At 34.3% G+C, this 144,179-nt stretch overlaps 5 protein-coding genes and 2 long non-coding RNA genes across 7 annotated transcripts; 5 read left to right on the top strand and 2 right to left on the bottom strand.

The window, feature by feature from the left end:
* The first annotated feature begins 1,497 nt into the window (after window positions 1-1,497).
* Window positions 1,498-2,536, top strand: LOC144420769 (uncharacterized). Its single transcript, XR_013474733.1, has 3 exons — window positions 1,498-1,788; window positions 1,930-1,991; window positions 2,402-2,536. It is a non-coding gene; the product is annotated as an uncharacterized LOC144420769 (long non-coding RNA).
* A 41,889-nt stretch (window positions 2,537-44,425) lies between these two features.
* Window positions 44,426-46,304, top strand: LOC120334905 (uncharacterized). The gene is made up of 3 exons (XR_005568575.2): window positions 44,426-44,568; window positions 45,211-45,435; window positions 46,021-46,304. It is a non-coding gene; the product is annotated as an uncharacterized LOC120334905 (long non-coding RNA).
* Window positions 46,305-68,874: 22,570 nt separating this feature from the next.
* On the top strand, window positions 68,875-81,963 carry LOC120334920 (vacuolar fusion protein MON1 homolog A-like). The gene is made up of 12 exons (XM_039402436.2): window positions 68,875-69,074; window positions 70,276-70,411; window positions 71,179-71,321; window positions 72,440-72,655; window positions 73,240-73,439; window positions 73,728-73,842; window positions 75,119-75,290; window positions 75,733-75,867; window positions 77,047-77,190; window positions 77,985-78,099; window positions 79,003-79,158; window positions 80,623-81,963. The coding sequence occupies exons 1-12, from the start codon at window positions 68,993-68,995 to the stop codon at window positions 80,761-80,763; spliced, it is 1,755 nt and encodes a 584-aa protein (XP_039258370.1). The 5' UTR covers window positions 68,875-68,992; the 3' UTR covers window positions 80,764-81,963.
* Window positions 81,964-87,694: 5,731 nt separating this feature from the next.
* On the top strand, window positions 87,695-93,687 carry LOC120326367 (vitamin D 25-hydroxylase-like). The gene is made up of 4 exons (XM_078113290.1): window positions 87,695-87,848; window positions 88,204-88,348; window positions 89,937-90,100; window positions 90,801-93,687. The coding sequence occupies exons 1-4, from the start codon at window positions 87,813-87,815 to the stop codon at window positions 91,116-91,118; spliced, it is 663 nt and encodes a 220-aa protein (XP_077969416.1). The 5' UTR covers window positions 87,695-87,812; the 3' UTR covers window positions 91,119-93,687.
* Window positions 93,688-102,393: 8,706 nt separating this feature from the next.
* LOC120335019 (meprin A subunit beta-like) lies at window positions 102,394-118,496 on the top strand. Its single transcript, XM_078115775.1, has 16 exons — window positions 102,394-102,515; window positions 103,479-103,545; window positions 104,537-104,602; window positions 105,279-105,424; window positions 106,106-106,215; window positions 107,136-107,311; window positions 107,982-108,084; window positions 109,655-109,770; window positions 110,948-111,124; window positions 112,107-112,254; window positions 113,030-113,199; window positions 113,605-113,783; window positions 115,098-115,343; window positions 116,961-117,066; window positions 117,290-117,611; window positions 118,109-118,496. The coding sequence occupies exons 2-16, from the start codon at window positions 103,503-103,505 to the stop codon at window positions 118,170-118,172; spliced, it is 2,172 nt and encodes a 723-aa protein (XP_077971901.1). The 5' UTR covers window positions 102,394-102,515; window positions 103,479-103,502; the 3' UTR covers window positions 118,173-118,496.
* An 873-nt stretch (window positions 118,497-119,369) lies between these two features.
* LOC120326655 (vitamin D 25-hydroxylase-like) lies at window positions 119,370-126,863 on the bottom strand. Its single transcript, XM_039392978.2, has 10 exons — window positions 126,685-126,863; window positions 126,099-126,422; window positions 125,383-125,528; window positions 124,962-125,058; window positions 124,244-124,353; window positions 123,850-123,971; window positions 122,590-122,711; window positions 122,092-122,236; window positions 121,317-121,480; window positions 119,370-120,793 (listed from the first exon to the last, which is right to left on the bottom strand). The coding sequence occupies exons 2-10, from the start codon at window positions 126,357-126,359 to the stop codon at window positions 120,476-120,478; spliced, it is 1,485 nt and encodes a 494-aa protein (XP_039248912.2). The 5' UTR covers window positions 126,360-126,422; window positions 126,685-126,863; the 3' UTR covers window positions 119,370-120,475.
* Window positions 126,864-133,335: 6,472 nt separating this feature from the next.
* On the bottom strand, window positions 133,336-140,374 carry LOC120326345 (vitamin D 25-hydroxylase-like). Its single transcript, XM_039392620.2, has 9 exons — window positions 140,056-140,374; window positions 139,343-139,488; window positions 138,924-139,020; window positions 138,149-138,258; window positions 137,444-137,565; window positions 136,361-136,482; window positions 136,117-136,261; window positions 135,314-135,477; window positions 133,336-134,331 (listed from the first exon to the last, which is right to left on the bottom strand). The coding sequence occupies exons 1-9, from the start codon at window positions 140,314-140,316 to the stop codon at window positions 134,014-134,016; spliced, it is 1,485 nt and encodes a 494-aa protein (XP_039248554.2). The 5' UTR covers window positions 140,317-140,374; the 3' UTR covers window positions 133,336-134,013.
* Window positions 140,375-144,179: the final 3,805 nt, after the last annotated feature.

The raw sequence follows: 144,179 nt of genomic DNA, 5'->3' as shown, positions 1-144,179 counted from the left end.
TCTCGAAATTTTCCTCTAATCCTCCTAAAGATACAAAATTGACATAAAGTTAATGAAATGTTTTCATACGTTCAAAGAAAGGTATGGAAAATACAAAGCTTCATATTCGCCATGGCCTAATAATGTTGAAACCCGCGAATCAGACGGTGAGCTTGATTTCACTGCCAGACTAAAAGTAGTGAACAATAATTTAATCATCACTCTTATTCATAATTTTTATAATAAATTTCAATTTGACTTGCTATATCCCACTCATGTCTCGTTACAATTTACTTTAAACATTCGTCTGCCACATGCTATGAATAGAACTAACCAATTTGACAAGCCTATTCCTTTACAACATGGTAATTATACTCACGCCCTCCTCCTCCTCCTTGGTATCGGCAAGCCACCATATCTATAACTTGCAACAACATCAGTATCAAAATTAGGTACACGTACAGTAGTCCAGTATTTGCTTTAAACTTCATATTACCGGGTGTTTGAACACTAATTAATATAAAGTATTAAATATATTTTCTAACAACAAGCAACACCAAATTACTTTCTTTTTGAAATTGACGTTTTATTATGTGAATGTTTCCATATGAGAACCATACGCTTCCCAGATCTAAGATTATCCGTATGCACTGATACCAATATGGAATAATAAGCGCGTTTAATACAAATGAAAAAATTCCTGTATGTTACATCTTATTAAAAAAGTTTGATTAATCTAACAAAATCGAAGCACATTTGCACATTAAATATCGTAGGAAAGTATATCAACAAATAATTCATAACAACAACTCACTGCATGTCGTATCATGCTAATATATACGACATAGGATTTTTCATTGCGGGAGAACTCCACATATTGATTATTGAATCAAAATGTTACAACTTCCTGGCTGGAAATGGTGTATGTTTTAATTTGAAATGTCTGATGTGTTTCATTTCCTTTTTTCACACTCAACAAACAATGCAAAAATCACTACTTTATCTGAATTTAGTAACTTCAATACAACTACATAATTAATAGCGACAAACCTGAACGCTGCAAAATATTTCCTCTTTTCTTTGTTAATATTATTCATAATATAAAAAAAAGTACTTTGATGAACATAATTCATTTAATTTTAATTTTTTTTTTATCGTAGAAAAAATATCTCTAACATTACGTTGAAACGGACATATAATGGAAATAAATATCATTGGGCTTGTTAAACCATTTATATATTTAATTGCACCGGTAATTATGTGAATAATTTTAAGATGAAGTAGTGCTTTTTTATCATCGTTTTATGAGCAGTAGGGCAATAAAACACGTCAATCAGAACAGAAGTTATTTCCTCCAGGGAAGTCATGTATTCAGAGGAATCAAAATCAATAAAACCAGTTACCCAGTAAAATCTTTTCTCTGATTTTATTTGCCAGCAACGATGTACAGGGAGTTGTTAATAGAAAATGTAATGTTTCTTGTAAAGCGATAGAGAGAATAATGTTCCAGTTTTTTTTTTACAATAATATTTAATACATAAGTAATCGGAGAGTAAGATTATACCGATTGCTGTTTTGAATGAAAGTTCTTTATTCGTCATTTTATTTAGCCTATGTTTCTGGTATTAAATCACATCCTGATAATTTATTTATTTCCATCATTGCTAAATGTTTATTTTAGTGTTTCGCAGATTTGAAATATGAATTCAGGAGCAAATTTCAGACCGTTTATGTTTTGCGTAATTTTATTACTGATGTTGTTGCAAGCTATGGATATAGCTGCATTCTATGGTCCAAAAGGAAAAGGGTGTAAGTATAATCAATCAGTTATTCGTTGAGTCAAAATCTTAATCGCGAATCCAAGCCCAGGCTGTACAATGCCTGATATTAGGGAAATTGTCTACGGACTCGGCAGTGCAAAATTCTTCCTAATTAGCTTAACGTTTTCAGATGGATTCGAGAAACAGTTTAAAACGAAAAAATATTTTGTCAAATCACCGAAGAATAATGAGGTGAATATACCGTAGTTAATATATAATAATATTGTGTATGCGACAGGAACCAAATTCTTTTTGGCCACAAAGTGTACATATTGATCGTTTTGTTATTATGTTGTTGTGAAAAAAGCGCTCTTTTCTACCAGATCATTTGCTTGAAAATTTCTAGTGGTTTAAGATTGTTGTTGTGGCTAGAAGGCTTTTGCTTTTATTTTATTTTTCAATATTTTAGGGGATCGCTGTTTTAATGTTATTCATGGGAACACATTTTAATTTTATTGCAACGACTTTACTCCGTTTTGATTTTGCGAACTCGTGCCTGGTGGTGGTCGTGAACACTGCGGTACCGGTTGACATAATACTATTCATAATACTTCGTTTTAGCTTTCTCTCGTTCACTAAACACATTTTTATTATTATTTCAGGTATTATTCACGTATTACTGAATACAGAAAAGCCATCAATTATCAAAATATATCTTTTATACCCAACAGTGAATAAAGGCTTAACTTGATATAATAGATTTATGCTCTGTTGTCATTACGGGTAATTTTGAGACAAACACAAACACATTCCTTGAGATATAGATACTCTTTAGTCAGTTAAAAAAAGTTCCGTTGTGAAGTGTTCATTTATGACCAATTTTTCATGTCATAGTTGCCTATAACTGCAACTTTTTATTTAATGCAAGTAGGAACTTGTGACGTCACTTTATTAAATATTAAGGTCCTTCCGGTTCAACATGATCTTTGGTACGCTTCTGGTTGTCGCGTAACTAGAAAAGAGGAATAATCGATGGGGCAATTACCAGTTGCGCGTGATCTTGCAATGAGTAAGCCTGCCAATCAATAAATCACATTAATACTTATCATTGTAACATATTTCCTTCATCGGCATTACAGACTATTTACAGTTTTTCAAACATTTCAATACTGTACTTGTTGACTCGTGGCGACATCAAAAAAAAAATTAAAAAAATTTTGAACCAAAAATACTCGAAACAAAAATACTTATATTAAACACTTTTTGCAATGGGCAATGCCATAAACATTCGTTAATTATAATTTTGTATACAATTCTCATAATATTTACTACCATATAAAACGTGAAATGTCTTTATTTATCCGATGTTGGTAACATAACAATTAATTGGAGAAAACGCGTGTAAAAAATAAAAAATGAGACAGAGTGATAGAGAACATGGATAAGACAGAAAAGGGATAGAGAGAAAGATCAGGTGAACGAGAGAGAATTTGATCGGCCAGTCACGCTTTATTGGTATTTCGTTGCAATTTGCAAAAGGCAATCTTTATTATATGTTGAAGGTACTACAAAGAGTTGGATAAAAAAAAGATGGTTTAATTGTACAATGAAACAGCCGATAAATCGTCATAATTTAATTTCTCATAATTTACAATGGAATATTTACCAAGATGTTTTGGGAAAGATATATTAAATAATACGGTAAAAAATAAAAATAAAGAAATAATTATTAAATCATTGTGTTTGTAATACGTCAAATTGGAAATATAATGAGGCAATAGATTTATTTAACTGTGTACATAGAATTAAACTGAAATTATGATTTTCGCAACGCAGCAAACTTCAAATCTGTGTCAGGAGATATAAAACGACACGCGCCAAGCACCGACCAGACATCCTTACGTCATTTCCTGGCAGAGAAATTCATATTTCATAGGACAGGATTAAAATCAATATTAATGAAATTCTTTTATTATAATGTTCTTGCTTATTGTGGTGTTTGATGAATGTTAGTAACAAAGGTACAATATATGATTCATTGTTTCTTGTGATAACAATAGACAGATCTGTATTTCCATATCTTGTTTAGTTCTGTCATTACTGTATATCAATCTAGTGTTTCGCAGATTGTTGTAAACTTGACTTAATTCAACGTACATGAATTTCGAGTCAAGGATTTTCATCAAGCAATTTCGTCGCTTGTACAAGGTTCGCTTACCATTTTCTTTTGTTATCTGTTATCAGATATTGGATTCTTATAATTTTGGTTTATTTTATTTCCATAATTTGTTTAGTCATTACTAAAAAAATTATTACGAAACATGATTTCTGGAACAAATATCGAATAGTTGGTGCTGTGGTTAATTTTATTGATGATGATATTCCAAAGTATAGACGTGGTTACATACCAATGTACATGACCTGCATGTGGAGGTGAGTAAAGTATGATGTAGATATGCGAATTAAATTACGCTTGATTGATGAATTGTATCAGATTGAAACTTTTGAAACCTTCAAAAAATAAGTCAATAACGCGATATCAATGCGAGAAATTTCATTCCAAACTTTGGTGGGTTGATAGCCTAATTGTTGCTTGGATTTGAAAATTTATTCGTTGGTCATTTATGTTGTTCTTAATTTGATACACATTGGGTAATATTGAAGAAAGTGCCGTTCCTTTGTCACTCTAGACTTCCTGTTGAGAGTGTACAACAATTACACAACTCTTCGTTAATTTTGTATTTTCAATTTTGTATTATCCAGGTTTTCAGGAACCATTGGAGCTGGGAATATTCGAATAACATCATCGAAAACTAAAGAGATGAATATATACGTTATATATTCCTTCATTTTTTGCGGGCTTTTCCCATGGACGTCAGACGATAAAAAAAAACATATTATATCTATTAATATTTAAAATATTTCTAATCAACACTAAATAAAAGATGAAATCGAAAAATTGACTTAAGATTTGTTATCAATAAGAGTAATTTCAATATATACAAAGAAATACATATTACGCGTTTGTGAGGGGTGTTAAAGCCTGACTAATGTGGGATCAAAAACAATAGTAAGATGTTGGAATCCTCAATAAGCAATTTTGTATAAAATTTGGGGGTTTAAAAAAGGACGTAGACTATAAAAATGAAAATGTCAGACAGAAAGTATTATATATAAAACGCAAAACGCACTACAGTGAAATATGGAACCAATTGCTTTCGGCCGAAATGTTCCCATATGAGAATCATGCACTTCCATTCCTACCAACGTTAAGGCTTTCCATGGTTTTGGTATCAATACAGAAAGATAGCATGCCTAAAAATCATTTAAATAGATTTCACAATTTTGTAATATTGGAGGCTTCATAAGAAAAAACCAAAGAATATTTGAAATGTATATATGAGGTAGATTTTAAATATTTCAGTTTAAGTATGGACCACTCACATGGTCTTTATCGCCCAAATTTTACCAAAGCAAAAATACCCATATTAAACTTATGCGCAATTGACTAAGGCAATAAATTTTCGTTGATTATAAATTTGTATTAAACATTTAAAATATCTACTACCATAATTAAATGTGAAAAGTCTTTAACTATACGATGTTAGTAACATAGGAAGTAATTTGAAAGAACGTATAAAATAAGATAAAATGAAGAGAGAGATGAATATCACGTCATCGATAGAGAATTTTATCAGTCACTCATAAATGATCTCTCGTTGCTATTTTCCAAAAAAAAATTCCTATATAAGTGATACAGGTACAAAATATAGATAGATAACGAAACTATGTTTTTTATGAAATTTTTTTTTCACAGTTACGCAAAAAAAACAGAAAATTCAACTACATAATTTTATTCAATTTTAGTCTCACAATAGAACATTTACCGAAACGTTTTAAGGACGGTATCTCAAATAAACAAAATCCAAGGAAATAAATAGTTAATATTTTACCGTGGTTTATATAATTTTCTCATATTGGAATTCAAATAAAGCGGTAACTTTCTTAAATTGTACATGAAATTAAGATATAGCAGTGATTTTTACATGGCATCAAATCGGTGCCGGAAGACACAAAACAACGCCTGCCAAGCACCGTTAAAGACTTCCACACGTCATTTCCGGACGGGAAGTTTTACATCCAGATTCAAATCATTATAAATAAAATCGTTTTAATATAATGTTCTTGCTTGCTGTGGTGTTCGGTAAATGCTCGTAAGAAAAGAGTAATTTAATATTTATTGTTTGTTGTGATAACGATAGACAGAATTATATTTTCGACATTTGTTTAGTTCTGTCATTATTGAATATTCAGCTAGTGCTTCACAAATAGTTATAGATAAAATATATAGAGATGTATTTTTTGGTATTTTCATTGTCCGAAGTTACCAAAAATTAAAATTTGTTCTAAAGCAAAAATTATGTAAAACCTAAAATTTAATATAATATTCCAATCAAATATGAAGGAAGGGAAACATAATTAGTTTAAAATAAAATGGCTTCACTGACCTAACACGCCCAGATCTATGCAGTGCTTTATTCAATGAATGAATTTTAATATTGTTGGTTGAGGTAGAATACACAAAAGAAGTTCCAGAAAGTGGTTTAATATCAGAATTCTATAGCTCAGAAAATTACTCATTAATGTTTTCTATAGAATATCCCTATTATCACAATTTAACTTTCTATATTGCTCTGTCATACAATCACATAGCTATAGACGTTGGAGAGCCCGTTTGTATTAATTATTTAATGTTACAGAAATTTTCTGTAAATATGTTTAAAAAATAACCGATTAAAAATCGTTCATATTTCTTTTTCACAATAGTTAGTATAATATAGAAGGGCGTATTAATAATTTCAAAAAATAGTACAGTATATTCAGTGTTTTTCATATATATATATTGCAATTGAAAGAAAGATAATGATTTTTAGGTTTAAACTCAAGTCTTTAATTCATGCCCACCATATAATTCTGTTTAAAATCATTTGACACCCAGAACTCAATTTCAACGAAACAACTTTTTTGAAGACTCCTCGCGAACATTGCAATTATACCCAATATGCTAAAATTCATTTTTGTATTTTAGATGGATTTAAGGAACAATTGGAGATGAATGAAAATTTCAAGAAAATCGTGAATGAGTAATTAGGTGAAAATTTTTTGATTATCCTTTTAAAATTTACAGATTGAAATGATTTTTTTGGTATATTCTCCGATTAGATCCGTTTCTCATCTCTTCTTTTTTCTATAATACCTCAAGCACCGGATCCCCGCCGCAGTTCTCCGCAGAACCAGAATTTGTGCTATATCTTTCTTCAAATTTGTCCCATGTACCAAGTTAGGTATACTTAATGATAACGGTCTAGCACTACACATACCCCTTATTTAACAACTGTTTGGGTATGCATGCCTGCAAATTCGGCTTTTACCAGAACACTTAAAGCAAACAGAATCATGTTCTTGGTATTTGATTTGGTGCTACGGTGTCTCGGCAATTGTCTAGGGTTTATATGATCCCTTAATTAATTGCTGGTTCTCCGAGTTGTATTTTTACATGTTACGTTTTATAAGATAATATTTTTTGAGATATATTTTGTTTGACTGTTTTCTCTCATGTTTTCCAAGATATAAAGGGTTCGATTTTATTTTTATTTTTTATATTATGTACTTCAAAATCAGTCACGGGTGTCTATACTCGATTATTAGATTTCCGCGCCTCCCTTTACCCTGAAATGTTGTATTTACATTTCCCCCTATTATATTGTTGGTACAACGTATATTTTTAGTATGGTAAAATAAATGGTCACTTCAAACATGACAAAACGGATATTTACATAAAATATTCTTTTATATTCTCAGGCATCCTCTCCATGGATTCTCGAATAAACACGGAAACCTGCTTTATATAATAATAATTTAAACTTGTCAAACAATGAACATTTATTAAAACTAAAATTGCAATAAATGAGTGATTTCAATAAATACTGAGAAAACTAAGAATCTGAAAATTATCTACCCTTGTGTCACTCATAAGGTTTTGGGTTGCTAAAAAGTGTTCGTGTGTGAAGTGAAACAAAAAGTTTATGCGTAGTGAGAGAGGAATGAAGAGATTCAAAATATTGAGGGATGAAATTAGGGGGAAAGCAGTCAAGAACTAATTTATTTGCAAAATCAAATATAAGATAAGAGAGCCTTCAAAATTCCCTAGGAATATCTTAGCAATGTTTTTGTTCATTCATCTATTTAGTATTCAAAAACCAATTAATTTGATATGAATTAAGTTATCGACGAACTAACCCTAACCTGGTACACATACTACGTGAGTAGCAGAATGCGTTTCTGTCTGTCACGCCTCATTGATTCCTTGTAACAACTTTCAAACAACGTGATAATATATATGAATGGCACGAAAGTTAATAAAATAAAAAAAAGATAATTTTCTGGAGATTTTGCTTTGATTGTACCATCAAACAGCATATTAATCGATATGTGTTTTACAATCGAATACTTTAGCGAGATTATCTAAAAATAATATCTCAAACAATGCATTAACAAAGGAGCAAACATGGGGAATATAAAACAGTTTTCAGTAGTTAGTTTCAACCATATTGGAATTCAAGTATGCCGACTACTCTTTCCAACATTAATAAATTCATAACTGAATGGAATATCAATTTTAGCATTGGAGCAAAGTACTGCACTTGTTTTCAAAGTTGAACAAAATCAAGCATTTCAAAATCAATCTTATATCAAAACCTAACAGGAAGTTTACATTCAGATCGAAATCAATATTTCAAGTTAGAGCGAATCATTTCATTGAAACGTTATTGCTTGCTGTTGCTGTCGTTGAATGTCCATAAGAAAGTTTTACCGTACGAGTTATGCATGTATGTTCATGTAATGAATGCTTCTAGTGTTAGCGATAAACAGAACCTTACCTTCATAAATGTAAACTTAACTGTAAAATAGTTGGAGTGTCACATAAATATGCATTGCTAGAATTAACGAGGGAATCAGATTAGTGAAAATAAAATAGAAATATAATGGGCTTGTAGTAATTATATTAATAAAACGTATTGCAAGATGGTTTGTTTTGTTTGATAATTTGTAAACAAAATATCTGAAAGTATTTTACTGATATTTTAACAATTTATTGAGAATTGTTTTGAAGCAGAAATGCTGGTTAATTGTAAAATTTAATAAACGGTATGAAGCAAACATGCCTTGCATTACGATGTATTGGAATTGCTATGAACCTGCTTTAAAATGACGTGGAGCCAAATATACTATTGATTACACTAATCGAGCATATCAAGAGATATACTGTACTATGAATTTGCTGTTAAGTGCAGCGTGCATTAAATCAGTGTTTTTTAACTCTTCTAATCACGACCACTTGACACGATCAAACGTTTTCGCAACTGTCGGGAACTAAAATAAAAATAAAATAAATTTGATAATTATTAAAATATTTCAGGATATTGGGACACAGAACTAGATTCAAATCTTTCAAATTTGATGGATATTTTGTTTAAAAATGATTTAGTATTAGAAAAACTAGTTTAATAATGTTCTTGAAACATACCGCAACCCCCATTGAGCCCGTGATAAAATGTATATTTCATTGTGGATCATACAATAATATTCCAGTCTTTTCCAAGTTATAATCTTCTTAATATTTTTAAATTCAATTTAATTGTGGATCATATATTAATACTCCAGTTCTTTTTCAAGTATGTATAAATAATTGTTGGTAGTAACTATACAATATTCAGTGATTGTTACTATTTTTCACAGGCTACCTTCTGTGAACTGATACTTTTACGTCATGCGCTCTATTGTTGAACCTATGATGTGTCCGACCTCAAACAATACATGACCTCTCAAAATCCAGAATTGCCTTGATGACTTTAATAATAACTTTAAATTGCCGACTCATTCACTCATTTTTTTATCTTATTCATATTTTATATAATACGGTATATATATATATATATAGATTTAATCGCATTGACATTTACCTATGGTACCATACTGTGCCATGATGAGCTTATTTATATACAGCATATACACATGGGTCGAGAGCCTTGGTGACCTTTATCTGTCCTGCACACCGACTCGCACAAAACAATATTCAATCACTATTCACTGGTATTACTGCTGAAATATTTTCTTTATTGTATTATGTTTACAATAGTGTTGACTTTGTTTATGTGGCAATAAAAAAATTTTGCTTTTCTTTGCGAGCCATCGCGGAAGGGGTTTCTGAACCCTTCCTCACTTTTGAAATGTAGAACAAAAAGCATTATTCTGTATCATACGTAACACTTTTTCGTAGCTTGAAACGCTATCAGAAATTTCGGAGCCCTATTTGAACAGTCCTGGCTACGCCTCGGCTTTGTACAGTCTGTTACGAATAATATAATTCCAGAAATTGAAGCTTTAGACTTTAGAGGATTCAGATTGATTGTCGAAGCAGATTAAAAGGGGAAATCAAAATGTGGAGAAAATTAGAATTCTTTTTTTACTGAAAAATCAATGTTAATATATTTTATATAATATACCGACAATTATAAAAAAATTCTGTAATACTTGATTAAACAGAAAATATAACGATAGTTATTACAAGATGTGTTAGTTGCTTGATATGAAATAGATGTGATCAGTATAGAAGTTTTGCATAGCATCGCATGATTTGTATATGAAAATATTCGCTTGGAATTTTAAATTTTGAGGTAAATTACTTTAAATACATTTAAGTTTATAATTAATAAATATTGATTAGTGTTCCACCTACTCAAATCATGTGTTTGCAGCGAATGGTTAAAATTAGAATCTGTAATTTACTGAAAAAGCTTTGTTAGTATAGCTGTATATAATATATCTACTTTATTACAAGAGCAATATGTACGTATTAGTTGCTTGATATGAAAAAGATTTGTTCAAAATAGAATTTTGCGTATGAAATCGCATAACCCTCGTATGGAAATATTTGGTAGAAATTTAAATTTTGCGTTGAATTACAGAACCATAATTTATTTAAATTTTATCATAATGTTACTCCCACCTACTGGGGTCATGGGTTTCGCAGCAAATGCTGAACTATTATTGTTCGTGTACTCAGTTCTGATACTAATGTTGCTACAAGCTATCGATATGGTAGCATGCCAAATACGATGGAGGGGTAAGTGAAATTGATATACCTTATTTTACGGACCATGAAGCACACTTTAAATCCTTTTTTCTCAAAAGTCGATCATGCGCCTAATGTATCGATATGGTAGTGCTTTAGGTTTTATCGCCTATATATACTCAAAACTAGTATCAACACTATTGTTTTACAAACAAGCCGCATTCTTACCTAGTAAACTATTGTAAAGTAATTGTAGTAAGCATTGTTCTGTAGCAACTGCAATCATGGACGCATCCAGGTGTATTTTTTTTTACCTGTGGAGGGGGAATTCGAAGGAATTTGTTCGGTCACACGAAACTTGTGTCTGTGTGTTTCTTAGGTATGAAAAAAAAACATTCTATTCAAATTATTGACAGTGGGACCTATATCCAAGAGAGCCTATGGTCCAAAAATACGATAATATTTTGGTGACTCAATTTGATGATGCCGGATTTGTATAAAGATCCGAATTCTCGTCACGATTAGCAAGAGTTTGAACCCGAGAAACAGATTATACATTGCTACAGTTCACGAATTCAAGTCCAGTACGCCATTTGTGATGTATAAAACTCGGAACTCAAAATGAATATAGTCCTGTCTTGACAAAGACTACTTCTCGCTGGTGGTGTAAAACGCTTTGTAACATGTGTCTCTAATTTGTATTTTAGGACCTGGATTCGAAGAACAGTTTGATACGAATGAAAATTGGGAGGAATTGTTCGAAGACTAATGAATTGTATATATTCCAAATCTTCGATTATTGGAAAAGGGATCAAAGGGATTTTTTTTATTGAAACTATTGTTCTTTTTTATATGCTTTTTCCATGGATTTCTGAACAACTACGGGAGCCTACTAAATCTGATATTATTCGAAGTTAATCTAATGGCATTAAAAATAAATAAAAACCGAATATTTTATTGATGTGAATTTTTTCAATATGCTCTCAGAAAACTGTCTCTGAAATTTTTTATCGTTTTTTTGCTCGAAAAGGTTGGCGTTGGCGAGAAGTGTTCATGCTTGCCAAGGCACATGGAATAATTCATACTCGGTTGCGGAAACTTGCTCCCGGCTTTGTAAATCAAATTGAGTTCCTTAAATATAGTTATGCCACTGTTATATTAAACTGTTATCTCGCCCACGAAAATGAGCCAAAAGTACATTTTCAAATTTCTAAACATACTTGTATACTAATAAACAAAAATATCGATGTCAAATTTAGCAAAGGTATGACTCATTTGTATTTATTGTCGTGCATAAAATTAGACAAGATAAGTTACAGTACTTTAATGGTTTGGCGCAATTTATTATTTGAGTGCCAGCCAGAGTCTGATATGTCGCCGTACAAATGGATTTCACTCCAAGACGGATGAACGGCGTTGTAAGAACTAGCTTTTGCGTACTAAGACTAGGTCCTTTGCATTTGTTTTGTATATGGCCTTGCTACAACTTAAGCCGGCTCTTATTATTGCTTAATATTTCTGTTATTTATAAGCCGTGGCATAAGAAAAATGACAATGAAACACGCCAGAAAATTGGCATGTTTTAAAATCATAACCAATAGAATGTAGTAATGCACGAATAATAAAACAAAAAAGCATACAGAACTAATATGAAGTAGAAAATAAATCTGAATTGATATAAAATTATGGTTGTGTTTGTATTCAGTAAATGGAGTGCTTAGTTTACAGACTGAGAAATTGGTATTGAAAAAGTTGTTGTATCGTACGAGTCGGTAAACCGATCAGCGCATCATGAATTGTTCATTCTTGAGGCATTCCCGTCAACTGCAGTAAAATATCGTACTCAATAGAATCTTTTATAAAATACATTTCATATCCCTTACCATGCGACGGGTACATATATGTATTCACCGACAAACGTTCTAGTTCCCGGCGGAAAATATGTGTATATTTTCATATATTTTATAAAATTTGAAACGTAAAATCATGTAACTTCCACCCATTTAGCAAACAAAAAAAGGACTATTCGAAAATACCTCATAACATTAATAAATATTGAATTTTACAATGAAGGCTTATTTCGGGTGGTTCACCATGAATGCAGAGAGAACGATGAGATGCTGAGCCGCAAGAGTAATTTTCGTCATAAATACACGCTACTCCAATTCATCACAAGACTATTATTATTAATTAATTTTGAATGAAAAATTTAGGTACTACTTGACGATCACGAAAAGAAAATGTGGTTGATGGGTAATGCTTTAACTATATCTGAATTTATAGCAGAAATCATCTAAATGTTCATAATGTTTTGCGCTTTGTTTGTATAATCATATAGCACAGTGGTTCCCAAACTTTTCAACATTGTTACCCCGAAATTCAATTCCCCAATGCTCAAATACCCCTTTTCGTGAAAACACAAAAATTCCAGCATGTATACGTAAAAATTTAATAGCAACAGTAACATAAGGGAATCAAACAAAGGAACATGACATTGATTTAATCTCAGTGAGAACGGTGACACTGTTTCTGCGAAATTAAACGATCCAATCTAGGCAAAATGAACATATAAAATTCCAGCAGGTATACAAAAAATTTAATCGCAACTGTGACATAAGAAATCAAACAAAGGAACAGGGCATTGATTTAATCTCAGTAGGAAGGGTGACACTGTTTCTGCGAAATCAAACGATCAAATCTAGGCAGAGTGGATGACAAACAGCATCTCATATCATCGTCAATCATAAGCTTATTTCGATATTTTGTTTTAATGGATGTCATTGGAGAGATTCCTACTTCACATCGGTAAGTTGAAGGACATTGAATCAAAATTCTCAATGCCTTCTTGGAAAGGATGGTATATTCATGCTGGAGGCTAGTCCAAAATTTTCCAATGTCTGTCCTCGCAAAGTCAATTTTAAGACCTAAATCTTTGCGCAATCTGAGAAATTCTACTTTCGCACCCATATCGTTATCACTAATGATGCTCTCGTTGCACGAAAATGGCTTGCATATCCACAAGTCCTGGTGTCGCTCTTCAATTCCAGGAAAGTACCGATCGATAGCAGTGACTATTGTAATCAAGTGGTTGACAATCTCATGTGTAAATTTACATTCCCTGTATGGATCAGACTTCATAAGCATTGTCATATTCGAAAACATGCTCAAATTGCCCTTTTGTACCATTCTCTCATACAGCTGAATTTTGCTTTTAAAAGCTGCTACGTCATTTCGAGTCGTGTGCAACCACTGAAGTCCTCCTTGGAGCCTGGAGCCTCAAGTTTAGGGAATTCACTTCAGCAAAAAATCAGCCAAGTAAGCCACCTTCAGCAAGAAATCATCGTTTTTCATTTGATTGCACATATCTGTTGCATTTGTTCTCTTTTCCCGTTCAAGTATCATAGTCACTTCTTCTCGCAGCTGGATCAATCGATTCAAAACTTTCCCGCGTGAGAGCCATCTCACTTCCGTATGTAACAAAAGCACTTTGAAATCAGCACCAACTTCTTCACACAGCGCTGCAAATATCCTTGAAGTTGTTGCATTTGCTCAAATGTAATTTACAATCTTTACAGTATCTAATTGCACCTGCATACTATTGCACCTATGGATTTTTTGTTTTGTTTTACGGATATTTGAACCCATACTAACCCTAACCCATTGGTTTCAGCACCCGCATATAGATTGAACCCGCGGATATATACATGGGTTCAAATGTACGGTCAAAATTTCAGGTTGTTCGTTAAATCATAGTGAAACGACAGGAACGCAAAAGTGGTTTGAAATTAAAATGCAATGTAGAAAAAATAACAAATAATATATATTTATAGATTTAAAATATTTATTACTATATTGTAAAGCATAAGCTTTAACAATAGCTTGAAAGATAAATTTTTGCCAACAAATGTCAAGTATAGACATCATGAAGTGGATAAAAGCGCGTTATCTTATATAAAACATGTAAAAATCATCACTCTTTTATATAAAGTTCAATTTTCTTCCATTTCTATTTCTTCCATTTTATTGGGTAGGCTACTCTCAAAGGATGTGAACCAAGATGGCGGACACCGGAACGTAGTATGGGTACCAAGTCGGGGTTCGGCCATAATTTTATTTCAATTTTCCTTATTTTGGTTCTATTACGAGTTCGGGGACTAGCCAAATGACTCCACTACTATTCGTACCTAAAATTATGTCCTAACACTAACCTTGTACTACGTTCCGGTGTCCGCCATCTTGGTTCACATACTTCGGGAGTACCCTTTATTGTTATTTTCTTGTTCAGTTCCGCCATTACTTCTTATTAATAAGTGTTTCACAGACTAAAATTTGTTACCATTTTGTCCTATTAAATTTCCAAATTTTGTTTAGTTTCATTTGATAAAATTTTACTATAAAATTTATGCAAAATATGATTTCTGAAGCAAATTTCCGACTGGTATTGTGGTGGGTTATTTCAGTATTGATTCTGCTACAAACTGTCGATATGGTTGCATGTCATGGTATAGAAGAAGGAGGGTGTAAATAGAATTAATACGAAGACATTATGTAGCATATTCGAAATCGTTTTGATTCAATTTTTACGATAGTTTGTATCAGATAGAAGAGCATTTATTATTTTTCTAGAATATGTTAGAATGCTCGGTGGTTTTCAACTATTTTATTAAATGGAATTGTATGCAGTAAAAAAGGACAATAAGTCAAATTTCAAATCAATCAATGAAAAAAAATAAGAAAATATTTTTCTAGTCCAAACTTAAGTCGTGAATTCACGCCCACCATATCATTGTGTTTAAAATCATTTGACACCCAGAACTCAATTTCAACAAAACAACTTTTTCGAAGATATTTTTGAGGGCATGAAAAATGCCCAAAAATGATAAAATTCATCTTTGCATTTTAGATGGTTTTGAGGAACAATGGGAGATGAACGAAAATTTCAAGAAAACCGTGGATGAGTAATTAGGTGAACAAAAATTCACAGATTGCATTATAATATTATTAATGTATTGTCCGATTTTACCACATTGTAATTACTCTCATCTGTCACCTTTTTATTTTCTAATCTACAGCATTGGAACCCTTGCCACAGTTCTTTGTAGAACCAGAATTTGTGATATACCATGCTCCACATTCGTCCATATATCAAGTTTGGTATAGTGGTTGATGACATTGTGGCCTTACGTATACTTTTTATTTAATACCTTTTTGGTTGGCATGCCTGCAAATTTGGCTGCTACCAGAACATCAAACAGAACAATGTTTTTGGATACTTGATTTAGTGATGCGGTGTCTAAGCAATACTGTTTCTATAGTACCTACCTCACTTGTTGGTGTTTCGAGTTTTTATATGTAACGTTTCATCCAAGTAACCTTTTTTGAGATATAATGTTCGACTATTTAATTCATTTTTTTAAAATATGAGATTCGATTTTTTTCTTTATTTTGTATTAATTACCTGAGAAGCAATCACGGCTGTCTTTGCTCGTTCACCAATATTAGCCTTCTGTGCCACCATCCAACCCGAAATGTTATTTTCACATGTTTTCACTATATTGTTCGTACAAAGCGTATTTCAGTATGTTGACAAATAATATACTGATTACTGCAAACATGCCAAAACAGAAATTTACGAAAAATATTATTTTATTTCCAGATATCCTCTCGATGGGTTATTGAATGAATACGGAAACCTGCTTTATATAATAACTTTTACAATTCGACGAACAAAAAATACTTGTAAACCATAATTGAAATAAATTATTGATTTAATTATACATTTGAAAAACAGTCTCCGATTTTTACTGATTTTAATAAAAGATGAGATTATTTATTCTCATGTCACTCATAACGTTCTGCGTTACTGGGAAGTGTCCTTGTGTGACACATTACTTTGATTCAAGCGTTAAAGCAATGTCTGCTAACCGGGAGTAAATTTCCCCCAGAAAGAAGTTTAAATGTTCCCGGCGAGAAAATAGCACTTTGCGTTTCATGTGCTACCACAATTTGTTTTAGTCATTTAGTATTATTGTAATAGTATTTTCGTATATATTATAAGTTATTCAAACTGTGCAACAGGCCTGTGTTTGTGGCCTTTCTGTCTGTGCGTCCAAGCGCTAGCTTTGTAACGGCTGGGCCAGTCTAGATGAAATTTCACAAACATGTTATCCTGTCACCCTAGTAATGTGCGATTTATAGAAAGTCCGGATTGAAGTTTTGTTTTTATGGCAACAATGAAAAATCGGGCCGGTCGTTTTAAAAGTTCAATATTTTTTACAATTTATCGCTGTTTGTTTGTCAACCAAGTCGGAAATTGAATTTCCAAGAAAGCCACTTTCCGAAGAAATAAATACTCTTTCGAACAAGTCGTCTTTCGTACCGACACTCCATAAAAGGGGCAAGCTGCAGTTTTTACCTACAGTTTATCACTCACGCAAGACTGTTCACGAAACACGCAGCGTTTAAATGAACTGGAAATTTTGGTAACCCGTTCACCTGATCACGCTGCCGTTATAGATCCACAAGTTTCTGAGGTTGGTAACCTATTGTTTGAGTGCGGGCCTCAACTATTAGCGGAGATCATGGCTTGTTATAATATGCATTGTTCTATGTCTGCTGCGATCATTGACGCATCCAAGATTTTTTTACCTGGGTAGGGGTATTACGCTGGAAATTGTTCGGTAACTCAATAACTTAAAAACTGATAAGTCGCATGTATGAAAAAAATTTACCTCAGCAATTTATTGACTGTGGGCTTTATATCCAAGAGCATCTATGGTCCATAAAAAACAGTAATATTGTGGTGGCGCAAGTAAAAGTCATGTCTTTCTGGTATGTAATATAAAAGATACAAAATTTGAAAAATTGGAGGAAATGTCCCTTAAATGATGTTGGGATTATATCCATTTTCAGCTTAAAAATTGTATCAAACTATGATAAAAAATCTTGTTCTAAAGTTTATTTCATTATTCGTGAACGAGATCAATGTCTAATCTGTTTTGAAGTTTAAACTTTTGCTAGTTTGGAAGATAATTCGGATCCGTTGTGCAAAGCCATTATTGCAGAACTGGATTCGAAAAACAGTTTGATACGAATAAAAACTGGGAGGAATTGCTTATAGTGTAATAAGTTGAATTATTTACAGTAAAACCTTCTTTTTAGTGGTTCCTGATGAATGAGAGAATGAGTCCTAAAAACCTGATATATACTCCAACTTGCCACAAGACTTTTATTATTCACTAATTTTGAATGAAAAGTAAGGTATTCCTTGAATATCACAAAATGAAAATTTGGTTGATGATTAATGCTTTTGGTTCTATTCGAATCTTTAGAAAACATAGTCTTAATGTCATCCTTAGTACTGTCTTGGTACGAATGTCACAAACTCAATCATTTTTTTAAACGATTAAAGAGAAGATTAATAATATCTTTCGAATCTTGGATTTTAAGATTCATTATCATGTGGCCCGCGGTCCTGGGTTTGGACCACCCTGATTTAAATATTCAGCTAGCAAAACATAGGCGACGCCATTTTGAGAATTTTTTGAAAAAATGGTGCCTTTGAATATTTTAAAAGTCATGACCATCAAAAACATTATTTAGGAACATTAGATATTACTGATATTAGTAGAGGTTACGCGAGACTAATTCCCAACCATTCCGCATTGCCTTTGCGCTATTAGAGTTGTATGCGTTTAATGCAAGGATGCTGTAACAGGAAACAAAATTATCATACTATGAAATTCAAGAGCTCTGCTGCACACTAACACAAATGTATTCCGGTAACGTTTCGTCTAACCAGAATCCTCAGACAAGCAGTTTACAACAAGGATCCGTATGCATATTAGATATAATTGATATGCGATATATTGTGTGATATTATGAGGATTTGAAATAGTGAAATTCACAACAATTGACGGGAACAATTCTAAAATAAAGATTTCACTGTTCGTCTACCATGTCAAAAAATAATTCATACTTTGATAAATGGGAAAGTTTGGCTTTGATTAAAGTGTGATGGCGACAATGGAATCTCTTTTCACGAAATAGCAAGTATATTTGTAGGCTCTCGTTAGATCATAGTCTAAGTTCTTCATACAAAACAAGATATGGATTATCAAGCAGCGAATAATCATTATCAAGGAGAAAGGACTTGTAATTAAGTACACTATGTATTGTGCACTAAATAATCAATATTTGTTCTGATTGCATAAATTACCCAATTCATTGTGCATTAGAATGGTGAAACAAAAATATTTACGGCTCATAATGTTTGTTTATATCTATTTATATGTATAAATCATTAGATTTACGTTGTCAGTTGTGGCTTGCAACTATTCTGTTAGTAATCAATCTATGATTACATAATGAAAGTAATCTATATTTGTGTCGATTGAATAATAACCCTCCTGCATTATGCATTGACACGGTGAAACCAAAATAAATACGGCTCATTTATTTGTTTGTATCTATTTATATGTATAAAGCTGTATGGTTTATGTATAATAAGGGGTGCATTTCTCTGTTTGTAATCTATTGCTTTTAGTCATAAGATTTCAGGTACATTGTCGTGTACTCCAGTAGTGTGTGTACCAGGTTAGGGTTAGGCGTCGTCGTCTTTTCGCATTTCCAAAACTTTCAATATAGTTTGAAACGCTTCAGAGCGCAAGTCGGAGATGACATTAAATATTTCCGAAATTTAAAGTTTGATTCAACTGTTGTGTATAGTCGGTTACTGGCCCAAACTATTTTTTTTTATCTGATCAGGATCGAATATCTATCAAATGTTCGTTAATTTCATTACACACGCGCCAGGAAGTTTTGTGTGAATATCGAATAGGGCAAATACTACTCTGAAATTTATTTGCCGGGAATCAACGGATATTTTGATAAAATTCGCGAAAATATTATTCTAAGTCAAACTGGTTGGATAACTATATTCTGGAAACTGGCTATAGGTAATTTCTAGCTAGTGAGTCATTGTTGAGTAGCCAGTATATGCCAATAAAAACCTGCATTCAATTAATTAAAATTGGATGAATGGGAACAAAACGCGAAAATAAAATTCTGAAAGACAAACCTGTTTGTGTACAATCCCTTAAATGACAATTTGTAGCCAGATAGTAAATGTAGAGTAGTAAGAATAGGTCAACAAATGATGTAATTCAATAATAATAAAAGTAGTTTACGAGAAAGCAATAGCATTTTTATTAGAAACTCACAGATCGAATTGTTCGAGTTACTACGCCCCCAAATCTGAAAGGATCGAATAACAACAAATTATGCGTTACTTTGAAGTCAATACAATGAAGTCAAAATAGCCCAATAACACTTCAATTCAGAAAAAATAGAAAACGTCTAAAAATAAAAAATGCTATTTTTCGGGTAACTAATAGAGAAAGTAGAAGCATAGAACACCGAATCATTAGGAATAACAACGTCCCAAATCAGAAATGATCGAATGAAATAATCGGTAATGTGTTGCCAATTGATAAGTAGGAGGTAGTCAGAATGGATTAATAAAAATTTTATAAAAACTAATACAGATACAGAAGACTGGGAAACCGAATTAATTGGATAACGCCACCTTCATATGGTTAGTTTGATTCTTTAATTTGTAGTCGGAATACAATGTATAGTGTAAATATCGAGTAGTCAGAATAGGTCAATAGATGATGTAATACAGGAAATGAAAAAGAATTACGAGGAATAAGAAACTACTAAATTGTTCGAGTTATTTCACCATCAAATACGATATAATCAAATAAAAATGATATATTCTTTGATTTGTAGCTAGTTAGTGAATACAGAGTAGTCACAATAGGTCAATAAAAGTTCTGATTTGGAGAATTAAAATGGTTTACTTGGAACTAATTATGATATCTAGTATTTGATATAGCGATGTTTGATTTGACGCGTGGGCCTTATTTGCATTGTACAAGTGTGTGTTTCAGGTATGGTAAGTACATATAGTAAGGAGAGCAAGGCAATCTCAAGCTGGCTGAGCTGGCCAAGAATGGCTGAGCATCTTTATTGGAGATTCTATAAAACACACAAACGCTTTATGTTGGGATTTTCATTTTTTGTTGTAAACTGTAAGTTTAGGAGTCATATTAGATAAGGTAATTATTCCTGGTAGTGCTTTCTTGGTGTGATACCTGACTGAACAATTTTATAAAATTTGCCTCTACAATAAGAAGTAAGAATAGATCATTGAAAACTTCAATTCGTAGAATTGAATCGGTCTACTGGATGCCAACTGTGATATCTTGTATTTGACATCAATGTTTGTTTGACTTGCCGTGTAGAGGTTATTAGCTTTGGGAAAGTTAGTATTACATGTATGAATACCAATAGGACAAGAGTGAATAGTCAATATTTACTATACCACGTCTATTCGCGTCTTTTGATCTGAACAAGGACATAAATGTTTTTGTATACACACAAGTTGCCAACGATATAAAAGAAGCTATTATATGAAGCACACTGGGTACTGTCGACAACGATTGTATCGTTTACAAACTTATAAGCGATATGCATTGGGGGTTTTCATTTTTGTTGTTGAAAGAAAAACGGTCGCAAGCCCCTGGGCATTTCAAAACATTTGTGTCACTAGAGGGCTAACAAGACTAGAATCCACTCGCAATTATCTGATATTTATCTCGAAAGACACGAGATTAATTAACGAAAATGCAGTTTAATAAAATGGCGACGGCAAACAGGTCACCAGTTCACGTCCAAGCGTGATGACGTTCAGCAATGCTTTGTGGTAGCACTCGGGCAACGCGATTCATAGCACCTCATTGTTGCCAAACAAATAAAGCTCGATATCCCTTGCGGTTAATTCGACTTTAAATTGAAAGAAGAAATATCCATGCGTTATCGGTTAGGTAGGTTGCGATGATATTTACCCAGTTAATCATCACAGCTATGCATGGGTACGCGGATACGTGGATCAAATTGCAAAAAGGTTAGGTTATCAGGGAATTCCCCGTCAGTTCTAAGAATTTGTGATTTTTCAGACTCTAAAATTTCATCTCTTTGAAAAATGAATATAAATAACAATTGGCTCAATTTCACTCGCAATTATATTGAGTACATTACAACTTTTATATTCATCTCGACAAAGCTCGCGAATGCCTTAAAGATGAGATTAAGGAACAAGAAATATTCAACATTGCGCAATGATATGGCCAATCACGGTGTAATTGTATAGCGATGAGGAAACAACTCAAATATCCATGAGCGCAAGTACATGTCGATTAAGATTTAGAATAGTTAAATAAACGGTGAATACCTTCAGTTCTAAGAATTTGTGTTCCTGTATCTTTTAACCTTTTTTTAAATTAAATATATGAAGCCCAGACAAACTCGATTTCACTTCCGACTACCCAAAAAAAGCACACATAGACTATGTTTTAATATTATCTCGGGGAGATATGGGTTTAAGCTGCAAGGCATCTCAATTTAATGGCGAAGGTTATTTGACGCGATTACCTTTCTATGGACCAAGCTTGATCCGCATATTGAGTAATTACCGTGACAATGCGATAATGCATAATCGGACATCATTGTTGGCAAACAAACAGAACTCGATGTCGTTTGACCTTACGTTCAATATACAGGGTGTCCATAAAGCCTTTATACACTTTCAATTATGGTATGAAGTCAGTTCTCAATATATCTTGTTTTTATATTCAGTAATTGTTTAAGTATTTTTAACTCATTTAATACAGCTACGAGGGCCATAACAATATATGGTATCGATAAATTCCCTTTGCACTTTTAAAAACATTTTAAGACTTTACGAACACCCTATACCAGGAGCAACTTCAAGACATTGTTGTCATATGGCCCATCACGGTAACACCCAAGGTGTGCATGGGCGCGCGGAAATGTGGGTCGAATTGCAAGAGGGTTAGGTAATCGGGCAATTTCGTCAGTTCTAAGAATTTGGGTCTCTGCGGGCTCTGAGTACTTTGATCTCTCTGAAAATAAATATATGAAAAGACGGCGCTCCAGAAGTGTATGAACAAATATGGAGGTAACGGATGTTGTTCGCCTACTTTACATCAAGTTGTATAGAGGGACTGAAACCTATGGGCAAGGAGATATTCACTTGCCTAACACAGACAGTCCCCGATCTCGTAATAGAAGTAAAATAAGGAAAACCGGAATAAAGAATATTATGGCCCAGCCCTAACCTGGTACATACACTACGAGAGTACCGTATACTCATATATAGCCCATCGCGGCGTTTCATAAGGTTACCCATTCAAGTATGGTAAGTGGATTTGACCAGTTAAACACCCAAGATATGCATGGACGCACGGGTATGTAGGTCGAATTGCAGGATGGTCAGGTAATCGGGTAATTCCGCTAGTTCTAAGAATTCGCGTTTTTGCGGACTCTTCGTTCTTTGATCATTCTGAAAATGAATATGTAAAATTAAAGTGACGTATTTTGTAAATAACAGAAGAATTTGTTTAAATACTAATCTATATAAGACCTGAATTAATGGATGTAAATGGTTATGGAGTTTACGCTTCGCGTGTTACTATAGCGGGTAAGTATGCAATAGGTAAAAGAATGCTACAGCAAAAATTAAAGTAGCCAGAAGCGCCATTACACCATATTTAATGAATTTTTTTATGCTTTTTCAGTGGATCTGTTGTTATGCAGTGTAATTAGACTGAGAATAAAAAAGACTATATAGACAATTTTAAAAGCCTTGCATCACATATTCACAAGTCTCTGACCGAGGGTTACTAAATAAAATTAATCAAACTAGACTGAACCGATAATATTATGCGTTTGGTAGTTTTTTATGGTAAAGCCTACCCCAGCTATGGTCGAGTGTACAGAATCCGTTAAGGTCAGCTGATAATAAAGAGAAAAGGGCGTCAGTGAACAGAAGGTAATTACACTTGAATTTTAGTCAGATTAAATTACGGTAAGGCTGACTGATAATCTCCCCATGGGGAATAATGAACGAAAACATTCTATTAAAAAATTAGTTCGGGCGTCGCGTTGGCCTGGCTGCTTCAGCGTTAGATTTCACTGTGTTGGCATCTCAGAACTGAGAGCCCTCCAATTTTTCCCAAGTAATGGAAGCTCTTTACATATCGTTATATATCCGTGGTATTTTTTGTAAATGGTTTCCGAGTAATGCCACACGCATTTATTTGGAATTGAAGAAATTATATGATAATACCAAAATTTCGCAATTAATTTTAATATATAATGAGTTTATTATCTTTTTATGCAAATGGTTTCTAAACAAGGTCTTAGGCATTCGAATATAAATGAAAAACACTAACTATATATAATATCACTTAAAAGAGAGACTTTAAATTTGATTCAATTATGCCCAATATAATGATATAGGCCATACCACACGCATTTATTTTTTAGTATCGAAAATTGTTTTTCACACTTAATGAGTTCATTTTTTTCTTATGCAAATGATCTGTTAGCAAGGCCACACGCATTTCCTTAAAAGTGAAGTATATTAGACAATATTCGATACTGCCAATGTTCGAAATGAGCTCATTATCTTTTAATGCAAACTGTTTCTCGGCAAGGTCGCACGCAATTCTTTATAAATGATGGGAATTCGGAATATGCAAATTCTTAATTTATAATGAGTTATGCAAATATGCTCTAAGCAAAGTCTTACGCATTCGTGTAGAAATTTAGGTATATATGTATAATGTCAAATAATATAAAATTATTTTTATTTATGGTGAATTTTCTTTCTGTTTATAAAAATTTAATCAAAAAGAGGTATTCAAAAAGGGTTATTCACCCATTCAAAAATGGAAGAATCTCATTTAATATCAAGATTTATACTACAAGTGACAAATGAATTGCAAGAAACTACTGAAACGATACGGTGATATCGCGGTTCCAGTAAAATGGATTTGAAATTTCTACTTTGATTTTTTTGATAATAACACCAAAGCTGAGGAAGAGTTATAAGTTATGCTTAATTCCGTTTGAAATGCACTTGCGATTACTCATGAGTCGAAATTGTTAACGTACATTACTTACAGATTTAAATTCTCGAAAAATATTCCTGAAGAAGGGATTTGCTAACGCTGGAAAAGTAACATTTCTTGGGGTCGCACAGATCATGAATTTACCAGGAATTCGAATAAATACCGAAATGTATAGCATTCATGCAGTGATTTTAGTGGCGGGCAAAATTTAAGAATTATTTTTAATTGAAAACTTTTATACAATTATTTGATCTCCTGGGGATTTTTGGTGATATACGATGGTTAGTCTTAGATCATCTGATCACACTATGTCTCGCTATTGAGTCTGTCTAGTCCGATGTAATTTGTCGCAGACGTAATTCGGACCGGGCGTGACTTTTAAAACAGGTAGACAGTGAATTATTCTAACCATGAATGACGCTATATTCCCTGAAAATAGGTTTTTTCTGTGATAAGGTCGGGATCAACTTCTTAGCATAAGAGGTAAAAAAATGCAACCACACATTAAGTATAGAAAAGAATAATGAACCGCTATAATTGGATGGAAAGGCGGAAACTCCCTGTCAATTATACCATTTAACGAGGAGATTCTGAATAATTTGTCTGCACCGCAGAATATTTAAATTGATACTTATCGAGAGTTTTATATGTTTATGCTAAACATGGCCAAAGACAAAAAAGCTCTGATGTTTCACATATCGCTCTGAACAGGGCATTAAACAAGCAGCTGCTGACCGGTAGGGAGTAACTCTGCTTTTGGAAGGTCTCAATAATTTGATAGTGCCATTGACGAAAAATAGTATCACCTTTTATGTGGAGTATCACACCTGCTTACGTGCCTGAACATGGCTTTATACAAGCAGATACTGATACTAAGAGTGATATGTTCGTGTAAAAAGCCATAGTTTGAATCCACTACTCTTGTATGCGGTATGTGACACAGCGACCCAAACAATACTATCTATTCTAGAGTCTAGACCAGTGGTTTCCAAACTGAGGTGACAATCCTACCACCAAGTATGTGTCATGCTTATGAATACTTAATGTTATTGTTGCTATTGGATTTGATAAATTGTGCACTGAAAATTTTATTTTATGGAAGAGGTACTGGGGCTTTTGGTGATCCGATTTAAAAGTAACAATACTAAAATGTTTTGGAAACCCTGGTCTAGACAAACGAGCAACAACTGCAAGTACTTATAAATTTGAATATGACAAGGTTGAAAAACAGTACGAGCATTCCACGTTGTTTATCACACATTCACTCCAAGAAAAGCTCCAGCATTTTTAGTAGATATAGAGCTATTGAGTTTTTGGCAAAAATTGAATCTTCTCAGTTTTCCTAATAAATACCATTTTTTATTGATGAATATTGCAACATTTTTAGATTTCAAAGGCGTTCGCTCTTATTTTACATTTTCACTAATTTTTATGGAGTTACTATTTTATAGATCTGGATCTTATCAGTGCAGCCTAAATTTATTTAGAGTCAGATAAGATTGTTACCGCTAAGCTGTCACAAAAGTTAATTTAAAAGTCAAGTAAAGTTTATTGCAAATTCCTCGATCTTATTGGAAAATCGGAATAGCTTAGTGGTCAATACAAGATTAATAAACGTAGTTTGTTACCGGTAACATTACAGTTTTTCCATAAATATTGGGTTCTATGTCAGAGGTGAGCAAGAACTTTGGACCCGAGACCAAATATTATGCCGACCTGGACTAGCGGGCCCTGTAAGTGTGGCGTAAAAAATTACATTTTATGAATTTCAAGAACAATATGTACAGTGTTACAAAAACAAAAGTGAAAAACAATAAGCCTCGTGCCAAAATTAAATTACGCAATCTCAACTAATTCCTTGAGCTAATTTTTATAGGCTGGAATATCAAAATTTGATTTTAGTTCGATTGTGGCGCACCAGGCGGGTCAGATTGAATTACTCAATAGGTCGGAGTTGGCCAAAGTAGAAAATTTCTGTTTTTTCTACTTTAACTTTGTTTTATATGAAATAGGCAGTCAATGGTTTCAACAAAGTCTTGAATTTAAATTAAAATTCGAATTAAACTTTATTCTGTTATCGAAAATAGGAGTGTGGGAGATTCGGCCCGCAATATGTCTTATTTGACATGTGTCGATTTAACTTTTAAAATCCTTCGTTTATTGAACATAAAAGTGAAAGATTCTGCCTGTAAAAGTAAACTATTAATAAAATCTTGCACATAAAATTTTTCACGAGTTTATTTGTTTATTGAAAGTTGTCAACGATAATATGGGAAATTACAAAATTAAAATGTTTAAATATTCTTGAAAACTTTTTCTAATTTTTTTTCCTAAAACACGGTAACGCTGACTTACTCAGAAATCAAGAAGACCGCAAATTAACATGCAACCACTAGAATATCAAGAGTTATTGATACTATATACATAGTGAAGAATGTTTTAAGTTTTCCTTATTAATAGATATTCTCACTTTCTTGGCATATCCATTGGATATATGTGTATACGTGGGTTATTATAGTAGGCGTAGATTAAATTAGATTTATTCGTGTAACATTTATTTTGGTATCTCTTTGAGATCACATTTGTTTTTACCTTGGAGAAGATTATTTGGTACTCCCGTAGTGTGTGTACCATGTTAGAGTTAGGCCATAATTTCCCTATTTTAGTTCTATTAAGAGTTCGGGGACTGTTTGCGTTAGCCAAGTGAATATAACTCTTGACCATAGGTTTCAGTCCGTTTACACAACTTGATGTAAAGTAAGCGAACAAAATTAGTTACCTCCGTACTGGTACACACACTTCTGTAGCGCCCTTTATTGTTGTGCAATATACGACAGGATGCAGATGCGGATTAATCTTAGGCTACAACCAGCCTTGGGCGGGGGATGGGGGGGGGGGGGGGGGTTGATTCGTAGTTCGCAATAGCTTGTGTGAAACAGTGGTTGTTGATTTGTTTTAGAGAGGCATGGATATGTGAATCGAGTGAACCTTTCGTTAGTGAGTTGGAAGCAAAAGAGAATCCGTTCATAGAATTTTGAATTTTATTACTGATTGTATATTATCATTGTAAGAATATCTATGGTGGCCCATCGTTGTCACGCGTAAAATTGAAAATAAAAATAAAATAATAAACCGAAAATAAAAAAATAGTTGTGAGGAAACATAAAAATAATTGAAAAAAAAAAAATAAATAAAAAAAAAATAAAAATAAAAAAAATAAAAATTGAATAAAAAGAAAATAAAAAGGTTGACAACGATGGTCCGCCTCGTGGCCCATCGTTGTCACGCGTTTTTACTTTTAGAAAATTTGCTTCTGCTTGGGACCAAGGTTGTCAGGCATAATCCTACGCGCACAAATGTGTTCCCTGGGTTTTCAACTCACTACTGATTTTCTTGAGCAATATTCAATATGAAAATGTTCTATAAATTCTCCATGCTACAAGTTCAACAAAATGTAATATATTTATAATAATGATAAGAGAATATAGAATTGAATACGAAAATTCGGAAAATTTGTTTTTACGTGTATAAGGTAATTTAATTGGAGAATGCTGCTTAACTACTCAGTTGTCTGGACACTCGCGATGCCGGTACCGTACCGTCTTACCAAATACCGATAGTCGGTTATAGTCGCTTTGCGTCTGACCGTACCGGTAGCCGTAGCCATGCAATCACTCATGAAAGAATGGGAGATTTTCCAATTAAATTACCTTCTACACGTAAAAACAAATTTTTGGATTCATTTCTATATTCTCTTATCATTATTATAAATATATTGCTTGTGGTTGAACTTGTAGCATGGAGAATTTATAGAACATTTTCGTTTTGAATTTATTGGATATTGCTCATGAAAATCAGTAGTGAGTTAGAAACCCAGGAAACACTTCTGTGCGTGTAGGATTAAGCCTGACAACGTTGGTCCCAAGCAGCATCAAATTTTCTAAAAATAAAAACGTCTGACAACGATGGGCCACGAGGCAGACCATCGTTGTCAACCTTTTTATTTTCTTTTTATCTTTTAATTTTTTTTTTTAATTTTTTTTTTTTGTTTTTATTTTTAATTTTTTTTTTTAATTTTAATTTTTTCTTTTTCTTTTTTTTTTAATTATTTTTATGTTTTTTCACAACTATTTTTTTTATTTTCGCTTTTTCATTTTATTTTTTCATTTTATTTTTTAATTTTACGCGTGACAACAATGGGCCACCATAAATATCTATATAGGATTGTTTTCTATCCTTGAGCGATGTGTTTTAATACAGGTTATTGTTTACAATACAAAACGAGAGATTAGACTTCTTGGATGAAATGAATATGGCTGTAGAATTCATGCGTGATCTCAACATAACAGCTCAGATTTAATACAGAGATTAGTACGCGGATTGATGTCGATTACCGCAAAAGTAGGTTTGTTTATTATGGCTATGATATTATATAAAGAGGATTTTCCATCCTTGAGGAATGTATTTGATACAGGTTATTGTTTACAAAAGACAACGAAGGTTATACATTGTGAGTATAATAAATATGACAGAAAAATTATATAAATAGAATTGCGTGGGTAACATGACAAGCAAAAGTTCTCGTTACTTGCCGTTTTTCTTGGATGTGAACGTGTTTGATTCTAATCAGGTTGGTGTGAAACAGTGTTGGAATGAATAACTTTAATTATTTAATTGAGTTATTTTAGTGGGCTTGAGTTTTGTTTAGTAATATTTAGATGATTGCATTTGCATCATTTTTGGTACTCCCGAAGTATGTAAACCAAGATGGTGGACACAGGAACGTAGTATGTGTACCAGGTTAGTGTTAGGCCATAATTCCATTCCAATTTTCCTTATTTTAGTTCTAATACGACTTACGAGTTCGGGGACTAGCCAAGTGGCTCCTGAAGTATTACAATATTACTAAACTTCAGACTCTCAGAAGATAGAGATTAGGATGCGGATTGATGTTGGTTACAGCATTAATAGGCTTGTATATTATAGCTGTGAGATTATATGAATAGGATTTTTCATGCCTAAGCGATGTATTTAAAAAAGGTGATTGTTTACAAAGGACAACGAAGGTTTAGACATCGTAAGAAAAATGAATTACACCCTGTAGATTTATATAAATAGAAATGCGTGGGTAACATGAACTAGCAAAAATTCTCGTTATTCGCCATTTTTGGGATGCGAATCGGAACCGGGTTCAATTTAAATCAGGATTATGGGGTTAAAACTTAAACGATGAATTCTTTGTAGAATGAATATTCATAAATATTCAATATTTTTTTAGTGGGCTTGGGATAAACTTTGTTTAGCATATTTGGATAATTTCCTTTGCGCATTTTTTTTATAGAAGTATTTTTTTGAAATATAACATATTCCCTTTACATTGCCTATTTTATTAGACCAACTATTGTTACGTGTTGAAATTACATGATTTCATATTTTCAAATCTGATTGAGTTATTTCGCTATGGGAGTAATTCAGAATATGATTAAGTTAAATTTGAGGGATAAATGACGGTTTCCTGATACAATAATAATGCTCAATATTTGATTGATTTATTGCAGTGCGTGTGGTATATACTATTTTGAACATTCCATTTTAATTTCATTAAATTTTTATTATTTTGCATAAATTACATTAGATAAGTTCCAACATATTTAGAAATTAGGAAGACCAAATTTTTTTGATTTTGAAAATCGATAGCACAGTACAATCTTGTTCCATAAAAGTGACTTTGTTATATTTTTTTGAGAATTTCTGTTTAGATAAGATACGCACAATACAATACGCACGTTTGTTTCTATCCTTAGGCCATTTATTATCGTTCAATACACAATAGAGGATTATTGAGTCAGTTAATTCTATTTACAACACAAATTTAAAAAAAAACTATTATAATATGACTTTGAGGTTATGTAAGTGTATTTTCGTATGTATTTGAATAATTATTATTGTTTACGATACAAAACGAAATATTATACATTGTAGTAAACTGATTTATGCCCTGTAGAATTATATAAATAGAATTGCACGAACAAGCAAAATTTCTCGTCAATGAATTTTTCGAATCTTTAGCCTATTTTCTGGGATTCAAGTCAGGCCGGGTTTGATTTTGGGTTGTGAGTAAATTTAACAGGAACAAAAGGAATTCTTGTCAAAATGAAGAATGTTAATTGTTTGCTTGGGTTTTTGCAGTTGGTGTCTATAGCAGAGTACAGTCTTGTTCCAAAAATAGTGACTTTGTTGCTCCAAATTTTTCTAAGTATCTGTTCAAATCAGATTAGCTGACAATACGCACGTTTGTTTTTATCCTCAGGCAGTTTATTATCGTAGTTAATTAATTCTAGTTACAAGTGTAATTGAAAAATCTTGTATAATATTCATGCGATATAATATAAAAAGAATAGTTTTCTATCCTTGAGTGATGTATTCAAAAACCTACTATTGTTTACAAAACAAAACGAAAGATTAGACGTCGTAAGTAAGAGAAATTATGCCCTGTAAAAGTATATAAATGAAATTGTGTGGAAAACACGAACAAGCTAAATTTAACGTTAATTGTTTGATTGAGTTTTTGCAGTGGGTGTTGGTCAAACTTTGTTTAGTACATTTGGTTGATTGATTGGATTTTAGTGATTTTCTATGAAAATGAGCTATTTTTTATTATATATATATAAATATATTATGCTCCTTTTATTTTTGCTAACTTATTACACCAGTGACCGTTACATGTTTTAAAATTAGGATGATTCAATACTTTCACATTAAAATAAAATTTCGTGAATAGCATTTTTTGAATAAGCATGAATAAGCAAATTCCTTATTATTAGGTTTTTATACTGTTGTTAAATTTGAAGAAATCGGATTTTTTGTTAAAATGAATAACGATATTTATTTGATTGAGTTTTTGCAGTGGGTGTTGGCTAAACTTTGTTCACTATATTAGATCATAGATTTTCAAAGTCTTCATATGGAGCCCCAGTTTTCCGTGAAAGAAACTTGAGGGCTCCGCAAACTATTTGTTTACTTATTAAAATACTAACTTGTCTTGTCTACATTTGTAACGGTACGAAAAAACAATAATGGCATTGACAAAATTTGCAAAGGTAACGTCGAAATGTAGCAAAGTAGTCGTACTCTAAATATGACATGATCATCGTGATAAAGTTTTGATAGACAATTTTTATAAATTTATTTTGGAGACCTTGAAAAATATTCATCCGCTACACAGGCTCCATAACATAAATAGTTTGAAAACTCTTGTATTAGATTGACTAATTGTCTTTGAATAGTTTTCTATGAAAATGATTTTTTATATAACGTATTCCCTTTATATGATTATATTATTAGACGGCTATTTTTACGTGTAAAAATTACAAGATTCCATATTTTTAAACTTGATTGAGTTATTTCACTATGGGAGTAATCCATGCCGTTTTCTAAAATATCCTATTTGATTGATTTGCATCCCGTTGGTGTGAATTGATCTCCTCTTCGAATATTTGATTGAGTCGTTCGCCCCGAATGGTTGTTGATTAATGAAAACCTTATAATAGGGTGTTCCTAAAGTCTTTAAATTTTCTAAAATTACTTGATTTAAAAAAAAACAATTGCTGATTAAAAAACAACAAACCTGGTTAAGATATATTGAGAACTGACTTCAGATAAAAATTAAAGTTGTGAAGGGACTTCACGGACACCCTGTATTACCATACTCATTCTTACATGAGGCATGTTACAACAAATCAGTATTTAAATATTTAGAAATTATAGATAATGTATATTATTGGTTTCAAAAGCAGAGCATTTTCTTGTTTCACAAAATTTACTTTGTCACCCGATTTAGCTTATGTAATGCCAGATCTAATTAGCTGATATTATGCACGTTTATTTTTATTCTGCGGGAGTTTATTATCGCGAAATTCACAACAGATGATTGATATGCGAATGAATGTTGATTACAACGATAATTGGACAGCTTCGGGATTACAGGATTATGTAAATAGGATTATACAGGCAAAAATTTTCTTGTCATCGTGTAAGGGCATAGCTTTAAATCTTTCGCTTATTGATTGAAAGCTTCTATATTGTGGCTTATAGGTTTATTTAAAAATAAATTTCCCTAAAAACCAAAGATACCTCATCAATGTGTATTTTTCTATCATATACACAGTGATACCTCGGTAGTCGAACACAAATTTCTAGGTAAAAATGCTGCGATACTCGAACGGAGATTTGGTGCTCGAACCCCCGATCGTGCCGATAATAAGAATAAGGCTGTCAAACGTTTCCTTGTCATCGTGTAGTAGCATTACTTTAAAAAAAAATCCGCCCATTGATCTTGAGGGCGTAAAACAGGCTTAACTTGAGTTTGAGTTGCGTTTAGGTCGTAATTCTGAAACTTAGTATTTGATCAAAGCGCTAATTAGAATAGAATTGTGTATTATATCCCTGTGATATTATAATTAGGACTGTTAGTCATAGTCAAGTTTGTTTTTTCAAGCAATAAAAAGTGCTACTAGTGAAGGAGTGAAAGCAGTGCTAATCCCCTTTTAAAAGTTCTAATTGAAAATAGTTTTTTCAAGCAGTTACGAAAAAATGTTCTAATGGAAAGTAACATTAGTCGGACGTGATCCACATCCGGCCATTCAATGGGTTTCCTATTTATCCCGATAAAAGCTGTGTTTACGAACGCAAATATTTAATTGGAATTCTTTAATTGTTTGCATCAAAAATATTTGTATTTACCAGTTGACCTGTCACGGTTCAATATGTGTGTTCGCGGTAAGCTAAAGAATTGCATGAATGTAACTTAATTCGATTTATTTAATCTGACAAAGTGAAAATGTTTGTTCTAACTAGACTCTTTTCTGAGTGAGATCACAGGCGAGTGAAATGAACGAATTTTTAAGGCTGAGTAATGAAGGCTGATAAAAGTATCTTATCGTCGAGTGGTAATTACAAGAGATTTGAACAAGTCTAAACTCAGATTGCCAAGACAGTTAAACTTGAACTTCTGTTTGTGTACGATTGTGGGCGCTCCCGTAGTATTGGCGCACAACATCAACCCCAACCTGGTACACATGCTATGTTCATGTTGCTGGCAATCTGGTGCACATACCATGGGAACACCCGATTGTCACCTAAAGTTTTACCAATGTACGACTCTTCGCATTAAGGTTTTGTTCTCTCTAAAACAGTGGTTTCCAGACTGGGGGTAATTACCCCCAAATGGGTAATTTGGCAATTTTAGGTGGTAATCCAAAAGTTGATCGCTTCAACTATTTTTTTTTATAATGACTGTACTTTTGACTAGTCTGTGCGGAAAAGTTGGAAATGCTATGCTCACATCTTGCCAATGAGTCTAGTCATCTAGAAATGCACTCAGTATGAACATAATAACAATACTTTGTCTTACAGACTCCGCAAGCTAAAATGCTGATCTAGCGCAAGTTAGCATCTTAGAATTTAAAAGGGGCGATTGAGCTTTTGGCATTTTGATTTAGGGTTAACGATATTAAAAAGTTTTGGAACCACTGCTCTAGAATATGTTACAAATAACCTGGATTCTGATTTTTGTTTTTGTTTTATTGAGTCATCCTACATTATTTAATAAATGAAAATATCCCGAGTATGCGTAAATTAATGAGCTTTCTTAGAACTCAACCTTCAACCCATCGATATATGCAAAAGGTTGATTTTAATGATTAATGACCTAATAAACTTAAGTTCAGTTTGCAGGGCTGTTTTAATCGATATTTAACAAAAATGATCCACCGTATTTTAATTAATGAATAATTAAACGGTTAGTAACTCATTAGGTCACATCAGATTGATGAGTGATTTGGAATAATTAATTTGATATGATCGAAAAAAGTTAGGTATATTTTCCGTAAATGTGTTACGTGTTGCGGTGTCATACGAGGATCCGCGTATCATTCGTTCCAAATTCGTGTACTATTGATATGCATGTGGCCTCAGTACGATTCCCAAGTTTATACAGTATGGCTCATGAGTTTGGCTCAAGATACTTTTGATAAATCTCGCTTCACAGAAAGAAACTGGAGTCTGTTCAGTAACTTATTAGAAGCAAAGTCAAGAACAATACTATTATGTAATTAGATTAATTGTTAGTTTTTCTAAGACTATTGATCGTCACATTATCTGCTTATGTCGTGTATTTATAAGTTATGGTTGCGTTTACATTCAGTTGCACTGCTAGATCCATGGTTACCGAGTTAGTGGTGTTTGGAGTCGTCTTTTGTTGAAGCGAGCGACTACTGGTTATAGTAGATCGCCTCGAGATATATATTTTTTTTAATTAACAAAAATTCCCTTTAGTTAGATTTTATGAGTGCCGCTGCTCGTCAACCAGTATGTTTGTGCCTAATTAAGGTATGGTAAAAAATATACTACTGATTAATGATTACTGATGATTTATCGTACTTAATTTAATATAGACATTGAAAAATTAAGATTATTGGAGTATTAATAACAGGATTGTACCGATACCTTCACTGATAAAACATAAGAGCTCCATACTCCAACCCCGGTATGGTCCAAATTACTAATTACTTGTCGATCTTGATTGGTAAGTATGTTGATAGGTATTTGTCTGTTTGTTTGTCTGTTAGATACACGCAATATCTCACGAAAGCGAGGTTGAATCTGCTCCAAATTTTGCATGTGCCTTCATCATATCTCGGCCTATTGATTTTGGATGGATTATGTCGTATAATTAGCGAGTTAGCAATTAATTAGTGATGGGACACGCGGTATCGCTATTGAGTCAAAGCGAAGAACACATGCCGCTAGATCGATAAGTCGACGGTCTCTGATCACTATCTCGTTTGTCCTCAATTCTGCTTATGTTCTTGCACCATTTTCTGTTTATTGCAAGTCGGAACCTAAATTAACCTAATTTAAATATTATGAAATTAAAATTATCGGGGTAATAATAACACGATTGTACCGATACCTTCACTGACTCTTTTGTCAAAATGTGCAATTATGTTGTGAGTTAAAGCTTACATAATTGAGAGTAACGGTTGTGTTTTCTTCCATCTGCAGACGAAATACGTAATGTTGGCAATGTTGTGCCTCTCGTAGGTTAACATAATATCCAGTGGCGTGTCTACGTAAAGTTGCGCCGTTGGCAAAGTTTAAAAATGCGACCCCTTGATCGCTGACTAATAATTTTTGGCGACTGTTGTTTAAGTGAAATACGTTAACGTTAATATTTAAATAAAAATACGAGTTCCAGCTATTCCTAATGTGAAATTATTTTATTGAAACACTTTACGGCGACCATGGCACGAGCTGCCACACCCTAGATACGCCGCCCTAGATAATTGGTGGATAGTGTTAAAGATGTATTGAAGCCCATCATTCGGCGCTCCAGAAGTGTGTGTACCAATATAGAGGTAACTAATTTTGTTCGCCTACTTCACATCAAGTTGTGTGAAGGAACTGAAACCTATGGGCAGGGGGTATATTCATTTGGCCAACACAGACAGACCCCGAACTCGTAATAGAACTAACCAAAGGAATATCGGAATTAAATTATGGCCTAACCCTAACCTGGTACACATATTACGGGAGTACCCATCATTCAATTCTTCTAAAATGAATTGAATGAACATAGCAGCATAACATGTCAGTATCAGTTCCCTTTACGCTTTCTTTCAAGCGGTTGTGAGAAACGCCTTCTGGTACTAAATAGTATTATTTTGTTGACGTAATCTTGTTTGGTTTTCTAAGACTCATTCGAGCCAGCCAATTGCGTTGAATTTTTTATTCGACGTAATTCGAGATAATTTTTGTGTTTACATCCGTTTGCGGAACACATACGTCAAGGTAGCAAAACGATTTAAAATGAGGTTTCAAATCTAAGGTGATACGTCGATAGTAATTGAATATTGTAAACGCAAACAAAATTTCCCGTCATCTTTGACGTATGAGTTGGCGATTTATTGATACTCAAGCGTATTGACGGCTTGCGTGCATACGTGCATGTTTTAACGAGCTCGAGCGAGAAAATCTAAAAAAAAAAACAGGAAAATTTATAATTATTTCAAGGTTAAGCGGGATGCAGGCACAAGCGCAAAATCCAAATACGCGCCCTTTTTCACCGTTTTTCTACCTTTTTGAAAGATTCCTGATGGTTTTTAACGTTTTTTACTGTTTTTTTTTCACGTTTTTTGGGGAATTTTGACGGTTTTTCGCCATGCACCATATTTTGTAAATATTCAACAAAACAAATAGTTACATATAGCGCGGTCGCATGTACGGACAGCAGAGATAGAGCATTGGCCAAGTATTTAAAAACTGAAGATCTTTTGTACAAAATCCCCGGCACTAATGCAAAAATGAGAAATTTGAGAAAAACACCCGCCCCGTTTTAAATAACAAATTAGTGATTAACCAGTTGAGGTTAGATTTGGGGGCTGGGAACGATTAAAAAATGAATTTCCAGCTCAATATGCCTTCATAACCCAAACTCTAACCGGATAGCTTTTCATATTTTGAGCATTGGTTGTGGTGTTTTTCCGCGGGGCTTTCTTACAAAAAATCAATCCATCTTTGATTGTACAATTTAGTCCATTCGACAAAACAACACGTGGATTTAGAAAAGTAGATTTTGTATTGAGTTCCAAGTCTAACAACATTTTCCGGGCGGACTATAAGGGACTCGCAAGTTTGCTAGCTTGTTGATACATATATTTTGAAGTATTTATTTTGTATTAATTCGCAAGTCCGTCTGAAAGCGTTTTTTCTGTTGGGTTTGAGTAAACAGACTTTTCTTCAAATTCTAAATTTTGGATTTAGCTGTCAAATCTTTACGCTATATGTAATTAATTTGTTGTATACCGGTGCAAAGTACGGTTTACTATAATATTATAGTATAATAATTTTTGGCCAACTTTTTAAGGCACTCTGTATATTTAATTGGTTAACCTAATAATATGGAACGTATGAAATGAATTAAACCCAAGAATGAGCCAGTCTTGAAACATGAACATACAAATTTGCGGATTGTTGATACAAATATTTCAAAGTTGTTTCCTATTGAGTTCTATGTCTAACAGCGCTTTCAGGTCGGTTTAATTAAGGCTCAAGTTTGACGGCTTATTGATGCGCGTATTATAAGGTGTTTATTTTGAATAGAACCGCAAGTCATCTGACAGCGTTTTCCGGTTGGACTTTTGTAAACGAAATTTGTGACTCATAAAAATTGATTTCAAGTCATCAACTTGTAAGTCAAATAGTCACTCTCTGTTGTATTGTATTTGAAAGTGTTTATTTTGAATTGATTCGCAAGTCAATGTGACAACGTCAATCGATTTGACTTTGCTGAACGAAGTTTGTGACTCATAAAAATTGATTTTTGCCGTCAAATTGTACGTCAAATAGTCAGTTGTAGGTTTGCAATAACGCAACCGGTTTTCCCATGTTTCAAATATATAAGGGAATTTAAATATACATAAATGTCCATAAAGTTTCTTTACAACTTAAATTTTGGTATGAAGTCAGTTCTAAATACATATTTTAATCAGGAACTGTTCAAGTATATTTACTCCATTCAATACATCTGTGAGACCCATAACAATAAATGGCATCGATAAGTTCCTTTTGCAATTTCAAAATTTTCAAATATTTATGGACACCCATATTTAATTACCCCCCAAGTAGATTTCGAGCTGGCGTACATATAATTCCCAACAGCTTAACTAAGTTTCATTTAGCACAATAATCTTTTTTTTAATACAAAATGGTATTTAATTACCGGTATTTAAAATGCAGTATTTAAATAATTTTACTGACTTCAATGACTATATTGCGTTTTCAACACGCAATATTGACGTACAGGTTGATCTAAAAAACAGAACTTCTAAATTTCTGATTAGTTCTAAATGAATGGAAAAAATATATTTAACACTCGAACATTTGTTTGTGTATGATTGTAACAAAAATATCGAAATTCTAGGACGCTTTACCCAAAAAGTTGTTTTCACTAGAATATGTTCCAAATGACGTGGGCACCATGGTATGTATTCATCTGATGCAAAAAATATGATGGCATTTGCTTAAGTTCGACAAAATGTAGTTTCATTTAGTTATTTGTTTATTCATACTTTCTTATCAGGATGAGGCGGAAACGACCGACAGTCTAATCATCCGTAAGATGACTCAAATAAAATTTCAAACCACACAGGCTCTAAAATTGAAAAAACTCGATTCCCATTAGGGGTGATCAGTTTGTAACCTGGTATTTAAACCATTTAATGGACTAAAAAGGTCGGGGGCGCAACGATCAGGGTCTTTCAACGAACCCAGAACAAACACCTACTTTTTACCTTACTAAACACATTTCTTTACATTTCCCCTCGCGGGTAGCGTAGCGACCGACCCCTGGATTATGTTCCAAATGACATGGGCACCATGGTATGTATTCATCTGATGCAAAAAATATGATGGCATTTGCTTAAGTTCGATAAATGTAGTTTCATTTAGTTATTTGTTTATTCATACTTTCTTATCAGGATGAGGCGGAAACGACCGGCAGTCTAATCATCCGTAAGATGACTCAAATAAAATTTCAAACCACAGCGAATCCCTCGGGGAATTTAAACGGTATAAACATCGTCTATGCCACGACAATAGTGTAGGAAAACACATGAATCAACGTTCAAATGAAATTATCACTGTTTGCAGGCATACCTAACACAGATTGAAGGTAGAAATATCAAAAATAAATTCAATTAAAGCCGAAAAACTAACCAAACTTTAGCGACGTGTTACTTGTTTTTGAATATTTCTAAATGAATGAAATTATTTTTTTGTACGATTGTAAGCAAAAGTATCAGCAATCTAGGACACTTTGCACAAAAATTAGGTTCTTTGTAGAATACGTTTCAGATGACTTGGGCACTATGTATGTATTTAACTAATCCAAAAAAAAAATGTGGAATTTGCTAAAGTTCAATAAAATGTAGTTTCATTTAGTTGTTTATCCATACTTTCTTATCAGAATGCGCGAAACGACCGGCAGTCTAATCATCCGTAAGATGACTCAAATAAAATTTCAAACCACAGCGAATCCCTCGGGAAATTTAAACGGTATATACATTGTCTTCACTACACTGCGACAATAGTTTAGGTAAACGCATATATCGACGTACGAATAGAATTATCACTGTTTGTAAGCATACCTAACACAGTTTGAAGTTAAAAATATCAAAAATAATTTATTTGAAGCGTGAAACTGACGAAATTTTGGCGACGTGTTACGTTGCACTTTCGCGTATACATGAATTGAAATTGTTGCCGAGTTAGGCCGCCTACTAGATTTCAAATTTTTGTTTTATTTTATTCTATAGGCCGCTATTTATACGCATCAGATTTTCGTACAAACATGCATTGTTATGTGAAGAGACAAAGAACCGGGCCAAAACGACTAGAGTGCCTCAACAACAATGGCATTCTATCATGTCTCTCACGTCCCATTGGCTACTGGCCTTGTAAGATAAAATTACAATTTGGATCATATTAAGATCCTCCCAAATAACAAAACAAAAAACTACGCGACTGGGGAGTCTTAATATGATCCTTCAATTCATATATTACGGAATCGTGCGGTGAGATACGCGTGAAGCACACGACGAACAATTTAGAATAGTAAACCTTAGCTGATTTCATCTAATCTACAGGGGTTCAGCCATTCATGGCACAACCAAGTGTGCAAATAAGATAATTAATATTATGTTTATTCATTGAATCGCGCAAGAAAAAACGCCAAAAGCACTTAGCAACCAATGTAGCATGGCCCGCATAACCCATTTAATTAAACAAAATATCAAAGTCGCGAACTATTTTTTTACTGGCTCGATAATCTTTCATAATGACTCGAAAAATATTCAAAACTATCTTGTATAAATTTATATGAAAAATTCATGGAAGCGTGGGGTGAGGCTTGCTAGTATAGCACCGGGAAGGCAAGGCGGTACGTTGTTTATTCAAGCCAATAAAGCACTAAACTGATATTACCTGTTTGGCGTGGGAAACTATAAATTAATTACCTATTTTTTAAATTTATATAATACTTTACATTTATTAACTATTTTATCAATTTATATAATACTTTAAATTTATTAAAACGTGCGAAAAGAGGAATATTCGGTTTCTCAAGCCTAACTACATATCTACTATTCATGGCAAAATCAAGCATGGTACGAAGTAATATTATTCCGTCCGCTTTGTCGAGTTAACTCGCGTCCCGACACGATGACGCATCGCTCACCGCGCATAAAAACAAATCGAGAGCCAGCTATTCCATTAGTTTATGAGTTGACGTGAAAGAGTGTGGGTAATACCATGGCATAATTGAGTTTCTATTCGCGCTGCGTATGGTATATCTGTGTCTCGTAGGAATTAGTATAAAAATTCTGTGAGCTAATAGGATTATGCTGAAGCCGTAACTGTGTAATGGATTGCAAGTACGTATACAGTGTCGTCAGCGCGGACTTATATTCGACTTTTTCCAAATATTATGTATAATAAAGTGCATATAGATATAGGTTGAATTGGAACGATTTCCCACAAGTTAACCTTCCAAGCGCTACACGAGCTAGGACTCCTAGGTTGAGACACTTCTCTGTAGTGCACGGACGACATTTTGAGCATCTAGAAGTGTAATATAACATATGCCTTTTACTTTGTAAAAGTTTTTTTTTTAATAGCCGTTTTACTAGTTTTCTGTTTTTCTAGTGACCACCCTGTATTACTTATTCGCACCTAATCTGAGTTAAACAGAATGAAATAAAACAAGTCAAAAAATTGTCGGCAATACCTGGATAGTATCGGATTCTGTTTTTAGTAACAAATGAAAATATAAATTGCATTAAATTAATTACGTGTCAGCGTGTTCGCACAAAATATGGTCACTTTCAAAAATTTTAAATTTTCTTCGTCAACTTTTGTACCGCCCCTGTTGATTTTGTTCATCTATAAGGTTAGGTTACTATCCATCAGGTTAGGTTTGATATGTTATAGAATGAACAGAGCCAGTACAGTCGACTTCAGAGACCGCGGGTCGTACCTTGGCATTAATCAGTTTCCGTTCGCGATGTATCTGTGACTAACTGTGTCTCATAGGAATTAGTATTCTGTATTTCTGTGGGCTAATAGGGTTATACCAGGGCTGGCCAAGGTTTTTGAACCAGTAGCTGAAAATTTAGCCCACCTAGACTGGCGGGCCATATAAGTGTGATGTAAAAAGTTACATTTTACGAACAATATTTTGAGTAGTACAAACGAGAATAACAATAAGCCTCGTGCCAAAAGTAAAATTAATCTACAATCTCAACAAATTCATTGAATTTTATTTTCTATGTAAAACATCAAAATTTGGTTTTATTTGGTTGTGGCAACATCATGCGGGCCAGGTTGAATCATCCAACGGGCCGAATTATGCCCGCGGGCCAATTGTTTGCCATGTCAGTGTTATACCGAAACCAGCAACTGCGTAATAAAACGTATCAACAGTGAACAATGCTGGTAACGGATGCGGGTGGATTTGTAAGTTAGGCAGACGTTTCAGTACGTATTCAATTTTAAGTTGAAATTTAAAAAAATGTTTATTTTGAAGCGGTCAGTGGTCAATTTATTTGTAGGAAATTTGCCTTATTCCAAAGAATATTTAATATTCCAATACTAAGAGGTTATTGCCCTTGATTTTTTGTACAGACCCACCGACAAAAAAAAAACCGCCAATGCTCAAAATAAAAAAAATCAGCAATTATCCAGTTAAGGTTAAGAATGCATATCGCGCTGGAAATTCCAATTTGTAAATCCCTAATTCTAACCCCAACTGGATAATAAGTAGTTATTTTGAAACGTGGCAGGGGTTTTTTCCTCAAAACTTCACACTTTTGCATATTTACCTTATATGTTAGGTCCGAATAACTTTAGTTATTTACTTTGTATTAGTTTTTAGTCTTTTGTATTAGTTTATTAGTCTATCAGTTAGATAAACATGGTGAGGCAATACCCTGACCTTAGATGAACATACTTAAGATAACAGTTCAAAAAATCGTGGTGCAGCAATAATAGAATATTAGCTTATTATTTGACACGAAGTTGACCTATGGGTCGTTTTGTTATTTTGTTGTTGTTAATCATCATGTTAGTGTTTCCTTTTCTCTTTTTCTCGATGTGAAAAAATCGCTTTCCTCATCCACTACTGGTTCGATTGCTTTAAAATTTTCAGTGGATGGAGATTGTATTTTTCGCTATAAGGCTATCAATTTCAAAACTTTCTATCGAGTATTCGTTTTTTATGTGCAATCGACCAAAAATCGCGCACCTGGTGGCGTGCTGGCGTTATTCGTGAAGTTTTGCGATACGTTTTGTACTGCGTGTCTATATATTCGACCATCTCTCTTGTTGTTTTTTATCGAGTTATTTTACCAAAATGATTTTGCCTCAAATAACAATTTGGTTTTGAGCATGCGTTGGGCGCCTGATTTTCACGTTTAAAAACTGAACCCGCAAAACTTTTATGCGTGATGCACTTACCAAACTATCACAGCGACTATTAGTGGGTTTGTATTCATCATTGGAAAGTATAATTTGCCTTTATCGTTTTTTTTTTGAATACTTGAAACTATTCTTGGAATCATTTTACCTATACATTGTTAGGAAAGAATTTTCCTTGAGATGGGGAATTGTATAATGCGATGTATAAGCCCGATCTGACTAAAGAAAACATTAAACCATTGAAAATTGCCATCTCTAGATAATAAAAAGCTGCAACACTTTAAAAATATCAACATTAATCAACCTATTAGTTTAGTTCAACATTTATTATTTGAGTAGAATTAAACTATTGAAGATAACTTTAAATAACAATTTGGTTCAGTACATGCGTCGGGTGCTTAGCGTTCACGCTTAAAAATTAAGCTTGTCCAGTTCCAGGGCGTCGCTAAGACCCACGGTCAATAGCTACCGAAGCCTCAAAATAGAGGGTCGTACTATTGCTTCGTATTATAAGCATTCAGAAGTATAATTTAATGGAGAATCTTGAATTGCGCCATTTAGGCCTGAACTGGACGATGTATAACATGAACAAGTGAATAATTGTCCTCAAATATATAAACTTCGTTTAATTTGTTAGGTTAGTTCAACTTTTAGGATAAAAGTGGAGTATTGGCATTAGACTTTAATTTCCGAGATAGCCTCACACTTGAGATGCTACTCTACAAATAATGACGCGGCGTATTCTGTAATTGCAGCATGACAAGACCTTTTTACATCTATTTGCACCAATCGGTTTTCAAATTAGTTGCAATTTCATCTGTCACCTGATTCCCATAACATAATTGATTAAAATTGATTGATTAGTAATTGAAACCTGATTGTGTAAAGAGAATGAATAAAATTAAGTAGTACTGTATTGATTGTCACAGTAAGCAAGGGCCATATATTTGTGTGCTGTAATTCGGTTTATCTGGTCTTCGAGTATAGTGCACATTCACTGCATTTTAATATGATTGTAATTTCTGGCCCAATTTGTATAGCGGTAGGTTTAGCCCAATCGCTTACAACAGTGATTACGAGTCAACTATTTGATTTCTGAGCTCACTATGGGCAGGGGAAAGAAGGGGCATGGAGGCAACCCTTCGAGGCAGCACTTATAGGAGTGAGTTTGTAGCTTAGTTTGATGATTTGAATAATAATAAAACAAATATTCCACTCTCACTTGATATTTATTTATTTATTTTCGTATATAACAAAATCTATACTTTGTTCATCCCCCAAATTATTTTTGAAGTTGGGTATAAGAGTCATCATTATCAGAAATTCGCCCCGGGCAGCAGAAAAGTTTGACATGTCCCTCACTATGGGTCAGTGATCACGGGTCAAATATTTGACTTGTTTTGAGGTGATGTAGTAGTCAATATGGTGTTTCTCAATGTTGCCAATGTATTCTGATGATGGTGTTAGTTTGGTAACCCTTTTTGTATGGGAGTCTCATTGTTTACGTTTTATTTGCTGTAGTTTGACGGAATTGTCTTGTGTTGTTTATTGTATTAGCATATCTGCTTAAAATATCGGGAGAATTTTAGTTGCAAGAATTCTAAATGTGAGACATAGTTCTCAAAAGCCTTTTAATAAAAAGTGTTGAAAACATAGGACGGTCCAAAATAAGTGTGTTAGACAAATGTTTCATTGAATTATTTTTATTTTTCATGCCTAGATACAATTAATTAGCCTTATATTAGAATATTCTCACACAAAGTGAACTTCATACATTGATTGGCATTTGATACGTTGATTCCAGAAGTTCCGGTATCTTAACCAATCAAAAAAGATCGAAACGTGGTCGAAACTAGATTCTTCTTTCATATAATGAGCAAAGCAAACACCGGGCCAAATATGCAGAAGAGAGAAACAACCGTCACTATTATAACTGTTTTGAAAATATTACTGCTTGGATTTATATTGACAATGACGAAAAAAACTGCGTCATCAATTGCGTCATCGGGAAAGAAAAGTAATAGAGTCGGTGAGTCACGAAATTTAATTTGGAAACTTTTAAAATTAAACTTGCAGGCGACTACTAATACGCCGAGAAGATGAACTCGATTCTTGAAGGTTTCGGCTTTTTTAAGAAATTTAATACAACTTGATTGATGGGTGATTTGTTGCACTTGCTTTATGCCTATGTTTGTGCCTATGTCTCCAAATTTTTCCACTGACCCCTTTCAAAGACTTGTATTTCTGGTCTTCTATGAAAATAACTAATTTTGCTTTCAACGCGGCTCTACAAATAATGATAATGAAGCCAACACATGAAAGTAAGAATGAATTTATTGCAGTCGAAGAATGAAACAAGCCCCAGTCAATTTACTTAAAATAATGCAGTCATTGTCAATGACATCTAGCGAAAGACTTTTTCCCTGCTCCTCTAGGAGCCACTTCATGGCCCCCTATTATAGGGACCTGGGCCCAATTATGTGAAACCTTGGTCTGGTACGCAAATCATTTAATATGTGATGCAGTACGTGTTGTTCACATTGACGACAGGTTTGAATTGTTAAAAATTAATTGCAGTGGAATAATAGTTAAATTTACACATTTTATTTTTCAGGTCTTGGTTTCGGGATCCTGTGAGCTACGAATGTAGATTCAGCTTTGCTGTAAAACATGAAACTACGTTTACTTGCAATTCACGCGAAGAGCAGAATGTATCCAACTGCAAATTAATACTTTTTCTTCTGCCAAAATAAAAGCTTACTGAACTTTTTCTTTGTTTCTTTATTTTATTGAATTTATTGCCAAGTTGCTTACTTTTTGTTGAATATTTGTAGATTTATCACAAAATGAATTTTCATTTATATTTACCGTGCTACTTTCAGAATGTTAATATCAAAACATGCTTTGTGCAGGTAAATAAAGAAATGTTTCCGAGTTTTTTCCGGGGATAGGGAGTTGAGTTGGGAAAAAGGTCATTTTATTGTCTTACTTCGGCAATCAAAATAACACATTTGAGCAAAATTTGATTTACCGTAACACAAACAGAATAAACTTAGTGTGAATAACCTGTTTTCGTGTTGAATAACTAACTTGAATTGTTTGAAAAGGGAAAATTGTGACAGTTCTATAGAAAAATCATCGGTAGAAAATAGGAGTGTTCGAAATGTAATCTGCATTGTAGATTATACAAAACATTCGATTGTAAATTGATCCGAATTATAAAAGCTGAGTTTGTGTTTGGGCAGAAAACGGATAAAATTAAATTGCAATGGAATCGAACCTATTCCAGAGTACGGTTCTAAGGTCTAAGCCATTTATTTATTTTATAAATTATATCAGATCACACTCTCTGATTGAAAAATGATAAAATATATGCAGTTGATTTTATTAAAATAGTATTTAGTTTGATGCAGTTCTTTATTCCATATTTTCCAAACCCAATCCGTTTCATATTTTGAAGACTAGCGTCATTTACAATATATATATATATCCCATTCAATCCGAAATTACTGAAAATCTGCAAATTTTGTGAAAACAAAATATAATTAAGTCAAGATTAGCGGGGTAATTACATAGCGCAAATACTCCACTACTTGAGTCAAATATAGTAAAATACCCTTTTAACGACGCAAAAGCAAAGTGGATTTTTTTTACTTACTCAACTCTAATCTGGAAGTGCCGGAAATGTTGCCAACTTACGGCGTTAATAAAACGTAATCAAATAACAACTTCCCTCATGTGAAGTAGAACAATAAATGTAAAACCTAAACCAACACATCTAAAATGTGCAAACTTGAAAAATCAATCTAGATGTCATTATATAATTTTTTCTTCCCAAATTTTCCTAGGGGTCGGTCGACCTTTCTGACTTTGAAACATTGCCCTCCCCCTTCCGATCGGAAATAAATCATTCTCTTCCAACTATCCATTTTTAACAGTGTGTGTTGAATCACATCAAGTCGCCGTCAACGGCTATCTACTGACACCTTCAGTCGCAAATATAAAATTATATACATTTATTTGAGAGCAACTCTGCTATCAATACTAATCAGCAATAAGTCAACAATGACGTAACAATTGCAATTCATGCAGACGCTCAGATACTTTTCTTTCGCTCGGACCGATTTACAAGCATTGTTTTAAACATTGCCTTGTTTTCGTGACCTTGTGGGTCGCGAAAACGTTCAATCTCCAAGAAAACGTCTATAAATATAAACTTATAAATTTAGAATCTATATCTTATTATCATGCTGACCAAAAACTGTGGTTTGTTCACTGTTCTGCGATGATTTCTGTCCTTGAGTCTCATTCTATTAGATACTGAGTGGAAGTCTCTAGACCCCGAGTCTAGAGTGATGGACGAGTCACAGGTAAACTGAAACTCGAGTCGAGTAAGAAATCGAGTCAATCACTGAGTGGAGTCACTCAGGAGTTTAAGTGATGACGTGTGCAAGTTATTCTATTTACTTTAAGTCGGTCAGTCAGTCAGTAGTGCATTTTTTCACATGCCGAAAGTACGCATTGTATAAACATGATTGAAAAAATGCATTTTTATGAGAAGGGATACGCGAAGAACCATTAATTGTTATCGAGTAGCGTCACATTAGATGAAGTCTAACAATGAATTATACCGAGGAAAAAAGTAGAACATAGAATCCTAACAACAGCCGGAATTTGAGATACATTAAAGCGATCCGATATCCCGGTGTCACTCTTGTTAAAGGAAGAAAACGACTCGATATACGACAGGCGGGGTAATCATAACAAACTGAGTTCATTGAATACAAAATTGAAGGGTAGTTATTCCATGACTGTGGTATGGACTATTGGACTTATATCTTGAGTCTAACTCCAGTCGATTCTACTCTACACCCCCCCCCCCAAAAAACACTTCATGTTTGAATGAATCACCACCTATAGGCAGTGGAATCGATGTCCTTATGGGTAACTTAATACAGCAACAAATCTGACCTCCATTTTACTGGTGTGATATCGGAACAAAATCACAACAGTTCACGTCGAGAATTTTATTGAAATGCAAGTTTCCTTAAAAAATCAAGAAATCTTTATGAAAAATTCTATTTTTTACTTCTGTGATCACCTACAAAAGAAATATTCAATCTTCAAATTTTTTTGAGTATCCAATAAGATGATATTGAATGTTTTCCATATAAATAATTTGCAATTTTATTGAATGAAAGTTTTTTGTGATTTCTCAAAGCAAGGTCAAGTAAAAACATTCACGATATTATACAATTACTCCATGGCAACTGTTTTAAAAAATAACAAAAGAGATATGTTCGAATATATGAACCACGAAAGATAAATATCCTTCCAGGAGAAAAATACAATCTCTAACCACTAATTGGTCCAGTAGTTGAAGAGAAAAGCGATTTTTTTTCCAGGAAAAACAACAACAACCTGACAACAGAACATTTCCTAGGTTCACTACGTGTCCAACAAGCTAAGTCAGAGTGGCCCAAACCCAGGCCCGCGGGCCACATGCGGCCCGCCGCTTTATTATCTGTGGCTCGCGTCACATTCGGAGAGTAATGGAAAAATCGCATTTCGTGTTGTTTCGTAATAAAATTAATCAGCAAAATCTTTTGACATATTGTTACATCAATAATGGCACTGAATTGAATAGTGTTATGGCTAGCTGAGGCAACTAGCGATGTTGAATGAGATGCTTGGCAGTCTAAATTATTATCTGGCTTTCTATTTTTTTGATCGGAAAAATATGCTAACAATATAGGAATCATAGAAAACTAAAAATCGAATGCGGATTCTATTAGCCTGAGATGGCTATGTCTGATAACTATGTGTTTGCACAATAAAAGTGGTTGTTTTGTGTTGCACTGTTTACCTATTCTTGGCACTATTGTGGCCCGCGAACAATGCAAAAATAATTTTGTGGCCCGCGAAGCCGACAATCTTGGACCACTCTGAGCTAAGTGGTTTGAAGATCAGCCATCCTTCGCAAATAGAACGCCTAGAAACTCCAGAAAGCACATGTAAAAAGAAACTGCACTTTATAACAAAAATATATAACCTTATGTTAAAAATACAGAGAAGGGCCAAAAAAATGTTACCGTTTTTCTATTGTAAAGAATAGTAACATTGTTTTGGCCCACTCTGTATAACTAATATAACAGAACTTTTTGCCTGGCAGACTTCACTTGAAATGCTCCTCGTTTCAAGCATACTTTACTTCTTAGAAACGAGCTTTATCTCTTAGCGTTACAGCACGCGTGTTCAAGACTGTTTGTTTTAGGTTATGGCTCGTGAAATTAAATTTCCGCAAACCCATAAAATATTTAAATTAGATAAAATCATTTATAGCTCTCACATACATAAAATATACAATTGGATTGAATTTGTTTACTTGACATATTAAAAGCATATTTCTCTCATCGCTTTGGGTTTTATTATGCAGTGAATAGCACAGCGATGTTTGTGTATGTTTATGATATCGTGCATACCTTTAGAGTTTAGACCGTATTTCAATTAAATTTTCGTGATTTCACAACACACAAAGCGTTTATCTCCTGACACTTTGGTGTTTTCATCAGTTTGCAAAATTGAAGATCAACTTATGTTAGTATTATGTTATGAAGATCTCAATTTTTAACTGCATGTCGATTCCCCTTAGAGGCTCAGATATTGAGTAAGATATTATAAATAGAAAGACTTACATAAATAGTTTTTTGTTATCAGTGGCTTATTGCAAAAACACTTGATCTAGTTCCAGTTATGGTTATAAAACGGAAATATGCGTTTTCTGAAACTTACTCTAACCCAGTGGTTCTCAAACGGTGGGGCGAGCCGCACAAGAGGGCGTAGACAATTTTTAAAAAAGGCGTGAAGCTAACTAAACAAAAATTTTATGTTAGTTTGATCTTGCCCGCCTGATTTTGAATATTTACATTTATTGTTTAAAATTCTATATTATGTACTCGTATTTTCAGCGTGTCGTATTATTAAAAAAGATTTGCTTCACTCTCTATTATTTGAAACCTTTCATTAGCTAGTTATCTTTGAGGAAAGGGGCGAAACTTGGTAAACTAATTAAAAGGCGTGGCCCAAAAAATTTGAGAAGCACTGCCTAATCAGTATTTTTAATTCAAACAGAATTAGGATTCGTTTTCGAATTTACTTTTACGATATCACTACATTGAAAATGACTCAAGTCCTGACTCTTCGCCTGTGGTTCTTGTTTGTCACGACATTGATCATTCTTGGATATGTGGAATTAGTAACTTGCCTGAAGCCTCATCATACTGGACGTAAGTGTGAAAGAAATTGTTCGATGTATGTCTAATGCGGATACTAGTTTGGTGATTGGTTTCCTTAGATTAAGTTTATGTTATGTTCGGATTAGGATAAGGAGCGTTGTCCTACAACCTAAATTAATGTAATATAAACGGCGCTCCAGAAGTGTGTGTACCAATATGAATTACTAATTTTGTTCGCCTATTTTACATCTACAGCTGTGTAAGGAGAATGAAATCTATGGGCAAGGGGTATATTAATTTGGCTCACACAGGCAGTCTCCGAACTCAAAATAAGGAAAATCTGAATGATATTATGCCCTGACTTTAACCTGCTACACACACTACGGGATTACCATTTAAACAGTATCAGAGAAAGCATATGTGAAAATTATTGGCGGGTCAAGTATAAGATAATACCTGAGTGATGATGCAATATCTCACGATCAATAAATTCTTTGACTCCTTTTATGTAAACTAATTGTTTATGGTTTACCAAACTGCACGAGTTAGAAATAGGCAAGGATATAAAGTCAAATGAATGGCTTACTCCGTAGAGACGTATTAGTTTTCTATACATCAGGTAGACAATAAAACCCCAAATCTTATTTAAAAGGCCTTTTTTATAAAGATGTAAGTTTTCTTTTTAGCGCACAAGACTTGTACTGTTAACCTGATCCAGTGTTCTATGCAAAGACATGTCCATGAATATTCTAAAATATAAAACACAGTAATTCGGCTTGCTTAAGATCTGGGTCAAATCAAAATTTGTCAAAACTTAGTTTATCGAATGGCCGATGTTCTAAGGCTGACATGGTCAAACTACGGCCCGCAGGCCAAATCCGGCTCGTTGGGTAATTCAATCTGTCCCGCCTGATGCTGCCACAACTAAACTAAAACCAAATTTTGACCTTTTAACTTAAAAATGTCTCAAGGAATTTGTTGAGATTTTGATTAAATTTAGTTTTGGCGCGAGGCTCATTGTTTTCCTCTTTTGCTTTCGTAACACTGTAAATGAAATTATTTTCATAATATTTTTACGTCACGCTTACATGGCCCGTCAGTCTGGGTGGGCAACATTTTTAGCCCCCTGGATGAAAAAACTTGCCCACTCTCGCGTCTATGGGGTAGAGCCTCGGTAAATAAAAAAAAATAATTTAAATTATCTCAAAGTAACTAGTTTAATCAGAACGTTTTCAACAATATTTGCAGTGAGAGAAGAAAGCGAGCGAAATCTAATGGAGAAACTGATTGAATACGCTTTGGTAAAAGCTGAATAAGCAAAGAAATACTGTGAGTGGTAATTGGTATATATATATATGGTTATCGAACGATGGGGCGCTCCCCCATAAGAGATGCGTAGACAATTTTTCATTGGGGCCTGAAGGTACTTAAAAACATATATATATTTGTTTAAATTTGATCTTGACCGGCTTGATTTTTTTAAAATCTTTTTGTTTATTTATTACGTATTTTCAACGGGGTTTTGAATAAAACATACTTTCGTCTTACTGTCTGTTATTTGTAGCTTAGTGTTAGCTAGTTATTTTTTAGTTGGGGCGCGAGGCTAGAGACAAATTCTAAAAAGTTTGAGAACCAATGATACAGAGACTAAAAGTCGGGAATGCTCGAGTCATTGCTTGACTTGAGTTACATTTGTACAACCACGTAGCTTCTTATTCGAATATTTTTGTTAGTGGGCCTTTGTCCCTGACATTTTAAAATTTATTCAACTTGGTATTGAATCGAACCATCTATGCCGGATCATTAGACCCGAATATGACACTCCAAACCTCTTTAAATCGATAGGGGCCTGATTTGTTGTTGATTAAATTTCTGGATCGACTCTGTGGCTTAAATCGTATATTTTTAATGTATATTTTTATAAAATGTTATGCTTCGAAATATAAGTTCTAGAAAACTAATGAATAAGGGAAAATACTCGTATACTATACCTTTGGGGCAGTATCATAAGCTCTTGAGTGAAGGTTTTAAAAGAATTTTAGACCTCGAAAAGGATAAATATGTGCTAATCGATTGTAATAACGGTTTAAAATAAAACTCGTAACTTGAAAAAAAAAAAAACTTTGTAAATATAGTATTTCTCTCTACAATTGCACTGAAATATGAAAACATTTGAGAATTTTTTCAATCTTGATGTTTTTGTTTTACAGGTATCTATAGAAGAAAAAGTTTGAAAAAGTTTACTTTTAACATATTCGCATTTGAATAAAATACATCAGTGCGAATCGTTGTGCTTTTTTTCATTAGAAATCTTATTTTTAGAATATTGCATCGATAAGAAGAGTTTCAGTTTTGTTGCTTTAATTAGTTATGAGTTAAACTATACAAATCTGCAAAACATACTGGAAAGAATTAAAATGTAGAGATTCAGTCATTGTTGAAATTGGCGTTCCATATATGCTAATAGATCTAGATCAGTTGTTTTTAAACTTTTCAACCCGCGCTTCCTTTTTATAAACTGCCAAGGATCGCACCTCACCCCAAAAATAACTAGCTAACAATAAGCTACAAATAACGGATAGTAAGGCTCCACGCTAAAGATAATAAAGATGCATACACAACACAAGCGCTCTGCAATCTCTAAACAATAAATATATGTAAATATCCGAAATAAGGCGGCAAGATCTAATCTAACAAATATTTCTATTTTCAATCTGCTCCACGCTCCCTCAAATAATTGTCTACGCCTCCCTAGCCTCCGTCCCAATCTCCCGTTTTGGAGTCAAGGGTTAAGAAGTTTGATGTCTAGACGTTGTGTATCTACTATATCATTGTGTCCTAAATTGTGCGGTACTCCCGAAGTACATGATCCAAGATGGCGGACATCAAACACTCTTGGCACCTTATAATGATCAGTTCTTTGATAAAAGAATAAGCCGTTTTGAAAAAAAGTTGAATAATAAATGAATCACTCTCCAGGAATTTAACACAGTCAATCAAAGTTATCTAACTTGATGTCATCGGATCGGATGAAACTTTGTGAAGAAATCCATTTTCTGGTAAAAGGGCACGATTCTTTCATACATGGATTTATTAAATTCAACATGGACGTTTTATATATTCATTTAGATTTAGTTGTGTCTTGTCTAAATGTTGAATACCCACTATAGCAGCGATTCCTTAACTTTAATGATCTCCCCCTACCTTTCAAACACTTTCAGCACCTTGTAAGATTCAGTTTTATAATAGAAGAGAAGTCCTTTTAAACAAAGTAAGAAAAATAAATGAATTACTCTAAAAAAATTTAACACATTTTATTCAAGTTACTTATACTGACGTTGTCATCGGAAGTGGAACCAAGTGAATCTGCTTTGCTCGTGAAAAAGTGTATTTATTAAAATGGGATGATTCGTTGAAATTAGAGTAAAATAAAATTAACGGAGCATCGAAGGTTGTATTCAGCAAGTGTCTGCAAAACAAATATATCTAAATGAAATTCAGCTTTACGAAACGAGGAGAGAGAACCGTCAGTTCGAAATATTTTAAAATATCTTATTTTGTTCCCAAAACAGTTCAGAGAAAACTCTATATTTACAGACATTCCACAAGATTAAAAAAAAAAACTCATAGTCACCTAACCCCAGTGAGACTTGACTTCAAAATTGACTCGATTTGGGACTCGGGCTCAACTTGAGACTCAGATGATGCGTGACTCAAACTTGCTCGCTTCTGGGGGTTCAGAGACTTCTATACAGCACTGCATTATAATAGCGATAATATATTTGCGATAATACTTTTGTACTAATCTTGAACTGACAGTAAAAGAGACGAAGATTGTTTATCGTCTCACTCAAATCGTACATTTCAATGAGAAAAAAGCAAAAAAAAGACAACTAAGATGTTACCTTTAAAGCTTCATTTTAATAGTAATGCTTATAGCACAGGCAGGGGCGTAGTCAGAAATTTTCGAATGGGGGGGGGGGGGGGGTTTGAAATTTTTATTTGGCAAGTTAGATCGAAACAGCTAGCGGGTTCGATCGAACACTGGAATACGCGTGTTTTTGGTAGTCTTGTTGGTCTAAAAAGCATTTCAAGCTACGAAAAATTGCTATATATGATGCAGAAAAATGATTTCTTTTTTTACATTTCAAAAAGGGGAGTTTCGACTCACAAAACCATTCCCTGGCTACGCCAGTGAGTACAAGTTTCCCAAGAAGACTGAATATCCTCTCAATAGAGGAATTTATTAGTGTCAGTTATTCTTTACTCACTAAGTATTATTGTGACGTACATTTAAAAATCATTGGTGCGATGTGTATTCCTAACGCTTTGCAAGATGAGACATGATCTATGATATCATTCATTCACTAAACCTGCGGGCCGAGCAGTCTCCGATACTATGAATCATTCTTCAAGTAATAAAATAACAATAAATATAGACGCGCAGTTAACAGTTGAAGCCTTTGTGATTATAATTTGTGATTATAATTTGTGATTATAATTCAGATGTGAATGACTGATACTATTTGATTACATTTATGGTGGCGTATTATAGAAAATACCATATTTAATTTTGAGACTTTGACGTAATGATTACGTCAAAATTATACCAATGGGGAACACTTTATGATTATCTGGAAATATGCTAATGAAATTTTTGAGATGCAATGTAATGAGGAAATAAATCTATATTTATTTTGATAGCTGTATCACTGCTTGATTTTTATTATAAAAGTATCATACGTTCGGTTTTCAACTTTCAACTAAAAATATATGCGGCCCGCCAATGACTTGCAACCCTTAATTTTGGCCCGCGAGCAACAAAGGTTTGCCGACCCTTGCCTTACAGCCTTAGGTCTCAACATTGTTGTTTATCAGTCACAACAGTATCATAAATACTGAAATACCATAGCTGCTCACTGGCGGCAAAAAGCATCCGACACCCCCATGTTGAACAGTCAATATGTATTGAATGGTCGAAACTAGAATTTTTATGAACATTTCCATGAAAAGTATTAGTAAAGATCTTAATTGAACAAATTTTCGCAGCTGTAAGTTGAATATTGGCGTCTTAGGAATTTCAGATAAAATTTTGCGGTATTTGCTTCTCAAAGCCAAAAAATCGTTTCCTGCCCATGTTCAAGCAGTAATATCTAGAAAATGGTTTAATATGAATTGTTTTTGCAAGTTTTACTTATCAGAATTAATCATTAACTACAAACTAACCAAATATAAACAGTATGCGCCCATCCAATATTGCACAAGTAAATTTAAAGTAACGACACTTTTTGAAGCCGTGAAAACGCTTTATTTTACAAAATCACGTCACGTCAGCTCGGTCGCCATCTCAAGGATGGATTATTGTAGCTAATGATTTTCTGCGCAAGGGGATATTTTCACTAAGTTTGTGGGGTAGATGTAACGGATTTTGTGGATGTTCAAACATTTTGAAATTTTGGAATTTATCCGGTCGATAGCAGTTATTTAGGCCCATGATCTCCGTTTTGTTTTGTTTTTTCTGTAGTATTACTAATACATTATTATTTTGATTAAGTCCCTCATATTTACCCCCAAAACTGCATCTATGATATTTAAACTTTTGCACCCACTTAAATTTGCATCCTTACACATTAATACACAGATACATTTCGACTTACAGATATTTACTGTCAGGGACATTTGCACGCACGGACACTCTCACCTACGAACATTTTTTTTTGAATATTCATACCCGTTCAGAGTGCACCCATGCTCAGCAGCGAGAAATTTTCATCCGTAAAACTATTAAATTTTTTTCTGACAGGAAATTACATTTTTGTTGGAAATCCTGTACTAAAAGAATTAATATTATAATAAATCTTCAAATATTACATCTTAATTTATTGCTTTTTTCTACTGAAATGTACGGTTTGAAAAGTGTGAGTGGTTGTTCTTGCGGAAACAAACAAGGAAGTTGATGCTGAAAAATAGCACCCTTTAATACTAAAATTTTCATCTTGCGATACCAGCATAGCTGAATCCACCGCATATCAAAGTTCATCGGATAAAACCGCAAAAGGTATTCGAAACGAATACTCTCTGTTATGCAAACTTGACTTCAATTATAGTCAGATAATATGTGTGATAATATGAGTACACATACCCACAGTACAACGCAAAGCAATTAGATGAAATATGCTTTCAATATGACGAGTGAACAAATCGACCGCAAATTTTATACAAACGCTTAAAAATTTAACTAAGAAAAGGTGATCATTTACTTTTCTAATTTATACCTAAATTTCGAAAACACTGAAAGCTCAAGTTTAGGTATAACAAAGTCACGGAAATAAGTGCAAATTCCTTAAAATCCTGTTACTTGAAATATGTGTCTCAGCAAGGACACATCATTCCGTTAATTTATTCTTTATTAGTCATTTCGACGAAATTAAACAAAAAAAACATTTCTCAAAACGCATCTTTAGGGCTTAGAATCTAAATCATCTTTCCGGACACTACAACGTAGTTCAGTCCTCCGACTTTTAAAGTTCATCTGTATAAATTGATAAAATTCATAAGAGAACACGATATGAATAATGTCTCTGGTTTTTGGACCAGGAGCCAAAAATTTTGCCCAACTCTACTGACGGGCCATGTAAGTGTGACGAATTAAATTTAGATTTTATGTACTATATTTGTTACAAATGCGAAAGCGGAAAACAATACGCCACGTACCAAAACTAAATTTAATCGCAATTTCAACAAATTTCTTAGGCTATTTTTAGCTAAAACATTAAACTTTGGTTTTAGTCTGGTTGTGACAGCAGCAGGCGGGCCAGATTGAATTACCCAACGGGCCGGATTTGGCCTGCGGGCGTAGTTCGCCCATGTCAGTTGCCCTACAGTGAGAACCATTGATATCCAATGATATGAAGGAAGCTACATTCCAGGGTCGAGGTTGCTTTCCAAATTATAATACTCTATGTGAAGCGAATTAACTCTAACTATTTAACCGCTTTATGTAAAATCTATGAATGATTTTATATAATCAGGAAATTTACTGCAAATTTAGCGAAAAAGGACTTGGGAACGTGCATTCAAAATAAATGGTGTGCAGGTGTGTAGTTGCAAAACTGGCACACAAAGTTATAATAATCATTAAAGGGGAATTCAGTCCATTGAATAACACACTACGCCATTTAGATTGCCTCTATTCAAACGTTAGTCAAACATCCATTGATATAATAGTATTAATATTTATAGCGCAGTGTAATAGGGTGCAGCAATTTTCGCGATGAATTGAATTTCCCGCCGTTGCACTTTTATTACGAGAGAGCGATGCTCAAATATATTGTTAGTTTCTGGTCGAGTTAGATATATTTAACATTTTTTTTTGTTTTTTTTCGTTTTAGACGTGTATTAAAAAACTGATTGTTACGAGGCGCTGAGGGTGTTTGAAAATCGGGAAAGGAATGTTAAAGATTAGGAATCACTGGATCGGATCTCTACAATCCACTTCTTTTCAGTATGATCAACAGAATTGTATAGTTTACTTTATAATTCATGAGAGCGACAAAACCGAAACCCTTCTTATTGATGCAATAGCTTATCTTAAAAATAATATTTCTATGGAAAAAAACACAACCATTCGCACTGATGTATTTTATTTTGAATACGAGTTTTCTGAAAAAAAAACACCAAACTTTTTTCTTCTGTAAATACCTATTTACCATTCAACAAAGCTTGTTCAATGAGTTTCTTCAGAAGATTTGGTCCGTTGTATTTTTTCACTGAAAAAAGTTAGTAGAAGCTGTAGAAATGTCTCAAGGCAATTACAGTATAAACAAAGGTATTGTTTTAATGCGGCCGTGGGCAAATAACGACCCGCCGGCCTTACACGGACGACAAAATTGTTTTATTCTGCCTACTTTTTTCTGCATAAATTACGACTTTGGTTTTTATAGATATAAATTTCCCTTGGATATATCGATGGATTAACGTCATAATGAACCTGATTGTTACATTGTGCTTCTTCTTATTATATAAACGTTAGCCTAGCTGCTGTAAAGAAACTGTTTTTTGTTTTGTTTATAGTTTTTCATATTTGGTTTGGAGCTTCCGGCTCAGTAACCGAGTCTGCTATCTGTAACGGGCCCACTCAGAAAAGTATTACGAAATCCCTGTTTTAATAAGAACATAACTCTATAAAAGTAGGTGATATACCCATAGTGAAATAGCTTCCATCTCGCAAATATATCATTCACATTGAAGGCCAACAAGAAGGCCTCAATGCAGAAAAAGTTGCGACCCCTGCGACATTAGTTACCTCAGGGCCATTTTTTTGAGTCGCGGTTTTTAAAACTGGCCCTTGCGCTTGAAAAAATTGATTCAATAATTAATCGTTATAGCCCTTTATATAAATGCGTAAAATATGAGAAATAGCTTACCTAATTTTGTATGGTGACAACCCCTCATGCTGCCGCAGAAGGTAAGTATGATCAAGGCAAAAAGCAACAGATGGCACAGAGAGATAAATTTTCTGAGGTAGTCCATATCAGTGATGCACAGCTATGATTTTTGTGTTATATAGAATTAATTATGATCTGTATGAAATAAAAGTAAAATAGCAGAATATTTTTTCTGATTTTTTCTCATGGGGAAATCTGACTGTTTATTGACAGTTTCGTTCAAACTTTAACATGTTAAATGAAAGTGGTTGGATTTTTAGTCACCATTTATCCTACACTCCAAGTTAGGGCTGGGCATTTCAAATCAAATAATCAAATCAAATAGTAAAGTATTTGAATCGGTTGAGACGATAATTTTGCATCGCCGCCATCTTGTATCGAGGTAAATCCCTCAATCTCTTTGTTAAGCCATAAATTTATAATGTAATTCTAACATATGACCCTTATCTTCCTAGGGAATTGCCGGGGTGGTAGATTCCATGTTTCAGTAATGATGTGCCTGGAGGACCAATCAAAATAAAAAAGTCACATACAATTAGACATCTCGCAAATATATATCCGAAATTCAATTCGATTCGAAAAACATGTTTGATTCGATTCTGAAATCCGGGATTCGAAAATGCCCAGCCCTAGAGCCAAACCGAATTGAGTTATTTAAATGAAATGACTCTGATCGATTGAAATGTACGGTTTCACCGGTTTGAATGTTTGAGTGGTTGTTCTTACGGAAATAAACAAGGAAGTTGATGCTGAAAAATAACACTCTTTTTAATACTTTTTAATAACATTTTTTTGTTTTCTTTTGTTCCAAACTTTTTTTTTTATTAAAGAACTGATTGTTACAAAGCGCTGAGAGTGTTTGAAAGTCGAAAAAGGAATGCTAAAGATTAGGAATCACTGCTATAGTGGGTACTCAACATCTAGACATCAAACATCGAGATCTATTGGCATATATATATCGAACGTCCATGTTGGATTTTATAAATCCCTGTATGGGAGAGTTGTATCCCTTCAACAAAGACTGGATCTCTACAATCCACTTCTTTCCAGTATGATCAACAGAATTGTATAGTTTACCTTATAATTGATAAGAGCGACCGAAACCCTTTTTATTGATTCAACAGCTTATTTAAAAAATAATATTTCCAGGAAAAAAAAACACAACCATTCGCACTGATGTATTTTATTTTGAATACGAGTTTTCTGAAAGAAAAACACCAAACTTTTTTCTTCTGAAAATACCTATTTACCATTCAACAAAGCTTGTTCAATGAGTTTCTTCAGAAGATTTGGTCCGTTGTATTTTTTCACTGAAAAAAGTTAGTAGAAGCTGTAGAAATGTCTCAAGGCAATTTCAGTATAAACAAAGGTATTGTTTGAATGCGGCCGTGGGCAAATAACGACCCGCCGGCCTTACACGGACGACAAAATTGTTTTATTCTGCCTACTTTTTTCTGCATAAATTACGACTTTGGTTTTTATAGATATAAATTTCCCTTGGATATATCGATGGATATAACGTCATAATGAACCTGATTGTTACATTGTGCTTCTTCTTATTATATAAACGTTAGCCTAGCTGCTGTAAAGAAACTGATTTTTTTTTTGTTTATAGTTTTTCATATTTGGTTTGGAGCTTCCGGCTCAGTAACCGAGTCTGCTATCTGTAACGGGCCCACTCAGAAAAGTATTACGAAATCCCTGTTTTAATAAGAACATAACTCTATAAAAGTAGGTGATATACCCATAGTGAAATAGCTTCCATCTCGCAAATATATCATTCACATTGAAGGCCAACAAGAAGGCCTCAATGCAGAAAAAGTTGCGACCCCTGCGACATTAGTTACCTCAGGGCCATTTTTTTGAGTCGCGGTTTTTAAAACTGGCCCTTGCGCTTGAAAAAATTGATTCAATAATTAATCGTTATAGCCCTTTATATAAATGCGTAAAATATGAGAAATAGCTTACCTAATTTTGTATGGTGACAACCCCTCATGCTGCCGCAGAAGGTAAGTATGATCAAGGCAAAAAGCAACAGATGGCGCAGAGAGATAAATTTTCTGAGGTAGTCCATATCAGTGATGCACAGCTATGATTTTTGTGTTATATAGAATTAATTATGATCTGTATGAATAAAAAGTAAAATAGCGGAAGATTTTTTCTGATTTTTTTTTCATGGGGAAATCTGACTGTTTATTGACAAATTCGTTCAAACTTTAACATGTTAAAGGAAAGTGGTTGGATTTTTAGTCACCATTCATCCTACACTCCAAGTTAGGGCTGGGCATTTCAAATCAAATAATCAAATCAAATAGTGAAGTATTTCAATCGGTTAAGACAATAATTTCGAATCGCCGCCATCTTGTATCGAGGTAAATCCCTCAATCTCTTTGTGAAGCCATAAATTTATAATGTAATTCTAACATATGACCCTCATCTTCCTAGTAGGTTATTGATGAAACGTGGTTTTTATTTTGTGTGACAACTCAGGGAATTGCCGGGGTGGCATGAGGACTCATCATAATAAAAAAAAAAGTCACATAGACATCATTAGACATCTTGCAAATATATATCTGAAATTCAATTCGATTCGAAAAAAATGTTTGATTCGATTCTGAAATCCGGGATTCGAAAATGCCCAGCCCCAGAGCCAAACCGAACTGAGTTATTTAAATGAAATGACTCTGATCGATTGAAATGTACGGTTTGAATGTTTGAGTGGTTGTTCTTACGGAAATAAACAAGAAAGTTGATGCTGAAAAATAACACTCTTTAATACTAGAATCTTCATTCTGCAATACCAGCATAGCTGAGTTCACCGAATAACAAAGTTCATCTGATAAAAGGAATTTGAGATGAATACTCTATGTCATGCAATCACGATATTTCTAATATGAACTGAGAATATTATATATATGTGTAATAAAATGGATACATATAAACACAGTTGTATTATATAGTATAACTCGAAGCAATTAGATGAAATATGCTTTCAATATAACGAGTAAACAAATCTGTAAATTTTATACAAACGCTTCAGAATTTAACCTTTTAGACAAGATGATCATTTACTTTTCTAATTTCTACCTAAATTTCGAAAACACTCAGTTCACGTTTATCTATATTAACAAAGCCACGGAAATAAGTGCAAATGCCTGAAAATCTTGTTAATTGAAATATGTGTCTCAGCAAGGGCCGTCAATTCACTGGTTATTAGTCATTCTGACGGAAATAAACAAGGAAATTAATTCCCAAAGAGCTTAAAATCGAAATCATCATTCCCCGACACTACAACGTCCTCCGTCTATTAAAGTTCATCTGTATGAACTGATAAAATTGCTAAGAGAACACGATATGAATAATGTCTCTGTTATGCGACCACGATAAGATATTTCAATTATGGTGTAATAATATGTGTGATAATAATAACACACATTACCACAGCACAACCCGAAGTAATTCAATAACATATGCTTTGATATTTAAGCTTGTGCTACAGCAGAGGTGGAAAAGGTTTTTGGACCAGGAGCACAAAAATTTTGCCCAACTTTACTGGCAGGCTATGTAAGTGTGACGTATAAAGTTACATTTTATGTTCTATATTTGTTACAAATGCAAAAGCGGAAAACAATATGCTTCGTACCAAAACTCAATCGCAATTTCAACAAATTTCTTAGACTATTTTTAGCTAAAACATCAAACTTTGGTTTTAGTCTGATTGCGACAGCAGCAGGCGGGCCAGATTGAATTACCCAACGGGCCGGATTTGGCCTACGGGTCGTAGTTTGACCATGTCAGTTGCCCTACAGTGAGAACCATTGATATCCAATAATACGTAGGGAGCTACATTCCAGGGTCGAAGTTGCTTCCCAAATTATAATACTCTATGTGAAGCGAATGAACTCTAACTATTTAACCGCTTTATGTAAAATCTATGAATGATTTTATGTAATCAGGAAATTTACTGCAACTTTAGCGAAAAAGGGATTTGGGAACGTTCATTTTAAAATTTGGTGCATCAATTTTCAAATATATTGTTAGTTTCTGGTCGAGTTAGATATATTTAACATTTTTTTGTTTTCTTTTGTTCCAAACTTTTTTTTTTATTTAAAGAACTGATTGTTACAAAGCGCTGAGAGTGTTTTAAAGTCGAAAAAGGAATGCTAAAGATTAGGAATCACTGCTATAGTGGGTACTCAACATCTAGACATCAAACATCCAGATCTATTAGCATATATATATCGAACGTCCATGTTGGATTTTATAAATCCCTGTATGGGAGAGTTGTATCCCTTCAACAAAGACTGGATCTCTACAATCCACTTCTTTTCAGTATGATCAACAGAATTTTATAGTTTACCTTATACGGTAATTGATAAGAGCGACAGGATCGAAACCCTTTTTATTGATGCAACAGCCTATTTAAAAAATAATATTTCTAGGAAAAAAATAACACAACCATTCGCACTGATGTATTTTATTTTGAATGCGAATTTTTTGAAGGCAAAACATCAAACTCTTTTCTTCTGTAAATACCTATTCATCATTCAACAGAGCTTGTTCAATGAGTTTCTTCAGAAAATTCAGTTCGTTGTGGTCTGAAAAAAGTTAGTAATTACTGTGAAATTGTCTCGAGACAAATAGATTATAACGGTGGTGTTATTCTAATATTGACGTAGCTCTACAAAGGTATACCAGGGGTTTTGCAAGGTTTTTGAACAGGGACCAACAATTTTGTCCAACTAGACTGGTGGGTCATGTAAGTGAGACGTAAAGAGTTACGTTTTATGGACAATATTTACAATGTCACAAAAAAAAATGGAAAACAATAAGCCTCGTGTTAAAACTAAATTTAATAGTATACTCAACAAATTCCCTGAGTTATTGTTTGGAGACAACATCAAAATTTGGTTTTAGGTCGGTTGTAGTCATCAGGCGGGTAATATTTAATTATCCAACTGGCCAGATTTAGCCCGGGGGCTTTATTTGCCTATGTCAACTATCTACCCCTGGTAAAATATCCTTTCATCTCGCGAAAAATAATATTTACATTTAAGGCCAACAAAAAGGTCTTAATGCAGAGAAAGATGCGACCCCTGTCGCAAAAGTTATTTCCGAGCCATTTTCTGAGTCGGGGTTTATAAAATTGTCCCCTGAGCATTAAAAAAGCGGTCATATAAACGTTATAGTTGTGCCTTTATATAAATGCACAAAATATGAAAAATAGCTTACCGTTACGGTGGCAAGCCCTCATGCTGGCGCAGAAGCTAAGTATGATCAAGGCAAAAAGTAACAGATGGCGCAGAGGGATAAATTCCTTGAAGTAATCCATATTAGTGATGCACAGCTATGATTTTTGTTTTATATAGAAATAAATATGGTCTGTATAAAGTAAATGATAAAAGTAAAATAGCAGAAGATTTTCTCTAATTTTTTCATGAGGAAACCAAGCTTTTTTAATCGACAATATAGATCAAACTCCAACATATTTAATGAAACTGACTTAGGATGGGATTTACGTATTAATCTCAGGTAAGAGGAAAGTTGATACAACGGCTAAATCATATGGCGAACCACGGCTTCTCCTCCGGTTACCAGTCAATGTTGAGTATGGGATTAGTTAGCCAGTGATTTGCTTTCGGAAGCATGGACGTGATGGATGAGAAAGTCATAATCGACCAGCGATTACGTGAATCACTCTACGCCAGAGAGGGTAATCCAATCGCATAAATTGTCGCAGCATGTGATTCGAACCTTCAAACCCGCGCAGGGTGATCAGAGGTGCGGTGGCGAGATTATTCCTAACGCTTACACCAATGCGCCACACCGCCGAGCTAGAGTCATTGACTCGAATCGTGTTGGATTTTAGTCACCATCTAACCTAGACTCATCTAAACGAGATTACTCTAAATTTTGCTTAACTTGGATTCAAACAGAAATAGGTAATCGAAATCGACTGTAATGACCAAATGCTTAGTACATTAGCCGTACAAATTGTACTAAACTCATTCATTGCTCGCTTCATTGATGGATGGACATTTTTTTTTTCTAAAGCGTACTATTCAAATAGTTCAAACATAACCATAGTTACTATTTAAATAATCTCAATAAGTAACTTATTACAAACAAAATTCTCAATGTAATATAAACTATACACAACTAAGAAAAGCATGATTTCAAGAATTTGATGTTCATTAGAGAAAGTCGAAGCTTAATCATTCGAACCCTCTTAGCGGGCTGTTGGGCGATCCTGCAATTACAAGTACTACAGAAATCTAATCGCCGATACAAAACATGTTTCCTTCAGTGCGCAATATTGCTATGATGACAATTTTTCTCATAATCATATATATAGTATACAAATATAAAATACAATTAATATATTTTACTTATTTTGGGTTTGCTTTCCTAGCTCCTTGTTGTTTTGTGCTGATTAATTTTTAGGGCGCGGTTTGAGTGAAACGACGAACTATTTTTGCGTTATTTCGTTCTAATTGGGGACCCGTATGCAAATATAACTATCAAAAGACTGTGAAACCAAATGATGAGAATTGCGTACTTAATGAGTAAAGAATATTTTAATACTACCGACAAAAACAGCGTGAAATTTTCTCCTTGAAATTATACAAAGAGACAATTTCTGGATTGTAATGTTAATAAAATAAAACATTTTAATAATTCTTCGAACTGTTGATTCTGTCTCCTCGTTTATTCACTGCCTCAGGTCCGTAAGCTATAGAATTCACATAAAACGCATGTATATTAGATAGTATCATCAGAATTCAAAACCAAATGGCACGCTATCTTGTAATCTTAGTGTGAAACCACACTGTTATTCATAATTCAAGTATGATTGTATTTTAATCATATATATATATATAGAATATGGCATGTTTACCTCTGTAGATCGTCTGTCAAAAACTTAACAACACAATTTTAAAGGTTACAAATCGTCACGCTAATAACCGAATTGCGTAAGTCATTTTTAGCAGTTTTGAGAAAAACTTAAAAACTTCCTAATGATATTGTTTTGCCATTGAGAGTCAGTAATTTGCCATGGTTCAATTTTTTGATCATATCCGGATTTAAGTTAATTTGTATGATGCAGTTATGTGACGTCATAATGGCGCACTGTGACTTAGGCAAAAATGTGTCTATGACTTGGGGATATACGCAATTTTGAAACTTCACTATATGCACCAGTCCTGAAAACTAAACATTCCAAAAACGAATGTAATTCTCAGTATTTACAATGTCTAATCCCCAAAATAGCTAATCAGTTTTAATTACATTATTTTTTATGTTTAAAAATATATATTTCATCAATATAACACGTTCTGCACACCCATCAAAATAAGACTAAGATTGAATATAAAGAATAAAACAGCAATGCACCCAATATAAAAGCCAACCATGGTAAATTGGACTCGGACAGTGAATATCACAAGTGCACGTCTTCCTATACTGTAGTAAAAATTCAAATTAATACGTGCTATGCTAGAATCCGAGATGCAAAAACTCGAAAATACTTCGCCGATTTTATTTTGCTTTTGTGACGTCACAATAGTCCTACGGTAACAATGATAATTCATTATGACAAAACAATAGCACAAATATGCATGTCATACTAAGTCTCCATTTTTATGGGTTTCGGAATTCCTAAAATAAAATCTGAGGGAACAGACAGGTGCGCAGCATTACATAAATACCTATTTTATAAAAAACTCAAAAACGCCAAAAATGACTTACGCAATTCGGTTATTAGCGTGACGAAATAGTATTGGTAATACCAAAATATTCACCACTCCCTAATTGAAAAGCTGGTTGACATACAGGCACAAACTCTCGTCTGGCTACCAGTTCATGTCGGGTATGGGGTTAGTGACTAACCGTTGTTAGTTCGCCAGTTTTTTTAGATGCATGTTGTTCAGAGGCTTGGTTGTTTAGGAAGCTGTGAACGACCAGTATTCTATGAAACAAGATTCGACTGAGAGTCAAATAATTCTTTCGCACATAATAATTCCCACAGAATTAGAACTTGCGGACACACACATGGTAATCTGAAATGCGATGGGATGCGATTCCTAACCCTTAGCACGTCAAGCCATTATCTTAAATATCAATCACTAAAATTGCGGTCTAGCTGTATCTGGTAATATGAATCATGTCTGAGGTAATGGAAGAACAATAAATATAGACGTGTGGTAAACAGTTGAGTCTATTCGATAGGCTTGCGAATACGGACTGGTTAACTTCACCTGTCCCAACTGGGAAAGAATACTGTTTTGATTTGCCGTAGTATTACTGCCATATTATTGGACACGAAAATTTCCTATTATGTTGTTGGTATTTTTGATGTTACCGTATGTAAATAGAAGTTAACATTTTTCACAGTGACTACACTACACTACTACACTACCTTTCACATTTTTCACTACCAAGGCAATTGCTTTGACATTTTGACTGGTTAAAGTTTTTATTTTCCCCCAGAAGGATATTACTTTTATTTATTTAAAACATTTTCTGTTGGCAATATGTGATTTTGTCAACCAGATAAGACATTTAAAAGTCTTCGAACTGTTGGTTCTTGCTCCTTGTATACAGTACTCACTGCCTAAACCCCCTAGGCTACAGAATTCACATGAAATGCAAATTGAGTTGTATCAGAATTCAAAACAAAATGGCGCTATATCTTGGAATTTTCAGATTAATCTCATGGGGGAGGGAAGCCGATAAGGTGGATTATTAATTTGGCGAACTCTCGTCAGAGTGTATAAATCACCAAGGCTTCTCGTCCGGTTACTAGGCCAAGTTCAATGTCGGGTATGGACTAGTTAGCCAATTATGAGTTTTCAGATGCATGAACTCGTTGGTGGAGGAAGCCGGAACCGACCAATGGTTACATGTTAAGAACAACCATTAGCGGCGAAGAGTTCAGCAATATTCTCGCAGATAACCATCCTCCATCTGATTCGAAGCCACGCAGGGTAATCAGATGGGCTATGTGTCACCGATAAGTTTTTGTTACTGTGTTTAATGAAGTCAGGAGGCCCAAGATTCTGGATTGGTTATTTATTGATACGACAACTCCACACTTTTAACATCAAAAGCAGCCGACCTCCAGCCGAATAAGAGAGTGGGATAAAATAGGATTTACATATTTATCCCGGGAAGAGGAAAGCCGATAAGACGGCTTAATTATATGGCAAACCACGGCCTCTCGTCCGGTTACCAGTCCAGGTCGGGTACTGGATTAGTTAGCCAGTTATTTGTTTTCGGAAGCATGGACTTGATGGTAGAGGAAGCCGTAACCGACCAGCGGTTACGTGAACCACCCTACGGCATCGAGGAGTCCAGCAATCCTCTCGCACATGATCAGAGTATGATAAGAGTATCTTTTTCTTCTAACGTGTAATGGAGGGTCGGAGTCGAATTAGCAAATTAGGGACAAGCATACAAACCTAAAAATTTATATACACATGATAAACACGGACATTATGGTCCGTGACAGATGACAAGCATATTTTTAACGCTTAGCACTACCTGCCACCGGTAACGCTATGTATTTGTGATAAATATGTTATTTTTCATTGTCTATAATCTGTATAATTGTGTTAATTTTATTTCTAAAGAATAGGTAATGAATAGTTAGAGTAGGATATACCTATTTATACCGGGGTTCGACGCGTTTTCATCAGCAAATTAGTCGGACTGATAATTTTTTGCGGCAGCAAATTCCTGATATAGTTTGACTCCGGATTTTTTCCGAAGTGGAAACCTGAGTGAAAAAAATCTCTGCATTTCATTTGTTTGGGTGAGGTTCTGAAGTGCCGTGGTGGGGTAGCGGAATACAGGAATACGCTACCGTACCGGTATCGCTGTGTTAGTGCATTCGAACTGAAGCATGTCAGTTCCAAGCGATACAGACGAAGTAGCTGTTACCGATGCCAGGCCGTCTATAAATGGACTGGAAGAAATTGAGCCAGGTAAGCCGATGGTGACGTTTTTAGATTGCGAATCCTATTAGTTTATCGCACAGGTCCGGATTGCCGACTTGGAGGCCCAAACTATCTTTGGAAGAAGGGGTTTTTCACTCACTTGATTTCTCTCAATGTGGAGGCTATTCTTAAAAATCGTAGAAATGTTGAATGTGTGGTATTATACCGGTACGGTACATCTGTAGGTATGTTTTGAAGAATTCACTCCCGATTTATTTTGATATGGTACCCGTCTAAGTCAGTAGTCCTGTAACTTAAACACCGCAGTGCCACGGCTTGCCATACTGTCTAGTAATTACTGCCATATAGGGTGGCTCAACCACTTTGCGGCCATCAACTTCATTGATCTAATTTATGTCGAAAAAATTAACGAACCGCGGCGTTATTTTTCACGCCTTATCGTCCACGTGTCCCTAAAAATGCGGTCACAAACAAGAAAGTTACGAGTCGTAACTTACGACCGAAAATAAAAAACAGACTATTATTCCATTAAAAAAACTTGAAAATCCATACAAATATAAGAGATAAAAAGATGAAACTTGGCAAGAAGGTCAGAAGGTAGAGTTGTGTTTCTTTTAACCAGCTTTAAATTTCCACGTTTCTACATTTAAAGGAGGAGAAATAGGAAGGCGCGCATTTCCAATACGTCAATAATATCTTTGTCGACCAATTTGCGACCACCGTGTTTTTGTCTGTTTGATTGCTGTGATGCGGTGCTTCAGTGCTTTGTATATAATTTGACAAGTTTTGTTTGAAATGACTGTGTTCTTAAAATATATGACGGTCAGAAATGCAATTAGAAGCCCAATTTTTTCACGCATGGCTGCGTATGCTCTAGTCTCGACGCTGCAGAAACGATGTTCAAGGCTTGAAATTCGTGGTCGCACACTGGTTGTTTCGGTCGCAAATACGTCTTCCGAGTGTCGTACTTCGGTGGTTTGTATAGCTTTAACCCCTGGTCGTAGAAAGTTAATTCGAGGTTTAGCGTGTAGAATAAATGCCAATGCACCTACGGTGAAAAAATTTACGGGTTAGAAATATTTGTTTTTGTTTTATAGCGGTTTGAATGGAACCGTCCGCAGACTGGCTACACCACCCTACTGATATACATAAGCCATCGTACCGGTATTGACTTCATCTTTTCGGGATAAATTTGTAAGTATTCAATTCTTTTTCCTTGAATTACTAGGAGCAACGGCAGAAAACCAGTCACTCGTTGTGAGCGAAGAACTAACAACAGAAACTAAGGAATGGGACGAAAATGCAACTGATCACCACTTTACCAATGCTGCAGGAATTAAAGACTTAACTCGGCTGATGAGAAGGTTAGCTGTGTAATAATATTAAAATAAAATGCATTATTTTCAAAACTCCAAATCACAAATTACGAAAATAATAACTTTTGCTCTGGAGTCTGAGAAACTTACAATCGGGGATTCTGGATTGAAAAAAGATGAGTTAATGAATTTACTGATTTCATGTTTCTGGGAAAATTCTGACTCCCTGGATGCTAGATCTTTGACACAAGACTCCGATCTTGGGAAAGTTTTAAAATATCCTCCCCATTCAGCCATTATCAAATATATTTTGATATTCTATTTGCTAATTACATCAAAATAAATGACGCGATTCATTTGAGATTTGTATATTATAATATAAAGTCAGTGCAATAATAAGTAATACAAGGAACGCAATGGTTTAGTGGTTAAAGCGTTAGACTTATCTTTGTTGACATTGCAGCTTACACATCTATTTTCCAATCCCCATGTTCTCCCAGTCTCCCACCCTATAAATTGCCTTGTGGTTCTCAAAAGGGCGTCGCGGTGCCCAAGTGCGTTGTTTCCATTTTGCTAGGGCGTTGCAAAACTTTTCTTATTTTGTGGAATTGTAGGCTACGCATGAAACTCATTACAAAAAAAGGTCTTCCATTAAAAAATATCAAGCCGTTTTAACGGGGAGTCGCAACTTGATCATATTTTTCGGAGGGCGTCGCAATATCAAGAAGTTTGAGAACCACTGGCATAGACAATGTTGAACCAGCAGGTTGCACACCCCGGGAATAAAACATAATTTGTATATTTAATTTTTCAAGTGTTTCTGTGAAAGCTGATGAAGAGAAAACGAAAACTCCAGTTCACAGAGCAAAAAGTGATTCTCATAAAACAGTGACAAGACATCCAAGTGGCAATTCACAACTTGGTGAATTCTCTGGGACTGACTCCATCCCAATACCCGGTATTAATGATGTTTTTGTATCTCTGTTCAATAGTTTTAACTCAAAGATGTTTTGATAAAATTGAGAAAACCTTATATTGTTGATTTTTTATATTACATTGATGGATTTTGCTTCAAAATGATTAAAACAGCTGAAAATAACTTTTTTCTTCGTAATAATTCAAAATTGAAACTACGACGTTTGGTTTTTTGTTTTATATCGAAACAGGACATTCTAGGAAACTGTAGGCCTACCTACGCCTGTCTTAAATCCAATACTCTCTAAAGCTTTAAAAACGACAGTAAACTACCAGATTTTGACTTCCACTCCAGCAGCATACTCTGAAAAAAAAAATTCTCATGATAAAAATTTGTTTTATTGAAGCTTTTTCAATTTTTTGATTCAAGGATGAGTAGTGTGGAGTTGTCGTTCTGTCTGAAAATTTGATCTCTGATTATACCTACCAAACAAGATCATGTAGTACTTAAATTCTCACTTATCATAAGCCGAGTTGCAAACTAAGGGGTTAATTGCAATAAAAATTTGACTAATACAATCATAACTCACTCACACTCAAAGGAAATGACATTATGCATAAAACAGCTATAACTCAAACCAAGTTTCCCCAATAAGAACGTGCAAGCAGCTCTTAGTACGCTATGACAGCGATAACACTCAGTGTTTGGTTGTCTTACACATGAGTGTTTAATAGGGTCTACATTTTTATGAAGTCACCGTTTTAGGGCCGCTTATATGCGAGGATATACATAGCCTATTCAAAAAATCTGATAAAGACCTGTGTTGTTAAAGGCGACTCCAAAGTATAGGCTATTTAATAAATGTCTCAATCAAACAGCAATAAACGTCCAAAGCAATAACCAAAGTGACACATACAGACATAAACACCACCAACTGAGCTGTGCACGAGACCATTGAGTGCACATGGCCACATCACCTTCACATGTGGTTGGTCATGATCAGTCACCTGAAACTGATGACATCAAAGGTCATGCTCAATCATCTGGGAAAATGCTAGTTGCCAGAAATACGGTTAACATGTGTGACTCAGCTCGACTCTAGACTCTGGGTTTCGAGCTCTCTACACGACACCGTTCATTTTATCCCATCCTTTCTTCAGAGCTGGACCGCCAGTTGTCAACAACAACAGCAGGGAGTGACTATCCAGACACTTCTACAGCTTCGTTCAATTCTGACTTTGAAAATGAAAACTTTTACTCTGGCGTTGAACAACCTAAAGATCTACCTGTAGATGAATCTCAAGTTGAATCTGAATTTGTTATGAACGAAAACTGGAGAATGAAAGAGAGACATGTGTTTGTGCTAACTGAAGCAGGTATTATAATAGGTTTTTATACATTTTTTTTTTTTCTGGGAGAGAAAGAATGATAGGACACTTTGGACCTCCTGAGATATGCGCACCAAGATGGCGCACAACCTGAACTCAGGTTATGTACCAGGTTAGGGTTCAGGTTGTGCGACATCTTGGTGCGCATACTTCAGGAGTACCGACACTTTATATTAGATCGAGTAAAGTCTATTCAAAGTTTCAGCAACAGATGTTAAGTGCCTCTATGGATTTTCACTTGAAAATAATCTGATTTATTACAATGGAATATAACAAATTCTAATATATTAAATCAGGGGTGGCCAAATTAGGCCCATGGACCGAATCCGACCCACTTGTCTCTGCTTAAATTAGGACTATGGTATATTCATGAATATGAATTTGTTAATAAAACTGTTTTTATTTTTCATATCAAGTTTCGAGCCTAGTAGCAAAGTCTATTATATGTAACTGGCCCACTCAGGAAGTGATTGCCCAACCCTGCATTTATTTATGTGCATTTTAGAATTCTTTGCCAGAATATCACCTTTCTCCCCTTTACATAATTACTAAATCTTATTCTGACTTCACAGGCAAACCAGTTTATACTCGTCATGGTAACGAAGATAAACTTGCACCATTAATGGGCGTCCTGCTTGCTATAGTATCTTGCGTTTATGATAGAAAAGATATTCTGCGATATGTGGTGGCAGGAGACCATAAATTTGTTTTTATGCCCCGACCACCTCTCATTTTTGTTGGGATTTGTTCAACTAAAGAGTCTGTGCATCAGGTGAGACAAAAAGCAACATATACATTATCAGTTGGGGTTATGTGAAACTGACTACATTTTCTTGCTTAATGCCTTTGCGCAAATGGGTCGGGTTCATATGTTAATAATGCAAGAATGCTGTAGCAAGAATAGGAACTACTATTCTATGCGATTCGAGAGTCCTACTGCACACTAGCACAAAGGTATTTCTGTTACACTTCGTCTGACCAAATTTAATATATCGTAATCGGGTTCAAGTAGCTGTACAGTAAATTTTATTAAAATTTTCAATCTTTATTTTTCCTTCAGATTCAAGTCCAACTAACGTACATTTACAATACAATAATCAGTGTATTAACTCTCAGTCAACTTACAAAAATTTATGACACAAAGAAGAATTTTGATTTGAGAAGGCTTTTGACAGGTAATTTGTAGTGAATCTGTTTATGTGGCATTTATAAATAAGATCAGTAATCATTAATCAGTAGTTTTCACCATGTTTAGAAAGGGCACACTCGGCATATAAATTACAAGAAATTATGCGTATGAAAAATAGCATTCCAGGGTGAAGAGAGACACAAGATACTAAAAATAGTTACCGATCAAAAAAAAGAGTCCAACAGAACATGATAAAAAAGAGAAAAAGTCGCACCATATATGACTTGTGTTGAAAAAACACTAAATTTGTCTAGGCCAGGGGTGGGCAACTTCTCTAGTCGACGGGTCAGATGTGGGAAAAAGAAGTCCTCGATGGGCCGGAATATTACAAAATATGCTTATACGTATCCAATCTTTGTTAAATGCTCGACACTCTCTGTCAACTTCACGTTTCTTGGGATATTCCATGGTTAATAAAACTCAATATAAGATCTAATTTCTACAATCCATTTAAATTTAGAATCTAAATATAACTGGTAACAGTAGTGCGGAATGTTTACAACGCTCTCTGCTTTGAACTTATATTGTTTGTTTAACAAGTGTGCTAACGGAATTGTTTGTTCGCTAAGGAAATTGTTTATTTCACCAGCTCGCACTGACAGTGCGGTGAGAGTAGAGCGATCCGCAACTTTCAAGGAATGATGTGTCGGACCGCATTACAGAGTGTGGTTGGATACAGTCAGCGGGCCGGTCAAAATCGCGTCAGGCAATATATTGCCCACCCCTGGTCTAGGCCATAGGTTTTTAAAGTGCTCCATACTGCGCCCCAGGGCTCCGCAAGAGCAATCTAGGTGCTCTGCAAGCTATTCGTTTACCTATTAAAATATTGACTTGGCTAATCATGTAACTGTCCAAAGAAGCAATAATGACATTAGTAAAATTTGACAACGTTAGCATTAAAGCAAACATGACATTATCTGTAAGTTTCAATTACTGGCTTGTTGCCACAATTCGATACTACTTTATTAATACGCTTATCAAGTGTCAAATTTTTGGAGCAAATTTATTCTGGGGCTTCGTAAATAATAATTTACAGGCTCAATAACTCCCATAAGTTTCAGAACTCTTTGGTCTAGTAGGCGTCCTGGTACATCCAGCAGTTGCGTGTTCCAGCAAGTTAAAACCACTTATAGCTTTGTCAGTCTAGGTAACCATGGCAAATGACCAATTTACAGTGACAAGTATCACTGTCATTAAGCATGACCCAATATATGTTATTTTTATATGATCTTCTTTGACTACATTTATTTTCTTACTTGCAGGCACAGATAAATTCCTGAACAACCTTTGTAAATCGATGGATTCCGAGCCTCAGTTCTTATTGCAAGCTGTTCAATGTTTGCCGGTCAATGGCAATGTAAGGGATGTGATAGGACAGGCACTACAACAGGCTAAGACTGAAGATTTAGCTTTTGCATTATTAATATCCCACAAGTCAGTTTTTATTTTTATAAGGCTGTATTTTATAAACGTTGGGCACATACTTGGCGTCACGCTTCCGATTACCCTGTGCAGGAATGCAAGTTAAATTCTTGTACAGCATAATTATGTGAGAGGAGATTGCTGGGCTCCTCGCCACCATAGGGTGGTTCACATACTCACTGGTCAGTCACGGCGTCCTCTATCATCAAGCATACGTTTTAACAAGCCACAATTGTGATCCACAATTTAGATGTTTGTTTCAACTTTGTCATTCCTTGAGGTAGAATTATTAATACCGTCAAGAATTGAATATAACCAATTTTAAATGTGTTTGAAAATCATTTTTGACAGCGCTGCCCGTCTTTTGAAAACACTTTTCCCGTATTTCACAGATCACATTATTTGATAACAACAGTGTATATTCTAATTCTTGACAAAATTTTATCCTTTTTAGTCAAATAGTGAATATCTGTCGATTGAAAGAACATAGCCTTCATCCCAGTGATATTCATGTCATATTGAACATAGTCAATTCCTCATCGAGTGCTTTTCATGCCGGGGAAAGCTGGACTCCTATATGTCTACCTAAGTACGTATTTTATTTGGCACATAAGGAAATAAATTTTTGAACATAATTTATGATTAAAGAGTCTTGCTGCATACTATTTGGTCAACTTTCCCATTGATAATATTTGAACTTGTGCTATCCATTGGGTTTTTACGTGACTCACTACTTGTCAGTCTTCTATTCTTTTGTGCCAGAGGATTCGTATGCATATAATGCAAGGATGCTGTAGCAAGAGTAAAGATAACTATCTTATGTGATTCAAGAGTCTTGCTGCACACTAACACAAATATATTTCTGTAACATTTCGTCGACTGGCAATTTGATAAATGTTTGCCTGAGGAAATCTGACTTTGGTTGGATGAAACGTTACAGGAATATATTTGTGTCAGTGTGCAGCAAGACTCTTGAATCACTTAGAATAATATTCAATCTAGATATTCTGACTGAAATTTATTCCTGTACTTGTTAGAAGGATGTAAGCTCCCAGGCAGCTGCACAGATGTGCCCACATACGATACACGCGGGAGATCCAAATCGCTTCATGGCTTGTATACCTTTAGACAAGCATAGTTGATAGTTAAAATATGCTTTCTCGGAGAAGTTTAAACTTAGTTAGATTGTGTGTAACAGTCGTGTTGGTGTTCAGCATTATCAAATTAAATGGTCACCTCTGTTCTTGCTGTAGCATACTTGTATTACGAGCATACGGATCCACCTTCGCATATATGTCTAGGAGAAGATTAAGTAGTTGACCATGCAAAATATATTTGTTATTGTTCACCAAGACTTTTGAATCTCATTTCATAAGCCGATGATAATATTATCTAGGACTCTAGGCTTCCCGAACTTTTGAGATCACGACCCATTCCAACATTAAATAAATTTCGTGACCCCCTATTCCAAGGAGCGTCGCTTCTCTGATCCTATATATTTTCTCAAATTTTTGAGGTTTATGTTTTGCAGTAGTTTTAATAATTTTGTTTCGAATAATAAGTCTGAAAAAGTACAATAGGTATAGTATTTTGTGTAAAATTGGTTTACTCCTTGCGACCCCTGAAATTCGTTGTGTGTCCTCTTGCTGGGTCGCGACCACCAGTTTGGGAACCACTCATCTAGGTTAGTATCAGAGTCAAGTCAATGCCTCTCACCATCATAGCCTGCTGCTGAATCCTCATTAAATCAAAATCTATTTGTTTTCAGTTTCAACTCTTCAGGGTTTCTTCATGCTCACATCTCATATCTAGATGAAGGCTGTACAACATGTTTGATTCTACTTTCTGCGGACAGAGATGCTTTCTTCACTTTGTCTCATTCTAAAAGTCTGGTTCTTCAAAAGTTACAAAGGTGTTTATAATATTTCCTAATAATAATATCCCTTGTGAGTTGTGACTGCTTATGCAGAGCTCTGTTTATAGGGGATGTGTGAAAATATCTCCTGGGAAAAAAAATCTACTTCAATACTCCCACTAGGTTTACTGAGAGCTTAATTCTGTGCAAAAATATCAATATTAGGTGCTCCCGAAGTATGCGAACCAAGATGGCGGACATCGGAACTTAACATGGGTAACAGGTTAGGGTTAGGCGATAATTTTTTTCCAATTTTCCTTATTTTAGTCCTATTGTTTGAAACAGACCTAGTTGAACGACGACATCGGATCTTTTGACATCTATTCTATACAATATAAATGAGTACTTCCGAAGTATGTGAACCAAGAGGGCAGACACCGGAACGTGGTAGGGTTAGGCCATAATTTTATTCCAGTTCTCCTTTTTTAGTTTTATCACGAGTTTGGGGACTAGCCAAGTGACTCCCCATAATATTTGTATCTGAAATTATGACCTAACACTTATCTGGTACACATACCACATTCCGGAGTCCGCCATCTTGGTACGCATACTTCGAGAGTACCTATAAATGATACACTATTTTAAGTAATGTGGTATGAAAAGTAGACTATATTATACATTGTTACCTGAAAAACAGGATTCATAAACTTCTTGATTATGAAAATGAAGAAAATTCATTTAACACTCCTAATTGTATATGATTGTACCCAGTAATCTAGGACGATTTGCACAAAAGTATGATACTTAGAAGCCAAGTTTACACAAGTCAGATCTAATTCAAATGTTTTTAGACACGATTGTTTAGAAACTCTAGCACAAGCAGGAAGAGTGGATACCTATTCTGTTAGGAAAGTTGGAATTTCAGTTCTCAGGCATTTTATTTACAAATCAAAAAGCACTTCACAGGTAAGAATGAGATACAATGGTAAAGGTTATTAAGCAAAATATATTTGTTTTTGTATTTTGACACTGTTATTGTCCTGAGCTGAAAATGCCACAGCCGAATAATTTGGCCATTGGCGCATTGTGCTCTAATGCATGCTTGCCATCGTAGCTCTGTTTCGCTGCTCGTATTTGCGGGCTCGAATCTTGTGTGCGTATAATTATGTGTGCAATAGCATCGCGGACTTCGCCGCACAAGGTGATTCGCGTAACTATGTGCTTTGTTCGTCAATAAGTCCAAGGATCTAGAGCAAATGACTGGTTAACTATTTCAATATCCAGCATGGGCTGCTAACCAGATTAGAGGGCGAGGTTCACCATAAGATAATTTCTTTTTTTTGTATTCTTTGTTACCAATTCATAGTATTTGACAGGGAGGGAGGAGAGTTCATATGACAGCTGTACCAGTGTTAAGGTGTTTTATAACCTGTTTTATGTAGTCTCAATTGACTCAACTCCAACTCGATTTACCACGCTTTTAGTGACAACTTCCACTAACCTCTAGTGAAGCTTAACTCTATAATTGATTTGCACTAGTCATGAAAGTCTGATATCCCTCATCTTATACGTTATACCTCTAGAACACAGGTCGGCAACCTTCAGCATACCTGCTGTGATGTGTAATTAGTGAATAGTAATCGACTTCATGCCCCGACTTTCATTGAAACCCAGCTTCTTCTAACTAAAACTACTGTAGCCACTCTGATTCACGGGAGCCAGATCCGCAGGTTGCCGATCACTACCCTAGAGATGAGGGACTGTCATACATCACTTATTGATAACAGTTACATAATTTATGCCTTTCATGCCTAATATTAGCATCTAAGTTGCACAACATTTCAATAGCAATAATTGCCCTGTTTTCAGTTCACCTGTCCCGAGATTGGTCATCCCTACATCACAGAAGATAAACGTAAGCGAATATTCAGTTTATATCAGCACGCTCATGGCAGGATTCATGATGGCTCTTGCCCATTGAAACTTTTGTATCTTGTATTGGAAACTGAGACTATACTAGGTTGGGTAAGTGAATGGTGCTTTTTTAATTATTAGTTTGAGTAAGTTGGCTAGTTGTTTTGTTAATCTTTCCATGGGTCCATTACGTTTAAAACAGAGCAAACTTTTAAAATTTGGAACTGACAGGAATTTTTAAATAGAGGGAAGGGGTTCTGAAATTTCTAATTGTTAACTTAGACCAGGGGGTTCCCGAAGCAGGGGTCCTGACCCCAAATTGGGTCGGAGTGATAAGTAGGTAGGGTCGAAAACAGGTCATGGGGTCGCTGAGGTATGGTAGAGGATGGATGTACAAATCATCTAAGATTTGACAAACTATGTTAAATTTAGCAGTTTGTACCACGGCTTACTGTAAAACGGGCTCAAAATCATCGCTCTATGCTTATGATATAGAAACTGTAGATGCTTATTGTGACATCACTATTTTGTTTTAGCTTATTTTACTTAATACCTCCACATGACCAAACTCGAAAGTCCAGTGAAAGAAGCACTAAAGTTTCATGAAAAATATATATATTGACAAGGGGTCGCACTGGACACTTGAAAGTTGTCCTTGGGGTCGTCCTGAAAAAAGCTTGGGAACCCCGGACTTAGACCGTAACAGCTAGTGCGTCTGGCCGGAGGCAGGAAAGCGTTGGTCCTCAAAAGCTCAAGCTACCAAAAATTGTTTTGTATGATACAGAATTTTTTTTTTTTTTACATTTCAGTCTTCAGAAGTGGGGGCCCGACCCTCAAACCCCTAGGCCTAGCACATCATGCTGAACATTAGGAACATGCATGCCATTGCAGCTGTGGTTAACATTTGCAGATTCGAAGTGGGAATATAGAAAACTAATGAAATCGCTATTTATATTACCTTTCTTGCATTTTTGATTTCACACTCATTGAATATACATTGGCTTTTCTGTGTTTTGTTGGACATGACTTAATTTACAATTTCATCTATATGATGCTTATTCACACGAGTTATATTGTAGGGCTGGACATTTTCGAATACCTGATGATTTCGGAATTCAATATTTTTTTCGAAGCGAATCGAATCTCGAATACTTGGAAGATGTTCAATCCTATGTGAATTTTTATGTGCTTCTCTATGCACATAAATCACAGAAAACACAGAGTTCAACACTCAGACGATTTACTGAGCGTTCACAAACAATAAGAAACATGTTTCATCAATAACTCATTAGGACGAAAAGAGTCATATGTCAGAATTGCATTATGGCTTCAATAAAAAATTGAGAATTCACTTCAACCTTTGGCGTCCAAGTGAAAAGCAATATGGCGGCGATTCGAAATTCTTTTCTTTATGAATCGATTCATAATTTACTATTTGATTCGAATATTTGATTTGAATTTATTAATTTCGAAAAATATCGTAATTTTGGTGAAGAATCGTGGTGCAACAACTGTTGATATTTGTTGTTTGTTTCCACAAAATTTCCATTTATGTCTTTCATTTTTTCTTCCCAGGTAACTACTGGTTTTGAACTCTACGCCATATTTGGCCCTCTTGTCACAAAGAACTCGGCAATACAAGCAGTTAATAGATTACTTAGATGGATAAAGAAGCAAGAAGATGAGCTGTTTATACTTAGACCTCCGATATTTTGATTTTGATGTGAATTCTTGAAGCGCTTTTCACTTTGGAGCTTAAAATAGGTATATATTGCAATAGGGTGCAATACAGAAAAACGGAATAAAATTATGACCTAACCCTAACCTGGTACACACACTACGGGAGTTCCCAATATAATGGCTTCCATACAATATGGCGACTTTCCTCCTTCAGGATGAGCAGATGACTATCACACATAAGGGATCTTCTATATTTTGGATATAAAATTGACAACTCTTTTCACTTTAAACAGGGAGGGTAACTTCCTTGCATTATATGTATTTTGATCCCGTGATCAGCACAATAGGAAGTGAAATAAATGGTGCCCTAGAAGTTGGCGCACAACCTGAACTTAGTATGTGTACCAGGTTAAAGTTATCAGGTTGTGTGCCATCTTGGTGCACATACTTCTGGAGCGCCAAATAATTAATAGAAATAGACAACAAAATACTGATTACAGAATCAGGCGAGCAAGAAAACCTATAGTAGGCACTATTCAAATTTTTGTCAGCCGGTTCTGTTACAAAAAGTCTTTGACAGTAACCAGTAATGCTAACAGGTTCGCTGATCTCATAAAATTCCGTGAGACGGTTCTATAGAACCGGTGCGAACCGGCTGAATCCCACTTTTGCATATAAGATGAGTTCTCTATAATCAGCATAACTGGTGATAAACAATAAATGATAAAAGTGAACAAATAAAAACTGATTACAGAATCGGGAGAGTAAACAAAACCTTTAAATTTAAACAATTGAAAAAAAAATATTTAAATGAAAGGCTTAAAGTAGTGGTACGTGTTCACTCAACCTAAAATATATTAATTCACACACTCACGTCGGTAACGAAGTATAACTTAGTTCCCATGAACATTATTTTTTGCAATAGTTTATTTATTTATTGTAATCCTATTATGCAAATCTATTGTTAAGTTCCATTGGTTAAACTTTTTCTTGATTATCTTTGAAGAGTTGAAATTTTAATCAATTTCTGCATTTTTTGTTATTTGAATAGAATGAAATTGTCATATTTTAACTCTGTTTTACTTTCTGTTTGTTTTGGCTGTAGTGCTGCTTTGAGAACTTATGGCCTCTCGTCTAGTTACCAGTACATGTCTGGTATATGGTTATTAAGCCAGTATTTGTCTCGTTTGGATAGAATTGAGGAAGTTGTAATAATCAGTTGTTGGCGTGAACCTCCCTGACTGTCTATTTCTTTTGGCTTTAGTGGGGAAAATAAGACGGTCTCGTTACATAACGCAATGCGGCATCTCGTCTGGTTACTAGTCCCTATCTGATAGGATAGGATTTGTATATTAATGCCAGGGAGATGAAAACCGATAAGACAGCTTAATGATATGGCGAACCACGGCCTCTCGTCCGGTTACCAGTCCATGTCGGGTATGGGATTGGTTAGTTGTTTGTTTTCGAGAGCGTGGACTCGATGGTGGAGGTAACCGACCAGCCGTTAATTGAACCATCCAACGGCGGCGTGGAGTCCAGCAATCCTCTTGCACATGACTATCCCGCATGTGTTTCTATCCGCGAACCCACTCGAGTAATCGAGGTGCGGTGGCGAGCGTATTTCAAACGCTCAGCACAATGACTATATGTAGCAATTATGTTGTCAGATTTGCAGATTTACTGCCTGATTTCATCTTCGCGATATAGGTCTCACATCCATAGTAAGGTTGCGTTAAACATTGTCAGACGGCTTGCAAAAAAATGGAGCTAAAAATTGATCGCCTGTAAAGACATCATCACATCCTGTTTTGTCTGCGTTTCATATGATGGAATGAGCTTATTGTTTTCTAAACTGTCAATCTTTTTCTCACTTTCTTGTAAGTCTACAGTCTGGTATTTTAGTCTCGTGTTCGACAACTGAAGGTGCTGCGTTGACCCTGAAAATTGAAGCAGGTTTGTGAATTATTATTTTTTTTCGTGTTTCATCAATCATTTCATTTCAGCTTACTCCGATACTCTAAATCAGGGTTACTCAACTATTTTTTACCTAAGACCCGCATACAAAACTTCAAAAATATTTGGGTCCGGTCTTCCCAGAAATTATATTTCCGCATACTTGAACGCGCACCTTCTCGGCTGACTAATGATTATTAGCTCATCAAGATTGTTTATTATGGCGTTATAGTTCTTTTCATATATATTCAAAACTATAAAATTGATTTTATAAAAGGAACTGCATAAGTGGGGCTAAGGATTTAAACTAAAGAATTAGTTGCGGTCCGAATCAAATACGCGAAAGGTCCAGATTAGGACCGCGGTCCGCCAGTTGAGTATCCCTGCTCTAAGGCAGGGTCGGCAACCTAAGGCCCCCGGGCCAGATCCGGCCCGCGGAGTAAAATAATTCAGCCCGAGATGCTTCACTGAATAATTGCGACAAAACTGCTGTTTTCGCGATTATATTTTTTACGTAATTTATTGCCAGACACGTGAGATTAATTATAACCCAGGGGTGACCAACACGTCGATCGCCACGCCTCGGATAGTCGATCGCGTCTAATGTTGAGTGAATTTATTAACTTACTCCAAAAATGGCTTTGAAGCAATTTCATGTACCGCGTATTGAGTGTTTTCAAACAGTAATAATACAGTACTTACTGTGCATGGGCATAGATAGAGCATAATATTGGACACGTCAGAGGACATAATGATCGTTTCGCATTTTATGCTGGCACTCCTCTTCTTGTTGATCTTTGCACGTTTTTAAAAAATCGCTTTTCTCTTTGATTACTGGACCAATTGCTTTGAAATTTTCAATGATTAAAGATTGATTTTTTCGCCAGAAGGCTATTACTTTTATTTATTTCAAAAATTCCTGTAAACTTTAAGAGATTCGTTTTTTTATGTGTCAGAATAAAAAATAGCGGCACCTCGTGACGTGTCCTTAAATTTGAGCATAGCTCTCTTGTAACAAATGCAAGTTTTGCTGCAGCCAGGAAATGAACTTGCTAAATATTGCGTGCCTTGACTGAGGAACGATCCTACAATAACTTGCAAGAAAGTCATTGTCACACTCTAAGAGTACTGTGATAAATTTTATTTACAACGGTTGCAGTGGCATCAAAATGCCCAATTTCATATTAATTCCAAGCGAGCGAAGAATCGTACTCGGCGGAAATTGTATATTAGAAAGTTTGAGCAGTCATGTAACATTTATTTTGGAATAATTTATTTTTCGCTGTTTAGATAATACTTGGCAAGGTTTTTTTGAGTAGTTTTCAACACTAATGACTAAAAGTTAGGCAGATAATAAATCTGAATTGTATGGTTTGAATAAATCTTAAATGAATGATGAAACATTTACTCCGGGTACAATTACATAATCAAAGTAGCAAATTGGATATGAAAAATGATTTCAATAAGAATGCGCATTTAAGAATGTACACAAAAAACGAAGCTTTATTGGCAGCGGGGGATTTTTTTGTATGCATGTGTGCATATTCAGTAGACTACTTATTCAGTTTTTCATTTGGCCTTATTACCGATGAGTCGATCGCGAGCTATTTTGAAGATTTTAGTCGGAAGAAGGTTGGCCACCTCTGCTATATAGCCCATCAATTCATGAACGGTTTCACCTTTGATGAGCTTTCAATTTAATTATATATATAATTAGACAACTGGCAACAAGACACAGAAAAGTTGATACTGAGTGCAATGCGATAAGGAAATAAAATCCATATTCTATTTTAGAGATGTATCGCTGCTAGCTTTTTATAAACGTATCTTCTTGAAGGAAAAATCTATCCAAATTTGACAAACAATGTGAAAAAATTTACATCGATGTTTGGAAGTAGGCCACATATGCGTTCGAACAATTATGCGGTATGCAATAAGAAGTGTCACTTTAAATGTCATTTGTAATTTTTTTGGCAAGACGACTAAGTTGAGTTCACGAGTTGTCGCGGTCTTCTTCATTTTAACTCCAGATATGTTGTGAAAAACTTGTGATTCATCGGCCATCTGTTTGAGTTTGAATTTCCAAAAATATATGCGGCCCACCAACTTTGGCCCGCGAGCGACAAAAGGTTGCCGACCCCTGACCTACACGGTAACTCTTAGAGCAGGGGAGGGCAACCCCTGGCACGCGTGCCAAACTTTAGTGGGACTTGCTCCAATGGGCACAATTCGACAGTGTTTGATTCATTGAGTGCTTGAAAGACTAGAGAAGCGTTATGTTTTGTGTAATCTCAAGGTACCTTTTGGCCCATGGTTCAATGAGAAACATATTCTAGATTTAAAAATATTCTTCAGATACAGGTGCAAAAAAGTAAATAATTTGCCTATGGTCGAAGTAAGAATTTTTACTTTTCAATATATGAATGCTGGTTTTATTTTAAAAATTACACCATCGTTTTTGTTTAATTTTGAATGTGCCGCAGAGCCTGTCCGAATGTGCCCCACAAGTATGGTACAGTGGGACCCTTGACAGACATTTTTTGGGGCATTTTAGTGGAAAGATGTGTGTCGCTAGGGAATTTCTTAGTCGATGAATAAATACTACATTAACCCCTATCTGCATTCGCCCAGCAAAGTGAAATGAATGTGCAGAATATAGGGTTCAAAATATGCAAAAGAAAGTGTCGCAACCTTTCCCACTTTCCCCTACTCTTGATCTTAGTGTGCCTATGTTTGAGTGTTGCTTTTTTCTTTTCTTTTTCAGAATGTTGTATATCAAATTGTTCGTGTTTTCTCTGGTTGTTCTAATGATTGTTTTAAAGGAAACAGCAATGGCCCAATGGCCATACGATACTCCCACATCATCATAGATGTGAGTAAATTTTCAGCATAGCAATAAATTGGACAGGCTCCACCCACTGCCTCACTAAAATCTTACATAACTGAGAAAACAAAGCAAAATCAGAAATATGTGATTGATTGTGTTAGGGACTGAATTTTAGTCCATGCCACCAAGTCCATGCTTCCTAAAACAAATAACCTGCTAACTAATCTCATACCCGAGATGGACTGGTAACTGATTGAGATGCCGTGGTTCGCCATATGATTAATTCGTCTCATCGGCTTTCTTCTCCCCCGGGATAAGCATGTAAAATCCCATCCTAAGTGTAATGAAATACTTTTGAAACGGTCAGTATTGATTTATATATATCATGCACTTTATTTGTTTGTTTCAGTTATTGAAGACGATCCTGATTTGCTGGAAACTTGGTGAATTGCGGACCGGGACCTGGAATATGCTATTTTATTTGGTGCATGTTTAAGGATATATATAATGGAGAAAATATGTTATAATAAAAGCTATATTTATGGTATTTAATATTTGAAAATTATGTATACATAATATACTATACTATATTTTTGTGTTATTCATGGTAGATTATGGGAAGCCTACTGCCGTAGTATGTCAACCAGGTTAGGGTTAGTCCATAATTTTATTCCGTTTTCGCTATATTAGTTCTATTACGAGCTCGGTATCTGTCTGTGTCAGCCAAGTGAATATATAACTCCTTCCCATAGGTTTCATTTCCTCTACACAACTCGATATAAGGAAGGCAAACATAATTAGTTATCGCTATATTGCTGCACAACCTGGTACACATACCAAGTTCAGGTTGTGCGCCATCTTGGTGCACATACTTCGGGAGCACCAAAACTTCAGCAACTTCAAAAAACAGTATATTCACTTTAATTATCTCAATGGCGACAATGTTTCTGTATATCGACTGCAAGTGGACGTGGGCGGTGAACAGTGGCCCAAAAGTACGTATGAACGAGTTCGGCAATGTGCGTGTAAAAATCTCTGAGATCAGAAGTATAATCGTTCATCAATAGGCCGACTTGATAAGACGTGGTAGACTGTAAGGTGACGTGCGATACTACGGACATAGTAAGACTGCTTCTAAATATATATAAATTTGAAATCTTACTTGGTATATTCCAACCAATGTCTTTTGTATTTTAGTTCAATGTCAACATATTACAGATTGCTCCATTTTAATTCATTCGAAAGTAAAACAGAGCATGAAAGTAATGTAGGAAAAAACGTGTACGGAATTTCATCTTATTATGTGTCTTTTATTATGCTAGAATTTCTTGTGGTTTTGTGTTTTACTGCTTGGAACGCTTCAAAATTGTGTATGAAACGTCTTAATCCCATAATATTGCAATACGAAAATGTTCACTTTTATGAGGTGGCGGTGTGAACAAAAACAATTAGCCTACTCGTAGATTTTAGACTCGTGCGCGAGTTACCAAACAAAGCGCCTTTGCAACTGATCGGAACCTGACGTGTTATTACTGGGCCACCGCCTGGCAATCAATACCATACTTGCCAACCACCTAATTAAGGGCCAATTGTCATATAAAGCAACTTTGCTTTGTATATTCGATAACCAAGCGGCTACACTAGTATAAAATACTAAACCAACATAATTTCTTGCAGTCTGACAAAAAATCGGTCAGGTACAAGATCAACTACTCATTCGGATGTAACATGACCGAATAAGCTATAAAAATGAAAAGGTTAATGTCGCTTGTAAGTAACACTGTCACTTAATTACATTTACTAATACCCGCCGACAAGCATAAATTTCGCTTCCCAACTTTCTAATCCTTGTCACTTCGCATTTTTAATATAAATTAGGCGACCCCGGAAAATTATCACAGATGGTCTCATGACCCACAGTTTGGGAATCACTGGTGTAAACTGTAAAGGAACTGAAACCTATGGGCACGGGGTATATTCAGTTGTCTAACAGACAGTCCCTGAACTCTTAAACCAAATACTTGAATGTTTTTTTTCGTTGTAGGCATTTGTAAAACAAGGAGAAAAATTTTCCGGACGACCCTACAATCTTTTATTCGAGTTGATAACCAAAGGACGCGGGTTCTTGACGTTGGATTATGGATCCACATGGAAAGCTTTGAGATTTATTTATTTATCTATCTTTTATATTAATAAAGCAAAAATAAATTATATTTTAGCATATCTACGCGAATTTGTAGAAGAGCACGAATCGAACTTTGATGATTCCGACATCCGGGACTTTATTGATGCTTTCCTGAATGAAATGAAGAAACGAGAAAAAGATGATGATGTTTTTAATGTATAATTTCACATATCATATTAGGGACGTGATTTTGAAGTCGGAGTCGGACATGGTATTTTTATAATGTCCGGGGTTGCGAGTTAAAGTTAAAATTGCAGTATTTCAGTGGTGATATGATCGTTTATTATTTTCTACAGAAACTCAAAGAGCATCAAGTTTACTACACAGTATTAATAGCTAAATATAGTAATAATAGTTAATATATTTGAATTTAAGATTGCATACGCAAAATATAAAAACCAAGTCGACATTTTTTAAACATTTTCATCCATTATAAATTGGTGGTTTTATAGTACAAATTATTTAAGTCAGCATAAATGACTAAATATTTGAATTTTTATTTTCAAATCAGAAAATCCAGCTGGTCAGATTCGTACGTGATCTATTCAATGCGGGATCAGTTACAACAAGCAGCACATTGGCGTGGGCTTTCCTCGCTTTGGTCTGTTACCCAGAATGCCAAGAAAGAATTGTAGGAGAAGTTTTGACAACCTTTGGTAAGATAAAGCTCCAGTTTTCTATATTAAAAATAATTTAAAGCGATGCTCAAATATATGGGCACGCAAAACAATTCCTCCAAAAATCATATGCGGTGACTTACCAGTACCTGTATAAACAAAGCACCACATCACAGCAATCAAACAGACAAAAACACGGTGGTCGCAAATTGGTTGACAAAGATATTTTTGACATATTGGAAATGCGCACCCCCTATTCACACTCCTTTGAATGATTACTACAATGCTTATCTCTAATGCCCTTCGTTCCACCTTAATAAAATTTGAAGCGCTGAGAAAAAAATATAAAAATACGCGTGTTGCGTTAATGAGCCTTTCCAGCTATAATTGTGATGAGCCTCTTTGGGGATTTGAAAAATAAAAAAGAGGATTTTAGTTGCGTTTATGCAAATACATCCTAAAGCGATGATTCGAAATACGATCGTATTTGTAATCATATTTTGAAAAAAATGTTCAAGTCAACGTAAATTATATTTAAAGAAAACGAATGCTAATATCTGCCAAAATCGATATTCGATATTTTTGAGTAAACCTCGTTGGGTTTGATACCAAATATAGAACGACTTACAGATTAGAAAGAAGGAAAATTGAAATGCATGACAAGAAGAAGAATGTCTGTCACATTCGTAAACAAAATTGAAATAATTATGATACAATATAAAATGCTACAATCGCGCGGTTTCTCGAAGTTGATTCGCGGGCGTTTCTTTCTGAAGTTCTTTTGTTTCATATCTTTTTCATCTGTTTTTGCAGTCAAGGGTTCTGACTAGTTTTTAATTTTACAATTTCTGTTTTTCTTTTTACACCAAGCGAAGCAGTGAAGTACGGTTTACCGTACCTCTAGACCACAGTCTACAAATATATTCACACCAAGCGAAGCAGCAACACAGTACGGTCTCCCGTTTAGCATCACCGCCATTCACCGGTAACCTCGAAAAACTTGCGATTTTTGACATTTAAGAATTCGCCATTACGCCAACGTTCGCTGGCACGTAATCAAAAAGAGGAGTGCCTGCATATGCGTCCGCAGAAGGTTCAGTGACGTCATAGCAAACAAAAACAAGTCTCACACAGCTAACAGAAATATTTAAAATAAATAAAAGTAATAGCCTTCTGGAGAAAAATTTCATCTTAACCACTAAAAATTTCAAAGCAATTGGTCCAGTGATCAAAGAGAAAAGCGGTTTTTTAATATTTCCATAAGGTGACCAAAAAGTGTCAATGAACAACAAGAACAACATAACGATGTGTTCACTAAACGTGTCCAACATGAAAACCGATGTAATTCCTAATAACATTTGAAATGCCATTTACTTCATTAACCATATTTTTTTTAACATGAATTTTAGGTCTGATTCAGCTTGTTTTCTCGTTGTTATTATTTTTGTTTTTATTTTTGTCCTTTTTAAAAAATTATAAAAGACAAACTTTCATTAAGTCACCATCTCCGTCTGTCGCACTTGTTTTTACCGATTTTCATGTATATTTCAGCATTTCTTGTGTCATCATTTGATTTTAATGAATTTTTTAAAATATTGTCGTTAACATTCTTCTTTTAATCTAACAGGTGAAGATGGAGTGCCGTCAATGAAACATCGAGATGAAATGCCCTACACTTGTGCCTTCATACAAGAACTGATGAGACATAGAACTTTGGTTCCACTAAGTGCCTTTCATAAAACGAACGAAGATGCGACAGTGAATGGATACAATATTTCAATAAATACGACGGTAGGATTTGCACATCTAATGGTTACTATTTTGTGGTTTATATTACAGCGGCCAATCGAAACAACAAAGTGAAACAATCAAATTTAACTGGTTTTATACAAATAATTTATTATATATAAATATATAAACTGAATTTATATTACAGAACTTATTAAAAGATAAGTTATGACGAGTTATGAAAATAACTTTTAAATGTATTTTTAAATTACAAGCCATAGAACTGTATAACGACGTTAAGCAGTCAGCAATCTTCTTGCACATAACCATCGAAGGTATTTGAACGACGGACGGCAGATTGGTTTAAACGTTAGATGTTGACATCGCATGTAGTGATTATCTGGTAGAAAAGAAGGAGTCAATAAAATTTACAATATTTTACACTTGTATATTATAAACATGTCATCCTCTCAAGAAGAAAAACTTAATTTTTTTCATGAGACGTGCTTTAAAACAAGGCTCCGTAAAAGTATCCACCAATAAGGTAAGATCTACTATGTCGTTCGGCATTTTCCAAACAATTTTAAAACACCCCGGATGAAGTCGCACGCATTGGATTTCAAAATAAATTGTAAACTGAAATGCTAACAGGGTTAAGTTCATCGAGTTAACTCTTCGTTTATACCATCACGAGCACGAGTAAAAAATGAATTATTAAAAATTCATATTCATTTAGCATAAATAATATATTTCTGTATTGCAGATCGTTCCGAACATCTGGGCAGTTCATTACGACCCCAGATATTTCAAAAATCCGAGAGAATTTCTACCTGATAGATTTCTCGGCCGTGACGGGAAATTCATATGTTCTAATCATGTGATTCCATTTTCGATCGGTCCTCGACATTGTCTGGGAGAACAACTTGCAAGAATGAAAGTTTCTGTATTTCTAACGGGAATATTACAAAAGTTAAAACTGTTTCCGAACCCTGGAAAGCCCCTTCCTTCATTCAATGACGGTGTGTTCCGCATGGTCACATACGGGCCACCCCAGTTTGACGTCGTTTTCGAACGACGATAACATTTTTTTAAATAAAAAAAAACAGCTTATTATAATTGGGAGCAACAGGATAAAAATGATTAAAATTATTACAATGTTTCTCTGTACTTGACAGATAGGCACATAGACATGTTTTGTTCAAAGAACTGTAGGCGATGCCACTTCACAAAAAATGAATTTCCGTAACGTAATAAACATTTATAAAGGCTAAAATATTGTAATGACTGTGTATTTGTAACGCTAACAAATGAATTAAATCGTTTGGCAATTACGACAACTTATCCAAATGAATTTTCCAAGATATTTATCCATTACCTTTCGCGTAACAATATATAAATTCCTTGGTCGATAAACTTTGTTTTGGGTTTGCATCGTTATGAAGTAATTTTTCAAAAAAAATTTGCAGGACATGAAAAATGATAAGTGTGTTTAGTAGTTGTACATGTGCATGTCGTAATTCGTAGTGAAAAAAAAAAATTAATAAAACAATGTTGCACTTCATCTTATTTCATTGTGTAATATAATGGGAAGGCAATGCCCAACACGCATGAATGAACACGCATAAACATAAGCATAAACACAGGTTTCATTGGAAGCTTGTATTATAATTCGACGATTTTAGCGCCGTTCAACACAAAGGTACTTACTCTAAAACAACTAAGTATATCACTTGACTATAATTTTGAAGTTTGAAATTTGTGGGGTTCGGCAAATAAGGATGATTATATTTTATATTATTTTCGTGTGTTTTACTGCAGAAAATGCCCAGTACAAAACGTCCCTAATGTATGGGAAGTTGGTATATTTTGAGAATTCTGGAATCTTTTTTGGTTTAGAATCAAACCTTTGCTTGGGTTGAGGGCGCGGAAGTCTTTCAATAAAAAGATCTGCAGCCTTTTATTTTTTTAAAACAAAATGCGCAATCATATCTTTGCAGCGTCCAAGTAAACATCGTTAAATGTAGACGAGACGAATGTATTGACAGAAAGTCTTCTAAATCCATAGGTCAGTACTTACGTAAGCAAATTATAAGCGTTTACAAAATGTAAATGATATATATTTTGTGTTCACGATGCACACTTTAAATAAATGTAGTTTTTCAGACAGATGTCGCATTACTCTGTATAAGTAAAACACAAAATGTCCTGAGTGAAATTTTCGTAACGAATTATACTTTCTACTAAAAAATATAACTGAGATTTGCTTTTCAAAAATGTTTTGATACAAAGAGGCGATAATTCAGTGTATGAGCACGAATGTCCAATGTCAGTCTGAGACTTTGCCGTTGGAGTCAGTGTCAGGAGTGGACGTATGTCTTGTTTCCGTCGATTTTGACGGTGTCGGAGCCGAGGTCAAATTTTTCAAATCTCCCGAGGTAAAATTTTGAATTTCTTGATATGGCCTTATGTTCCAATATTTTCCAACTTTTAACAGTATTAACATAAGTTGAGCACGTTTAAACAAAAGCACATATTTTAAATGCAATTTATTGTTAAAAAAAAGCGTTTTATTACCAAACTTTTTATTTCTCGCGAGCTGGAGTCGTGGTGAATATTCCGATTGCAAAGATCGAATCAGTTGCTCATAAAAATCTAGGTATCTGCTAAAAAGTTTTTTTTTTAATTCCTGCTTAAAATTTCGAAAAAAAGTAATTCTTGCGCCATTGAAAATTCACAAACCGAGGCGATGCGTTTAGCTGACCAGATTTGGTTTAGTTTAAGAAGGACTAGAAATCAGCATAAACACTGAAACATACATAAACCTAAGGGTAAACCAAAAAATTAGTTTTTATTAATGTATATACCCGGAGATGCAAGTGGGCTTAAACCTCAGCCAGCAGATCAAAAATGAACAACCATAATTCATCGAGTTCATCATCGGTTCCACGCTATAGGTGAGGTAAAATAATATGTAATATGTAACTCGAAATGTATGAATGTACAAGCTTGATAGTGGAAGAAGGTTACCTCATTTATTGGTTAAATTTGGTGTTCTCTTTGTACATGATTGACGTAGAAATCTTCAAATGTTCAAGTTTGAAAAAAAGTCGAATAGTTGGGATGCCATGCCTAAGCTTGTTGTGTTTTATAACGTGAGTAATCATTTTCGGATGAAAGAGTAACATCATATTTGATACCGTGTTCAATATAAAATAAGACGTTTTTTCTACGAAACCCAGTAGGCCATGGCCATATGCTGGAATTCATGGAGTTCTTGAAAAGCCTGAAGCATAATTTTATATTTTGTTATGTATTATTTTATTTTCTATCATCATAGAGTTTTTTATGTGTTAGTCAGCCACCAAATTAATAGTCCGGTAGAATCGGTTCTTAACATTATTTTCAGACAAAGTTTTTTTGATTGTTTAGATCAGGGGTCACCAACGCGTTGCCCGCGGGCACCAAGTCGCCCGCGAAGACCATATGAGTCGCCCGCAGGTCTGTTCCAAACTAAGCTTAATAACGGCTCTTATAAGTAAGCTAGATCAATTATATTTTGTCCTGCTATTTTAGTATAAATCACACTTATATTGAAACTAGGAATGACACTATATTAATTATTGTAACCATCAACCTTATTTTACTTTGACCTCAGTAATGTGACGGGTCAAATAACACTCTTCCAATTATGACATCACATTGAGGTCACTTTCCACGAACCCGCGCTTTTTCTTGTCCGTTGGTTAGCGGAGCAGTTATAATACAATTATTGATTCCAAAGAAAAACCCATCATTTTCACGATGAATGGGAGGTGAATATATTTATACCACCATGAAAACAGCCTGCGTGTGTCTCATTAGGGGGGCGATTTTAGCGACGGCAAAGCGGAGAGATATTTCACATCTTGTCACGTAATCTTCCGCGCTAACTACAACTGGTCAGCACGGTACGGACAGAAAAAGCTCGCGATTTAAATCATACAGCAATCCTATTTTACGAGACCATCGTTTGTTTCAACCTATCCTTTCGAATCAACATTTTTGGCATAAACTCAAGATAGGAGGAGATTTACATATTTATCCCGGGGAAGAAGATAGGACGGCTTAACCATATGACAAACCAAGGCTTCTTGCTGGTTACCATTCGATGTCGGGTATGAGATTAGTTAGTTATTTGTTTCCGGAAGCCTGGACTTGATGGCGAAGGTAGCCTTAACCGACCAGCGGTTACGTGAACCACCCTACGGCGGCGAGGAGTCCAGCTATCCTTTCGCACATAACTATCCCCGCATGGGATTCTAACATGCGAACCTAACGCTTGACACGATGGGCCATAGCGCCGCGACTCACTCCACCAAGAACAAACATGGAACACGCCTCACTGATGAAAATCTGCAAGACTCGCTCAGAGTTACGGTGTCAAATTACACGTCGGAGTATAATACTCTGCAACATTTGATAGTACAACTGTTAATTACATTTTATCTTAGACTTGTGCAGAGTGTTGAAAATCAATTTGAAAACACTCAGTTTTGAAATACAAGTGTTATTGATAGAAATTTATTTGCAACGTTGTGATAATTGTTTGATTTCCTGAAGAATTCTAAAGTTTATTAGTGTCTATACTTCACTAAATACCAGTAATTATATCAATAATTGAAGCTTAATCGAGCAACTGATTTTTTAGAAGTGTACATTGAACTGGTAGCCCGCAGCTTAATCTGTACCCAAAAAGTAGCCCTCGGCTTCGAAAAGGTTGGTGACCCCTGGTTTAGATATACTGTCGATGACATAAATAATGATACCCAGTTGGGTGTGGAGTATATGATGTTGAGCAATTTTTTGTAAGTGGATTTTAAGTATTCGTAACAAGATGACGCACATCCTGAACCCGGACCTGGTACATAACAATGTTCAGGATGTGCGATCTTGATATGAATACTTCGTGAGAACCTTTTTGTTAATAACAAATATTTCATAACTGTTGCACTCGATTCTATGTAGCCTGGTTATTTCGCACGCACATTAAGAGATTAGATACTTCAAAAACGCGTCCCAATAACCCAGTCCAGACCCCAAACTTATATCGGTTAATTGGTACAACAAGCAATTAAAGTCAGTAAACAGCGGTTAGTTAAAGTGCACCCAGGTTCTTCTGTGCCTTCCAAGTGCTGCCCCAATATAATTCGACTTGAAATCGGTGAATATCTCTAATAACAATCAACAGGCACTTCAAATCAAATCTCGAACATGAATCGGGAAAATAGAACTTGCCGGGTACGAGAAACGGAACGTTGTTAATGGAACGTAACGTAAATCTTGATACCGGGTATAAGAAACGGTTTTCTGCCAAAATAATAGATAAAACTAAATAGCTTATATGGCGCAATTAATCAAATATAACAACATTGCCATTTTTACAAGCAATACCAATTCACAGCAATTAGCAGATAACCGAATGTCACAATTATGTACAGATTAAATCACATAGGATAAAATAGCATTCACAATACTAAAATACAGAATAAATGATACAAGATAAAACAATATTCACATACCAAATGTTTAGGATCTCCAGGCAACTCAATTCAACAAATTATAATCCAAAGCAAACCCAAACTTAACTTATGTGACTAAATACAAAGAACAGCAGTTATCATTCCATTTGGACTATAATACAACCCTAACCTGCATACCTACGTTATATTACAACCCTAGATTAAACCTATTAACTTTAATCCGAATTTTATCCTTACCGCAAATAGTAAAACAATTTTAAACACGATAAACAACTCTTAGCGCAATAGATTACACTGGATACAAGACAGAAGGTGCCAACTCCTCGAAGAAGCGTGGCGATAATTTAGAATTCCCGGGATTAATCGAGAAACTTCTTAAACAGGACTATGTCGCAATAATGCTGCGTCGAAACGTTTGCAACGTCTGCGTAACAACGTAAAACGTCATCAAATTGGAAACAAGTTATGATTCTCGCTAACTATATCTACATGGGTTAGTTTTGAATACATAGTAACATTGAATCCCCTTACAATGTCAAAAATTCAATTTTAGTAAGATAAATAGTAGTTTATTTTACTAATTTAAGCCAAGATCCATCGACAGCTTCTAGCCACTTTCTTTTGCGCGCTTCAAACTACATTTGTGTTGCCGTGGGCATTTCGTTTTCCTGCTTGGAGCTTAGGGACTTTGGAAATATTTTATTAGTTAAAATGGATTGTAACAAGGCCACTCCGAACAGGGCCATGTAAAACCATCCACTGGTATCTAAAGATGTGTAACGTGTTTTCTTTTGGTAGAACCGGAACCTTTCAGGTGCAGCATTGACTTTGGCCAAACTAATATATCCTTGTGGAGATAGAAGGTATGCGTATGCGAAACCGAGATGTGCATCTGTTATGCCAACATAGTTGAGTCAAACATTTTGATCACTAGTACATTACACACATTTTCCTGTGTGCTTCGGTTGTACGTAGTAACGCGCACATCCTTTCGCATAAGCATCAAATTCCACTTGTTCATTGAGTTATAGGTTTTTGACGAGCTTTTGTGTATGATTTCATTCCATAGAATTTGTACGCTGTTCTGAAGAATACTAGTTTCAGCTTTTTCATTCGTTCAAACCGCGTGTTGGAAGTAAGGTTTGTAATATTGCGTGTTGGTTTTCCTAAAAGGCTCCAAGTCTTGGTCTGACCTCACAATATGGCCTCGAAGGTCAATTTACAAACCGTAGACCTACGCAAAAATCTTTCATTCAACGATTCAAATGCTGCATTTCGAATACAGATTATCCTTGGTGTCGCAATATTTTCAGAAATAGGACTATTTGACGTGGACGAACATTCCCAGAGGGAATTCGTAAAATAAGAATAAATGCTTGACTTTCATATCTTTCTCTTTCTTATTCAACTTATAGAAATTGTGAAAGAATTTACTTTTTACTCGCTGTGCCTCGAAAAACAATAAAGAATAAGACAAAAAGGAGCTGTCATCAAGTCGCTCATGAAAACTGTGTTTTCCTACAGGCACGGACGGGGTACCCACTATGAAGCATCGAAATGAAATGCCTTACACTTGTGCTTTCATACAAAAACTAATGAGTAACGGAACTTTGGCGCCTCTTAGTGTATTTTATAAAACGAACGAAGAAGCGACTCTCGATGAATATACTATCCCAAAAAATACCACGGTAGGTTTTGTTACACATTTGAGAAATATAGTGAGTTTGATTTAGCAATATAATCGGTTGTGACTAAATTGAAAAAAATTACTCAAGTATTATAAATTCCTGGTAATATTTTCACTTCGTTCAGCACACACTTTTATGAGATTCGATTCCAACTATTTTAAAAACCCTGAAGCACTCCGACCCGAAAGATTTATCGACGACGACGAAAAATTTATCAAATCCAATCACGAGGTCCCATTCTCTGTCGGTCCTCGTCACTGTGTTGGAGAACAACTTGCAAGAATGGATATTTTCATATTCTTGGTCGGCATAATTCAGCATTTGCGGTTTGTACCAGACCCAATAAATCCACTTCCAGCCTTCAATGTCGGTGCTTTCGACAGCGTTTCATACAAACCTTCCGAATTTGACGTACTTCTTCAAGATAATAATATAAACCTTAAACAACTGTTTGTAATGATATTTAATTTTAAATATAAAGAATTTGAAATATTTGATTTTATCATATAATGATTTTATATCAAATTTTAATACCTTGAATTTAATGATATGAATCAATTTTTCTAGTTTTTCGCAACCTTCAAAACCCACTTCAAGATATCTATGACTTTAAAAATGTAGCAATAAATATGATTAGCTTTCGTGCTGTCTACTTTCAATTTCATGGTGGTGCACTCAAGATAATCGGAAAACGCTAAGCAGCAATGAGGGGTGAGAGAGTAAACAAAATACATTAAACACGATGTGGCGCTGTTAAGCAGAAAAAATTATGTGGCCATATCAGAAAAAGAATGAAATATTCAATTGGGTTTTGATTAATATTCTAAATATGAATCAAATTTGTTCATTTTAAAAATCATTTTTGGGGTCCGCAAAGTTTTTTTCTAGGCAATTACCTACAAATGACATATTCGACATATGACAAATGACATATTTGTATAATTGTCATCAAGTTTTTCAATTTTCAAGATGACGCTCAATTTCTTTGTAGGTGTGTTTAAATCTTTAAACATAAACATAGATTCAAAGCGCCTTCGGAAAGGTTGCTATGGACTAATAATATCTAAAACGCCCTCTTAGTTTCTATTACTGCTATCAGCTGTTAAGATAAATCTTAAATTGTCCGATATGAGAGTTACTATTGTTTAAATCAGCGTTTCCCAACCTTTTTTGGTCGCGGACTATTTTCTCACCCGCGAAAACTTTTGCGGACTCAAAGTGCGTTTATTGCAACCTGTGCGAAGAAGCAATAAAATCAAATACAACAGAATTGTAACAAATCCCAGAATCGAAAATTCGCTCAATTACGCGTTCGTTAAAAAGAGCCGACTTTTTTAGTGTATAATTGGCTTTCTGTCGCACAATATTCAATCCAATGTCCTTCTATATTAATTTAATGATGTTCACGGTAACTCGCGGTTGCGTCGACTTACGACAAGGTGAAAGCATTTCTTTTTTAAAATGCCAATCGGCAATCTGTGAACATACTAATGTGAGACTATATTGCCCGATTATATTTAGTTTTGTTACATATTTTTGCGATCTTGCAAATTTGTTATCGTCGTTAGAAAAAACCACTATCTTTTATAAATTTCCAGAAAGTACAACTTGATTTAGTACTCAATAAAAATATATTTAAAATATATTAGTGGATGGAAAATGAATATTCATCGCCTTGCTTTATTATTAATTTAATTGTGATCATTTTAATCTGCGATTGTGTTGGCGAAATAAAAGCAATACTACTCGGAAAATATTATGACAATCCGTGGACACAAAAATGCGTGGTAAAGGTCCCGATCATATTTTATTTTGATTCCTATTTTTGTGAATTCCACAAATCTGAGCTGTTCGTACAACACTTACCAGTACTGTACGGCGTATCAATGTTGAGGCAGTAAAGCAAACAATCCTAAGGGTAGGATGCCCTGATATACGTATACTACGGTAGCACCCGAAATTTTGCGTTTTGCAATGTCTAAAAAAGCGTTTTTAATCGGTGGCGGACCATCATAAAACGAAACTTATGGTGTTCTCCGTTTTATTTTTAGTGTTTTGTATTGCCGCTTTTCAATTTGGAAAATTCGGGTTGCCACCATCTATCGACGCGTGTGCCGACTTGTGTGTTTTCGTCGAAAATTCGTGAGTGAGTTGTGAAATCCAATCGTTTGATTAAGCGACACGCACACGTGCAAGTGACCTGTCGCGTCACCTGTTACCAAATTTCCGAATATTAAATAGCTATTCTAATAGTTGAATATTTGAATATATGCCCAGCCCTACTCAGTAACCAGTAATTATTGACTAGATTAATGTTATGAGAATAAACTTGCTTTTTATGTTTTCTGTAAATTCCAACGTAAATTGGCTGATAGTTAAGTTCAGCAAATACGTTTGCGGCTCGCACGAATTTCTGGCTCGTTGCGGACTCATCCAAACGCTCCGCGAACTCATTTGAGACCTCGGACTCGGGTTGGGAAACACTGGTTTAAATATTAATTAGTTGTTCTGTGCGCTCGACCAAAATAGGTCTCTAGATTTTACGTTTTAGTTATTTGGGCGCTCCAGAAGTATGTGTACCAATATGGAGGTAACTAATTTTATTCTCCTACTTTACACCACGCTGTGTAAAGGGACGGGAGCCTATGAGCATGGGGTATATTCAATTGGCTAACACAAACATTCCCCGAACTCGTAATAGAAATAAAATACCGAAAATCAGAATAAAATTGTGTCCTAACCCTAACATAGTACACATACTACGGAAGTGCCGTTATTTATTGCAAATATTGCTCTGGAATAATTTGTATCAACCACTAATTATCGAAACCTCGGTCGCTATGATGAACTTGTATTTAATATATATTCTCAGAGCGCCGGCAATTTTATGCAAACTTTATTACCCTATTTATTCAACTTTTAGTCTACGGATCAGAACTTTGATTTGAACATACTTGCATTAAACTATTTGAAAGTATGCTCAAATAAATTACCCATTGGTTAAATTGTCTGCCCTAACACAAATAAAGCAAAATGAGCCACCTCCCTTGGGTTTACTACACCTGGGTTTAAGGATCAGTCATGCGAGACACGAGTTTAATATCGCAGGTAAAATTTCTTTGAAAACATCGTTTTATGTAAACTTTTTGCAAATAGAAGGAAGGTTAACGCTATATTAATTGAGTTATTACTTATCGATCTTAAGATCGGTAAGTATGTTGATAGGTATTTGTCTGTATGTCTGTTTGTCTGTTGGATGGACGCGATATCTCAAGAAGGCAAGGTTGAATCTGCTCCAAATGCATGTGCATTCATCATATCTCGGACCAGAAGCCTATTGATTTTGGATGAATTATGTCGCATAATTAGCGAGTTATTAATAAATTGTGATGGGACACGCGGTGTCACTATAGAGTCATGAATCGAAACCGCAGTTTCGATCGATAAATCTGCGGTCTACGACCGAACACGCCAACTCGCCTATAAACCTGTTTTACTTCATTGAAATTTAAAATCAAAATCAAAACTTATACATGATATATATACACTAACTTTTGTTATGATCGAGTGTGGTCAAGGGATTTAAAATGACTTCGACACGCAATTCATGTTGACATACCATTCAAAAGTAAACACGTGCTGCATGATTGTTACGTCATTTTGCAGAGAATATCGCAAATTTAATTGAACGAAACAAATTATTCATTAATGTCACCCTACCTAAAGAAGAAAATGTGCAAAATTCAATCGCTTTATAGGGTAAATTGAATTGTCAAAAAATCACGTAACAACAAAAAAGTAATTATTACTAATTATCATCGCTTTCAGTACCTTCAATTTGATTTGTATTATTATGATTTTCATTGAATAGCATTTCTAGCTTCCTAATAAGGTGTTGAATTATGGTGAAATTTTGGTAAATATCAATTTTTTGGTTTACATTTCAATACGTAAAAAAATGTGCATTATCATCGCATTGGTTGTCGATAACAATGTTTACCTCTTCATATAACGAGGTTAATTAGTGGAATGTGGCGTGGTTAGCAGCACAAGGTACCGCAATGTTTGTATTTTAGTACAGCGTGGATAGTGATGGGCAGTGTTGATTTTTTTCATGGATTGTATATGATATCTTTATTATTCCTATTTATATTATTCTTCATTCAGACTGCAGAGGTTCTATACATATACATTTGGCAATGTCTATCTTTAGTTTGAATTTGTCAAAGGTTTGTTTAAATAAGAAGGTGCAACGTAATTACCACAATACCCACTATCTAATACAGTGTCTAATGAATTGGTTAGTGATTGACGCAACGAAAAGTTTTCAGTCTTTTATACATAAGTAAAAATAACCTGATCTATTTCAACGAAATAGTAAGTATATAACTTAATTAATCAGCGAATAAATTTAATCGCTTTATAGGGTAAATTAAATTAGCAAAAAATCACGTAACAACGAAAAAGTAATTATTACTAACTATCATCGCTTTTAGTACCTTCAATTTGATTAATATTATTAATTAAGTTATATCTTGTATTGTTTGAAGAAGTTAGACCATGATCTAACGAAAGCTCACAAATATACTTTCTATTTCGTTGAAAAAGATCATGTTATTTTTACTTATCACTTTAATACTATCTCGTTCAAGCATCCTTGTGGTGAGTACCACATACGGATCCGAAGTAGAAAGATAACAAGGAGAAAGGACCTGCAGTTCAATACACAATATCCAAGTTCCCTTATAACTTTCATACATAGTTACGTATTTGTGACTGGTGTTCTATGAGCCTATTCAGTCTGGAAGAGAAAACTTCATATATTAGTGCATAATGTTCAGAGGTTAGGTAGTGGGTTGAATGACAAGTGATAACCATCGCAGATGTCAAAGTGAGTATCAGTTGGGGTTATACGAGAAACCATGTCTATGCTCTGATAGATCCGCATGCGTATATTGCAAGGATGCTGTAGAAAGTATCAAGAGTCCGATTCACTTAGGAAGTGAGAAAGCAATTAAGCAGATTTTTATTAGAGTGTGAACTGTGAAAAATTTTATATAGAGAGCTTTGACTATGCTTTACGGTCCAGTTCGTTTGTGTAAACAAACAAAGCATGTAAACAACTTACTTAGTTACATTTTTTTTTATGAGTAACATTAAATTAAACTAGTTGAAATCAGAGCTATATATGTGAAAATTGCGGATTTTTGCCTCATTGTCTAAGGCAAATAACTCAGACAGGGCGAGGTACAATTTTTGAACCTATATAGAGTAAGTTCAGAATTTGTTTCGAACCCTTTATAAAACAAATAATGAAATAAAATGTGAATTTTAAGCACAAAACAGAGTACATGTACTTCGGTTGCCTCTATAGCCCTTTCTAAATCTTCGTCGAAATTTGTTTATTTTACTACTGGCAACACAGGTCTATTATATATAAATTAAGAATATATTTATTCTTTTGTGAACTCCGCATTATGAGGGTGAATTTACCTCACTTTGCAATATTGCTGGCTATTATTTCTCGGGTAAGAAAGCTCTATCAACTCATCTGAAATTACCAGAAATGGTGGATATATAATAGAATATAATTTAAATTTCCCAAAAAACTAATTAAATGCAGCACCAACACATAACAATGGAATTTTTACAAAATGCAATTCATAGTCTGATGATGGACGCGTTAGGCTAACAATGTTGACTCGTCGACCGCATAATAGGTGTTCCAATGCAATGATAGATTATGTAGACAAAGCAGACGTTAGTTACAAAAAATTTAGCACGTTAGATATTAAACATCGCGTATTTAAGGCCTCGTTTGCAATTAAGGCACAAGAACTTCTCATAAGAACGGTGGTGTGTTTATTAACATCCAAATATTCAAATTAAATTGCATAAGGTACCAAAGACGAGAAGACAGGATAAGCATATTACGTTCTGTGACCTCTCGTTCAATTATCAAAGGCCCAACCCTGACGTAAAAACAAAAATATTTACTTGTTTCAGATATATGCCAATGACGGGCTTGAAAAAGCAACGATTCTCATGTTTATAACTATTGTTTATGAAATTTGAGCCTGTGGACGCTCACACAACAATTAGCGAAACGATGAAAGTGTGTTTTTGAAACGTATATCCATGAAGCAGTCAATCTCTGTGAACTTCTTCCTAAAATATGTACTAGCTAACGTCTTTCATTTTATCATTGCTAAAAACAATTTCTTTGATTTTAAGGTTCAAAGCAGAAATTTAACGCCAATGGACGTTGTTAAAGGACGCGTCAATGAAGGACTTATTCCAGGTACAGAATAAGGATTTAAATAAGAAGCAAATCGTTTACAATAAACCCGTGACCGTATAGGCAAGAATATATTAAATTGGTTCATTTGAAATTTTAATGTTTATATATTCAAATTCTTTTTTCCCTCCCAACTGCAAACCCATTATTTCACACAGAATGCAAAAACTGGGTAAACTCTGTCAAACTATAAATATATGAACCATTTCTGAAACAAATACATGGGCGTAGCCAAAGCGGAAGGACGAGTTGAAGATCGGACGCCCCTCACCCCTCAAAAACAAAATTTTATTTATGTGCCATACATATCAATTTTCCGTAGCCGGAAACGCTTTTTAGACCCTCAAGACCCTTGAAAAACCGTGTTTTACGGCCCCTGGCCTGACCGCTATCTGGTACGGTCTAACTTAAAAGTTTAAAATTTTTGAACTACCCACGCCTTTTCATATTTTTGCCTACGATCCTCTTTCATATGTATTCTGTGCACTATCCAGATTCACAAAATGGAATTCCCACAATTTATTGAATGAAATTTTGGTTTCCTATTAATACTAAAACATGCATATTCGAAAACTATTTGGTAGCTTCTCCATCTATTCCAATATATACGTAATTAAGCACGAAAGTGCATATATAAAATACAGGGTAACGTAGATCATCTTGGTCAGAAAAAATATTATTAAAGTGAGAATCCGTGATTAATTGAACAGACGCCTGAAAGGTTCAATCATACCGCAAAACTCACGTCGCTCTAGACTTGTGTATACCAATATGAAGGTAATAATCAATTTGTGTAAAGGGACTGAAACCTACGGGCAGGTGGTATATTTACTTGAGTAACACAGACAGTTACCTAACTCGTAATATAATTAAAATAGGAAAAATCGGAATAAAATTATCGCCGAACCCTAACCTGTTACACATACGGGAGTACCAAACACACAGGTTGTTACAACATATTTTTGATATAATATTATATTACATTTTTTTGCAGACACATATACTGAGGGGAATATTTTTGACATCGAACCTTCTCTGAGCATCCCAGATATCAATGCCCGTAAGTATTTGAGAAATTGATTTCTAATATTATTAGGTTGTTGTCACTTGTACACGTTCGCTAAACTCCAATTATGTTTGCATTTTAACAAGTGTTTAAATTGAAAAAATCTTATTTTAGTAAATTCTATATTTTATGAAACTTTATTTGAAAGTTAAATTTTCAGGTTGTTGTCACTTGTTCACGTTAGATACACTGCAATTATGTTTACATTGTAACAAGTATTTAATTTGTAAATACTTTTTTTTATTGAATTCAATATTTTATGGGACTTTATTTGAAAGTTAAATTTTCAAATGTCGAATCGAAATTAATAGTTATTTTTCGCCTTATCATAATACACAAAAATCGTAATAAAGTTCTAATTATTAGAATTCATTTATTAAAAAAGAGAGCTAAATTTTCGTTAGTGCCGCTGGAAAAAAATCGTATTTCAGCGCAAATTATATAATCCATCTATTTCAACTTTTTTATATTTCAAATGGACAAATTCGTCAGTGGGCTATCGTGTTTAAAATTTAAAATTTTTTCTCATAGTCTATTCCCTCAATAGTTAATGCGAAGTTTTGCTGTTTCATTATAAATCATGGCAGCGCACTCTCTACAGAAAAGAACACACTTTGTTTCGTAAATCTTCGCCACTACTGTCACGTCGCGTTACTCTCTTGTTTCATAGGTGAAGGCGTACTGGGGCAACTCAAGGAAGGTGACTTGATGCAAAAGGATACAAGAAATACTATAGTGGATGATGAAGGTTACAAGGATTACTTCTGGCCAAACAAGACAATTCCAGTTGCTTTTACCAATGCAACAACGCTGTTTGTAAGAATAATAAATATTTCAAGAACGTTTTTTCAAGACAAGGTTTCGCGTATCCGTTAATCAATGTGTAAAAAGCTATTTAGACATATATAATTATGGAGAAGTATTTATTTCACGTTGATAAGGCCGATTGGAGCGAGACTCAAAGTTTAAGTTGATACAATAGGGAAAACATATCTTCTCAGGTGAATTGTACCAAAACTGAAGAGAGGGAAATATATAATTTGTCATATAAAATAATAATATTCACGAAAGATCAATCAATTCAGGAAAAAAGATAAGAAAATTACGCAGAGACCTAGTGGTTGAGGCTTTTGGCCCATTTAGGTTGCCATTATTTGTTTAATATCTCGGATTTAAAATTTGTGCCCCGCATCTAAAATAGAGTGTATTAGACTTAGAAAGTGTATAGGCCATAGTGTTTGCGAATACGAAGCCGAAAAAATCTGATCTATGCAAACATAGTAGCTTTAATTCATTAGAGACCGTCCGCAGAGAGCCTTTTAGGAGTAAAAAAGTCAAAACAACTGAGATTGAATTTTTGTCTAACCCTTAATATATCTTCAACTAACTCTTTGCTGTTATATGAGGTTGTTCTTGTCGAATCTTTATTGTCAGTGATATATAATGAAAGTGTTATATTCTACCTAGAAGAAAATTCATGTTAATTCTCTGTGACAGGGCAAAGCAGCTATAGACGAAGCAAGACGGGAATATGAACTACGTACTTGTTTGTCTTTCCCTGCCAGAACTAACGAAGAAAATTATTTAATATTTGACCAATTGTCGGGGTGAGTAATGCGAAACATTTTCTGAGTCGAAGAAATGTATATTTTATAAAATGTGTTTTATATCTATTGTTGTATTGAAACAAGGTCACTGCACTAATTTCGAAGCAATGAGTTCCCTCCTGTGAGCAACGTTACAGGCTACTGGCAACTGGAATGATTGGAGCTAGTGAAACAAAATAAATTTATTGTAGCTCATTGCAGTGAATACCAAAATTGCAAAAACACCAACAGTTTTATTGACAATAAATGTTGAGGAGGCAAAATGTTTAGGATTTTTTCAATCGCATTGGATGTAGTACATTTTTTATATTTTCTGAAAATCGTCATAACTGATATGTTTTGTTCAATTGAAATGCGTGATCTAATGTTCTCGTCTCGGTATCAACGAGTAATAAATATAATGTTCGAATGGTAGTAAATTGTTGCCGTTGCTAGTCATATAAAAAATATCTGATGATAGTAAGCTAAGGCTTGTATACCTAAAACTTTTATTTTTATTTGGATTTGTTTTAAGTCGTAAACTATTGAAATAATTGTTTGGCGACGCTAACATTAAGACATTTGGTAATCGGCGCTACCAATATGGAGGTAACTATTTTTGTTTCCTACTCTACATCAAGTTGTATAAAGGGACGGAAACCTATGGGCAAGGGTATATTCACTTGACCAACACAGACAGTCCCCAAACTCGTAATAAAACTAAAATAAAGAAAACAGAAATAAAATGATGGCCAAAATGGCCGAAACTCTACCAAGAGTATAATAAATTAGGTAGACAATTCCAAACCTGTACGATTTCAGTCGTTTCGAATTTGAAGCTTGCTTCTTACATTTCAATAGCTGCTTGTACAAGGTCTTTGTTCGGATGAGAATTATTACCCATGGAAAAATTTAAATTATCGTGTTTTTATCTTATTTAGATGCTGGTCCTATGTCGGAATGCAAGGAGGAGAGCAGACCGTTTCCATAGGTAGAGGGTGCGAAGATATGTCCACAGTTGAGCACGAGTTAATGCATGCAATTGGAGTTTGGCACGAGCAGTCAAGAGCTGATAGAGACGATTATATTGAAATAATGTGGGACGCTATATCACCAGGTATAATCGTGATAGATAAAATATGTAAGAGTTATACTTCAGTTTAGGTCCGCGCAGGCTCGAGTAGGTGATACGTTTATCAACAACACCCAAGGATCGAGGGCCGTGATTACCTATTTCGTTAATGAAAGCGAAGTATTTTGTTATTTTGGTATTATTATAATTAGTGAAATTAGCGGCGATCTTAAAATTCCCAACGCAAACGAAACAACAACATCCATGATTTTTATGGGGTACATTCGGTATAAAACATATAACTTATGAATAGGACGCAATCGACATTGGTCGATACACATTGCACCATCATAATCCTACGTATCTCGTAACTCTTGACATTTCAGTGGTTACCATTAGCCTTCATCATACGCGATCCATTAATATTGAGTAATCGTACATAAGGGATTTTTCAAAAACTATTGTTGTGTTGTGATTAATTAATTGATGTTGTGTGTTGAAATTTGACGACATGTTATTATTCTTGAAGATCTTTGGCATTTGCAAACTTTATAGCTTCAGTTAAATTTTTAACTCCCGACTCGGATATTTAACTCTGTAATTATTAAAGATATAATTCCGTAATTGGACTATGTTGCTGTCAAAAAATGTTTTCTTCAAATTTACTATTTTAGTATTGCTCCATATTTAACACATTTTACATCTATATCTGCAGATATGGCTTACAACTTCAATAATTACCCATACAACGAGACCGATAACCGGAGAGTTGCGTATGATTTTGATTCTGTGATGCATTATGGAAAAACGGCCTTCACGTAAGTAAATGAGAAGAAATCAATTTTTAGAGAGAAATACAATAAGTCTACTCAATGAAATGTCTCTAAGATACGCTTATTGATCGTTTTTGGTGCGAATTTGTTAAACTATGCTTGAGTTCAATTAGGATAAAGTAAATTAGTTTATTTCTGTTTTGGGAAAACCCGACTCTCTTATATGGCAATAAATATGGTGGTCGTATATAGAGAAAATGTTAAAAAGGAAATTGATAAAGAGCAATTGCTAGCGAAAAAAGCAATCTTCGACGTAGAGGATTCCAGCAATCCTCTCGTACAAATGTTAGATTGTAAGAAACCGTTGGTCAAATATTATTTGGCTATTTCTATGAATGGCGAATACCTTAGAGTAGGTCCGATTTTCCATAGCGACCGTACTTTACTACGTAGATCGTGTATATTAAAGTAAGGAGCTGATTTTCAATTTTCCTACGCGACCCCGATTTGTAACTAATCCAACGTCATGGATTGGTGAAGATTATTTCCTTTTATTCTTTGTTCATAAAATCCCGATATTTTGTAATACAAAACAGTAGTACAAACACACTCGGAAAAATTAAACCGTGGCTTTTGTTGTCTTAATATACGGCAACATATATCATACATTCTGACCATAATTTAATTTACTATCAATTTAGTCCCAAACAAAATTCAAAATATATAATTTGTCGGCGAAATTTCTGTCGCAAGTTTTATGCAAACATATTTACATAAACTAGCAATGTTGATTTAAAACCCTCAGACACCCCCATTTCAGTTATTATCTTGTTGGCAAACACTAACGGTACTAATAAGATAAATACACATTGCGCGTTTTATTTACATTAATGAACTGACCTCGTGCGTTCATTGACAAGCTTCTTACGTCATTTGAAATAAACCGTTAGTAAATGTCGCAATGAGGGTGTCTGTTGTAGGGAGTATGTGCTTGTTGCTTCAGTATGTTGACGCTCAAGACAATTATTTAATTCTCTATATTTTATCAACTATTTTTGAAAACCTCAATCTTTTTCATACCCATAGTCTAATGGTGACGCTTAACTATGTTGGTGTTGCTACCAGAATTTTAATCATTATTTATCAATAGGATTGTAGGTAGGATTGTAACGAGGTTAAAAAAACTAAATAGTAAGTTACCTATATATCAGTGATTATTTATCTATTCCTTTGTTTGGAGAAATTCATGAATATATCTTATGAAAAGCAAGGCCATGCCGCCCGTATTTGTTGAAATATTGGCAAGTCAACGAATTAAAATTGCCGTCTATAAATTATATACACTATGAATGAAGTAAACTCGTTATATCTTTCACATTGGATGTTTTATATCATAAGTATTTTCAGAATTGAATTTTTATGTAGTATAGGATTTCTTATTCATTCTGAAAAAGAGGAAAGCTGACAAAATGGCTTAATTGTAAGACGGATTGGTAACCAGGCCATCTTAAGGCTATTTAATAACAAACTGTTACTATCTTTTTTTACTACATTTTAATTTCTAACAGCAAACCCAGTTTATGATTTTTAACATGAATTAATATTTCTTTCCTAGGGAGGACGGAAATATAACAATCAGAACACGTGACCCAAAGTTTCAAGACGTGATTGGTCAACGCAGTACGTTCAGCCCAGGTGATGTGACAAAGATCAAAAGAATGTATGATTGCAGTAAGTAAAATTGTTCTTTATTATAGGATAGGATTTACATATTTATTCATGGGAATAGGAAAGCCGATAAGATGACTTAATCATATTGAAATCAACGGCCCCTCGTCGGTTACCAGTCCATGTCGGGTATGGAATTAGTTAGCCAGTTATTTCTTTTCGGAAGAACGCACTTGATGGTGGAGGGGCCGTAACCGACTAGCGGTTATGTGAACCACCCTGCGGCGGCGAGGAGCCCAGCAATCCTCTCGCACATAACTATCCCCGCACCTGCGTACCCAAGCAGGGTAATCTGAGGTGCGGTGGCGAGCGTATTTCTGACGCTTAGCACGATGCGTCACACCGCCGAGCCAACATATTTATTCATCAAAAGCTGACTTCAGTAACTTGTTTTCAGGTAGCTATATATAGTTGGAACCTAAATAATTACACTAAATCTTGGGTTTGTACATTTTTCATTTTCCCTATTTTCCTGGTTGTTATTTTTCACCATTTAGCTTGTTATTTAGCATTACCTTGTTACCATTTAACTACATCATAGCCATCGTCATGTGGATTTCCAAACATATTGGCTTTTTTAGTATCCATTATTTTGGGTTCCATTACATTAGAACCCACGTACATTTGAACCCACGACAAGTACGCCTACATACTATTGCACTTTTTTTTTGGAATTTTTTTTGTTTTACGTATATTTAAACCCATACCCATGAGTTTTAGCACCCGCATATAGATTGAACCCGCGGATATACACATGGGTTCAAATGTACGGTCACCATTATTTTGCAATGCCACCCTAACTAATATTTTGAGGCACGAAACTACGAAAAGTTGTGTAATTTCACTACCTTTTGGTATATCAGAGGTTTCTATTATACTTTGTAGTGCGTTTCCATTTTATTTTTTTTGAATATATGTGGTGCCCATAAAGTCTTTAAAACTTTTTAAAATTGCAAAGGGAATTTATCAATACCATATGTTGTTTTGGTCCGGTACAGATGTATTAAATGAGATAAAAATACCTCATTTTCTGATTAAAATACTTCAAACATGGTATGGCTATATTGAAAACTGACTTCGTAACAAAATTTAAATTGTAAACGGCCTTTCTTTATTTTCGAATATACATTCGAGCACACTTTTTCTACTAAATTCATATATATATTTTTTCTATATCAAGGTGATACCGTCAGAATCAGTAATACCGTAAATTATGAAGAAACGAATGCTGGAGGATATTCAGAAGACAACAGTGACGTCATGTGGTTACGTCATAACATAGAAACGTCAGACGCATCTGGTCCCACAACCAAGTACTTACCAAAATTTGATTCGACGTTTGGAACAGAGGGAGTAGGTAATGTGTATTATAGAAATATTGGAGCATTTAGTATATACAGCGTGTCCAAAAAGTTAGGTCAGTTCTCAATGTATTTTAACCAGGTTTGTTGTTTTAATCAGTAATTGTTCAAGTATTTTTACTCCATTTTTTTACATCGGTGAGGATCAAAACAATATATGGTATCGATAAATTCTCTTTGCAATTTTTGAAAAATGTTAAAGAGTTTATGGACACCCTGTATATCTTTCGGTAGATTTCAAAACTAACTGACCTAAACTATCTTAAACGATAAAATGAACAAAAAATCGCTGTCAGGAAGTTTAATTCATACATTTTAAGAAATGTAAAGAGACAAATAAACTCTGAGCCACATATTTTTGTCCTGCACATCTTTAAGATAACTAGTAAGATAGAAATTTACGATCTCGGTATTATAAATACGCTTGGCATCAAACTTTACACATTCATATTTTTCTATTCATTATCACTATCACTATTCTCAGTGAATAATGAACAGAATTATTCAACTTTTTATAAATTAACAAAGAAATTAATATTATTTTTTTGGTAATACTGAGCTGACCGCATTATAACATACCTTTTTTGTGAACTTCGAATTGGAAAACCTGGCTCACAAAAATCAGAATTCGCAAAAAAAAATTCAGAAAATATATTACAATTTGGGATGAATAGAATTTCCACTTTTATAATAAATACAAAAGTGATTTAGGTCGCACTGCATCGCTTTTGGTTCCTGGGTCGTCTGAGCCTAATGCAGTGTAATTTCATCCTCAATTTTGCTCCTATTGTAATTCACGATAAAATTATCTAATAATATTTTCTAGATTGTTTTAGTACTTTATAGGATTCCCGGTACAATTCTTTCAACATCAACATTTCTTAATTTCTTAATATATTTCTTTCTTTATAAGTCATTTACCATTTCCATCTTTATCCGTGCGTTGGTATTATTTCTACTGAATGTTCTTTCACACAGGTAGCTTCATGTACCTTGATACCTCGACCAAATTCCCTGGACTTTCTGGAGGAATGAAGTCGATGCGTTATACAACTACTGTAGAAAAGCAATGTCTCGAATTCTCACACTATATAAACCTAAATGAAGGAAGCGGGGCATCAATGGCGTAAGTACTCAAATATAAAATTGGCCTTTTTGACTCCAGTTCAGTCAGTGTCTCCATCTCAATGTCAGTCGTATATTTCATATAATATATCTAAAACCAGTCTTTTTCTTACAAAACATGTGACTTCGATCTTATTTCAAACCTATTTTTTGAGTAAAAAATTATTTACTATAATTCACGTTTCATACCCATTCCGAAAATTATAATTTCGCAATGATTGCCTAGTGGTTAGAGCGTTGAATGTAACTACGTATTAATATAGTAAATTGACTGAGAAAAGTCGAACCGAATAGATTTCGCTACTTCAAAGATATTTGCTCCATACATATTAGTGATTGTTTCTACAAATCCGTGTTCGGGGTGTGGGAACTTCACGATAAAAAACGAGGTATTAAAACCTCGGCAGCTACAAATGACTGAGTGTAACCGCGGGCAGCATCTTCAATTTAATATGTACTTTTTTGTAGTTGCAGGCACAAAGGTATATTGGTTATTGTTCCTGTGGCATGCGTTGTTCGCTTTGCACAAGCTAGCTGTTAGGTCAATGCAACGTCATAGATAATGATTTAGACTCGGATATAAATAAAGGTATTAGAATTACTCGCACAATTTTCCCTTATGGACCACATTTGGCACGCGGCCAAGCAGGTTGCGAACCCCTGGTATACAGTATTACAGGATTTTCTGTGTTTTTTTGTAATTTTTTTTTTATTATTTACAATATTAAAGCAATTATCTAATTGCAATAAACTAGTCAACTACATTAATATTTCAGAGTTTACCTCGCCACGCTTGACCCCGTATCAGGGGAAATCACTTCGTACGGTCAACCGTTAAAAATGTTTGGTGGCAAATCGATTGGAGCTCATGATGTTGAATGGAACGTGGAACGAATGACAATTTCAGCTCCAGAATCGTTCAGAATTGTCTTCTGGGGAAAGACAGGTACGTCGCATTAGGAGATACTTTAAAGTCAGATTGGCGTTTACTGTTGACTTTTTGGCAGTAAGAAGCTAATTGGGAGAAATACAGAAAATAATTATATATAATGTACTTTACAATGGGAAAACTTTCTTTCATAACTGAGAAACTCTCATTTTATCTACCTCGATTCTAAAATTATCCATCACAAAAAACTCGTATTACTCGTCTGTTTATATATAAATATATATGACACCTCCCGTGAACTAGTCCAAATGAAGCAATTACGAGTTATTTTAAAAGCCACAGTTTTCATATAGCCCGGTGCTAAAAAAAACGTAGTGATGGGAATGGGATCCTTAAACTAAAACTTCAGCTAAAATTGTTTGATACCTCAATTTTTTTATTTTGGTCTTGTTTGGGTTATAGGTGGATTCTATAATGACATCATTGCTGTTGATGACGTCAGTGTTTTGGACAAAGAATGCGATACGTCATTCTTCACCGTACCCCAGTATTCCATGATGGCTGATACGTACGAGGTTAATGAGTATTCTACGAGTCCGATAATGTACACTGGAAACCCTGGATATGCTTTTCAAATTATGGTATGGGTTTTTCATTAGTGTAGATTGTTTACCAAATGGCTTCGCATTTTTTTTCCACGTAGAAATAAATGAATAAAGTATTGAATACCACCATCAGTTATCTAAGGTCAAGTTTTGAGAAATTGAAGAAAACTTGTACGATCTTTTTAACTCCTTTTACCGATTGATGAAAACAATTTGGTGAATATAGCTGTAAACTTCTATTGGAAAGTCATCTCTAGGGCTGGGAATTTCAGGGAAAACACTTTAACCGTTAACCGGGCAAAATTAACCGGTTAATCGGTTAACCGCCGCGTGACGTTTGACGTAATAATTTATAATTGCAGCTTGTTACGTCACAATGCTTATAAAGCAATTTCGCGTGTTCTTATCCCGGTATCGCTTATTAAAATTATTCACGAATCGGGTTCACGCAGCGTGGTTTGGGCGTGTGGAAGTATTTAGGAAAACCTGATTCCGTTGTTAAACGTCATTTATGTGACAAATTATCAGTGTTCGATGTGCAATTTTCACTTCGAGATATATATCATTTAAAGAAAAACGGCATCAACTGCGCACTTATTGTATGACATTGAATATCCGATTTTGCAATGAAATCGTGAACAATATATTTCGAAATCGACCGAAAACTGATTCTGAATTCATTATTGTCAAACTTCCATAATCTGCAATCTTAGTACTTCCATTACTTTTCACATTTATTGAGTCCTTACCCACACAGTTAGTAATATTTATTCGAATTAAATGCCAAAAGAGATAAATTTGCGATGACGTAATCATATTTGAAGAAATTGTACGATATGAAGATGATTTGTATCTGAGATGTCAGTTAACGGTTGAAATTAATCGAAACCGTTAACCATCTGAAATCGGTTAACCGGTTAACCGGTTAACCATTCCCAGCCCTAGTCATCTACAAAACAGCTTCTTCTTAATAATGTTTTCATTCCAAAATTTCGCTCTTTCGCTATAAAACACCCAATTTTCTGTTGTACAGAAATCAACACCTTCTAGGTATAAAGAACCATTGACGCTCTATGGGCTTTAGATATCATTTCCTTCTTCTATGAATAGATTTTGTTATGTGATTTACAAATCTAACATTAAATTAAACTATATCCAATGTTATGATTGTATAGAATTTTGAATTTTAATTAAATATAAATTGCTAATATTATACATTATTAAACCGTATTGTTCAGAATTAAAATGAAATAAGGCTGTTGTCTAATCAATGTCACATCTCATGTCCCTCAACAGACAAATAATAAATTTTATTTGCTGTTTATAAACTAGTATATATATTTGTTTTAGATATATCCTAACGGCACACAATCTGCAGTCGACGCTGGAAACCCGGGCTACTTTGGCATTTTCTTTCGCCTAGTTGGTGGCAAATATGACGATGAGTTAGAATGGCCTTTCAACAATCAGTTTGTTCGACTTGTCCTCACTGATCAAGGCCCTAACCCATTATCTAGAATGAACCATTATAGTAATTTCCTCACCGACTCGGCTTCTACTTTTTTCAGGGCTTACCAGAAACCAACTGGATTGGGGGTAAGTTTATTTTTTCCGTGTTTATTTCGACAAGATTTGTTTTATACTGAAAACAATTTTGCTAAACTATGTGATATTTATATATAAACAGAGTGTCTCAAAAGTATGTATTCACTTTTAATTTTCATTTGCTTTTCATGTACTGATCAAAGAGCGTTCATTTCTTTAGAACACATGGTATGGATAAGGAGTAAAATTTGGGTATTGTTTGTATTTTTTATCAATCCACAGAGTGACCAAGAGATTAACCCACGAAATGAGGTGCAATATTGCTTTTGGGCAATACGCATATAAATCAGTATGAACAGTGAGCGCCACTTTAACAGAGAATTTGGTATTAATTCGGTTACTACACGACGAACAATGCAATTGCAATTCAACATAAATTTATGGAAACTGGATCTGTAGTTGTTGCACAAAAATCAGGAAACACAAGGAGCGGACGCTCTGAAGAAAACATTCAGAGCCGAATTATTACCAAATTTTCCTTTAAAGAGGCGTTGAATTTTGTTACCTATTTATATGCTTTTTGCCAAACAGCAATTTTGCACCTCATTCCTTGGGTTAATCTCTTTATCGTTCTGTGGGTTGAGGAAAAATGCAAATAATACCTAAATTTTACTACCTATTCATACTTTGTGAAGAAATGAACGCTTTATGATGAGTACTTGGAAAAGCAAATCAAAAGTAAAAGTGTAAACTTACTTTTGAGACACCCTGTATACATATGTAAACTGAAATTTGTCAACCAAGTCGAATAGTGCTGTCAGACCGCAATATGGTTGATTACAGAAATGTGGAAATTGTGTTTTATCCGAATACAACAGCCAAACATAATATACCAAAACTTTTATTCATAATTCTAACTTCGGAAATAAAATTACGACTTGAACACTAGTAAACTTGCGATTTCGAACTCTATTGCCTTGCTTTTTGTTCGAGATTGAATAGTCAAAATTGGCGTTGTCGTATTGTTTTCCTTGTTGTTGTTGTGATGATTGTTGTTGTTGGTAAAAGTCGCTTTGCTCCGCGAAAATGAACAATTGATTTTCAATAACAGTATCTTAGAGGGAACAATCAAACTCCGGAAGTAAAAAAAAAGCAAATGGACTCTTACTACCGCTTAATAAACCTCAGACTCCAATCGTTTAGCGCTGATTTTATTTCGGGATTGAATAATTTTTGTCGTGTATATTTGTGTGTTAGAAAATTTATAGTAATAGACCAAACTCAAATAACCAAATGACTAGACTCGATTGACCGCCAGAGTGACTTTATTTAAGACTTTGAAATAATAAAATGAAAGTCATTTAAATAGAGAAAGGGAATTTAATCATGGGTCGTAGTAGGTCATTTACCATAAAAAGTTCCCCACAATCAAAGAAGTTCAGATATGAAATGTTGCTAGACTGCTTTTATTATTTTTGTTGCTGTAGTTGTGGTGATTATCAATCAATTTTAAATTTTGGTTCTTTACTTTGTCGCTATGAAACGCTTCCGTCGTGCCTTTTTTTCTTATATTTTAAGCAGATCCCATGATTTAGGGTATTGTCGTACATTTACCGTTGTTCGACTTTCCCATCCATATAATTAAGTGTTCCTCTGTTGTAATTTCAGTCTTTCAATGATGCTGTCGGTTACCGATACTTCATAAGCAAAGAGAGTTTCCACAATAGAAGGTATCTGAAGCATGATGTGGCATATTTCTCAGTACAAGTTACAGGTAATCTTTAGAAGCTTTTACCTTAAACATGAACAAGTTCTAATCTCGTAACTAACTTTTTTTACCAGAGTAAAGTTGTCCAAATAAGTTGCATCACGCCTGCATTTCGAGTTGCATCCCTAACGTTGCTGTAGATACTAACCATAAACACATAGCTTGATAAAACGTAGCATGTAGAAACACAAGACTCGGCTATAAAACTATATTATTTTTTTTTTACTAGATATGCGTCCTTTTGAAAATAGTGACGAAATATCGGCTCAACTGGCAAATCCAGTAGTGAGAAATCTAAGGAATCTCCCAAATTCACTGCACTATTCCATGGAATACGAAATGGACGAGTCTCAGTCACCTCATAGCCATCACCATAGCTACGATACTAATGACGCTGGTGATAATGAAATGATTTCAGTCAAAACAGCCTCGATCATTATCATTGCTACATCAGGAGCAGTATTCTTGTTCATGGCAGTTCTAATCTGCCTCGTTGCTTCTTCTTACAAAAAGAAAATAAAGCAAGCGCCAGTTATCATGAATAACGTAAGGTAAGTAAATTTTAATACCTCAAATAATTACTGATATCTTTATAATTATTCATCTTCGCGAGGGACATGCCAGTTAGACAGAAGGGGGCGGGGGGAAATGCCATAATTATTTTGGTGAATGCCTAATCCACGACCAGTAATAAAATTGCAATAAATTGTCTGTAGAGGGTGAAGCAGTAGGAAGTAGGGGGAATAATAAGTTAATCTCGGTATAAAGTTACAATTCTGATTATGTACTACAATTATTTGGATAAAAATTGGCAAAATTAAAGTAAAGTTGTTCATTAAATATTTGTGTGTAAAAAACTTTACCATTCCTAATACATCCTTGGTATAATGTGGTTACTGAATTAAACTATGGGAAATAAGGAGAGTGAGCAAAATTACAGACATATGTACTCGAATCTTAGCACACTAGCTCCACTTTGCTCTCAATTGGTTTTGCATGTAGTGACTAATAAAACTAACTTTAAAATAACATTTTCATTTTTATTAAGGTACGGTCCTGGGCTTGCTAAAGACCCATCTGTAAAGTACGCTGATCGCCCACCTATCATGTAAATCGACGATCTATATATTCATATCATTCAGACCGTGTTATATCAATCTGTGTATTTTTAAATTTGATAAAAAATAATGGAGATGGGTGAGGTGTTGGTTTCCTTGGTTTTACCTTTTGCTGGACTACCTCAAACACATCATTAAAAAAACATATTTACCTTGATGCTGGAGCTAACTAAATGTTTTCACCACGGCTGACCACGTCTTCTCATTAAAAGCAATAAACTTGTAAAGCCGATTCATCTATGCAAAAGTTTTCAAATCAATTACGACATTTTTAATATTTGAAATTATATTACCTTTTTAATTTACATCCATCTATGCATAAATTACATTATATTATGTGCAATTATTGTTTAATTGGGAAATTAAAATATTTTCAAAACAAAAAGAAATGGTTTTATTATGACGTCCCACAGTGCCAAGAAAGTGCGTATGCCTATTAAACTTATAGTAGATAAGAGGAGAAAGGGTCCCACGGACGAAAAATTTCATTTGTTTATTATAGTTTATTAGTTTTATCTGGTCTTATGATGGTGTGCCTTTTCATTCCAAAATTAGCTGAGCTTCGTATAGAGCAGCGTTCACAGAATGTTAGTAAGAACGTAGAAATTGGACCACATGAAAAACTTTGGTTGATGAGAATTTCTAAATTTGGTTACCACTGCTAGTAACAGTCTTTAACAGCGCCACCTGTGGTACTTTGAAATTTGGTGTCATCGAACTAATAACAATGTTCATCAAGCCCGCGATTAACATTGTTTCATGTGAGACCATAAAAAATAATAGCGGCAGAATCTCTAATTAGAATGCAAAATTTTCCATAATAAGTTGGGAAACTATATATACTAATAACAACCCACTAGTAAAATGCGAAAGCGAGAACAGCGATTTTTTTACGACAACAATTAGAACAACAACAACAATATAACAATATTAACAAAACGATTTATAGGCCCGCTGCATGTCCAGTAAGACTGTTCATAAGTAATTATCCTGATCCCACAAGCTTAGTACAATTCATCGGTTGTTTCTGGTGGTAACATAGTCCTCAGCTTCCTTTTAAGTTGGGTAGAGAGAAATCTGAATTTCTCGCCTTGATACGATCTACAAGTGTTCGTAGAATGCCAATTTAAAAAACGCAACGTACTACCTTCATAGCTACCTTTAATTTAATGAACAATCATATGTGTATTAACGAAATATATTGGGCAAGCAAGCAATACAATTATTACCGAATAAGATATATATACAAACTTAACGTCGTAATAATAAACTATTAATGATCAAGCCTGTCAAACTAAACTAAACATCATGAAGCGAGATGCCACTGGTCAGTAAAGATGCTTGAAATTGCCTATTTTTAAACTGGAGCCTCGTGATAACAATTTCAAGTAATGATTTATTGAATTTTTTTTTTAATTTGAACCAGTTTGCATCAAAATATATAACTGATAAAGTGATAGGAATGAATGACCTTTAAAATCAAAATTTGAATATTTACAACGAAATATTGCATATTGATCTATGTTTATTTTAAACTCTGTTTTAAATCAAAATTAGCTCAATAATGCTCACTGAGTAGTGGAGCAGCCCAAATTTGATACAGCATTACAAAAAAAGTTGGTACTGCCGAACATTGTTAGCCCCATTGTTCGGGGTAGGGTATCTTCATGAATTATATATGAAAACCTATTCAAAACCATAAAATACTGTCATACAAAGAAAGTGTGCAAAAAAAAATAATTGAACAAACACTTTATATGTACAGTTCAAACTTATTGGCAAATGATATTACCAAAATAATGAACTTATCAATTCTACACACTAATTGTGTTTAAACTATATCAATTACGAGGTCAAGTTCACTTCAACTGACTCTATGATATGCTATGAAGGGCAAATATTATTCAAATTTTCCTTAAAAAATTATTTATCTTGATGGGCAAGGATAGGGTCAATTTTTATCTTGTAATCGAGAAAAAGCCATATACTTGTATTAATTTGCCTGATTTGAAGAGAAGTGAAACTTTACAATTCCGTAAAGTAGATAATTAAGTAAGAATATCAGACTTCGGTCAAAAAATCTGTAACTATATCGTATTTCTCTATTTATATTGGTGGTTTATTTTTGGCAAACTATAATGGTTGAAGAGTTCATTTTCTATCGAAACATGCTAGAAAAATGTAACTATCAACTTTCATCGTGATGATATCCGCTTTTGTTTTAGGAGAATGAGAAATTACTATTTTCTATCATAAAGTAACGATGTAAACTTGACCTGTGGATTTAACAAAAACATTTAGCGGCGTTCAAAAAGAGCATCAAACGGTGGAGGGTCGTATGATACAACGCCGTGCCCCCCACCAAAGAAAGATGGTAGTGGTTTTTCTGGATCGGGCACCACCTTAAGCTTTTGTATTATTCCGGTCAGAAAAATGAAAATTTCCATCCTTGCAAGTTGTTCGCCAATACAGTGTCGAGGACCGATTGAAAACGGGATCACGTGATTTGATTTGATAAATGTTCCGTCGCGGTCAAGAAATCTTTCAGGTCGAAATTCTTCCGGGTTTTCGAAGTGTTCGGGGTCAAAATGAACTGCCCAGAGATTTGGAGCGATCTGAAAAATATTCGAATAAAGCTTTAATAATGATGTATTTGTTATCTATTTCAAATTTGTAGGTGCCATATTTTTTGATAAATATTCCAACGGTTATTTTTTGTTATTAGGTGTTTCACACTTTTGATGCGGCCAAATATCTGTTCAAGCACAAATGTGGGTTCGGTGAAGGCTAGAAAATTTCAAACAGTAATAAATTATCTGCTATGCCAACAAAGTCAATTCTAAAGCTTAGGCAAAACTGAAGTTTCTAATTAGGCACGTTATAGTTTAAATATTCTAATTGATGGAATGCAGATTATCCTCTTTGACTACGTGCATCATTATCATGTATACTGTCAAAACATATTTCATGTCAATTCAAAACTAGGACATGAACACGAGCTCTTTGTAGATCTGCATCGTCCCTCTTTGTATAGTAACAACGTATAGTAAATAGCTCCCTGTCTTTAAGTCTTGTTCAAACTAAAAATCATGATTTCCAAATACCGGAATAACAAAATCTATTCATTAGCCAACTTACGTTCGTGTCTTTCGGAATAGTGTATCCATTCAAAGTCGCTTCTTCGGTGGTCTTGTGAAGCACGCTCATTGGGGCCAACAATCTATGCCGCATTAGTTCTTGTATGAAAGCACAAGTAAATGGCATTTCATTTCGATGTTTCATTGACGTAATACCGTCCTCGCCTGCAAAAAGGCAAAACACAATAAAAACGAAGGTAAAATTGCTGTATTTTTAAAAGTTTGTCAAATGTCAGTACTAAACGTGAACAGCAAAACGGAAGATTTTGTCCCAGATTTCAAGATTCTGTCCCAGTACGATATTTGTATATTAATGGAGCATATACAAATTTATATATTCTGAACATAGTTATTTATCGAAATAAGCATGCAGTATGTTTCGAGAATAATTTTTTTTTAGTTTCGAGGCCAAAAGTGAGCTGTCGCAAAAACTCAGAAAACTCATTTTGATAAATTATATTTTGAAAAAAATTGAATGAATATTATGAATATTATTATGAATTATTTTTTGAAAAGCCCCTAATTAATCTTTTTTAATTAAGAATAAATTTATTTGGATAATTTGGTATTTCAACTTTTGTTGTGCATATTTATTTCTTTTTCGATAGAAATATGACTAAGTATACATTAGGTTCGATTTGATCTGTAATTTTGTTGTTCAAGATCAAAAAGTTATCTGCCTTAACATTCAATGTAAAAACGCAGTTATTTGACAATTATATCCCAGTGAAGCAGCATGTATAAAAAAAAATTGATGAAAAAAATCTACTTTATACCCAAAGTTTCCTGGATTTCCTCCGCAATTTTTTCTTGATACTTGGGGTAATGCGCAAGAGCTAACAAAGCCCAGGTTAATGTGCTGCTTGTGGTTGTTGTTCCGGCGTTGAACAGATCGCGAACGAAATAGATGAGTTGCTTTTTCTAAAAATATAATGTGAGAGACAATATAATATAAATTACATTACTCAAATATATTACCTCGTAAGCTTTGCTGGTTCGTCAAAATTGCATCACTTTAAGCTTATAATATTATATTTTTTTTTCTAAAAGTTCATGAATATAAATAATAATAAATAATTTTATAAACTAAAAAGCGACATGGTGGTGTAACAAGCCTGGGAGATTGTGTTTTTCATATGATTAAGAAAATACTGTAAAAATACCAACCACAGAGACCTATTGACAACAAGATCTATGTGATCATTTCGTGTATATTAAATATTGGGTTTCAAATTCAGTGAATTATTGCGCGGCTATTAATAAACTATGCTTACATTAAAAGCACTGTCATCTTTATGACTTTTCTTTATCTCACTGAGAAACGCATCAGTAAAGTCTCGGATGTCCAGTTCGTCAAGTTTCGCCTCGTGTTCCTTTATAAAATCACGCACATATCCTAGAAACCAATTCAGGATACATGTTAATTTCGAGATTATTATTAGCAAATATATAATAGATACGATGGTACTCCCGAAGTATGTGAACCAAGATGTCGGACACCGGAAAGTAGTATGTGTACCAGGTTAGGATTAGGCCATAATTTTAGGTACAAATGCTATGGAATTCACTTGGCTAGTCCCCGAACACGTAATAGAACTAAAATGCGGAAAATTGAAATAAAATTATGGCATAACCCTAACATGGTACACATACTACGTTTCGGTGTTTGCCATCTTGGTTCACATACTTCGGGATCACCGATACGATTGCCTAGTGGATGAAGCGTTAGATTTAACTATATGTTAGCATTGTATGTTACATATCTAGGTTCAGATTTTCCCAAACGCACTTAGGATGATATAATTTCCGTGTTACCCGACCTGTTGATGGACTGAAACTACTCTTGGTTCGCTTGTTGTTTCCAGAAAAACATTCAATTTTTTCCTTTTCGGGGTAAATTTTCGTTTTTTTTTTGCATTTGATATTGGAGCATCGCTCGGTATTATTTGTACATGTAGGAAGTAATTCAAGAAATTAAATCTTGGTAGACTATATTTTGCTTAAAGTAAAGATACACCACAATTTCGAAAAGTCGCTGATGGCAAACACGCGCAGTAGTCTCACTCTGAAGTAATTTCTGTCAAAATGACTCTCATGTAAAAATGATTGTTTGGTATATGTAGTTTTTCGCCATGAAAGCACTACATCAAACTCAAGTTTTCGGAAAATTTTGGTTGCTTGAAAAAAGTTGGTTAATATTACATGTCGTTGGATATCAGTGGGGCATTTGTATGATCAGTGCCACTGGCTCTTATACTAGGAGTGATGAATGAAAAAAGATTCTCTTCGTGAAATATTTATTTTCATTTTTAAATTTTCCAGTTCTAACGTCGTGGAAAGAAGAAAAAAAAGGAAAATAAAAACTTTTCTAAAATTTTTTATTTCTCTGTAAATGTATCCTAAATGTATCCTATAATTTTTTATTGCTTATCTGCACAAGTTTGGGTTAAAACAAGCAAATAAAAAGACACGCTGCCGCAATACTACCTGATAAAACCCTAAAGATTTTGACAAATATAGGCAATTATTCTCACCAAGTAAGCATTCCGCATCATCAGCCGTAACCTTTGCAGTATTGCGGAATGGAGGGATAAACCTCAATATAGGAGCCATTGTTAGCGTTCCCATTAAACGAGAATGGGGCGTATCTTCAAAGCTGTGAATTTAAAAAAGATTACAAATGTTCAAAATTACTTAAAATTGATGGAGCTTATATCGGAGATATGTAGGCTGTAGTACCAGATTCGTTTTCCAGTTTAACCCGGTGTGTCCCAAGTTGTTTTATCAAATTTCCGTTTTGAAAAGCTTTATTCCTCCCTAACTACGCATAAAAAGTATCCTAATTAATAATGGTTTTTAGCTAGTGTTAAGCAAAAGTCCTGTGTATATATTTAAGCTTTGCTCCTTTGTATTTAAAATAAAACTTACTTTCTTTTCATCATTTCAATTATATGTTTCAACATTTTGTCGTTGTAGTCAAATCTTGAACCTAATATTATCCGACTGATAATATTCGATACTGCCGAAGTCAATTTCATCTGAAAGAAATAAGGATGACCAAATCAAACTCTGTGAAATAGTACAATTTTTGAACTTTTAATTCTGTATTGTGTGATTAAGATTGGTCCTTCATGAAATGCATTCGATGTGAAATGCTAAAGATCTAAAACAAAATTTTGGTATTTCCACAATACGCCTAACTTTGATTTGTGAAAAACACAAAAAAGGAACACTTGGATGTTTTTTTTTGTGTACGGTGGCACAAACTTGTTCCGTAATCTATGACATCTTGAACAAAAACTATGTTCCCGATAAAATATGTTTCAAATAACATGGGTTATGTTTTATGTTACTGGTTTTAAACAAGGGGTTCTGCGGCACACTAGGATTCCTCCTATACAGACTACAATGTTTAATTCGAATCCGAAAGTCTATATTATTATATATAATGTTTGAATCTGATCAAATATCTATTAGAGGTTTGCCATTACTATTAAATATGCTACACTTTTAATATCATTTTATTTTGCCAGTATTGGGTTTCCTTCCATATGAAGCCCCTGGTATGTTTCATTGGGGTTCAACTTTCAACAAAAATGTTGAACAAATGTTCGACAAAAATGTCAACAAACATTATGAAAATTACTTGAAATGCCTGTCCATTCTGTGTTGCCAAAGTTTCTATCAAAAACTTCGTTTCTTCGACAATATTTTCTTCCATTTCTTTTTTGCCTACTCCAGCCCTATTATAAAATAATTTTTACATATTATCGAAATTATAACAAATAAGCAATATTCAAATAAAAAGCCATTGCGCCATATGAGCCGGTAAGATTTTAGCTGAGTACCATATCGAGTATTCAACCTGATCTCCGGGCTATCCATCCTAAAGGAATAATAACAAAACATTGGGGTGAAATATCGCACAGAAAATAATTAAAAAATTAAAAAACAATACTCTTTTAGTGACTGTTAGCTACTACCAACTAAGTGCTGAAGAGTGGAAAATATGAGAATATTTGATACATTAGAATAATATTGATAACTCATTGTCACTGATAACTCACCCTCTTAACGTAACCCCGCCAAATTTGTGCAAAGCTTTCCATGTTGGGCCGTAATCCAAATTAAAGAAACTTCCACCGTTGGATATAAGATCGTATGCAATGTTATGAGGTCGTCCAGAAAACTTCTCACCCTGCTTTACCAGTGCCTGAACAATTATACCAAGTCACAGAAGAATAGAATTATTTCAAGTCAGCAGGGTGACCCGACAAAAAAAAACATGATTTTCTTGATTATTCGTAAAAGTGAAGAAAATTTAATCAAGCCATGACTTTCTGTTTGTGTATATTGTATCCAAAAGTTTAAGTAATCTTGAACGATTTGCACAAAAGTTTTTATCTATCTAGATTCTAGAATATTTTACAAGTGTCATGAGTTTCCTTTTTGAGTAAACATTCAGTAAGCAAATCAAATAAAAGAAAATCGAAATATGGCTTCGAGATTCGGTATAGGCTGCTCAACGCACAAATTACGCGTCGATTTAATCTTCGTTATGAAAGTATGAAGCATTGCGCCGCAGATTGCATTTTGGGGGTTTGCTGGTCTGAATACCTTGGTGGATTATATTTTGAAGGACAATTATTAGACAATCGATGAGATCGTTCATAAAACGATTATATAGATTAAAATTTATCAAATTTAAATGATAATTCTTTTACACCGTTATATGCTCTTCAATTATAACATATCTTGAATTAATCATTAAACGTTTTCTCACCTCATGAATGACGTCAAAGTCGTTCAAAACTACCCAATTTTCACTTCCAAATGGAACAGACATAACAGATCCATATTTCTCTTTCATTTGTCTTAAAGTCTCCGCAGGATTTTTTCCAAGAAACGGAAGATACCCGACAAGAGGGAGACCTTGAGGACCCGGTGGAAAATTCTTTGGTCTTTTCTGTAAGTAGCAGCATAGCATAAACGCTGCCACACCAGAGAAAACCGTTGGGTAGTCGATATATTCGAAAGCAGTCATGTTGTAAGGCTTCTCAACAATATCAACGAGTTTAATTTTACACGAGCTTGAAATAATCAAATTCTGCAAATAAAACGGTGTTTTAATGCAATTTCGCTTAGAAAAATGTTTTTCACTAACAGCTACAATGTTAGACGTTATGTAGGCAATAAAGGAAATAAAGTTGTAAGGCGATTTCAATTCCAAAAAATTTTCCTATCCTTTCGTAAAAAGCTTCGCTTCTAGCGTTTTTTTTATACAAAGCATAGTTAGGAGTAGAAGCCTGAAAGGAATGTATAAACATTTGTTTGCTACATCAGTGCCGTATTTATTTAAGAAAGTATACCTTGTGGTAAATATTTTTGTGATATTATGCAATTTCTTCGAAGTCCACAGTCCGCATTTACCAAATAAGTTAATTAGACGAATAACTGGATGCACTGGACGAAATGCAGTGGTACGTCATACTAATAAGCTGTCTTATGGGGTTTTCTTTCTCACCATGGATAAATAGGAGAATTCTATGCTATCCAACATTTCCTCCGGCATTTAGGCTTTTGAGAGCTGTATGAATTCTAGTTTATGGTCATAGCCAACTGGGGTTTGTCGAAAAAATGTCACATTTTATATAGAAGACGGTCCCAAATATTATGTTACTTAGTCACCTGAATGCGCTTACTCACATTCAAAATCACAACAACATGGCATTGCAACCATTCGACGTTTTGGCAACTTTGCACATTTGCAGATTTTCTACGTCAATCACGTACAAAGAGAACACCAAATTTAACCAATAAATGAGGTTAACCTTCTCTCACTAGCAAGCTTGTACATTCATACATTCCGAGTTACATATTACATATGTTTTTACCTCACCTAGCGTGAGGGCGATGATAAAATTGATGGATTACGGTGCTTCATTCCTGGGCTACTGGCCAATTACTTTTTCGGGATTATAGTGTGATGAAGCTTGATATTTTATTTACTCTTACAACTATACATTTTCAGTGCTAGTGCTGATTTTCAGTCTGTTTAGGACTGACTTAATTAAACCGACCCACATTTGGTCCGCTAAACGCATCGTCTCGGTTTGTAAATTTACATTTTCATAATTTTGTTTACAAAATTACAGCAAGAAATTAAAATTAGTCTAGTAGATACATAGTTTGTTTCATGGGCAACAAATAAAATAGAAGTCTTATTCTTTACAATCTTCATGTGTCTGTGTTTTAGTTTATCAAAAATGTATCGTGCCTTTGCCCAGGTGTTTTTGTATAAAGCGTAAGTATTTTGTGATTTTCATTGACAAAAAGAATATATACGATTTAAATTTTTAATCCAAATTGAAATTTATTTGACTCCGATTTTAGTCACGACTTCAGTTCAATAGGAATTTTTACCACGACTTCAGCGACTTCTCAAAAAATTGAAATTTCGGTAATAAAACGCCTTCTTTAATTTCAATGATGTGTTCATCTGTTTAGAAATGTGTACTTTATTACTATTAAAACTTTGAAATGCTGGATCATAATGCAATGTCAAGAATTTTAAAATTTTAATTCTGAATCGGTAAATTTGGAAAATTTGACCCCGGCTCCGACGAAAACGATGAAATTATCACATACGATCACTCCCACTCCCGGTCTGACTCCAACTGCACTGTCATAGACAGACGATGGACTTTCGTGTCTATACATTGAAGTATCTATCGCCTCTTTATATCGAAACATTTTAGAAAAGCATATCTTAGTTGCAATTTTTACTGTATTGCGACATCTGTTTGACAAACAATATTTATTTTAAGTTTGCAACGTAAGCATAATATATATCGTTTACATTTTATTGGCGCGTAGACTTTGCTTACGTAAGTAATGACATATATATGTAGAACACGGTTTGTCAAAAAATCCGTCTCGTCTGCGGTTACCAATATTTATTCGGACGCTGCAAAAATATTATTGCCGCATTTTGTTTAACTTCTTTACTAAATGCCACATATTAGTTTTTTCGATGGTTTTGGTGCCCTCGCCAAAAACGAAGATTACAGCAACTCAAATTACAGCAACTTCCTATTACCATCAGTGATTTCATGTACGGAGAAAATCGCGAAAAGTAAATTAAAATACAATCGTTCTTTCTTCCAAACCCCAAAAATTTTAGAATAATAGTAAAGGTGATTTACGCTGTTGTTTCGAGTTTGTCTCTTGCAAAAGACGTGCAAATCGTTGAATAATATTACAAACTTTCACTAATACCTTTGTCGATAATATGGAGAGAGCGTGATAACTCAAGTTTGGCATTGCATACCTATTTTATTACATCATGTGATGAGACGAAATGAAATATTGTTTTATTAAAAATTTTCTTTTAATTAAGAATTATAACATGTACTTCAAAGACAAATATTATACATCGTTATCATTTCTTATGTCATTGATGTCAATTGTTTTCTGAGAAAATTACTTGATAACGATACAAATCATAAAAATAGGTTATTATCTGCAATTTATAAAATTTTTATATGAAAGTTGATTCCTAATTATTCATAAATTAAAAAAAAAATTATGTTTGGATATTTTGTCGTAATTGCTAAACGATTTCGTCTTGTTGGTAGCGTTACAAAAGAAAGAATGAAACGAATAAATGGAAGTTAATTTTACAAATTTTTTTTAGTCCCCGTAAAAGTTCATTTTTACACAGAAAATTATTTTTTGTCAAGTGCTATCGTTAAAAGTACATTTTTTAAATATAATTTGTTTTATTTGCTGATTTCCTATGTACAAGGACATTTTGTATTGTAATAATTAAATCATTACTTATCAATTTTGATTGGTAAGTATGTTGATAGGTATTTGTTTGTCTGTTTGTCTGTTCGTCTGTTCGTCTGTTCGTCTGTTCGTCTGTTCGTCTGTTCGTCTGTTCGTCTGTTCGTCTGTTCGTCTGTTCGTCTGTTCGTCTGTTCGTCTGTTCGTCTGTTCGTCTGTTCGTCTGTTCGTCTGTTCGTCTGTTCGTCTGTTCGTCTGTTCGTCTGTTCGTCTGTTCGTCTGTTCGTCTGTTCGTCTGTTCGTCTGTTCGTCTGTTCGTCTGTTCGTCTGTTCGTCTGTTCGTCTGTTCGTCTGTTCGTCTGTTCGTCTGTTCGTCTGTTCGTCTGTTCGTCTGTTCGTCTGTTCGTCTGTTCGTCTGTTCGTCTGTTCGTCTGTTCGTCTGTTCGTCTGTTCGTCTGTTCGTCTGTTCGTCTGTTCGTCTGTTCGTCTGTTCGTCTGTTCGTCTGTTCGTCTGTTCGTCTGTTCGTCTGTTCGTCTGTTCGTCTGTTCGTCTGTTCGTCTGTTCGTCTGTTCGTCTGTTCGTCTGTTCGTCTGTTCGTCTGTTCGTCTGTTCGTCTGTTCGTCTGTTCGTCTGTTCGTCTGTTCGTCTGTTCGTCTGTTCGTCTGTTCGTCTGTTCGTCTGTTCGTCTGTTCGTCTGTTCGTCTGTTCGTCTGTTCGTCTGTTCGTCTGTTCGTCTGTTCGTCTGTTCGTCTGTTCGTCTGTTCGTCTGTTTGTCTGTTAGTGATTCTGTTCGTCTGTTCGTCTGTTCGTCTGTTCGTCTGTTCGTCTGTTCGTCTGTTCGTCTGTTCGTCTGTTCGTCTGTTCGTCTGTTCGTCTGTTCGTCTGTTCGTCTGTTCGTCAGTTCGTCAGTTCGTCTGTTCGTCTGTTCGTCCGTTCGTCCGTTCGTCTGTTCGTCTGTTCGTCTGTTCGGCTGTTCGTCTGTTCGTCTGTTCTTCTGTTCGTCTGTTCGTCTGTTCGTCTGTTCGTCTGTTCGTCTGTTCGTCTGTTCGTCTGTTCGTCTGTTCGAAATTCTCTCGGATTTTCGCAATATTTTGGGTCATAATGAACTGCCCAAATGTTCGGAACGACTTAAAATACAGAAATATAATATTATTGCTAAATAAATATTAATTTTCAATAATTTATTTCCTACTTGTGCGCATGATAGTATGAAGTTAAACTAAGAGTTAACTCGACGAACTTAACCCTGTTGGCAATTCAGTTTGAAATTAAATTTTAAGTTGAAGGTGCGTGTAGTTTACCCGGGGTGTTTTGAAAATGCTTTGAAAGTCACGAACGATATAGAATTTCTTGACTTATCGATCGACACTTTCCCGGAGTTTTGTTTTGAAAAACGCCTCATAAAAAACTTAAGTTTTTATTTTTGAGAGGATGAAAGGTTTATAATATATAAGTGTGAATTTTTATGAATTTTTTGACCCCTCTTTTCTACCAAAGAAGTCCCACTTGCAATGTCAAAATCTAATGTTTAAACCAATTTGCTGTCGTTTCCGAATACTTTCGATGGTTATGTGCAAGAAGATTGCTGACTGCTCAACGTCGTAATGCAGTTCTATGGGTTGCAATTTAAAAATACTTCTAAAAGCTATTTCCATAAATCGTCAGAACTTATCTTTTGTTAAAGACATCTGGAATATAAACCACAAAATAGTAACCAATGGATATTTTATTCATTCAGTGTCGCATTTTCGTTCGTTTTATGAAAGGCACTTAGTGGGAACAGAATCTGATGTCTCATCAGTTCTTGTATGGAGGCACAAGTGTAGGACATTTCATCTCGAGGTTCCATTGAGACGGTACTGAAAGAATAATAATAAAAATAGTACTATAAAAAATTGAAATTGGATAAAATTAAATGATGACCATTGAAATACTGAAATATAAATATAAATCGAGACAGAAACGTGTGATTGACAGAGACGGTAAAGTATGACGAAATAAAAATTTGTTCTTCCATTACTTTTTGTACAAGGAAAACAATAACAGCGAAAAAATTACAAATTATTCATATATACACTTCCTGTCCAACAGGGCTAAAGGAGAGAATGGTATGTGTAATGCAACATGGTTTTTTAAAAAAACGCTTTTGTTTTAATTGAATGTTCAATCGACCTAAAATTTTTATTTTTTATTTTTAACTCTGTCGCAATCAAACGCTTCGTCACGCCTTTCTTCCGATCTTTTCATGAAATTTGATAATTTAAGGTTTTTCTGTACCTGTACCGTTGTGCGATTTTCGAGTTCATACAATTAAGTTTCGCTCTGTTGTTATTTTTAGACTTTCAATTATGCTATCGGTAACCGATACTTCATGAGTAAGGAGTGACCACAATAGAAGATATCTGAAGCATGATGTGGCATATTCCTCAGTACAAGTAGCAAGTAATCATTGGAAGCTTTTACTTTAAATATGAACAAATTCTAATCTTGTAACTAACTATTTTTTTTGCTGACATTTTTTACTAGATTGAGAGTTGTCCAAATAGGTTGTGTCACACCTTCATTACGAATTGTATTCTCTAACGTTTCTGTACATACTAGCCATAAACACATAACTCAATAAAACGTAGCAGATAGGAACACGAGTCTCGGTCATGAAAGTCTATAATTTTATCATCTAGATATGCGTCTTTTCGAAACCAGTGATGAAACATCAGCTCAACTGGCAAATCCAGTAGTGAGAAATCTAAAGAATCTCCTAAATTCACTGCAATATCACATGGAGTACGAAATGGGCAAGTCCCAGTCCCCTCATAGCCATCATCACCATAGCGACGACACTTATGACGCAGCTGATAATGAAATGATCTCGGTTAAAACAGCGGCGAACATTATTATCGCTACGTCTGGAGCGGTATTCTTGTTTTATTATTGATCTTTGCGAGGGAGATTTTGGGGAAGATTGCATAATTATTTTGATAAATGCCTAACCCGCGGTCAGTAATAAAATAACAATAAATTGTCTAAGTAGGGTAAAGAAGTAGGCAGTAGGAGGAATAATATGCTAATCTCTCAATTAGTTTTGCATGTAGTGACTAGCACAACTCAGTTTTTACTAACATTTTCATTTTCCATAAGGTACTGACGGTCCTGGGCTTGCTAAAGACACATCTCTAAAATACGCTGAACGCCCACCTATCACGTAAAACGACAAATGATCTATATATTCATATCATTCATACCGTGTTAAATCAATTTGTGTATTATTAAATGTGATAAGAAAAAAGATCATTCTCGTAATGGAGATGGGTAAGGTGTTGGTTTCCGTAGTTTTGCTTTTGTTGGACTACCTCAAACACATCTTCAAAAAAACGTATATTTTCATCACGACTGACTACGCCTTCTCATTAAAAGGAATAAATTTGTAAAGCCGATTCATCTATGCAAAAGTTTTTAAATCAATTACAACATTTAAAATATTTGAAATTATACTACCTTTTTATTTACATCTATCTATGCATAAATTACATTGAGTTATGTGCAATTTTTGTTTTATTGAAAAATTCAAATATTTAAAAAACAAAAATAAATGTTTATATAATGACGATCCACCGTGCCAGAAAAGTGCGTATGACGTAAAGTAGATCATAGGAGGAAGGATTCCCTGGATAACAAGTTTTATTAGTTTTATCTGTTTTTATTATGGTGTCCTTTCTATTTCAAATTTTGCTAAACTTCGTATAGAGCTTGTATAGAGCAGAATTTAAAGAATTTTAGTAAGAACGTGGAAATTGGACAACTTAGAAAACTTTGGCTGATGAGACTTCCTAAATGTGGTTCCCACAGCTAGTAACAGTCTTTGACAGCGCAACTTATGGTAGTTCAAAATTTGTTGTCATCTAACTAATAACTAGGGCAGGGTCCCTAATTAGAATGAACAAATTTCTATAACAAGTTGGGAAACTATACTAATAACCGCCGACTAGTAAAATGTGAAAGCGAGAAAGGCGATTTTTTTTCACAACAACGATTGTGAAAACATCCCACAAGCCTAACAAAATCATCGGTTCTTTCTTGGGGTAACACTACCCTCAGCTTTTTTCCTTTCAAGTTTAGTATCGCAAAATCTGAAATTCTCGCCTACATACGTTAAGCAAGTGCCCGTCTAGTGCCAATTCAAAACAAAGACGCGTACTATAGCTACCTCTAATTTGATGAACAATCATATGTCTATTTTAATATTTATATATATTTGGCAAACAACGAATACAATTATTATGATGTAATATATATATACACACATAAAATTGTAATAAAACATTATTTATAATCAAGGCTGTTAAACTAAAATCAAGCAATATGAAGCCAAATGCCACAAATAACGGAATATGAATGAAAAATTGTTTATTTTTGTTTAATTGTGGCTTCGTGATAACAACATAACATTGTGATTCATTGAAAATTTTTCTTGCGAGAATTTGAACGAGTTTGCATCAAAACAAAAAAAACATTACAACAAAGTTGCTACTGCCGAAAATCGTTAGCCACATAAATGAGGCATCTTTATGAATTATATATGAGTATTATTGGCAAATGATATTACAACTAATTATCACTTATGATCTTTTTAATTTTACACACTGAATGCGTTTAAATTATTGCAAATATGAGGTCAAGTTTAAGTTATGCGACTCTATGTGATGTTTCAGTTTTTTATATATATTGGCAAAATTTTTCCAAACTATAATGTATCAAAGGGTTATTTTCTATCAAAACAAATTAACAAAAAATATAACTATTAACTTTCATCGTGATGATATCCGCTTTTTTCAGGAGATTAAGAAATTTGTTCATAAAATAACGATGTAAACTTGACCTGTATTAAAGAAATTAAAAAAAAAAAAAACATTTAACGGTGTTCGAAAATAACATCAAACGTTGGGGGTTCGTATGATATAATGTCGCACCCACCACTAAAAAAAGATGGTAGCGGTTTTTCTTGATTGGGCACCACTTTAAGCTTTTGTATGATTCCGGTCAGAAAAATGAAGATTTCCATCCTTGCAAGTTGTTCGCCAATGCAGTGTCGAGGACCGATTGAAAACGGGATCACGTGATTTGATTTGATGAATTTTCCGTCACGGTCGAGAAATCTCTCAGGTTGAAATTCTTCCGGGTTTTTGAAGTGTTCCGGGTCAAAATGAACTGCCCAAAGATTTGGAGCGACCTGAAAAAATATTTGAATAAAGCATCAATATTGATATTTATATATTATGCTTAATGTCGTCAAAATTATTTGGTATTAGATGTTTCGCACATTTGATGAGGCCAAATGCCTGCTCCAACACAAACGTAAATTTAATTAACTACAACGATTGTAAGACCGCAGATATTCTTTCCAATACTGACAAATTAATTTTGCTCATGTTAGATCAGGTGATCAGTTATTTGCACAATGATAAACTGATAATTCGGTGTGTGAATTCGAAACTATTGTAAGCAAATTTTCTTATGGTTTGTTGAACTTTCGATACTATTCATGGAATTTATGCACTGCACATATAATGTACGCCTATACAGAGTTTATTTGGCTTTTATTCGCATACGTCAATGGCTGAATATGTTTTAAAGTTACATTTGAAGTTGCGTTTGGCGGAAGTTGAATTATAAAGCTGAACATAGTCTTCAACAAATAAACAAACGGTTTTGAAATGCAATCTTGCTTTTAAATAAAAGGTGTGGCACAAATGATTGCATGTGATTACAATTTTCAATAACCAGCACTTTCGTTTGAACGGAAACTGATATCTAACGATTCATTGATTATTACATTCAGTGTGAGGTAAGAGGGTAAAGAATTTCCAACGGTGATAAATAATCTGCTATGGAAAAAAAGTTAATTTCAACGCTTCAAACACGACGTCATCGCGTCGCAAAAAAACTGAAAATCCCTAGTGGGCACGTTAATTGAAAGATTCTAATTAATGCAGCTATTCTAATTATGATGACTACGTGCAATTATGAGCGTGTATCCAGTCAAAACATGTTTTATATCAATAGAAAACTAGGACTCGAACACGATCCCTTTGTGGAGTCTGCATCGCCCCTTTTTGTAGTACAACTATATAGTAACTGCATGTCTGGTTTAAGCTGAAAATCATGCAATTTTGAATACAGGAATAACTAATTCTATTCATTAGCAAACTTACGTTTGTGTCTTTCGGAATAGTGTATCCATTCAGAGTCGCTTCTTCGGTGGTCTTGTGAAGCAAGCTCAATGGGGCCAACAATCTATGTCTCATTAGTTCTTGTATGAAAGCACAAGTAAATGGCATTTCATTTCGATGTTTCATTGATGTAACTCCGTCCTCGCCTGCAAAATAGCACAACAAAATAAAAACGAAGGTAAAATTGCTGTATTTTTAAAAGTATGTCAAATGTCTGAACGTAAACAGCAAAAAAGGGAAAGAAACTTCAAAATTTCGTTACAGTTCGGAATTTGCAGATTAATGTAGTTATTTAGTATATACGAGTTTATAAATTCTAAATCACGTTGTTAATCGGAATAATCATGCTATATGTTTTAAGATTAAAATTTAATTTATTTAGTTTAATTTACTTTTTATTTAATGAGTATAAGTCATAAAACTATTTATCCATTTTCATGTAAATAATTAACTTGCTAAATTGCACCAATTCCATATTCGTAATTTTGTGTTTCGACCCAATTACATTTTTATCAAAACTTAAATTCAGGTACATTTTTTCCGAAATACTCCTATTTTGATCTAATAAGACCAAATCTATTAACAAATTGGTTAAATCAAGTTTTTTGCAATTTTGAAAGAAACCTGATTAAGTTTACATTAGGTTTGATTTTTTTATTTCAATTTCTTTTCTCAAAATCAAAATGTGATCTATTCTAACATGTGTGTAAAAACTCAGTTTTTTAAACATTATTTTAAGTAAAGCAGAAGCCTGTATTAAAACACTGCAAAATTTAAACTCTTACCCAAAGTTTCCAGAATTTCTTCCGCAATTTTTTCTTGATACTTGGGATAATGCGCAAAAGCTAACAAAGCCCATGTCAATGTGCTGCTTGTAGTTGTTGTTCCGGCGTTGAACAGATCTCGAACAAAATAGATGAGTTGGTCTTTCTGCAAATAAATTTGAAGAAAAAATATAATACAAATCGAATGTACTCGAATAAAATATATGGAAGGTGGAAGGATTTCTCAACATATTAAAAAGCTCACATTAAAAGCACTGTCATCTTTATGACTTTTTTTAATCTCAATGAGAAACGCATCAGTGACGTCTCGGATGTCCAGCTCGTCAAGTTTCGCTTCGTGTTCGTTGATAATATCACGTATGTATTCTAGGAACAAATTCAAGATACATGTCAATTTAAGAATTATTATTATCAAATATATAATAGATACGGTAGTACTCCCGACGTATGTGAACCAAGATGGCGGAAATTGAAACTCATTATGTGGACCAGGTTAGAGTTAGGCCCTAATTTCAGGTGATCCATGAACGCGAAAACCGGAACGCAGTATGTGTATCAGGTTAGAGTTGGGCCATATTTTTAGCCTAGTGCTGAAGCGTTAGATTTGTCTATATGTTGTTATTGCAGATTCCATATCTCTGTTCAGATATTTCCAACATCACTTGGATGGTATCATTTCAGTGTTACTCGACCCATTGGGGGACTGAAAATACTTAGGTCAATTGTTTTTTCATCAAAAAAATTCAAAGTTTTTTATATTAAACTTTTATTCATTTTGCATTAGGTATTGTTAGATATTGATTTTACATAATAAACGCATCAAAATTTAAATCCTTTGTAGTATCTATTTTTCTGGAGAAAGGTTTAGTAATTACATGTCGTTTGATATCAGTGATTCCTTTACAGGTCATTGCTTGGAGCCAATGACATGAATAGATCTCTTATAATGAAAGAAATAAAAAAAAAGATTTTTTTAAAGAAATATTTAGTCTTATTTTCAAATTTCTAGTTCAAAATTTCTGTAAACTTATAATCAGAGCAAATAGGGGAATAATCGTTCAAAAATAACTTTTCCAAAAGATATTAAATGTTTAAAAAATTTCATTTAAATTATCTGCAAATTTATTGTTTATAACTTTTTCCACCCTATCGTAATATCTTTCAAAATTGTGAATTTTTTTTCCTGGAAAGTATTGCTTCTCTACACAAGATCGCCTGAAAAAGTATTAATCCAATCGAATAGATACACATTAGCATACGTTGCCACTATACTATATAAGCCAAAATAATTTTTAAACTATAGACAAATAAATGCTATAATTCTCACCAATCAAGAAGTCCGCATCATCAGCCGTATCCTTTGCAATATTGCGGAATGGAGGGATAAACCTTAATATAGGAGCCAATGAAAGCGTACCCATCTTACGCGCATGGGGCGTGTCTGCAAAGCTGTGAATTTTGAAAAAAGATTAAAGGAGTCAAAATTGATGTAAAATTGATCACCTTTATCTGGTATCTTCTCATTTTTGACTTTACTTTATATTCCAGAATTTCAGGTGTGTAGCTTGCAGTTTTAAATTGGAGTAATTTAGGTTTTACATATCAATCTAATATTCATCTCCATTATTTGATATTCAGCTTTGTTTTGTAACGGTAAAAATCGACATATACCTTTTTCATTGAATGGAGTTATTTTTATTATAATTTCACTTTTATTTACTTTACCATACTCTCGATATGAACAAGTATTGTCATAATATCCGAAAGATCTATTTCTGTTAGACAAATGATGTAATTTTTCATACAGAACAGAATGCTGACAAGAAGCTCGTAACCAATATACGAGCTGTCACGCCAGGTTTATTTTCAATCATTAACAAATCAAACCCGTAATTTTCATTAAATTCCTGCCTTGTCTATTTTTGAAATCTGGTCTACTTATTCCATCTTTAATCAATCCCTAGATACTATTAAGCATATGTCGTGCCATAATATTTGATCATTGCACTCTTGTATTTAAAATAAATATTACTTTTTTCTCAATATTTCAATTATTTGTTTCATCATTTCGTCGTTGTAGTCAGATCTTGAACCCAATATTATACGACTAATAATATTCGAAACAGCCGAGGTCAATTTCATCTGAAAGAAATAAGAAAGACCAAATCAATCAATATGTAAAATAGTATAATGCATTTATTTACAAGGCTGTATTGTGTGATTAATATTCCTAATTGAGAAGTGCCTAAGATCGAAAAAAAAATTTGATACTTTCAATTAAATAGGAAAACCAAAAATATATTTGCAAAATACAGTACTGTTACTTTTACAAAATGTGTTGTGTTTTCCATCAGCTAGCCCAAATAAATATCGTTAGATATGAATGACTGCTCAAGTATTAAATGCCTCGACGTTTGCATTTTGGCCTATCAAAAAAAATAAAATTCATAATGCGACTAACATTGTTTCGTCAAAAACACATAGGATGTAAACTCGGATGTTTGGTTGTGTGTGGTCGTACACAAAAATTCCGTAATCTATGACACCTTGAATAAATACTTTCGTCCTGCTTAAATATGTTTCAAATAATATGGATTTTGTTTTATGACATTACCTATTAGGTTTGCCACTATTAGTAAATGTCTTACACTTTAACTTTAAAACATTTTAATTCACCAAGCATTGTTTCTATCATATATATTCATAGTTAATAACAATTTCAAACAACTATTGCACAGGGGTTCTTCGAGAAAAACACACTTTTAAACTGTCACCCTGTAACTAGGGTTAATAGCATAAAACCTTACTTGAAATGCCTGTCCATTCTGTGTTGCCAACGTTTCTATCAAAAACTTTGTTTCTTCGACAATATTTTCCTCCATTTCTTTTTTGCCAACTCCAGCCCTGTTATAAAAAAATTATGTCAGTAAAATTATAGCAAAGGATAAATATTCAAATAAACTGCCATTGAGCCATATGTGCGTGTAATATTTTAGCTGATTTCCGGGATATTCAAACAGATCTAAGGGCTAAACTGAAGGTAAGCCATATTATCAAAAAAATGCTATTTTGGGTTGAAATATCGCACAGAAATGAATTAGCAAACCAAAGAGTCATACTCTTCTAGTGACTGCTACTATATTTAAGTACTGAAGCATGGGAATTCAAAAATTAATTTATACATGAGAATAATAATATTATTAATTCATTGCTTCTGGGTACTTACCCTCTTAAAGTAACCCCGCCAAATTTGTGTAAAGCTTTCCATATTGGGCCGTAATCCAAATTCAGGAAACCTCCACCTTTTGATATAAGCTCGTATGCAATGTTATGAGGTCGTCCAGAAAACTTCTCACCCTGCTTTACCAGTGCCTGAACAAATGTAACATGTCACAGAAGAATAGAATTATTTCAAGTCAGCAGGGTGACCCGAAAAAAAACATGATTTTTTTAATTATTCGCAAAAGGGAAGAAAATTTAATCAAGCCATGACTTTCTGTTTGTGTATATTGTATCCAAAAGTGTAAGTAATCTTGAACGATTTGCACAAAAGTTTATATCTATCTAGATTCTAGACTATTTTACAAGTGTCATGAGTTTCCTTTTTGAATAAACATTCAGTAAGCAAATCAAATAAAAGAAAATCGAAATATGACTTTGAGATTCGGTATAGGCTGCTCAAATCACAAATTACGCGTCGATTTAATCTTCGTGATGAAAGTATGAAGCATTGCGCCGCAGATTGCATTTTGGGGGTTTGCTGGTCTGAATACCTTGGTGGATTATATTTTGAAGGACTATTATTAGACAATTGATGAGATCGTTCATAAAACGATTATATAAATTAAAATTTATTATATTTCAATGATAATTCTTTTACACCGTAATATGCTCTTCAATTATAACATATCTTGAATCAATCATTAAACGTTTTCTCACCTCATGAATGACGTCAAAGTCGTTCAAAACTACCCAATTTTCACGTCCAAATGGAACAGACATAACAGATCCATATTTCACTTTCATTTGTCTTAAAGTCTCTGCAGGATTTTTTCCAAAAAACGGAATATACCCGACAAGAGGTAGACCATGAGGACCCGGTGGAAAATTCTTTGGTCTTTTCTGTAAGTAGCAGCATAGCATAAAAGCTGCCACACCAGAGAAAGCCGTTGGATAGTCGATATATTCGAAAGCAGTCATGTTGTAAGGCTCTCAACAATATCAACAAGTTTACTTTTACACGAGCTTGAAATAATAAAATTCTGCAAATAAAAGGGTATTTTAATGCAATGTCGCTTAGAAAAATGTTTTTCACAAACAGCTACAATGTTAGACGATATGTAAACAATAAAGGAAATAAATTTGTACGTCGATTTCAATTCAAATGGATTCTTCTATCCTTTCGTAAGGAGCATCGCTTCTTCACATTTTAGTGGTTTTTCATACAACGCATAGTTAAGACTGGAAGCCTGAAAATATTGTATAAAAATTTGTTTGCCACATCAGTGCCATATTTATGTAAGAAGGTATACATTATGGCAAATACTTTTATGATATTATGCAATTTCACAGTCCACAGTCCGCATTTACCAAATGGGTTGATTAATATGACACTGTTGGATATATAAAATAATGTACATATTTCGGAGACGAATAACTGGATGCACTGGACGAAATGCCGTGGTACTTCATAGCAATAAGCTGTCTCATGGGGTTTTCTCTCTCACCCCGGATGAATAGGAGAATTCTATGCTATCCATTATTTCCCCCAGCATTTAGTCTTTCGAGAGCTCTATGAATTCTAGTTTATGGTCATAGCAAACTGGGGTTTGCTGGAAAAATGTCACATTTTATATAGAAGACGGTCCCATAGATTATGTTACTTATTCACCTGAATACGCTTACTCAAATTCAAAATCACAACAACATGGCATTGCAACCATTCGACGTTTTGGCAACTTTGCACATTTGCAGATTTTCTACGTCAATCATGTACAAAGAGAACATCAAATTTAACCAATAAATGAGGTTAACCTTCTCCCACTAGCAAGCTTGTACATTCATACATTCCGAGTTACATATTACATATGTTTTTACCTCACCTAGCGTAAGGGCGATGATAAAATTGAGGGATTACGGTGCTTCATTCCTGGGCTACTGGCCAATTTCTTTTTCGGGATTATAGTGTGATGAAGCTTGATATTTTATTTACTCTTAGAACTATACATTTTCAGTGCTATTGCTGATTTTCAGTCTGTTTAGGACTGACTTAATTAAACCGACCCACATTTGGCCCGCTAAACGCATCGTCTCGGTTTGTAAATTTACATTTTCATAATTTTTTTTACAAAATTACAGCAAGGAATTAAAATTAGTCTAGTAGATACATAGTTTGTTTCATAAGCAACAAATAAAATAGAAGTCTTATTCTTTACAATCTTCATATGTCTGTGTTTTAGTTTATCAAAAATGTATCGTGCCTTTGACCAGGTGTTTTTGTATAAAGCGTAAGTATTTTGTGATTTTCATTGACAAAAAGAATATATATATACGATTTAAATTTTTAATCCAAATTGAAATTTATTTGACTCCAATTTTAGTCACGACTTCAGTTCAATAGGAATTTTTACCACGACTTCAGCGACTTCTCAAAAAATTGAAATTTCGGTAATAAAACGCCCTCTTTAATTTCAATGATGTGTTCATCTGTTTAGAAATGTGTACTTTATTACTATTAAAACTTTGAAATGCTGGATCATAATGCAATGTCAAGAATTTTAAAATTTTAATTCTGAATCGGTAAATTTGAAAAATTTGACCTCGGCTCCGACGAAAACGATGAAATTATCACATACGATCACTCCTAAGTCTGACTCCAATTGCACTGTCTTAGACATACGATGGACCTTCGTGTCTATACATTGAAGTATCGCCTCTTTATATCGAAACATTTTAGAAAAGCATATCTTAGTTGCCATTTTTACTGTATTGCGACATCTGTTTGACAAACAATATTTATTTTAAGTTTGCAACTTAAGCATAATATATATCGTTTACATTTTATTGGCGCGTAGACTTTGCTTACGTAAGTAATGACATATATATGTTGAACACGTTTTGTCAAAAAATTCGTCTCGTCTGCGGTTACCAATGTTTATTCGGACGCTGCAAAAATATGATTGCCGCAATTTGTTTAACTTCTTTACTAAATGCCACATATCAGTTTGTTTGATGGTTTTGGTGCCCTCGCCAAAAACGAAGATCTGTGGTTAAACCGGAATGTCTTCTCAAATTACAGCAACTTCCTATTACCATCAGTGATTTCATGTACGGAGCATTTTCTGAATTAAAAATCGCGAAAAGTAAAATAAAATACAATCGTTCTTTTTTCCGACCCCAAAAATTTTAAAATGATAGTAAAGGTGATTTACGCTGTTGTTTCGAGTTTGTCTCTTGCAAAAGACGTGCAAATCCTTGAATAATATTACAAACTTTCACTAATACCTTTGTCGATACTATGGAGAGAGCGTGATCACTCAAGTTTGGCATTGCATACCTATTTTATTACACCATGTGATGAGACGAAATGAAATATTGTTTTATTAAAAATTTTCTGTTAATTAAGAATTATGACATGTACTTCAACAACAAATATTATACATCGTTATCATTTTTTATGTCATTGATATTTGTTTTCTGAGAAAATTACTTGATAACGATACAAAGCATAAAAATAGTTTCTTATCGGCAATTTATAAAATTCTTATATGAAAGTTGATTCCTAATTATTCATAAATTAAAAAAAAAATTATGTTTGGATATTATGTCGTAATTGCTAAACGATTTCGTCTTGTTGGTAGCGTTACAAAAGAAAGAATGAAACGAATAAATAGAAGTTGATTTTACAAATTTTTTTTAGTCCCCGTAAAAGTTTATTTTTACACAGAAAATTATTTTCTGTCAAGTGATATCGTTAAAAGTACATTTTTTAAAAATAATATGTTTTATTTGCTGATCTCCTAAGTACAAGGACATTTTGTATTGTAATATTTAAATCATTACTTATCAATTTTAATCGGTAAGTATGTTGATAGGTATTTGTTTGTCTGTTTGTCCGTTTGTCCGTTTGTCCGTTTGTCCGTTTGTCCGTTTGACCGTTTGTCCGTTTGTCCGTTCGTCCGTTCGTCCGTTCGTCCGTTCGTCCGTTCGTCCGTTCGTCCGTTCGTCCGTTCGTCCGTTCGTCCGTTCGTCCGTTCGTCCGTTCGTCCGTTCGTCCGTTCGTCCGTTCGTCCGTTCGTCCGTTCGTCCGTTCGTCCGTTCGTCCGTTCGTCCGTTCGTCCGTTCGTCCGTTCGTCCGTTCGTCCGTTCGTCCGTTCGTCCGTTCGTCCGTTTGTCCGTTTGTCTGTTTGTCTGTTTGTCTGTTTGTCTGTTTGTCTGTTTATATGTTATTGCTTACAATTATATATAGGTGATTTTTCTCAATCACAAAATAAAACGACATCAAACTGGGTGGCTCGTATATAACCATGCAGAACACGCCGTCATTGAATGAAGGAAGGGACTTGCCAGGGTGCGAAACACTTTTAACTTTTGTATTATCCCCGTTAAAAATATATAAAGATCCATTTATGCAAGTTATTCTCCTAGACAATGTCTCTCTGGTCGAAATTCTCTCGGGTTTTCGCAATATTTTGGGTTATAATGAACTGCCCAAATGTTCTGAACGACTTGAAATACAGAAATATAATATTATTGTTAAATGAATATTAGTTTTCAATAATTTATTTCCTACTTGTGCGCATGATAGAATGAAGAATGAAATATCGAAAATGCGACACTGAATGAATAAAATATCCATTGGTTACTATTTTGTGGTTTATATTCCAGAGGTCTTTAACAAAAGATAAGTTATGACGATTTATGGAAATAGCTTTTAGAAGTATTTCTAAATTGCAACCCATAGAACGGCATTACGACGTTGAGCAGTCAGCAATCTTCTTGCACATAACCATCGAAAGTATTCGGAAACGACAGCAGATTGGTTTAAACATTAGATGTTGACA

This window comes from Styela clava, chromosome 1, assembly GCF_964204865.1.
Source record: "Styela clava chromosome 1, kaStyClav1.hap1.2, whole genome shotgun sequence".
Taxonomy (NCBI): Eukaryota; Metazoa; Chordata; class Ascidiacea; order Stolidobranchia; family Styelidae; genus Styela; species Styela clava.
The sequence above is the reverse complement of the archived record's forward strand: the minus strand, read 5'-3'. Positions and strand labels throughout refer to the sequence as shown.

What these genes read in the sequence shown, in the direction of transcription:
- LOC120326345 (XM_039392620.2), bottom strand. Translation starts at nt 140,316, where the DNA reads ATGACTGCTTTCGAATATATCGACTATCCAACGGCTTTCTCTGGTGTG. An exon ending in TGATGCGGACTTCTTGATTG is followed by an intron (nt 136,483 to 137,443) that starts GTGAGAATTATA and finishes ATTTGTTCCTAG; the next exon opens with AATACATACGTGATATTATC. An exon ending in AGAAATTCTGGAAACTTTGG is followed by an intron (nt 135,478 to 136,116) that starts GTAAGAGTTTAA and finishes GCTATTTTGCAG; the next exon opens with GCGAGGACGGAGTTACATCA.
- LOC120326655 (XM_039392978.2), bottom strand. Translation starts at nt 126,359, where the DNA reads ATGACTGCTTTCGAATATATCGACTACCCAACGGTTTTCTCTGGTGTG. An exon ending in AGAATGGACAGGCATTTCAA is followed by an intron (nt 124,354 to 124,961) that starts GTAATTTTCATA and finishes TATTTCTTTCAG; the next exon opens with ATGAAATTGACTTCGGCAGT. An exon ending in AAGATGACAGTGCTTTTAAT is followed by an intron (nt 122,237 to 122,589) that starts GTAAGCATAGTT and finishes TTATATTTTTAG; the next exon opens with AAAAAGCAACTCATCTATTT.
- LOC120326367 (XM_078113290.1), top strand. Translation starts at nt 87,813, where the DNA reads ATGAAGAAACGAGAAAAAGATGATGATGTTTTTAAT. An exon ending in AGAAGTTTTGACAACCTTTG is followed by an intron (nt 88,349 to 89,936) that starts GTAAGATAAAGC and finishes TTAATCTAACAG; the next exon opens with GTGAAGATGGAGTGCCGTCA. An exon ending in ATATTTCAATAAATACGACG is followed by an intron (nt 90,101 to 90,800) that starts GTAGGATTTGCA and finishes TCTGTATTGCAG; the next exon opens with ATCGTTCCGAACATCTGGGC.
- LOC120334920 (XM_039402436.2), top strand. Translation starts at nt 68,993, where the DNA reads ATGTCAGTTCCAAGCGATACAGACGAAGTAGCTGTTACCGATGCCAGG. An exon ending in TGACTCCATCCCAATACCCG is followed by an intron (nt 71,322 to 72,439) that starts GTATTAATGATG and finishes TCCTTTCTTCAG; the next exon opens with AGCTGGACCGCCAGTTGTCA. An exon ending in ACTCCTATATGTCTACCTAA is followed by an intron (nt 75,868 to 77,046) that starts GTACGTATTTTA and finishes ATTTGTTTTCAG; the next exon opens with TTTCAACTCTTCAGGGTTTC.
- LOC120335019 (XM_078115775.1), top strand. Translation starts at nt 103,503, where the DNA reads ATGGACGTTGTTAAAGGACGCGTCAATGAAGGACTTATTCCAG. An exon ending in GTTTGGAACAGAGGGAGTAG is followed by an intron (nt 111,125 to 112,106) that starts GTAATGTGTATT and finishes TCTTTCACACAG; the next exon opens with GTAGCTTCATGTACCTTGAT. An exon ending in GATATGCTTTTCAAATTATG is followed by an intron (nt 113,784 to 115,097) that starts GTATGGGTTTTT and finishes TATTTGTTTTAG; the next exon opens with ATATATCCTAACGGCACACA.